Raw genomic sequence first — 144,179 nt, 5'->3', positions numbered from 1 at the left:
ACATGTGGCAAATGCTCTAGAGGACTGGGTCATCAGTTGACAGAGTGCTTTTCTGATAACTCCTGCTATAACACTGACCTTTTCTGGTTCTTAACTTCTTTTGCTGGGACACAAGTTAAGATTCTGAATGGCCTATGAAGCCATTGGACTGGCAATGGCTGGGATGCAGCCTGCCTCTTTCAGGCCCTTAGTTTGTGCTGATATTGCAGGCACCCACTGAAGCCATCCTCCAAAGTCAACAGAGAGAGAAGACCCCCCAGCAAGGGCAAGCCAGAGAGACATCTCACCTAAGTGGAGACCACTCTGCTGGGATACGGTCTCCTTCTGGAATACTTTAAGGGCTGACACTACAGGACTCTCAAGGGACTAGGGTATGATTCATCTCTCTTCATCTCCTAACAAAATCTATTACTAGGTGGGTCATCTGGCCAGACTTAGTCACCCTTCATAGTCAACGGGCAGGGATGAGCACTTTTAGGAAGCCATTCCACTGACCTGTTTCACACATCTCTCTTAGTAAAAAGACAGTTGCACCTTAAAACAAGCTCACCGCTCTCCTCTATGATTCCAGACAACTAGTCAGACGTAGGCATCCACAGTGCACATTTGAGCAGATGAAATGATGCACCTTATACCTAGGTAGAAGCTAAGTGTTTAAATTGGCCAGCCTGATTTTACCATGTATGCTCCAGTGTGCACACAAAAGTGAATTACTTCCTCACCCACGTCTTGAGGTCAGTTTTGAAGTTCCCCTATACTCTATAAAATGCCATTGTTATTGAATCATGGGGTCACTCTAGTTTTTCCTCCTTTCACTTAATTGCAAACTGTTAGTGTGTGCCATAAAAGGTTTATGCAAGCATACCCAAGTGGTTTTGAATGTTTTCCACTTCCCTGCATTTGCACGTGAGAAGTTGTTAACTCCCATTTGCAGATTCTCAGCAGATCTGGGGTTTATGACTGAATGCCTCCAAGTTGGGCTACGCAAACAGATGGTAGTGTTTGGAGTCAGTGACCGCACTCATGCCCACAATAATCACAAGCATGTACAAGCCACAGGGAATTGTTAAAATGGAGACTGATTTGACTATAACAAAAGTCTCAGCTGAGTTTTTTTATAAAGTGCCTCATTAGTCTGATATTTTTTGTGACATCCCATTGGTGGTAGATATGAATAGAGGGTTTTTTCCTGTCTCACACATGAGCAATAGGCACAAATTCCTATGTCAGCCAAAACCAGGCCTGCTCTCCACACCAGAGCTGTGTATCTGAAGGACCTGAGCCTGCAAGATGCTGAACATCCCCTGCTGATGAGAGGAGCCAGGTAGTTATTTGCCTCAGCCTCTGGGATAATCTAGCCCAAAAAGGGAATGGAAAGTTCAAGAGCTTATTTAAGAGCTCTGTGCCCAAACTTAGCTCGTGCAAAAGGAATCTGCAGGCTGAGCAAGCACAGTCTGCTGCACAGCTCACTCTCCTCGTTACCTACTGGGATGAGTTAAGAAGTATCCCAGCCTGAGCAGGGGCCGCACTTGATGAAACCCAAAGGGAATTGCCACACGTGGAGTAGCATCTGATGTGTGGTGTAAATATGTAATATGCTTGGGTATATGATCAGCTCATGGACAGTGCAGCTGGTGATCCTTCATGGAACACAAGGAGCAAAGGGAAGAGGGCTAGCTGTGCTCCTACTCATTCAGCCCAGGGTGATGCTGATCTCCTCTGCTGCCATGAGTTGCTGCTGACTCATGGTCACCAGGACCCCCAGGTCCTTCTCTGCAGAGCTGCTTTCCAGCTGGCTGCCCCCAGCCTCCACTGGCACACAGGGTTATTCCTCCCCAGGGACAGGGTTCTGCATTTTCCATACTCAACTTCATAATGTTCCTGTTGGACCACTTCTCCAGCCTTCCTAGGTCCCTGTGCACGATGGCTCTGCTCTGGAGCTTACTGACTGCTCCCCCTGACTTAGTACCACTGGTGACCTCACTGAGGCAATCTGTCCTGTTGTCAGGACATGCTCATTAATCATACCTGACAAATTCCTCCAGCTGGACTCTGAACTACTGCCCACCACCCTTTGACTTTGGCAATCCAGCCAATTTTCCACCCACCTTATATCCAAATCATGATAATTAGAGAAGGTCCTATTAAGCATTAACTTTACAGACAAAGCCACCATGATCAGGAATTCGAAATATATCTGCCTTTCCTTTTGAATGCAGTTATCCCTGTTTGAAAGAGAGTCATCCCTCCTGTCCCCCACTATCTAGACATGTAAAATGATTCAAACTGCTGATCCCATGAGAAACAACAAATGTCATCAGAAACATCACAGAAAGTATCCATTTGGCTCTGTAACAATAATTCTCACTAGCAAGGAGGTATAAATTATATTTAATGGATTACAGATCAAAGGCGCTGAACCAATCCTTGGTATCACCTCACTTACTACTTGGCTGGAGGAAAGGCAATATTGCTGGTACACCAAGCCATCTCTGTTTATCTGAATGATCTGAAAGAGAGATCTGTAATTGTTCCAATGAGATCTATAAAGAATATACTGCATGCTTAGCTATCGCAGAGATGGAAACCATGTGCAATGCACTATTGTTAAATTGCTGATCACCTGCAGAGACAATGACCTCGATTCTGCAGCACCCTCTTAATAGTTAAGGCGAGCAATCCTTTGCGATTGCAGTCAAGAGTTCATTCTGTTTGCTAAGCCATTACGCTCATTATTCTAATTACCTATCAAGTCCTATTCTTGTGTGTGGTGCTGCACAAAGACAAAGGGAATGTTGTTTTTGTCTCCCAAAGTTTGCACTCTTAATCAAAGAAGGAAAGCATTCAGGCACCTAACAAACTGCATAAGTTAGGGAGGGCTAGAAATTACCCCATGAATTAGCTAGGTAACATCTGTGAGGAAAATGTCTGGGTGAAAAACAGATGTATTCTTGTCAATCCCCAGCCCCTATATCCTTGCAAAGCAGAATGTGGGAAGGCTGAGCATCTAATAGCCTGGTTCACAGGCAGTAATTCCTCTGGAATATGGTGACTGATTTGCTTGACATTTCCTCTGGTGTCGATGGTATTAGAACCTTCAGGCAATTTCTGGGAAGTTAATTTGTTCCTTTCCACTATATGTTGATAAGGAACAAAGACATGTTAGGTGCTCAAATCTTTCAAAAATCCAGTATGATTTTGATGCAAATCTCAGGAATCTTTTCTATAGTGTAATGTAAGAATTTATACAATTCCCTTTTCTATTTCATTAACAAAGTTTCCTGCTGGCAGTATCCAAAATAAATCTGAGGTCTGGCATAACATATAGAGATGACTCCACAGAAAATTATTTTTAAAATTTAATTAATAATATATCCTTATATGGAAATCTTGTCCAAATATGATTATATATCCAAGCAAATGTATTGCTGCATGGTTCTTAATAAGAACATTGCACAGCAAAGCTGTGAACTGAAAAGGAACCGAGAGGCTTCAGATGCCCAAAATATTTTACAGTGCCGGTGCAGATGAAATTCCCAGTGCTCGTGTGGCAAGGCTAGGAAGTCATTCCAAGTATCCTGTTTAACATAAGCAACTATTTGGGAAATTTTTTACTCTTTTTTGGGTTGTGGCTGAGATCATGCCAGTCCCCACAGATATATCAGGTTCACTAGACCAAGTCTCTTGGCTTGGGTTCAAACAAGTTCATACTGAATTAGATGGCTTGGTGTAAAAGACTGACCTATTTACTTCTGTCTATATGCCTAAGTTTTCTGTTCCTGTTTTTGTCACCTCTACAGCACTTCAGAGACAGTACTTCTCTCACGTTTATCGTGGCTACTTAGCGATGCTCAGCTTGGCTTTTTTCAGTGCTTCTGCTTCACAGATAGTGACTACTCAGCCATTCGAGAGCCCACAGCTGTCTGTCCATGGAAAGACAGCCCTTATCCTGATGTGCTGGTGTCAGCACAAAAGCTGAGATGGGTGCTCACCATGCAGAAATATCTGTGTTTTTATTTCTATGTCCCTTCTATTTTTCTTCTTCTACCATCTATTGCTACTCCCTATACATCTAGGTCTTGGGCACAGAGTTAATAATTCCTGTTGCTTTATCCAAGGTGCAGGTTGGATAGACATACACAGGCACGAGCTCCTTCCTACATACAGGAGCCAGTTGGGCTAATTAGCTCATGTGAAAATGAGCTGAATGGCTTTCATGGTCACCTTATATCTGAGAATTGCTTTTGTGCTACATAAAGCTCAAACCTCCCAGCAGGCTCTCCTGCTCTACCCCTATTTTCTGCATTTTTCTGTTATTTGGTGAACCTAACTCCCTTGTTACCCTGGATCATGGACAGTTGACTTCACTCATTCTTCAAGCTCAATGGAATGAAAGATTTGGGCCCGGAGTCTTGAGGTATCATCAAAATGAACGTAACAGGGGTGATGAGCACATGGCCTGCTGTTTGCTGCAGATTGAAGATCAGTGATCACCATGGGTGAAATCAGGTCCTTGTGGAAGCCCAGGAAAGAATTCAGATTTTTCAGCTTTCAAAAGCTACTTGTTACTTACTAGTACAAGCATTTCACAGTGTGCAGCTTCCAAAAACATGGTATTTTTTTTCTCTTTAATAGTTTAAAGAAAGGAAATATCCTTATAAGAATAAATTAGTGAAAGACTGAGCCCCAGGGGTAATTTGATCTCAGACTCAGACTTTGTGTATACTTGCAGCGGTGCAAGCTTCTGCGCTCAGAGGAGTGTGCTGGCTTGGGATGGCACAACTCGGAGGATGTTTAAAGGCATGCACTGAATACTAAGAAAATCGGCAGTTTACTGACAATGGCTCTGCTAATATGTTTATGCAAAACTTGTCCTTTGATTCTCCCAAGGCATGGGCAAATGCATGCAAGCAATGTTAATGATTAGCTACAGAAAGTATCAAAGACTGTGAACTCTTATTTTACTAACAGCATTACATGCGTAGGCAGGCATAAAGCTTAACCATCTTATTTGGGAAGGCCAAAGGGCTGGGATCCACGCAGGTGTTTAGGCACTTATATCCCATGTAGGCACTGGCAGCCAGACTCTCCCCACCTAATAGGCATGTTACAGATGTGCTTACGCTTGGAGCTTAGTCACCCAAGTTAGTGAGAAAAAACAGGTGCTTTCAGGGGTGATTCAGACCCAAGCCACCCCTCAGAGCCATACATATCTGTGGAGGGAGCCTACTTGAAATAGGCTCCCAGCAGCACTACCTTAGGTGCCTGAAGGCAGTGAGAGAAGTTCTGGTGCTTTGCAAGACTGCAAATGAAGATAACCGCTGTCCTGGAGCGTGTGGTCCATAAACAAACCCATAGAGAAATTTTGTCTTAGCAGCAAAAACATGAAAAAAAGATGGTGCTTTACTCTCCAGGATTGGGGGATAGAGACATCAGCGTAACCCAAACCTGGGAGCTGGATGGCTGTTGAACCTTCATTTCTGCTTTTCAGTCTATTTCCATTCCAGTGTTTGGGTGTCTTCCTGAGGATGCTGGGGTTTTTTATGCTGTGAAAAAATTTGAAGTCACGCCCATTTCTTAAAAGAACACTGACTCCTGTGCAGTGCTCATTGAGTTTTTCTTTCTGCGAACCACCTAGCATGGAGAGGAGGAAAAAAGCACAAAAGGAGTCACCTGCAGGTAATGCACAGGAATATATAGAAGGCTTAACCCTTGACAGAGTATATTTGTCCAGTACCTACAGTTTAATTAACTTATTTCTGGAGCTGTGCTAGCCTGTTTTAGAGCACACCAATGCAAACATTTATTTGCAGCTGCCTGCAATGAGGTTGCAAATAAACTAATGATATAATATTTCCTCTTGGAATTTATTCTATGAAGATGATTCATACCGGACAGCTAAATGCCATCAGTGTTGTGTCAGCTTTTACTGACTAAAGTATTTTTCCATATGTGATAGTGGACTGTTCTCATTAATGGCTGAGCTGTAAAATCTTGCTTTCCCTCTTATTTATGATACTGGAAAAGATCCAACGTAGCACAGTACATGTGTAAGTCATTACCCTCCCTCTAAGCTCCCCCCACAAGAATGGAATGTTACTGTATTTTAATATATTACAGAAATAAACAAATGTTATACATGTGGGGGATGAGTATAAATCAGACATGACTCAAAAAGCAAAGGGGCTAAACAGAGTTTGCTGGGTCTGAAAATCTCGGGAGCACAAGGGCTATCATGTGTGTGTGGGGATGCTGTGCCATGTTTGGCCATGTCGAACCCTGAATATTACCAGGTTTCCAGATCATGTAAGTTTTCAGAGCTGGTCTTTAAAGGTCTCTGGATACCTGATATGGTTTGGGCCATGTGGCCTGTGTAATGATGCTCCTTACTGCTGTGTCCTAAAGCCTGGCACAGGGAGCGTTGCTTCCCAGCAGCCACTGCCGCAGCACCTCCTCAGTGGGCACCAGATGTCCTGTCCCCAAAGCCTCCTGAGGGCCAGATCCAGACCCTGAGCACTCCTGTCCCCACCTCAGCAGTTGCAGCCAGCCACTGCTGTGTTGTCCATGTTTCTTCTCACTGAGAGAAAGGCTGGTGGAGACACCCCTCAGAACATGGACTTCCTGAATGATATATATTTTAGCGTTCTTCCCTTCTTTGGCTCCAAATCTTGCGTTTCCCCTTGCGGTGGCCCAGTTTGCAGAGGACGACTATGGTGATGCCCTTCCCTGAGGAGTTGTGTCTTAAATGCTCTCACCCTGTGGAGCAAGATGTCCCTTGGCTGTTGGCCTTCACCACTGACAGTGTCACCACCAAAAGGGCAGGAGCCTTTTGGAGAGCTCTCATAGCCCCAACGGGTGCAGGGCTGTGGTCTGTACACCAGCAGGTGCCATCTGTACTGGCAGGGAAAAGGGGCCAGTGAGAACTGATGGCACACACAGCTTCCATTTCTTCTGCCTGAACTCTTTCACCTCTCCTCAAAGCAGGGTGGCTTCATCCAGCCTACCTGTGGACATCCTGAGCCCATGCCCTGGGCTTGCCAGACTAGCTGTAGGCACCAAATCCACCCCTCACCAAGCTGTGTAGGTAACGTGGCTGTCTAACTTGGGCCATCAGAGATAGCTGGTAAGTGGCCACCCAAATGTTGGGTATCACATCCCCTATCCTGGAGGTGCCCAAGACCCCCTTTGGCTCAGACCTTGAGTCTGCTGTGCTGAACTCCCCAGCCCAAGCATTTATGCTTTGATCAATTCTCTGTCACACAGGGAGTGAGTAAAAAAAATAATTCCTCTTTCAAGACCCTTTTCTTCCCTCTGGATCAATGCGTACAGCTTCATTTGACATCAGTGGGAGCTCTGTCACAGATCAAGAGCAGTAAATGGCCTAATGGAAAGAATAATAATGCTATCATGTGTACATAACGCTTCTCTTCTATCTTGTGGTTTTAAAGACCTTCCTCTTGGCGAGCTTGCTGGTCATAATGCTCACCCTCAGCTAATTCATATCTTTTAATTATCTTTTCAAATGTGCTACCAAAAATCAGGAGGAAAATGGAAAAGCACAGAATACGCAGATTGCAAGCTGAAATGAGATGCTCTAAAAGTTGAGTCTTTCCTTCTTTGAAATATAATAGCCAATATAAGTTAAAAAAAACCCAACAGTAACTTTTATTAGAAACACCATAATTTAAAAACTGTGAGCCTGAGATTTAATTTCATCTATAAACTGCAATGTAATACTTTATTGACCTCAAGTTGGTTTATACTGTATTTTTCTTCTACCTCTTAATGCTAAGAGGCACATCCTTGTAAGTCACTGGATTATTTGCTAATGCAACTCTTCCGTTGTATTTGAAGTGGGAAGAAAATCTATTTGTTGTGGGATTTTATTTTTCATAGTGTTTTTTCCATGGATGTTGCATCTTTGTGGGTACCCTTCATCTAATAACATTCACGATGGGGTTGACTGCTTCCTTGATATTCACTTGAAGATGGGTAACAAAGTAGGAAAGAGTAAGAGAAAGACAATAGAAATACAAAAGTCTTGCATATATGTGACAGTTACTTGTCTAGCAGCAGTTTCTCTGAGATTTCACTCTCATTTTGATGTTTTGTGGCTCAATGGACACTTAAAATAATCATTGTTATTTTTTCCTTTTGCTTGTACAGCAGAAATGTACTGGCACTCTCACAGATTCAGTGGTTTCATTCACTTATAGTTTCAGAAGTGGAATTAACCAGAAAATATTTTTTAGGTTATTGTGCAGTGACCCAAATAGCACACACAGAAGGGATGCAAGTAAAACTAAATTATTTTCTATATTTATTTTGGCATCCAGAAAAATATACATCATCATCCTGTTACTATAAGTTGTCATTATGAAGAAATTGAGAGTTTCTTGATGGCATAATTGATAAATTCTTAAAAATAAGGACATTAAAACAGTGTGACAGTGTTAACAAATTGTAATGGATTGATTTTCAAGAAATATTCTGTCTATGTCAGGTATTACCATACATTCACATTATGGAAGACTTCCTAGACAATGAATAACTAATAATAGCCTATACACAAGGAATCACAATAAAAGCACTTGCATTTAGTTTCAAAATGCACTACAGAGATAAAATTAAACATGTGCTTCCCCTCCCTCAGCCAATCTCATTCTTCAATGGGGAGGCAGAAGCACATCTGTACATGACACAATAAAATACAGAAATTGAGACTATTGATGATAGAAAATTATTTTAGGGTAATTGCTGTTTGTATTTAGGCTGCTCCTTGAAGATGAACAAGTTGTTATTAGCCAAATGTTCAAAAGTGTGACAAGTAAATCTGCCTTCCTTGCGTGGCTCGAGAGATGTCTCAGAGAACATGAAGGGTTACTAGGAGGAAAGAGACATTTTAACATGAAACTTGCAGCAATGTGCTGTAGTCCTTAAACAAAAGAGACAACTTCCTTTGTGGCAGGGAAGGATTTCATGCAGGAGTTCTGAAATTTTAAGAGTGGGCAATTAGGGTTTAATTCACACAATGAAACAGCACAGCAGAAGGTGGGCTTTTCAGCAGAGCCCCATTTTCCACCAAGAGGGTTGGGGAGAACTTGGCTTGTCCAGTGAAGCCTCAGTACAAATGAAAATATAAGAAAATGTTTGATATTTTCCCCACCAACATTTGGGTGTTAGAGAGCACAGGGCAAAAAGCTGAAATGTCTTGTGAGCAGCTGCCCGTCGTTTGGGACCCTGCCAGACGCAGAGTGGCAGGGAGATGGGCAGCTCCGACAAGCTCTTCATTAAGGGCCAGAAAACAGGCATGCCAGGTAGCAGGGCACCACTTCTTGGCAGGCTGGCGATTCGGACAACAGGAAGGATTATCAAGACCATACACTGTTTCTTCCTCCATTTTAACTCCTTTGAGCTCCTGTTAACGAGCAAAAGCAGCTCGTTTCCAGCTTCCAGAGTGCTCCTCGTGTCAGTCTCTGAAGCAATTTCTTTTGCAGAGGTCATGACTGAACCTCAAAGAGGTTAAGTGCCTTTCCCAGGACTGGAGGGCGACAGCAATCAGGGCTATGGGGAGCGATGACGAAGATAGGTCACACAGCAAAACAATTGCAAGTCAGGAAAGGAATCTGGGCCATGGGATGTTCAGACCCCCGCACAGCCAGACACACATTACCATGGTGGGAATTAGAAAGAGGACATTGTTTCTTCAAATGTCTTGGGCTTGAATGTTTATCAACATGGAGCCATCTTCAGATCTTTTCAAAATACGGTCAACCCCAGGGCTTTCCTGGACATCAGGAGACTGCTTCGAAGGAGTTAATAAAAAGTGAAGACTAACAAGCCTTTGGTAGGCTTGAACACTTTATTTTAGCATCACAGGATAGATGTCTGCAAATCAAAATAATTTGAAAAAATCACGGATCCCACCTTTATTCGGAAAATAAAATAATGTAACAAAATAAAAATAACAGAAAACATCCACCAGAAAGACATCATTATCCAGACTCCTCTAGGAAAGTATGAAAAAAGGTGCGATCAAAGGTAGCTACACCAACTGCCTTAAACCATGTTTATACATCACATTTTCCATGTGTTCTGCTTTTAAAAGTAAATTAGGATTGGAAATTATTCAAAAACTTCTTCAAAATGAGCAAGAGCCCTCTGAACAGGGATGCAGCTTTAGGAATACCAACTCCAGGATGAGGAAATGCACAGAAAGAGGTTCAGATGTAGATGAAGAGTTGTTAAGGGAAGCTGTTGTAAAGCCCTTGCAAGTTAAAGATGTTAGGGAAGACATCCAGACATCTGGACGCAGGGAGTTGCTTGTGTCACATGAGAACCTCAGCCATGAATAGAGGGAACCAGCAAGGGCAGACCAAGGAGAAGGAGACTTATGCTGAATTTCTGACAAAGAGAAATGAAAAGAATCTCAGTGTAAAATCTCCTATTCCTTTTATATTACATTTTGGGTTCAAGAGAGAGACAGAGTATGCATTTGACTTAGTTTTTAGTACCGCTTTTCCTTTTTTTTTTTTTTTCTATCATGTCACAAAATGCTCTTATTTAATGAACTAAGCTAAGCCTGGGAAATGAGGGTCCTTACCCTCTGCATGGAGCCTAGTTGCATGGAAGGAATTAACCTTCCAGACAGCAGCTCCTTGAGATTAGGACTCACTAGAGTTTTCTAACTTGTACAGCTGTCACAGAGGTTCATCAGTGGCCTGATTTTACTAGAAGATTCAGGTGTGTTACTTTATCCACAGGGAGTGTGTAATTGCTTCTCTGCAGACCTTGTGCACACAGTTTGGATTTCTTTGCTGGGTAGGAGAAAGAGGAGGCAACAAAGGAAGATGTCTGCTTGCATTTTTGACCAGTGAAGTTCTCTTTGCGCCATTTGAAAAGGATGAAGGGAATGTGTTCCAGTGCAGAACAGATCATAAGGAATAGTAAGTGTGTTTGCACGCAAAATACACTTGAAATACAACATCCCACACCTATTGTTCAAAGAAGATATTACAGGTCCTGCCTCAGCTCACCTCCTGAGCACATGCTTTGCTTTGAGTCCCACCGAAATCAATGCCCCTTTGAAGTGTACTTTCCTACATTTCCAAGAAGCACAAGGAAGATACTCAAAGGTTAGCCCTAGGGTAATGGAACTATAAGCTATAAATTTTTTAACTTTGATCTATGGTCTTTCCATCAGCAGCTGTATAGATGGGCAAGTTCCTTTTGATGCCTACAACCGTGTTGCAGCACACCAACATTTAGAAATTGCACCTCCTGATTTATTGCTCGAGTCAATTTCTCTTGTTTCAACACAAGGCATAAAGGAGCTTCTGCAGAGCTGGCGTGTTCAAGGACTGGTCTGGTCAAAGCACTTCTGCTGCTGTTGGTGTCAGTCCCTGTGTGGCACAGCAGTGATGGGCAGGGGTCTTCACCTGGGTGAAGACAGGATTACTCAGACTGCTGGAGTGTAGGTGTATAATGTCAAAAATCTTCAGGGAAAAGCAAACTGCAGCCTGGCTCCAGCACAGGGATGCCTCACCCTGCTGTGCCTTCAGCTTTATGGTCTGGCACCATGCACGAGCGAGTGGTCAGCGGGCTCCAGCATTTACCACTGACATCGCCCTGTCTGCCCACGGGGTCATGTAACATCAGGTCAAAATCACTCTGAGCATTTCCTTTCACGTTGCCCTGCAAAGCACATCCTTTGTTTTCTGTCACCCCCAGCTCTCTTCCAGAGCTCTGACTTTCTAGGTTTCTCATCTCCTTGAACATCTGCCTTTCAGCTGCTTTTTCCCTAGATGTATTATGTTTCATTTTCTGAGTGAATGTCACTTTGTTATTTTTGAGCTGGTATGTGCAGACTCTTTCTATCCCCACTGGTGTTTGCCACAGTATTGTCTGTGAATCTTAATAAACCAGAGTGCAGACTATCAAAGACAAGCACTTGGTTTTTTTAGGAACCTCTGAGCTAACAAAAGGGGAAGGCAGACACCCTGCCCGCAGCCCCGGAGGTGGGTTCAGACTCTGGTGGCGCAGAGAACATTTGAGATTATGCCTGATCTGCAAGGATAAAGTTTTCATCTGTTTGAAAAGAAAACAGCAGCAACAGTAACCCCACCCCCAATCCCAACAGTTTGTATAAATGTATGGCAGTAAAGATGAAAAACAATATGGATGGAAGAGGAAAAAAAATCCCTTTTAAAAGTGCAGTTGGCATTTCAGAGGCTACTTTTGCTTTTAATTTGTGGATTTTGGAAATGAATGCGTGTTAGCTGGAGTAACAAAAAATGAGTGGTGCTGAGTGGGCAAGATTGGTGGTGTGCAGAGGAGGTGAGTGAGGAACAAACACTGCCTGAAGGAGGTAGACACTCAGCCTGGCATTGCTCCGGGCACCCAGAGTTGACCTTTAAATGAGACATGAGCCCTGCGCTCTCCCTGAGGCCACCAGGATTCTTCTAGCATGTGTTGGGATTTGGGGGGATGCTTGGAGGTTCAGACTGCCCCTCAGTTACCTTGTCTGTCCATACTTCAGGGTGTTGAGCACTGAGACAGCCTGTTTCTGGTATTCTCTCCACATGGGAATCCTCTTTTCCCCTTGGAGAGGACTGTTTTACCCAATCCCATGTCAATGTACATCTGCATGTCCTGACTATCCCTTAGCCATTATAACAGTGAGTGAAGGGTAGTTTTTAAAACATCACTGGTGTATCTCTTTAAAAAATACTCCTCCTTCCCTTCTCTCCTCACCTTTGCCATCTATTTCTTTGCTGGCTTCAGGGTGAACGGTCAAGGGCAAACTTGATTTCAGGCTTGGTATTACATATGGTAGGCTGGAGAGCAACAGCTTTCTGAAGCAAGTATAAATATAGAAGGTCTCATGGGAAAAGAAAGGAGAGTGCACATATAGCAAAAGGAAAGCTAGGATGAATGAAAAATAAAACAGGGTGATTTCCTTATGGCTGGTGAGTACTTGTTGGTTTAGGACAAAAGGTATTATTGTAAAATCCATTAGCTAGCATGTTCTAACTGCTACCTCTTAACATTCATATTAAAGAATATCTTTAATTTTAATATATTATCATATATTTAAAGGTACAGCTCAGACTGAAGTGAAGGCTAATGAGGAGCTAACTTTGCTCTAGTTGGCTAATCTGTGCTAAAATAGTTTTCCCTGTCTTGATTAAGGGCACAAGTCCATGACCACAAGCAGTTGTAGTAGCTGATCAAGTTGGCACTCATCAGCTGATCTGCAGTACTGGTTAGTGCCTACTCTTAGCTCATCAAGACATTCAACTCAGTAATTTCCCAAAGGGGACCCTCATGAAAAATCCAAGCCACAGTTCATGTTAAGATGTATAAGACAAGTAGTTGCTGTGGCCCTAGTAGGCACTTCCAGCAGAAGATCTGCCTAATTTTTGTGCCACAAGTATGTCTCTTCATGCCATGAGGTCTGGCATCTGGATCACTCATCAGTCCTTTGATCCTTTAAGAATCACAGCATCTACGTGAGGCACTGCTGATAGGCAGTCTGAATAAAGCCCCTTTCTCTATCTAATCTGACCAGGCTGATGTAATGCACGATACGAGCCAGCATCTTCATGAGATAGGAATCTAGGAGCTGCTTATGTGGCTAAGCCTTATACCAGACACTGCCCTGTAATGTTGATTGGATGGGGGAATTAACTAGAGGAACAGTCAAGGCTCTTTGATTAAGGGATTGAATCAATTGTCATAAGATATGTTTGCAATAAAGATCTGTGGTTCCTGCTAGTAGGTCAGTATCAGTTGTGGCTAAGAAACTATCTTGCCATCTGTTCTTGGCAGGAATTGTACAATCCTTTCTTTCAAGTCGCAGATATTATTACACTTACTCAGCCTTTGTCAGCTCAGGACTTGACCATTATAATGCTCCCTGCAGGATGCTGCTTGCTGCGACCATCTGGAAAAAGAAGCTAGATCACTATACAGCTGCTTGCTTATTCAGTAGCATTTAATATCACAAATGTCTTACACATCTGCCTCAGCGGCTGTCCCAGCTATTTGTTTGTGGGTGTGGTAGGAGGTGTTGCTTTGAATGTGTACAATGCTGTGCATGCACACAGATCTATGCTAAAGGAACATTAGGCTGCAAAGTGAGGTACACCTGAGAAACATTGGTATGAAAGTGGACTGTGAAATTTCTAGTTTAGAGGCTTTGCAAGAAGCCTCTGGGCTTTGCTAACTGTATGATAAAAGAATATTCATACCTCTCATCTTAGGCTACATGGACACAACCTCTCCCTACCAACTGAATTTCTAATTTCTTCCTCTGAATTTCCCTCAAGCCAGATTGCTGTGATATCCTCCAGACACTGTGAATACACTGTCCTCCCACCAGCCACAAGCCCTTGCCTCTTTCCTTGCACAGACAGGATGGTGCCCACCAAGTGAGCAGCTGTTCAGTTCAGTGTTTTGTTTTTCATCATTATTCAAGGCACAGCCCAATGCACCATTGACCACACATTATCTAAGCCTTTCTTAGATGCAGATTTGTTCCTCTTCTTATGGTCCTTTCTGTGTTCATCACTCATCACTGCTACGGGGTTATTAATCAATTTATTCTCATAGCCTTGTTTGTGGGGGAGATGGTGGTTTTATCTTCAACTCGCCTGAACGTGGTTGCTAAATTCTCCTAGGGTCTCACCTGCTTTAAGGATCCTTCACCCTTTCACAAGCCCTCACATAACAAACACATGGTAGAGCCATCATCCCTGCAGGATGGGTCTGGCTCGGGGCCACAGGTCTTCTCTCACTGTCACCATGTCTTGCTGCTGGTGGCTGGGGTGGCTCTCAGTGCATGAATGGAGGATATGGCACCCGTCTCTCCTGGCCTTTCAACATTCTCCTGACTGGTGCCCAGGTTGCACAGAGAAGGAGGTGCCCACCTCAAAGGCAGAGGAAACAAGCACTGCCACAAAGATGAGAGGTCGTGGGGAAAGTATCTGAGGACCAGAAGCCTCACAAAGAGAGGGACTAAGACTATGACTGAGGTAAGGCCACTGGCTCTGTGGGCTGGGGTGCTGCTAAGACTGTAACAGGGACTGGGAGGAGAGGCCAGGTGAAGGATAAATAGCTCACAGGTTGGAAAACAGGAAAGGCTGGAAAGGTTAGGAGACCAGGTCAAGAAACCAGGGATGAGAAAAGAAACAGAGCAGAGACTGGGAGAGGCTGGAGCATGTTCTCCACCATGGTCTTGGACAAAACCCATCCCGGCACTCCTCTGTTGGCAAGAAACAGCCATGACTCATCCACAAACTGTGCTATCATCCTCATCTTCTTGCTGGTCCAAGGATTGGATGGCAACCTATCGCTGCTATCAATTTCTCCCTCAGATCAAGTGTCTGAGTCACTTCAAGTCTTGGATGATCAATCTACCACAGACCACATCTAACCTACTGGCTTTTCAAGGCAGATCTTACTTGTGGAGACAAGGTAGAAGCTAAAATTCAATTCACATCTTTGGAGCTACTGCCATACTAAGTGTCATATTTTCCTGGGTAGTGTTCATGTAGGTTGTAGCAGCAATGAATGTGTAGCTCTTCTGTACGCAGTTACAACTGCATGAGGAAATCACACAGTCTATTTGCACAGCCTGTTAGCTGCATAACTGGTCTTTTGTACACAAAATCTCTGATTCAGCAAGTTCCTTAATCATGTGTCCCACTTTAAGCATGTCTCTGAAAATCAGGCTTTATGTCACGTACTTCTGAAAAATCAATTTTTGTAGCAATTTGCAGCTTTTTCTGTCATTTTAGCTCTCTTGTTCGATTTGTCTGAAATTCTGTGCCTGAAGCAGAACATCAAGCAAACATAAAAGTCATATAAATGACTTATATTTGTCAAACAGTTATCTAAAGTGATGCTATCATCATTTTCCATTTTTCTGCATTATTACCCCACAAGAAAGGAACTACCATTGTAAAAAAAAAATCTGCTGCTAAAACGACCCATGGTTTTTTACCTCCTTTTGGTTAATGGGAATAAAACTAGACACCAGAAAAAGCCACATTTTATGGGATCTATCTACCTCTGTGTCTTCCCGTAAGCTACATAAACTGTATGGGCATACCATATAGCTTCACAAATTTGTTTGCACTTCTCAAACATGCTAAATTGTCGTGATCCCACACAGTCTATCATGCATTACATCTAATCACATAGTAAGAAATTTGCCCAACTAACAGTTTTATATCTAGTTCATGGGCACAGTACGAGGATAGTGATTCAATGCTGTCTACTGAGAAATGGGAAAAAATATCTGTATTATTAAAATCTAGCAGTCTTCCCATGCATTTAATGATAATATTTTTTGACTGGAGTTATCTAAAATGCATCTTGCCCTCCTACTCCTTGTTATGTGCATGACAGCCTTCATCACTGTCTTCCCCAGAGATGATTGATTGTACTTGGGTATCAGAGAGCACGTTCTCAGGTCTCAGGAGGTTTTTGAAGCCAGACAGTGTGTGGCTCCCCTGGTGACTCTCAGAGGATGTATATGCCAGTTGTGATGGAAAGAAATGATGACCTCTCCTTTTGTCTTCAGAAACTTTACAGATCTGTCCATAGAAAGCCAATTTGGGAATCAAATAACCTTTGTGTTTTCTAGGCTGCAGCCTGAATAGACAGAGAAGGAGGAAACCACTGTCAATAAATGCAAAGCTAAAAATAGGCAGACCAAAAGCCTCAGCAGCGCTCTGGAAAAATTCTGAAGGTGGAAGTAAGAGTTATTTATAAGGTTGGGAATTGAGAGGGGAGAAAGAGGTCAGTAGAAGACTATTTACATAGTTTGGGTTCCAGAAATTACTTTCCAGTGCACACAACATCATTAGGAAGTGTTTCTGTCCGAGTCCTGAGTCTTAGCTACTTTTTGTGCCCACACAATATGCTGTGCCATGCTAGGAAGCAGGTTTCTGGGCATTCCTGGGATGCAAGAGGGACAGGACTCAGGAGCCGCAACTCCACTTTTCACAGTAGAGATTCTTACTTGCAGATACATGTTTTGTGAAAGCACTTTTCAGAGTCTGAGAGCAGGTTAAGCTGCCTCCATAGGCATGGTCCTAATTGGTAGGTAGGTAGGTAGATAGAATTATAGATAGATGCATACCTGGGGTGGAGTCATCTTCTCTAACCTGAACTGCAAAGAAGTGAGTTTTCTAAGTTAGTTAGCTAGGGTGTATCCAGACATCTCCACAATGGCAGGTGAACTGTGATGATTAGCATTGACTTAGGCCATTAACTTAAGCAAGCAGTGCAGTGTAATAGGAGCAGATAAGAGATGGAGAAACAGTGCTGAAAACTTGACGTTTGCACTATACACAATGGTCTCGCTCCAGTCTCATCCCATTAGCACACCAGAGGTGTCCCTAGGGCACATTTTTTGTTTAGTTTCATCAGCAAGAGATCATCAGCTGGTGCCTCTGAGACCACTCTGAGATGTGAACCACAACATGGAAAGTGGGGATGCCTAGGGGATGCATGTCAGAAGCACTCACCCAGTGCAAACAAAAACTCTGTTGTAGACACATCCTTAGATTAATAATTTTTATACACCTAAAATAGCTACCATGATGCCTATCCCTCAGTCTGAGTAGTCCAGTGCAATGTGAGGTCTGAGACAAAAACAAGATTGATCTCATTTACGCTTCTAAAATTTCAAAAATGCATAGGTTTTCACCTCATATTTTCAAAGGAAATAAAGGGAAAGTTTATTTCACAAGAGGTCATGTATATTTTTTCTATCTTTACTTATAGGTAACTAAAATATTTGGCTATTTTGCTTGAGGCAGATAACCAGCATGAACAAATTCTGCATTATAACAACTGTTACAATTTTATTTAATGAGAAGTCTTGGGCAGATGGATCTTCCAGCCTAATGTAATGTAATAGAATATAAATGGCCAGTAAGCATATATTTAAATATCTCCTCTTGGGTGTATTTTAAATCGGCTATTTACATTAATTATAGGTTTAATTGCTAGTGAATTTCATGGAGAATTTAATCTAGTTTGCCATATATGAGAAAGGAGGACAACAGTTATGCAGGTGCAGTGCCCTGCCTGGTGATTTGAGTGGCCCTCCTTACCAGTGGAAGGACACCTCTGAGAAGTTGCCTGTGCAGAGGATCATCAGAAGGAAATGCTGGGACAACCAGCTTCTTGCCCAGCTGCTGGATGAAATCATCGGCAGCATCCCGTGGAGGAGCACTAACATTTCAGTGACCTGATTTACTGCTTGCCCTCACAAAATGCTTGCACTGGCACAAGTGCAGGACCGTGAATTGCAGTGTGGAGGTGGGAAGGAGCAGCCAGGACAGAAATCACTTAAATCAGCTTTGCTGCATGAGGAAATGAGTGAGATAAGGACTGATGAGGTGGGAATGTCTCTTGCCGAGGCTGGAGCTTGAAAAGCCCCAGTAGTCCTTCAGCAGCTAATTTAACAGTTGTCTTGCATATCAAAAGGACCCACTGACTTTTGGAGTGCACAGAATAAATAATTGATACCTCATGAAGGGAACTATCAGGTCTCAGCCGTGAAGCTGGTGAGAATTAGCCTCATTCATTGCAGGGGATGTTTGCAAGGCCAGCCCATATACAATACTGATGCTAAGTGATTTGGCTATGACATAATGCAGAAGTTAATGACATGTCAATATTTTGTTATACCATTCTACTCTCTGCTCTTCATTAAACCCTTTCAGTGTCTGAAAATTGTCATTTCTTCCCAGTCACCACTGCACCTGTTAGAGCCCTCTGTCCCTGACAGCCTGGTGACAAGGCTCGTTCGCTGAGAGGGTCTCCCAGTTTTCCTCCTGGAAAAAAGCAGCTCTCTGGAAAGTGTGCAGGCAAGTGGGACCCAGCAAAGGCCATTTCCACTGTGAAGCTTCTTGGATGTTACAGTGTTTGGAAGTGAAAAGACTGAGATTCTTTTTTTAAAATAAAGGCTAAGGCTTTTAAGGGGTAGGATCCTGCAAATGGCACCTCAGAAACAGGATGGGTTCAGTGGCACCAACTGGTTTGTAAGTAAGGTCACGTCTTTGGAGGGGCTGTACAGTCTTGGCTGTACAGCCATTGTGCAGGAAAACCTATATCATAGAGGCTTCATTTGTGTTAGTCTGGGGACAAACGTTTCACCAAGAGAAAATCCCACTGTGGACTGTTTGGTCAGAGTCAGTGCCTTGCCGCCCGACTTAGAGCCTAGATGAGGTATGTGAAAATAATCTGTGAATCTAACACAAACTGCGGGGAACAGCTGTGAACCAGTAAGGTGTGAGTGAGGCTGGTGTACAAAATGGCTGCATATCTTGCTCCGAGTCTTCACTCCTGTGCTCTGGATCTATCTGCATGAACCTAAAGTTTAGATGAGAGATTTTGCTGGACACCTGAGACAGCAGAAAAGTAGAGTCCAGTGGAAGTAAATCCACAGCCCCCTATCTTTATCAGCTACTTCTGTATCAGAAAAAGGAGACAAACCCAAGTTTTAATTGCTTGGGGACAGACTATTATACTTGGGAACTCCTAAGTATCACAGGATTACTGCTGAGACCAAAACTTTTAGGGATACAGGGCCAAATTTCCCTCCATTACCAGGTCAGGGGGCTGAAAGCTCATAGCACCTCTTGCCCACATCTCAGCAGTGCAAGCCCAGCTATGGCCCCAGCCTGCAGCTGTTCCCAAAAAAAACCAGTCCAGGTCACAGGCTCCAGGTCACCAGCTCCACCTGGGACTGGCTGGAAACATGCCCCAAAGCCTGTCCCTGCATGCCATGCATGCCTCAAGCCCCCTGCAATCAACGGGAGAGGCAGCTGCAGGGGGAAATGAGGGTCAAGCCTGTCCCATTAACTGCTAATGAACAAGCTGGCAAGGGAGAGGGTTGTTTTTTGGCTTCCTCCTGAGAGGGAGCCTAATGTAACTAGATACGAAGACAAAGGTGACAAGGTCATTCCTGCTTTCAGCGGCCCGGATCGCAGCTCTTCTGCACTTGCCCAATGTCAATCAGGGATGGGGCAGGGAAAGGCCAGGTGCACTTGTTCACGCCATGCCCCAAAGACAGGCCATGCTGCACATCACCTTCAGTAACACTTGGGTAGTGTCTGAAGCTTCAGGAAGAGTTTGAAGAAGCTGATGTTTTGGAAATAGGGAGGGCTACTTAAAAATGGTACCATAGCTGGAACCTGGATGTGCTCCACAAGACTTAAACCTGCGGAAATTGCCACTTTGCAGTTTGAACCGCTTTCAAAATCCTGGAGCTAAGGTCATAGGTGGTGTTAGCGTTGATGTAGATTAGCTGATGTTTCGCTGAGATAAACAAATGATTGGGAAATTGCCACCTTATTAATGAGCAAGACCATTTTACCTACGTTTCTGGGAACCTAAATATGGTCAGTGAATATATCCTCCCAAAACATGTCTGTATTGTTCCCTGTACAGGTGAAGAACTAAAAGAAAGGACACTGGGAGATAAAGTGACTTACCAAAAGTCATACAAAAGACCCACTGCCTTGCTTTTGGCATTCAAGCCAGGCAGGCATGTTGGGAGCAGTCTCACCCAACGTTCTTTCTGTCTTTTGAGATCAACATCCTCAAAAGGCTAAGGTCTCTGGAGGTGCTTGTCTCTCCTCTTTTATTGCAGAGGGAGCTTTATCTCCTGGGAGGAACTGGAGACAACTGAGCCTCTCCTGAGACACTGTCCAATACCCTTATAATGACATTAATCACCATTCCCAACTGTGCTATTCTGTCTGGGATCAGGATTTAGCTTGTGATGGAGGATGTTTGCATTTTGTAATCTGCCTCTGAATTCTAACAATAATCCACCAAAACCACTGTAATAGACTCTTCAAATTAAAATGCTGTTTAACAGGAAAATGAAGTTCTAGAAATGTATTGCAAAATTAGAATTACCCACAAAATAAAATAATTTTGACATGACATATCTGGCTGTAAATTTGCCTTGCAACAGAAATATTCATAATTACAGTAATTTGCAGCTCAGCCTCTTACTGTAGTTATATGATCCCGTAATTGCTGAGTTGTCTGCAAAGTGCTGGTTGTGCTAGCTAAACCAGTTTGCTGCTTTAAAGGAACAGACTGTGAGCCAGCTCCAGTGCATCCTGAAGCCATGGAAAACTTCCCAGAGACTGCAGTGAGCAGCAGGCTGGACCTGGAGCTGGAAGGGGGCCTCCTGCAGAACAGTGTTTCTGTAACATTTGTTCAGAAGTGTGGAATACTGTGAGGGAGACAGATATTGGTTAAAACTGTGTAAATCAGAGTCTACTATGAATCACTGCATCTTAACTGAGTAGTTCTGAGTTTATACCAATGCAAATGGAAAATACTCTGGTCAACATCATGGGTGAAACTCTGGCCTGTAGTTAGGATACAAAGGTGTTGATTTCCTCAAATTCAGAATTGAATGTTCACTTCCTTGGAGCCAGAATTAGAAGAGGTATAATTCAATAAATACTACTTCTAGCTTAAATGAACATACCCTCAAAAAAACATTGAATATTTGGGCTCTACTGCAACTAATGACCTTGAGAAGATAGACTGTTTCCGCTGATCGCATATGAAATGGCACAACCCATGGAGGCACGTTCTTAATAACACCACTGAGCAAAGAACTTGCATAGGAAAGGAGAACCAGGTTCAGATCCTTGATCCCAGGACAGCATCTGCATTTAATGTTGGGTAAATCACAAAATGAGCCCTAAGATCCTCTGTTCCTAAACCCTGAGCCTTCAAAGCTGAGCCTCTACCTGTCCTATCATCTTTCTTGCTTCCATGAACCTGTATTGCAGAGTGACTTATATTCAGCAAGAACAGAGACTGCACCATCTATGGAGCTATGTTTGTCTCTGGTATGTGGACATTGTGGGTCTGAACTCCTCTAGGTTGAGGTGCAAAGAAGGTCCTCTTACAACCAAGCTGTCAGAGACAAGCTGTGCTGTATGGCCAGACAGTACATAATGCTGGTGGGACCATAAATAACAGATAGTTTGTGGTGTTTTTATAAAGAATGAAAACCAGGGGGGTTTTAAATAATGAATAATACTATTATTTAAGCTATTTTTTTTTTCTGGTATGTAAAATAAATGTTACACACAATCTCATATTTTATGACATTAGATAGAAAAAGAGAAACTTGGAAAGATTGGGGTTTATATTTATGCCAATGTTACCCATGCTTGTTCAGTTATCTTTATTGAGTATAGTGTTTGAACGATAACTCCTCTATTATCTAATGCATGTTGGTAATGATCACCCACTTATGAAGTACTTATTGCAGCCAACAGCATAAGATTTCTTCAATAAAATTCTGTGACCAAGGTTGGCCAAGTACCAACCTAATTCAGCTAAGAGACTTATGCAGTAAGAACTTTCTGCTGTGCCTGGGGAAAAAGCAATAACAAGCTATTTTATCTAAGAGCTTAGGAGAGCAAAAAGGCCCAGTGTCATAACGCCTGTTAGCAGCCTGAATCCTGCTGCTGATGGGATGTCTACTTGGAAACGTCCCATCTGTCCAGGCTCATAAGTTACAGCATTTCATTATGTTCACTGTAACTTAATACCTCCTACAGTGAGCAGGCTCCTAACACATAAAAACGTAACCAGCTTGCATGGACTCATCGCTATGATGAATCCTGAGTAGTGTGCCACCGTATTTTATACTACAGGTTTTATGGCAGTTGGTTACAAATACTAGTATCATTAGAGAAATAAAATATGGCTATTCAGTTTGTGTAAATCCTTTCAAAATACTATTGCAGTATGCAACCTCTGGAAAAAGAGTTCAGATGCACATACTGCACATTTTCGCTTGCAGTGGGCCAAGCAGGGAAGCTGCCAGTCAGGCTTTGCCCAACAAGTTTTAGAAGTTTGTTCCTCCTTCTAACCTCATCCCACCAGGCTTTTCTCATCACTTGTGTTTAACTAGGTTTTCTGTCACCGTAGTTTGAACAATGCTGTACATCACTGACCTTCCCGTCCAGGAAAGAATACAACTTCAGAAGCCAACACAGCTGGACCTGGGGTTTGTGGTTGTTCATCCCCACTCTGCAATGCACCCTCTTCCTCCCTGCACCCTCTGCACCCAGAGCTGTTTGCCGTTCTCTCCCCTCATCCCTAGCAAGCCCTCACCTCAACCTCTCCAGCCCCAGGGGTCAGGTCTAGGATGCTGCAGGTGGGGAGGCCACTTTCCTTTTAAGAAACAGACCAGGGGGAAGGGATCTGCAAGCTCTCTTCAGCCTGCAACCCACCTTCAACCTGCAAGCCCACAGGCAAATGCCTGTGAATAAGCCCAATGTTTCTTCTGGAAGTAATGGATTGCAGTACAGGAATATGGGGACCTTGAGTGTTCCCGCAAACTGCACCAAGCAAAATCGCCCCTCCCTCCACCCTGCATACACACCATCCCAAACTAGGAGTTCAGGGCAACTAAGTGATCAGAGCAGCGTGCAAGCTAATGGACCAGCAGCAAGAGATGCATCACTACCACCTCAACAGAGAGACCTTTTGGAGTTGGACTCGATTCAGCTCTGTCTTTATTCCCAATTTTTCTTTGTTTCAGGTAGGTCTTTGGGGTGGCAGGAATCCAAGTGCTTCTTACATCATAGTTCCTCCATCCTCTCCCTCATCTCTTTTTTATTTGGTAACACCCACCATGCTTGCACTTTTTAATTGCAAGTACCTTTCTCCCACCTGAAGAGCTGTCAGTACTGATACCTGGTGTCTAACACTGTGTTTCCTATACAGGGAGACATGGGTGCCTGCAGATATATGGAGCCAGAGCCCACAGACAGGCTCTGCAATGGGTCCCACGGTGACCTGCAGCATGTGATATCAAGGATTCGTCTTCTCAGCAGTTTTCTTGGCTATATTCCAAATCCTGGGTCAAGTTTATGCTTCTTCATGGACAACCAACAATCACTGCATTAAGTTATCATCTTGTATCATCTATTTTTTCTCCCTCTCTTTAAAAAAAAAAAAAGGGAAGAAAAGAAAATCTACATGACAAGAGGGTTGTTACATCAATAAGAAAAGCAATAACAACATTGACTTTATGGAGTCTCCTGCCCTGGGCTGTATGTTTTGTAAAGCACTTTTTCAGTCAGTGCCAGGCTGGGATTACTAAATGTGATAACCAGATGCAGATAATCTGCATGTACAACAAGCTGAATAGCTGGACAGTGCAAATGGCATTGATTTTTGTCATACTTACTTAACAAAAGTTATTATTCTGACCTTAATGCTTCCTTAACTTTCAAAGCAGTGCGTAGTGTTTTAGCTCGATGGCTTCCTGGCCCCACACTGATCCTGTTCAGGACTTTTATCATTGATTTCAACGGGAACAAGCTCAGACCAATGGTGTCAATAGCAATTGTACCATAAGGTTATTCTATTGAAAAAATGAGTTACCTTAACAGGTTACTTCTCACCACGAAGTACCACGGTACGTGTGATGGCACCAAATATTTGCCGTGTGACATCATATGGCTTTGCATGTTTTCTCAGAGTTTTCACAGTTACTGTGGCAGTGAGTAGATGCACAGCTGGGCTCATTTTCAGGTGTTCTTTTCCTCTAGATTGAAGCCAAAGTCCAGATCTGTTGGCAGTGACTCTGTAAAATGTCAGTGGCCAAAGGTAAATTGAGTCATTCTTTTTAATGAAATATTCCTTAATTGCCTTTATTCCTTTGAATAGCACAGTAAATAGAATATACATTTCATAAAGAGATTATAGAAAAGGAGAGTTGCCAATACAATCATATAATCTTGCAAACCCTAAATCTGAAATCGCCTTCTGTTTGCTGTTTTACAGTGCATCTTTTCTTTGTGCCCTCTATAGCTGACAGAATAGTGTTTGTTTAAAAAAATATGTGACAGAAAATACCATGGGAAAAAATGTATTGTTAAATCTCAGCCAACCCGCAGGAAGGCTCAAGCCGGGACTGTCAACACATACAATCCCAATTCAATGTCTGCTCTTTGCAGCAAAAGAAGGCAGTGTGGAACTAAGCAGAAATTAATTAGAGGACTGAAAGAAAAGAAGAGAGCAAATTTTATTTCTTTCTAATCCCAGCCCAAACCCAGTTGGCAAATACCTGTCTACTGTACGGGGATATAGTTTCACTTTGTAGTCCCTACCTAGTGAAAGCTATAAACTAGTTTATGGTGAAATTATCATTTTTTTTTTAATCCCACACAAAACTCTTACTGATTTCAGCGGAGCTAGGCTTTCACTCAATAAGCTTATCTTTTGCTATTTCAGCACTTCAAGAAACTAATATTAGTATTTTTTTCCAAATCACGCATTTCTTGGTCTGTGTATTTCAAGTAACTCAGCATAAACACTGTGAACATACAGTGTGATGATATATATTTTTCAGAGCTGTGGAATGTCATTTTACTGCTTGCCCCTCACCAGAGACACACTACATAAATCAGGCAAAAGACTTCTGTGCACCTCTCCCAGCATAAAGCAAGACCAGCTCTCAAACTGACCTTTCTGCTAGGAGATTGCCTTGGGATTGCCGAACTGCTCAGGGCTTGAAGGCACCCACAGGCCCTGCCTGCAAATGCCTCTTTGTTTGGCTCAGTTCCACTAGAGAAAAAAAAATTGTGCCACACCCCATCAGATCCACTCAAATCCATTTCGGATGCTTTGGACACTCTCCAAATGAAAGCAGTTAGTTTTGCTATTGCTAAGCAAAGGTTTGCACCTTTGATTATGAGTTGGAAACATTGCTATGGAAGCAAAGTATTGAAAAAAACCACCCAGGAACTTAAACCATGTTTGACAGCTGCCTATGCCCAAGCTGTCACTTAAACTTTCTCTGAAGCATGACGTTAACCACAGGAGTCTAAGCCAGAACTGATGAGCAGCTGGTTTCTGCGGTGCTGTTCTGCTTGGTACCCCAATCTTCCCAGATTGCCATTGCACCCAACAGTATGAGGGTTTCACTGTGTGCCAATGAACCTTAAAGTTTATAGGATCCTTTCTTCTACTAAGCTACTAAGGAACCCTGCACTAATTTTGCAAGTCTTTACGTATGCTTTAAAAGTGGTCTGGACATGGCATGTACATGGTTAGTATGCAGAATGTAAGTGCCAGCCTTACTCTCCTGCTGCAGAATGAGCCTGCCCTTCCCAGATGGCATGACTTGCACAGAGAACTTCTGATAGCGTCATAGCAATGTACACATTGCTTATCACACAGAGAATTACATACAGAGACTTTTGACAGCCTCTGGATTTGTGGGAGGCTAGCGCTGGCTTTCCATAGAGACATTACGATGTTACGGTAGGTGTGGGACTTGGCGTGTCACCTCCCCACCTACCTTACGTCAGTATTATAAAGTCATCATCACATACTCTATTGTATTAGTAATGGCTGTACAACCACCCTCCACAGCTGCTGCGGCGCAGGGTTGCAAGCTGGTCTGCAGCAGGACTAGGACAGCCTGGTTCCCTGCGGCTGTGTGTCTGTGAAATTTGGGAGAGCTATGACTATAGGGGTTTTATGCAGTATCTTTAGCTTCTCTCTCTTTCTCTTACACTCTTCTCTTCAGCCTCATGTCATATCAGAAGCGAAAGTTGCATTATAACCTTTCTCCTCTACTTGCACTATGCTTGTACTAACTAAAGGTGTTTGGGACCTCTGTCTTTTTGTCAAATATGCTAAAAATCACTTATTGTTCAGAAATATATATAATTTCTGGGGTTTGGAGAAAGAGATGGGAAAAATATGCACTCATAGAAGTTTCAAATCTTCCGGAAACTAGGTTAAAAAAGTAATACATTAGATGTGGGGCTTTCACTTTCTACCATGCTGCTGAACAAAAGGAGTAAAATGGTCACAGCACTTTATTTATAGACACAGCACTAGGACAGTGCTGCTGGGCACCTTGCTGGCAGGGGCACTTCTGCTCTGTAGAAAAAGCCTTTCATCAGTAGGAAGCTGATCTTCATCGCTTCCCTACAGTAACATTTCCAGCTACCGGGCTCACTGGAAACAAGAGGCACAAGATTAAATGCTGTCTGTGGTACACTGCCACCAAAATTTGGGTAGAGTTATAGCCACCTTACTAACTCCCTGAAGGTATTCAAGTGCCTTTCTGAACGATGGGGTTTTGCACAAGACAGAATGGAGTACTGCTGGGACGTGATTTCCTTAGATCAGCCGAAGCAGAGGCTCTAAGATGTCTAGTAGTCACACAAAACTGAATATCCTGGGATTTGTTGCCCACACCCTTTGTTTATGCTGTCTTTTCTACTAACTTCTCAGGTGAGCAGGTAGTCTGCATATAGTCTGCTGCCTTTGAATAAGCGAAATTCCTTTCAGCAGAGAATAGGGACTGGTGTTGGTTGGGATTTTTTTGCTAAATATGCACTTTTTTTGTCCACCAGCAATTTAACAACTGATTATGTGGCTTTCTAACAAATCATTGGCTTAAAGAATATAGAAATAACAACAGAGCAGAGAGACTGTAAGTCCTCTAACTCTTGTGGAGATCTCTGCCAAAGTAGGTCAATGCATTTGCACATCAGTTTTAGCAGAACTGCTGGAAGATTCCTGAGAGAGGTAAAAATCTGAAATTGCTTTATTTGTTGCTGCCTTTGCAACCTGCTTGGACTTATTTAAAGAAGTGGTTAAAAATATACTGAATTATTATGGCAACTGAGACAATAGCAGTCATGTTGAGAAGAGAAGCAACATGTTCATATCATTATGCAAGGCTCTAAATGATTCCTTCAGCAGGCTGCAAACATTTCTGATTTAATCCCAGACGTTTCTCATACTTACTATAATTTTTAGCGTTAAGAATTAACAAATTATGAGAACTTTCAGAAGCCCACAGCAACATTAATAATCTTAGAAAAAATTAGTTTACCTGGGATTTCCTCAAACAGCAGGAGAACAAATAGAAAATTTCTGGGAAATTTAGTGCAAGATGTGCCAATCCAAATCCTGGGCTGTAGCTAGGAGCCATAGCATTTTCCGCATCCTAAATATGCATATGACTGGATGTACAGGTTTGGATAAAATATTATTATACTTATACTAACATACCACGCATCTTTGGTGCCCTAATATCCTTCTCTCAAACCAGTATGCTTTCTACAAAGATTCCCAAATTTACTTCTCCTTTCCCAGTCTCCTGTAGCTAAATTTAATTCCTGTTTTTTCAGCTTTGCTAAACAGCTACAACTGACAGCCAATTATAATTTTTGATCTGTGTTTTCAGCCAAAGAGCTGGATTTAGGACTTTGGAATGTAAAAACTCAACCAGGGCATTTGTATCACATGCAATTGCAAGTCTTTCCTATAAATAGCTGGGGCAGGAGAGCACCTGTGCTTTTTCCTCCCAGCATTTTGATGGATAGCTTTGTTGGCATCTCTGCAATAGACACTACACTAAATTCAAAAAAGAGGCTGAGTCAGTCCTAAGTAATGGAAAGCATCCAAATTCTCCTTGGCTTTGATTCTAACAGAGAAAGACATCATTTTCTTGTCTCCTTCCAGATTAAACTCCATTCCATTTTCTGCTGCCCTCAATGCGCACTCCTGAAAATCCCACAGATGCATTAACATTCAGTCAATGAGATATTTCTAGCAGCTAGACTACTATAATGTTTAGGTTCTTCTGTAGTTGCAAGGCCTTGATTTTAGCCTGCCCTTACAATGCATAAATTGTCTTTAATTTTGACAGCCCTGAACAATACCATCTTTACAGGCTGTAATGTCTTCTACCCTTGCTATCTGCACCGTCCTATCTTTAAGGCTGCCACTCTCATCTTCTGTTGTTTCCTGATAGAGAGAAGAAATTCATAATCATCACCCAGATCATGAAGAACCTGGATTTTCATGAGTCCTTGTGGAAATTCATGAGGAATATTTTCCTTTTCAGCACATATTGTTTGGAAATTGCTCAGAATGTGGGTGAAAAACCAACGTTCACATGTTCTTTCTTCCCCTTGTGCAGGATAAATAAACCACCTCCAGCTGGTAGTGTATCAACAAGTCCATGTTCAGGCATTGGGGAGCAGGATGAAGGGAGGGATAGTATATCAAGGGAAGCATGAGAAATAGGTTCAGACTGTGAACATAAACTATATCTACTGAAGAGACCAGATGTGAACCAGCTAACGTTGTTGACCTCTTAAACCCTCCTCTTGAAGATTTCATGCTACAGACGCTACAAGGTATTTTCTTGCCACTTGCAACCTTCGATTCAGTTGCTTCAGACTCAGGAAGATTTGCTGCCCAAGTTTATAGTGGATCATATTTTCAAGGTTTTCTTCGCAACTTCAAAAGGCAGGAGGGTACTTCAGACTGGAAATGGACAGCAATAACAGCACAAGCTTTAGGCTGTGCTGAGTGCTGGGACTGTTTGGGGGCAGGCATTCTGACATACCGTGATATCCTTGACCTAACCCTGTATGAGCCACCCTGCATACGCTAACACATGCATTAGCTCAGAACAAGCTCACCAACCCAAGAATTTACCCCATCACTCAAGTGATCACTGCAGTCTGTGTCGAGCTTCAGATTTCTACGCTGCTCAGAGTCCCCAGGCTGGTTTAATGGTAGCTCATGTACATCTGTGCACACCCACAGCCATAGATTGGTTGCTACACAATGTAGTCAAATGTGTCCAAAAAGCATGTGTTAGTTCTCAGTGGCCTTTCTTCTGCTTAAAATTCAATTCAACTGAAGTAATTCAAGGGGCCTGAGCAAACGTAAAGCTCCAAAGGGCTCAGGTTCCCTGAGAAATTACAGCTCATCTTACTTAAACCTCATCAAAACAGCCAAGATGATTGGTTACAGAGCACGCTCCACCAGATTTGACCAGTCTGTGTTTGTCCCACCATATTTCTAGCCTGATTTCCTTAGGAAAGGTTTGTGATTGCAGATATTATGCAAGCACATGCACATGCACAAATGTGTGTGTACATTTGCATGTGTTTGAATTCTCCTTCCCATCACTGTGTATCACCTACTAATAACTTTGAAGTTCTCTGTGACTTCCAGCCAAATCTGACAGTAGAGCAGAGATTTCTAACATGTTTTTTTCCTATGGGTCTGTATAAATAGGCAGTTAGTTAATGGATAAAAGCTCTATTAGTGTATCAGTAGTCCTGAGGAAAAGGTTTAACTTCTATTAGATACCAGAGACTATGACTACACTCCTACATTAAATTTTCCAGGACCATTTTCTGCCATTAAGGGCAGCAGGCAGTGAATAGCCCAAGCCATGTACTACTAAATGCTCTTGCCCTCCAAAACAGGGTGGCCAAATGAAAACCACCTGCTGAAAACAGCCTTGGCCAAAGCTCGCTCCCAAACTGTGTTCAGGAGCCTTTTGGGAGACTGCTATGGGCACAGGCCAGCACCGTGCCAAGAACCGTTTGGACAATTTGACAGTACCGAGGATCAAATTCTCTGCCACTGGCAGAGAAACTCCACAGGAGAGGGATTAGGAGTGCCCCATCCACAAGAAAAGCTTGGATCAAGATCCCTACCATATTAGACAATGGAGAATCCAAGTATGAAATGCAAACCCCCAGGAAATAGGCCTCATTAAATCTGTTGTTGACAGAACAACTTGTTTAGCTGATGGCACCTTATTCAGAATCCACTCCCACCAGCAACCCATTTCAGATATGATATAGCAACTCTCAGCCCTGGGTACCAGATGCATGAGTTGTTTTTTTTAGCATTCATTTAGCCGTTCATATTTTGTTCTGTAGTTTGTATTAGCTGCCACCATGATCAGTTTTTTGAGGCACTGTAATTATGTGCACCTTTATCACTTACGTGAATCAGATTACTTACCTTATTTGCTATTAGTGGTCATGACTGAGAATTCAGACCATGATCTCCAGAGCTAAAGCACAAAGACGTTAAAATCTTAGAGTATGAAGTATGTTAACCAGCAGCTGCAAAGTCTCACCTTCCACAGCACAAAGAGAGATAGAGGACAAATATTAAGTATCTGGATACCAGATATCTGGAGACCAGCCTCTTGCAAGAATAAACAGCTGAAAATTGTAGCAATGCTAAGAAGAAGATTAAGACTGAGGAGCTGGAAACTTGAATGCCCAGGAGGACCCTGAAAACTGCAAGCTGTGGGCTCCATCTCTTGGGTACCAAAGAACAAAGTCTAACATTCCTGCTGCAATATTATTAACATCTCCTGTTTATATTTCTGTGGCACCTAGTGACCCAAATCTAAGACTGAGCCACCCAACTGAAAAATGAATACACATGCACTGTGAGCCTATGACGTGCATACACTCTTTCCAAGAAGAGAAAGACTCCTGTGGAGGACACTCTTTTTTTGAATGCTTTCTTCTTCGTCATACACTTGTTCCATGAACAACAGCAATAACAAAACTCAGTTGCCTACAGACTTTTGTCCCCCATACAGAGCAGGCCTCCTTCCTTCCCACTTTATTGACGCTCTTCTCCTCTCCAGAGCATCCCCCCTCCTCAAGCTCTTTGCCCCTGGGGAGGGATGCACAGTGACTGGCCAGAGCCCACAGGCTGGACTGTGATGAGGAGGCCCCTGCCATTCCAAATGGCCATCGGGTCACCTGCTATCCCATGAGAGTGGTGCATTAGGACTTTGCCCTCTCCCATGCTGCAGAAATGCATGAACTTCAGGGCCAGCATACCTTTGTGATCTCTATCCCAGCCTGAAATCAACCAACAGGTTCAAAGTTATTAAAGAGAGGCTGACAGACAAGCAGACAGACAGCCAGGCAGAACAGTTGTGTAAGCTTTGTTTCCTTAGGAAAACAGGCTAAAAAAAGAAACAAAATGCAGTATTCACTCATCATTGTCTACAAAAACACTGAAATCAGCTATTTAACACTTTGTAACAAGCGTAATGGCTCAGCAGAGTTATTTATTCTGCTTGAAAAACCTGTTTCTAGGCCTCAGAGGATTAACTAAGAAGCAGAATAACCTCTCTGTGACCCTACCCAAGGAGAAGCTGGTCTAACTGGAAGTCTGAAAGCAGTCTTTTGAAAGTGGTGGCAGCTATGCATAGATGTGCTAGAGCTGATCTAAGCTAAGGAGAAGTTTTATGAGAAAGAAAATAATCTAACCATCAGAAAGGAGAAAGAGTTAAAGGAGAAGTGAAAAGTAGGATGGAAGAAAAATGAAGAAAAAACCCCAGAATCAGCACAGCAACGAATGCATTTCAGTGTGCTGAGGAACACGGTGTATATAATTTAAATGACAGGTTAAAGGTATATTAGGACGGTCGATAGAAGCTGAACAATGAAGAAGTTTGTAAAATACAGACTTGGTCCTCTTAAACACTTTTTAAATCAAGATGAAGTATCACTGCCTCCAAATGCAGCAGATGCAAGAGCCAAGAAGAGAAAGCAATGTCTGCAACATGAAGCCAGGGCTGAACTCACAAATCTGTTTTCATCTACCTGCCAGTTTGGTTTGGGAGGTCATGTTTATGTGGACCATAGTGAGATGTCCAGTTTTGTGAGAATGAAGACAAGAAACATGGGAAAGAGCTCTTGGCTGCCCAGACTAGGCCAAACCTGGCTCAGAGCACCCTCAGCTAATGGTATCTGACAGCAGGGGGATGCAGAAGTGTCAATTAGCGGACACTGAAAGCACCACCAAGCTTCAGTTAGGAAAAAAAAAAATTAAGATTACATATATAAGTAATACAATATATATATATTCACATATAAAACCACTCATAAATATTTTATATATATGTATATATTTATATACGTACATATATTTAGCTATATGAAGAATGTGATTTTATTTCCCAGCATAATGTTGAGGAATAAAATCACATTCTTTCCTGCACTAGATAATCACCTGTCACTTTAATCCTGGTATCAGGTAAGAGCCTTAAATTATAGATTATTGTCCTTTGCCAGATTGATAAAGGTATTGTATATATTAATGGTAGGAATAATTTTACACTTTATATGAGCCCTCTCTTGATCAGCATAGGATTACTCTCTACAGGCAATTCTTCAGTATTTTATCCTGGCTAAATTTGAGTGTCCCTGTAATTGATTTTCTATCACTTTCTCATGAACTGTATTTCTGTTAGTGTTCAATGTGTCTTTAAAACTGTTTGTTCTGATGTTCAGTCTAAATATTTTTCTTCTTATGACATTGGCTCACATACCTCCCACCTTAATCTAGGTCCCTACTGAGAGACACGCACTAGACATCTAATTACCCTGGGCTCTCCTAGCAGTCAATGGAGAGAAATGAGCAGCTCCAGAGGATGCAGAGGTTGTAGATAAAGGTTCCTGTTCTCTACAAGAAATTTTACAGCAACACTTCTAATTCAGGTACCTCACTGAGGGTGAGCTGAATCTGGGTCTGAAATATCACAGCCCTCCTTTAAATAGTCAGAGATTATTATCTTGTGATTTAATGCCTCAACCTGCAGACACTTGCAAAACAAACACACATTATGACTGAAACTCCAGCTTTTTCCAACACCATTTTTGTTGCATTTCTCTGGACTATTTCCAGTTCTCCAATATACTTCTAGTACCCCAGTGTCCTTAAATTATTACAATTCCTAGGGTATACCAGCAACATTTACAAATGTCACCAAACATTAAAAATGTTGTTTTGCATCCATTTTACATTCCAAAATCATATCTAATTTAGTCTTTACTAAGTGTGTGAACTTTTTCTGGAAATATTAAGTCCATATGTTATTTCCTGGTCCTGTCTGGTCTCCACACCATCTTTGTGTCTGTGAATTTCATTTGTATCCTATTAATGTCTTTCTCTGTGCATGAAGTAAAAAAGTACCATCTCCTGCAGCCCACACCAACAGGGAGTTGTTAGAAGTCCTCTCTTCAAGGATTCCCCTTTGCCCATCCTTGCTAGCTGATGAGAAGACACCTATCAATTTGAGAGCAAGTGCTCTGGATGTTTCTGAGCTAGATTTTGCATGCGTGTTGACCATTTGTCTCTTGCTTCCTACAGATGGTTTAAAAGAGACAACTGAGTCACTAGGGAGACACTGGACAAGGGGTGTTAGCTGCAGGAAGCAATCCCTTCGCTTATGGTGTCACTGAATTTTGTCTCACAGGACAGGCACACTGACATACTGCCCCTTATACAAGTAGGAGGGGCTACTTGATCAGCACAGTCTGAGGAGTGTTTTGACATAATTTCTGCCCTTCCTCATTTATTATCTAAGAGTTCACTCAGCAGTGAGATGTGGCAAGTAACCCCAATGGGTATTCGACTCTCATCAGTGCTTCCACGCTGAACTACGACGAAAGATATTAAGACTGAACAGAAATATAGCAGTTTCTAATCAATAGAAACATGCTTTTTTATTTGGTGCTCTATTTAAAATAGGCAACAGTCTCTTACAACAGTTAAAATGCCTTAATGAGTGGTAAAACTGGAAATGAAGTAATGATGTGGCTTGATCATAAAGCAGTGAAATATTGCAGGGTTTGCTTTTAAGCTAAGACACAAAGCTCCTGTCAGACAAAAAGTTATCATCTTTCAAAAATTATTGGAGAATACCTGGTCTGGCAGCACATGGAGCAACTTTCTTCTTGATAAGGACTCAACACTGTTACCAACTAAAGGTCAACATAATCCTAAGGCTCCGTAAGACCACACCTAAGCACATACCTCATCTTTTTGCCTTCTGAGCCTACAAATATTTACACATTTAATGTTAAGTTTTTAAAGGTTTAGAGACCAAAAGTTACTAGTCAAAAGGACTGTTCACATGACTGAAGTTAAGCCTCTGACAATGTGTTTGAGCTGTCAGGACTTTGCTCATCTTTTGTTCTACTGAAATTGATAAAAGTAATTTTTTTCTGGTGCTTGAGTTGCAAATCCTAAACCTGTTTCCCACTGAATTTTGTCACAAGGACATTTATTTGACTTTTCAGGGTTTGTCAGTGTATATGTGCAGAAACAAAAGTGTCACATACAGTAATTTAAAATGCAGAGATTATCAAAGAGAAGATGCCTGAAAAATAATAAAGTAGGGAAACAAACCAAAGACCTCACAGAAGTGGAGGAATTACATTTACTGTTACTGTGAATAAATTTGTATGTCCTTTAGCAGAGAAATAATATACTACAGATGATTTTTATTATTTGAGTTATGGAAAAACGTACCAAGTGACTACTCATAACATTGTGTTTACTTCTGCTGTACTCATGACTGGTCTGTGCTTGCTTCAGTAAGCAGTTCAGTTATACTACGACTAATGCATATAAAAAACAAAGTTTAAGTTTGCTCAAGTACTGTCGAACAGAAAATTCTGGATTTGTGCAAACAAATATTTGCTTCCACAGAATATGTTTTAGATGGGAAGAAATACTGTTGACAAAGCCAAAAGGGAGATGAAAATTAGATACACAAGGTTCAGACAATTAAATGAGTTCAAGAAGGGTTCCTCTGTACTCTTCACAACTAGGACAGCCTATCTGCTTCCAGTTACTATGTGATAATACAATGACAAAAATTGTGTGCTACACATTCTGCATTGACGAGCCTGGTGCTTCAGGGGAAAAAAAATGTATCCAAAAATCTATTTATTTATTCCTAGCCTGAGATTTTAAAGATTTGTGCCTCATCACAACAGACAGATGCACCCCTGATCATTCAAGATAATCACACATACATTGCAGAACTTTTAGACATCACAGAAATCCCAGGGTAGTCAGGGGACACCAAGTTCGTTCTTAAACAAAGCATTTTCCAAAGTGCTTTCCTCTATCAGTGTTAGGATCAGTCAAAAGAAAACCATTGCACACAATCTTTGCGACTGAGAACTGCAAACTAAGAGCTCACATTTCCAATGCTATTAAATAGTCCTGTGCAAATGTTTATGATCATTCCTAAAAACTAAAACCGATCTAAAAACCTGGTTGACTGGCTACTCTGCTCATAGATTTTCCAGAGGTAAAACAGGGAGTGTCTATTTAACAACTGGACCATTTCTCAATGATTTGATCTATTTTATTTGATCTCCAGCTTAATTATATATACCACTTGGCTGACTAATCAAAGATCAAACAGTTAAGAATCTAAGACCTGTACTCTACAAACACTTAATTAAATGAATGATCTCAGACTAGAATGGAACTGCATCCATTACAGTTATAGGTTGAGATATCCAAGAAATACTTTCTAGAACTTGGCGCTTCTATAATATGCAGTTTCATCAGTTGACCACAAACACAAGTGGAAATGGAGAAGTAAAGGAGAGCAAGATGGTAACAGTGATAAAATCATGGTGGTCTTTTGGCTGGTAATGCATCAGTCACGGCCTGGTGGAGGATTTAGTTTTAACCCTCGCTCCTACAATACAGTGCACACAGTCTATATACCTATAGTCTATACAGTTTAAAGTGATGATAAAGCTTCTAGAAGTCTTTCATAAAATCTGAATTTGAATGCAATCCCCATAAAAAAAAAAAGACCACCTACTTGGCCACATTCCCCAATTGCAGCTGTAATGAATATTTTAAAACAACTTTTCCAGATGATCTAGAAAGATATGATTTTGAGTATATTGGCATTGGAGTAGACCTGACTAGTCTAAAGTAAGCTGATTTTTTTAAAGATTGATGGAATTGTCGATTTCTGCAAGCATTTATTTAATAAAAACTTGTGAGAAAACCTCCCTTTCCAAAAAGTTCAACATTATTTCATAAGAATTAAAATAAGGACTGAAAAATGTCTCAGTAGGCGTTTTGGAATCAGTCAGTAAACCCAATCAACCAATTAACCAGCCAACTAAAAACAAAACAAGAAAGGAAGATCAAGACTTGACTTGAACTTTCTAAGAAAATGCAGAAGCAGAACTACAACTTTTTCAGAGCTGAAAGGTGAGAATTTTCTTATGAGTACTTCTCTAAGGAAGAAAAAAATTGCATACACCTTTGCAAATTAACTTAGAGACTATAGTCAGCAATATTAATGAACACAGAAAAGCCTTCTGTCTAAACTAACAATAAATGCAGCTTCATATCATAAAAAATTCTTTTCATTAAAGTTTTTAAAAAATTATTTATGAAGCAGTCACACGGGAACACACATCAGACTGATTTGCCATGATTCTGACTGTCTTGAGTAAAAAACCCATAATATTCTGGTTTGCTGGCTTTATAATTACTCTGTACAAAGACATAAACTACTGCATATACTATGATGAACGCATACAGCTGTGTCACATAGTAAAGGAGCCAAAGAAAGAAAATATTAAAATACTGCTTCTGGAGAAGATCGATCCTTGGAGAATCTGAAGAAATGTTACATATATGGGAGACAGATCTCTAAATATTTACACTGTGAAGATCTTGCTCTCTTGCACTGACCTGAATGTTAAGATTTTAAGGTTGAAATAAGAGTTCTTGCAGACATTCACTCTCCCTACCTGGCAGCAAGGCCTGCATCAAGTCCATTTGTATGTGCTCATACGGGAAGTATGTATGTAGGAGGTGCAATCCAAGGGGATTCCTTCTATACTGGCAACCCTCCAGCAGTCTTCAGTCTCCAGCTGAGCTAATGACGGGACTGTAGGATCATCTGCCCTGTAGTCATGAGCAGTGACCACGGTGAACAAGGTGCTGGATCCATCCAGTGATGACTCAAGCACCTCTGGTTCCAGCTAGTTGATTGAAACAGTTCATTAAAAAACAGCAGGTGAACTTGTTTGAAATAACTATTGGGTAATTCCAGTTACTGTCCATACATGAAGGTGGTCAATTGTGTTGCTGAATTTTGAAATACTTGGTGTTTTGTAAATGAGGTATATGATGAAATTTCTCCTCTCACTTTGAATGACAACTAAATAGCACAACTCATAACAATTAAATTATCAATTACAATGGTTTAATTTTCATTTCATAAACCTTAATGGATATGAAAAGTAATTAAAATCTTTGAGAAACCCATTTTCATGCTTAGACTAAGGCTTACAAAAAATGAAAGAAAGAGATGTGTAGGCATATACCTGATGAAAATGGATAAAAAAAGAAAAAAAAGGTGTAACATGAAAAAGCTCATATTTACGAACAGCACTAAAAAATTAATTTCAACCATGCCATTTCAGATGTTCTTTGTCTAGTCTAGGCCATCATTTGGATTGTTAACTGACTAGTGACAACATTATAATTTAACACTTATCTAAATTTCATTTTTTCTTCAGTTTCTCTTGTATAATAGAACTATATGGACCAAATTTAAAGAACTGTTTCACATGCTGTACTAAGAAGTTTATAACTCAAAAGACTACCAACTCTTCAAAATTAATAAAAGTTAGTGTGGGCAAAAGCAAACATTTAACCAATGACAAAACTACTGCTTTAATGCTTTTTCAGGCTTGTTGATATCTATTAGGTGCATACAAACTTTAGAGCTCAATCCTTTTTGAGTTACTTTTGCACATATTTTTAATGTTAGAAACAGATTCATCTGTATTCATAGCCTATGTACTTTAAAAGTAGTTGGACTTTATTCAAACATTCAAAAAATCATCTTTGAGCTGCGACTAATCATAGAAGGCTTAATTCCTCAAGGAAATCGTTCTGGGAAAGTTATAAGCAGACAGAACAGGAATTTATAATGGAGTTGGCTTGCAACCTCGGGCTCTCATCGCAAAAATGTTTACACATGTGAGTATCTCATTAAAGACAAATAGAAGGCCTCAGTGTTACATCAAGCATCAAGATGTAGCCAGATTGTGGGCACCTTTGTGATGCTTTCCTGAAATCTGTGAAGGTTACACAAAGGCTTCTTCCTGGCAGGAGCTCACGTTCAGGTAGTATGGTCTTCAAGCCTTTCTATGTGATTATCAGTTTTAAAACCCATTGTCTTTCTCTCAGAAAAAGCATAATGTTATTTAATTACGTGTCAATTGTTTCACAGTGTCTGTATACAGGCAGTGCCCTAGAGTCACAGAAGGAGCAAAGGGTTGCAAGTCTACCTTTCAGGTATCTGGAGACCTGAGCTGAATGGCTGCATTCCAGACATAAAAGGAATTATGCTGCAAAAGGCAGGTTTTCTCAAAGCCACCCCTGTCCCCACACTGAGTGAGAGCTAGATAAGCTAGGTTAACAGGGAGACACAAAGATGGAAGGTTGAAATTCAGGCACAGGCAGCAAAAGCTCTCACTGTGTGTGTGACCTTGAATCCTCACCCTTTTCACAAAATGGAGCTTTTTTAGTACCTTGGTGATTAAATGCCACACACTGAACATTGGAGACTCAAATCTCCTCTCTGCCTGAAGGAACTAGCATTTACATCTCCCACAAGAACTCTCTAATGACTCAGCTATATGATATAATACCTTGGACTCTCACAACTTTTCTCCCATTAAAGCTCTGCTACTGTTCATAATGTGCTTAAACACTCACTGCAGCAAACACCAAGCCCTGTTTTTTCCCCCATGCTCTGTTGACTGCCCTAGCCTACGGACTTCACAGTCAGGTTACAGAATTAGCCTGAGCCAGTCAAGTCCTAGGAACATTTTATTATTCTATGCAAACTGGACCAATTTCAAAGCAGTGATTTGAGACACCTCTACCAGCTCATGGATGCCTGTGTCTGGAGACAACGATGTGGTGGCAGGAGGTGGGACCATGAGCAGCTTTCTGGGCACTGGTGCACACCCTACCACCACACTGCCGGAGAAATGGGGGAGAAGGTGCGAACCTGTCCCCCTCTCTGTAGGAAAGGAGGACGCCCAATTTATTGCACTCTGAAAGCGCTCCTGGAGAGGGTCCTGCTGAGGGAGGTGGAGCAATGGTGACGGCACAAATCTGTTGGGCTTGTGTGGCCATGAAGTACCTGCCTACCTGCTGGGCAGCTCTGTGCACGCTAACAGCCACAAGGACATGAAGGAAAACGTCCTGGTGGACACATATCCACTGAGAATCTTCAGAGAATAGATGGTTGTTGCTCCATGACAAGGAGAAGCTCAGTTTGGGACAGGGGAGAGCTGCAGCAGCCCCACCATGACGGGCGCATCGAGCTTTGCCGCCTGGCTTCCAGGAGGGCCACACGGCCTTTCTTCCCTGGTGGGATGCTGGCACTGAAACAGCGAGAGGAGGTTGGCAGATTTCACCTCAGTTCCGTTCAATAACTTAAAAACACCTTTGATGGGCATCAATTTTGGAGCAGCACTTCAGTGCATTCCTTCTCGAGCTCTCCTCAGAAGCTCCTTCACACACACATGTCGTTTGTGAATGCAGATCAACGATCCACCTGACCCGGCCGCCGTTCCCCCTCGACACCGGCGGGTCCCCCGCCCCGCCGCAGCCCCGACACCGTCTCGCCGGGCTCGCACCTCCCGCCCTGCCAACGGCGGGTGCCGCGGTGGCAGCTCCCGGGGCCTCCAGTCACCGCCCGGTGACACCGTCCGCTCGCCCCGGCCGCCTCCCCGGCCGGCTGAGCGGGGAGAGCGCCTGGGAGGGAGGGCAGCCATTTCGGGGCGTGAGGGGAGTCACCCGCCGCGACCCCCGCCCCGGGGTGAGGGGGGGGCTGAGGGGCGAGCCAACGGTGGCACAAAGGGGAAAGACGGCCCCGAGCGAGGCGCCTCCGCTTTGCCCGTGAGCGGGGGGAAGGAAGGGTCAGGAATATTCTGGACCGAGGGAGGGGGAAGGAAAAGGTGATGAATAACTTGAATAAATCTGCAACGGAGCTGAGGAGCGGGGGAGGGAGGCGGCGGCGGGTCATGTGAGGCACAGTCATGCTGCGGGCCCGAAGAAGAGGCAGAGAGGGGGCACCTGGGGGGACGAGGCGGCCGCGGAGGGGGGCGGCTGCCCACCCCCCCCACCCGCGGCCCTGCCCTCGCCCGGCGCCCCCTCCCCACCCCGGAGCGCCGCCACGCGGGGACACCCCCCGCCCTTCCCCCTCCGCGGGCTCGGCGCCGCTCGGCAATTTCCGCCACGCGAGCCGAGCCTATTTCCGTCGGCCTCGGCCGCGGCCAGACGGGCTTTATGTCTGCCGGCGGCGCGCGCATGCGCGGCGGCCGCCATCTTACGTTGTCTCTCGCCTGCCCTCCCCTTTGGCGAGCTTTCCCCTCCCCCCTGCAGCCCCGCGCAGCGCCCTCCTCCAGCGCTCCGTGAGGAGACGGGGCCGGGAGGGGGAGAGACCTGCGGCGGCGGCGGGGAAGCCGGGAGAGACCCGGAGGGAAGAAAGGACGGGGTAGACGCGCACGCGGGAGGAGGACCAGTCCCAGGCGCGGTTCTGCGGAGGGAGAGCGGGTGCTGCCTGTTATAAAGGGGGAGGAGGCGGAGGGGGAAGGAAGAGCGTGCGGAGCGGAGCCTCCTCCAGAGACAGCCAGACACAGAGGGAGGAGAGAGAGGCTGCCTGGCTGGCTCCCCCTTCCTCCCTCCCTCCTTTTCATGGACTCTCTTGTCGGGCTGCTGCTGCTTTTCTTCCCTCCTTATTCCGTCTTTTTAATACCCAAAATGATTCAGCTCCATGGCTGCCACTGACGGGGATGTCCCTGCCCGGCTCAGCCTGCCGCTGCCGCCCTGCTGTGCGCCAGTCCTGTACGTATCTGCGCTCTCCTACTACTACTACTACAGCGGCGATGGCGAGGGGCGCCGTCCGCCTCGCCGGGCTACCCTGAGGGCCCGCCGGCTGCCCTCGCCCCGCCGAGGAGGCGGCGGCCCGGCGGCGGCGCCCGCCGTGGGGAGGGCGGTTCTGCCGGCTGCCGGCGAGCCGCGGCGCCCGGGCGAGTCGTGGGGAGGAAGGGGCTCGCCCCCGGGGCCGGCCGGCTACCGCGGGCATTTCCTCCGCCCGCTGCCCACCCCCCCGGGAGAGGCGCAGTCGGGGGGCGGGGAGGGAGAGGGAGGGCGGCCGAGGAGGGGGGTGGTGGTGGTGGAAATCAAGAAGGGGGGGGGGAAGAGGGAGAAAGAAAGTGAATGGCGGAGGATTGAAAGTGTCACATTCAGAGGCGCTAATCTAGAGGCGGCGGAGGACCGGTGCTCGCCCCCTCCCTGTCTCGGAGGGGAGGGGGAGGAGGAGGGGAGGGGAGGGGGGTGGTGGTTAGCGGCGGTGCCGAGGCGCTCAGCCCGTGCTCTGCGGGAGCCGGGGGGGTTGTGCGTGGTGTCTCTGCCCTGCCGTGAGCGCAAAGCTAACTGTGTGTGTGTGTGTCTGTCTCTCTCCATACCGGGGGATTGCACTCTTAAAATACACCCGATACAATGCACCAGCCTGACTCAGCCGCAGACATTAGTGCTAGGAAGATGGCGCACCCGGCAATGTTTCCTAGAAGGGGCAGCAGCAGTAGCAGCGGCAGCAGCTGCGTTACTGCTCCCACTGCACCAGGTACCGGCGTTGGGAGCGCTGCCCTCTCCGCCGAGGATTATCAGCCGCCTTTGCTGGTCCAGCCGCCGCCTCCATCTCCTGCAGCATCTTCATCAGCGGGTCCACAGCCGACACCCCCTCCTCCACAAAGCCTGAACCTCCTCTCGCAGTCTCAGCTCCAGCCACAGCCTCTTGCACAGACTGGAGCTCAAATGAAGAAGAAAAGTGGCTTCCAAATTACCAGTGTGACCCCTGCTCAGATATCAGCTAGTATGAGCTCTAACAACAGCATAGCTGAGGATACAGAAAGCTACGATGACCTGGATGAGTCCCACACGGAAGACCTGTCGTCTTCAGAAATCTTGGATGTTTCTTTATCCAGGGCCACCGACTTGGGAGAACCTGAGAGGAGCTCCTCTGAAGAGACTTTAAATAACTTCCAAGAGGCAGAGACTCCTGGGGCTGTTTCTCCAAACCAACCTCATCTTCCCCAGCAGCATGCTCCTCTGCCTCATCACCCACAGCAGAGTGTTGTGATCAATGGAAGTGTTCACCCCCATCATGTTCATCACCACCACCATCTTCACCACCATCATCACGGACACCATCATCCATCGCATCCTGGGGTGGGCAGTGCCCCAATTTCTGGAGGACCACCGCCCAGTCCATCATTTAGAAAACTATCAACAACTGGAAGCTCTGACAATGTTATATCAACTGCACCAGTTTCTGCTGCATCATCCACTGGTTCCCCAGCATCTGTTGTGTCTAATATCCGCACTACAAGTACTCCTGGCAATTTAGGTGTAAGTCCTGCTACTGGAACTAGTACCTTAAATAATATGGGTGGTGGTAGTTCTAGTGTGGCAAGCAACGTGCTTGGTACTATAAATTTAAGCAACATCACGAGTACTGGTAATGTAAATGCTTTGTCTGGAACTAGCAGCAATGTTAATGTGAATATCTTGAGTGGTGTTGGCAATGGTACGAGTGCTTCCTCTAGTGTCATTAACAATGTTACTAATCCAACTGCAGGAATGGCAGTGGGATCAAGCCAGCAGCAGCCTGCATCTGGCACGTCAAGGTTTAGGGTTGTAAAATTAGATTCTAGTTCTGAACCTTTCAAAAAAGGTAGATGGACATGCACTGAATTCTATGATAAAGAAAACACTGTTGCAGTTTCAGAAGGAGTAGCAGTAAACAAAGCAGTAGAGACGATAAAACAAAGCCCGCTTGAAGTGACTTCTGAAAGGGAGAGCACCAGTGGGAGTTCTGTTAGCAGCAATGTAAGCACACTGAGTCACTATACAGAAAGTGTGGGAAGTGGAGAAATGGGAGCACCTACTGTGGTACAGCAGCAAGCGTTTCAAGGTGTGGGTCCGCAGCAGATGGATTTTAGCAGTGCTGCTCCTCCGGCAATTCCAGCATCTAGTATACCACAGAGTGTTTCTCAATCACAGCTTGCACAAGTCCAGCTGCATTCTCAAGAAGTAAACTATCCACAGCAGAAGCCAGGGGTCCAACCTCCTGCACAGGCCAGTCTAACCACTGTTACTGGGGTTCAGCCAGCCTCAGTTAATATACTAGGTGTATCCCCATCTCTGGGCCACCAGCAACCTGCCATTCAAAGTATGGCTCAACAACAGCTGCCGTATTCTCAGCCAGCGCAGCCTGTGCAGACTTTGCCAGTTGTACAGCAGCAGCAGTTGCAGTATGGACAACAGCAACAACAGCAGCAACAGACAGTTCCTACGCAGATGGCCGCAGGTCACGTTAAGCCGGTGAACCAAAACTCAGTTACGGGGGCTATGCCAGACTACATTCAACATCAGCAGATCCTTCAGACTCCAGCCCCTGCCATGCAGCCTAGTTCTACAGGAGTAGGAGCAGGGCAGCCGGTTCCCGTTGCCCAGGCACAGGGCTTGCAGCCTTCAGTACAAGCACACCCAGCCGCTGCCCCCGCTCCGCCTGTTGCACATGCTCCAGCAGCGATACCAGGTGTAGGTACCAGTGGTCAAATGCTGAATGTTGGGCAGCAGGGAAGCGTAGCCACTGTGGTGCAACCACCATCTGCTGCAAACCAAATTCCACCTCCAGTTATGCCGTCAACGGCTGCTCCTCCATCTTCACAAGTAGTGCAGCCTGTGCAGACAGGAATAATGCAGCAGGGATTACAGGCTAGCGCTTCAGGCCTTCCTCAGCAAATGGTCATTGCTCAGCAAAACACCTTGTTACCTGTACAGCCGCAGGCACAAGGAGTGGAATCTGTAGTCCAAGGGATGACTGGCCAGCAGCTGCCTGCAGTTAGCCCTATACCTTCTGCTAGTGCTGTTCCTCCACCAAGTCAAGCTGGTTCAGCTGTGCCTCCTGGCATACCTTCTGCTTCTATAGGTTTGGGACAGCCACAGAATATAGCACAAGCTTCGGCTGTGCAGAACGGGAATCTGGCTCAAAGTGTTAGTCAGCCTCCCTTGATATCAACAAGTATAGGTATGCCAGTGGCGCAGAGTGTGCCACAGCAGATACCGCTAAGCTCTACCCAGTTCCCCGCACAATCACTAGCTCAGTCAATTGTAAGCCAAACTGAAGATGGCAGACGCCCTACAGAACCTTCCTTAGTGGGTTTACCTCAAGCTGCCAGTGGCGAGAGTGGTGTTGGAGCATCAGCTGTTTCAGATGGCGGTAGCAGCAACATGCCATCCTCTGCTTCCCTCTTTCCGCTGAAGGTGCTGCCATTGACGACGCCTCTCGTAGATGGTGAGGATGAGAGGTAAGACTGCCTGTAACTTCATCAAAAGATACTGTCTGATAGTTTGATTTGCACTAACTTGTAAGTTGTCTTACAGCCATTCTGTGCAATGGTGTAATGTTTTTGTCTAATTAGAAATATCGTTTCTTAAGTCCTAGTGCATGTAGGTATTATATTAAAATACTTGTTTCTTTTTCTTGAGGGGGTGGGTTGTATTGATTATGCTCTGAAACTGCTGCGTGGGTAAATTGTGTTTAACAATCTGTGACAGTGTGTATATTCCCATTGTATAGAGGAAGACAAAGGAATACTGTGGAATGTGGGTATCGTAGTGGTGATTGTAGTTTAGATTATTTATTATACTGAAATAATTAATATTTATTCTTAGGTAGATTTTTTTTTTTCCACAAGCCTAGACTTCATCCTGCCTCAGCTTCTCTTTTTCAAGTATTGACTTTACTCAGGTTGAACCAGTTGTGAGTCTGTGGTGTATGTAGAAGCCTTCTCTTTGACAGCCAAGAGACGCTTTAGGCAAATGAGTATGGTGGGAAAAGAGAGGTTCAGCAACACCATTGTGGCTCTTTAAATTGAACTTGGGGCGCTTTTGGTCTTGGTGGTTTTGCTTCAAAGCATTAATCCATTGTGAGAGCCGCTCAGGCCTGCAGAGGGGTGGTGAGCCTTTGATTCTGGTGCACTGATTCTGTGCAGTCAGAGTAAGAAACTGCACATGTTCTCCCACCTTTACCTTTTCAAATAAATGACCACTGACTGGTCTTAATAGTGTGTGCGTGTGAATATTCTAATTTCTTTGACAGTGTCTGCAGAGAAGCTGTGTCAGTTGTGAAAGGCCCTTGCGTGGGCAGGCTGAAGCAATCTGAACAGCAGTTTTAAAGTGCAATTGTTTGATATTAATTATGGGTGGAAATTCCTCACTGTATTGAGGACCTTTTGTGATGTGCATTTACAAATGGACAGGGAGACTGGTGGTTCTCCCAAAGAATAACTTGTCTAAGAAGAAGCTACATTAATGGGAGAAGTAACGTTAAGATAAATAACCTGCCTTGAGAATGTGGGAGCAGACAGAAAAGGACACTAGAAAAGAAAGACTCAAGTGAAGAGACAAAATAAAGCGCTAAACACTTACAAGGTGGGAAAAACGTCATGGCAATGGGAGGTGAAGTACTTCTTAAATATCTTTTTGGTGCCATAACAAATCAGGAGTAGTATCAGTGCCAAACTTTAATAAAAAAAAAAAATTAATAAAATGGGTTGCTGGGAGAGGCTAGATTCTTTTCTTAATATTGAAAATACTAACTCTATCAGCAGTCTCCGATTATGTTCATCGTGAGGTGTTGACTGCCTTAGTGGCTTTCATCATGTCTTTCTAAGATGCCAGAGAGCTATAATGAGTAGCAGCTTGTCTTCCAGGAGTGCTGGAAGACAAGTTCCAACACTGTTTCATTCTGATTATGTTTTTTAGTCAATAAGTATGTGAAGGTGGTAGAAGACAGATTGAGGTGTTAAAGCTCACAGTGTCACCATTTATGCTACTAGCAGTCAATTTTCTCAAATGTTCTTTGGTTATCATTCCTTCGATCTTTCTAAACCAGGATACCAATATACTAATCCTTCTCTTCATGGGTCCCATTTGTGTTTGGTGCTATGGTGGTTTTGGTTCTTTACCCAACAAAAAAAGCCCCCTAAGCTTTCAGGGGATCCTACCTGAGTAAGAGAATTACAAATTCAGTGATACTCAGTGTTTTGGAAAATGACATCTAGCATGTGACTGTACCCTGATTTTAAGAGCATATGTTAGCTGTTTGTCATGATTGGTAGTCTTTCCAGAGTGTTTAAATCCCTCAGGGTAACAATAGCCAGAAATACCTTCTTCCTCTCATATTTGGCTAGCCAAAGATCATATCCTTTCTTCTCCCATGCACGTTGCGTCTTTGTTCAATCTGTCATCTCCAGGTAGACTACACTTTTGTTTAGCTGCAGTTGGAAAATCATTTAGATTCTTTACGCAGAGCAGGATATGACTCTTAAATGGAGACCAAAAATAATTGTGTTTTTTTGCAAGACAGTAGTGGTCAGGTCTCTTTTGTGTATAATTAGATAATTTAGAGCAGCACTTCTCCCTGTATATCTGTCTGTAACATTAAGAATTTAGTGAGATTGCTTGTTTCCACTTTCAGAGGATCTCAGGGCAAGGCACTATTTGTCATCTTGACTGGAATTTGGTCGGGAGCTTAGACTTCATCACAGGTAGTGCAAGATAGGCTGTTATTCTGCTCGGCTCCTCACTTCTCTGGCCGTAGGATGTCTCCAGCTAGCGCTCTCTTGAGAGGTTTTTGCATGTATGTTGGATTATTCCCTCTTCTACAGGAGATAAAGGGCAAACTTTTAAGAAGCGGCTATGCTGTAAATATATGTGTATAAAATCCCCATTTCTCTGTTTCATGTGCGCACACACTTATATCACTGAAGATTTGTATCAATACATTTCAAGTGATTCTAAACCTGGCAAGGGAAAAGGTAGGAGAAAGAAGTAAGTGATGACATAATTGGGCCAGTGAAGAAGCTGTAAAATTCCATTTGGTGTGCCTTTGAAAAAACATCTGACCCATGTAATACCTCGTTTAGATTAACTCCCAGCTTTCCTTAAACCCGTATATAATTGCATTTAAAGATGTGCCAGTATCTTTAAGTCTTTAGCCCTGTTTAGTTTTTAGAGCACCATTTGCAGCTCTTTCTATACCTGTTATCAGGGCATGGCCTTTTAAATATAGACTGTGGAGTGCATCGCTTTGAAAACTGTAATCTTTGTTTCCCCAGTATGAATAATTTTTTTTAAAAAATCTTCACTATGACTGGAAATAAGAGATACTAAAAATGAACTACTTGACAGAATGCTGTATGGAAAATTATTTGCAAACTTTATTAAAGAGAGGATACAAATAATACTGTTACAGTTTCTGTATTTAACAAAAGCATCACACCAACAAAAACCAAAAAAATCCCACCACCCCTAGTTCTTTGACTTGTCTCTCTTCAGCCTGTTGGATATGCCATAGATGTTTCTATGTCACCTCTTCTAATATTTCAGTCTACATAAATGCAGGTCAGTTTTTTTGGATGTTAAGTATTTTTTTTCTTATCTTGAATCATGATATGGACTCGTTTTAGTGCATGATTCTCATAGTTCTTGGATTTGGAGCAGTTACCTTGATTTATTCAGTTCAGTTATTAAATCCTGTCAGTTTCAGACATAGTTTTTTGGCTTAGTATTTCATCTGTAGAACTGTAGAAGAGGATTTCTTTTATGTTTTTGAAACTTAAGTATGGAAAAATACACATTTACATTGCAGTGAATTCTTTTGTATATTTATACTTAGTGTTGCAAAATCAGTTTTACATCTTCCTAGACAATGCTTTTTTATGCTATGTATGCCCGCAGTGAGATTTTGTGTACAGTCTTGTATAATTCTTAAATTATCTGTAAAATGAAAACTTAAAAAAAAATCAATGTATTTTACAGTATTTATAAAGGCTGCTGTAAGTGAATTTAAAAACAACTTAATCTGAAACATTGTTTACCATTACTCAAAAGCAGATTTTGTGAATGAAGGATAAGAGAACTAATAACTGTCTCCCTGTCCTTGACAGCATTTCCTGTAGAGTTGCTTTCATTCTTTAGTCTGATGCAAGTTGTTTTCACCTGTTTGTGTATTTCATCCAACAGTGCAAAAGAGAAAGGAGGAAAATGTGATAAACACATAAAATTGACATAGAGATTTGAAGTATTCTTTATTATCTGACAATCTATCATAATTTTCTTTTTGAAGATAAATTTTTATTAAAAGATCCCTTTACAGCTGGACAGAGGAAAAAAAGTGGAGGAAATGTTTTCTGTATAGGATGTATGTTTTGGCTAGTTATTAAGTCTGTGAAGAAACTGGAAGATTAAAGCTGAACGTGGGAATTGAAAGACTTGTGAACAGCCTTTGAGAATCTCCAGTAGTAGTAACTAGTACTAGCTTGTAAAGTAAGGGTACAGTCAGTAAATTGGATGAATTTTCATCATGTATGCAAGTATGTAGTAGGAAGGTTGATCAGGTACAAATGAGATTTTTAGACATGTAATTGAATACTTGTTGAAGATGTTAGTAAGCAGTAGTGAATGAACATACTGAAGTAGAACTGGAAGTTTCAGTTAAACATTATTTTTGATGTGGTAACTATTTTGCATACTTATTTTTATTTTGTAAGCTGTTTTAGAGTTTATGTGGGCTTTTTTTATTTGATGTGAGTTACTTCTGTGAATTTGATGAAAAAGGGAGAAGTTACTTTTAGAAGATACTTCACAACAAAGGATTTGTTGTGGTTTAGCATAGATGTATGGTGGTATATTTTTTTAGTTGCATCCTAGGGGCAGTGTTATTTTCTGTTTTTCGGTTTTTAAACTTGCTTCAGAGTCTTGCCACCAATTTGAAAATAACTTGCATAACTTGAGTTCTAGGAGATTGGCTTTTAAAAAAGTCTCTTCATATTTTCAATTTGGCTATTTATGGAACTTGAAAAAATAGTTACCCTCAGTAATGGCAGGTCACATGAGGAAAAAGAGCACTTGGCAAAGAAAATGTGGCTGCTGTTGTGTCATGCTGACCAGTCCAGCTTCTCATTTCATCTGATGAAATAAAATACCTACTGTTGGCTGAATTGACTTTGTTAGCTCACTAAGAACAAAGAAGAATTTAGGGTCTGTACTTTGTATGTCTGCTGGCCAGCTGTAGGTGGCAATACCTGTTTGGATGGACCTTTTTCTGGTGTTTTATAGATGCATTTTCTGCATGCCATGATATGCTTTGAACTAAGGATTGCTACAGTACTTGGTATTGCATTGTCTTTTTAAAGACAGGAAGAACCAACAGATTTCAGGGCGTTGTAAAAGCAGTAATTTAGCACTTAAGATAAGGCGGATTGTTGGAGATGCTGAGAAATGTATCTCCAACTGATAACGAACCTAGCACTACAGTTTTGGCTGATCTTTGGAAATTGTCAGTGTTTAAGGAGACTAAATTGTCTATGTATGTGTATGTAAAACCAAACAAACAGAAGGTTTTAAAATACTTAATGCTGAAAAGCAATCTTTGTTACTGTCTCAGGATTTGTGTTCTTTGTTACAGGCTAATCTGGAAATTAGAATTACCCATTTGTCTGTGTATTGGTAGTGAAATGTTTCAGCCTTTACAAGTTACTGTGATCTAGATAATGCCACAATAGAGTAATGACTCTAACAGTCAGTGGTAAGCTAGCAAAGTTAGGAGGATGGTAGGGGAAAATAATTAACCCCCTCCACAACAAACCACTCCACAACAACAACAAAAAACAACCCCAAAAAAATGTGAATGTATCTTGCTTAAGTGTAAGTAAAAAGACATATGGATAGCACACCTGTGCTACAAAAAAACCCCCTGTAATGATGCTGCTCACTTTACAGAAGGTAATAAAATAAATAAGCCTTTTCAGACGTGTTTAACAGCTTAGGAGGTAGATCAAGTTGTAAACAGTAGTGTTGCTAGTACAGTTTTTTAGAAGAAGAAACTACGCACACTTGAATATCAGTGTAATAATACCGAATGTAGTCTTGGTATGGCCTTCTGGGGGATAATTTGTGATCTGGGTTTGCAGGTTGGTGTAGGTGAAACATAACAGAAAAGAAGAGTGTGTCTTTGTTCTCATTGATTTAATGCACTGGTTCTTTTCTTGATTAATTAATGAAACTAAAATGTGCTGTGTGTTATATGTATTATACTTTAACAAATGACTGAAAACTTTTTAAAAAGTGGACCTATGCCTTTCATTTACTACATTTAGGCCACCAAAGGCAATGCTATTAAGCAAAAGCATGCTTTAACAGCATACTAAGCAGGGACTAAGGGTAAGATTATTCAGTAAACTATTTCATGGTAATGATCACCGTAAATAAGGAACTAGTTTATTCTCAATGTGATTGTACAAGAAACCATAGCCCAAAGCTAAGATGGAAAGAGCTCTTGAGTGACTGGAGATACCACTTTATTTTAACCTGTTTTAAAGCATTCACAGAGTTATGAATTGCATGATGGAAGTGCAGCATAATTATGGTATCAAATTGGAGCACCTGATCATCCTTCTGGTTTTAATGTCTTGTGACACTTTAACTCTTGGTCTGCCTTTGGAATTTGTGAACAAAGATAGTAATTGTGCTACAGTCAGTTGCATTGTAGAATCCCTTACCAGCTCATTTTGTGCAAGCCTCCAAACACTTACTGCACGTTATCAGCGTTTGAAGCAGGATTTGGTTTGTGGTTGCAGTTACATGCAAAAGTCTCCATCTTTCACTGAAGCTGGATAGACTTTCCTGAGAGACATTTAGAGGTTATGAATATTTGGCAGGTGGGGATTGTAATGCTCGCATACATGCAAATGCTAGAGTATTGCCTGTGATAGTAGGTATTTTATCACTGTTGGTTACCTTATGGGCTAAAAGACTTTCTAGTACCTACTAAATGAGGACTTCTGTCTTTAGTGCTGTGCAGAGTTATAGTTCAAATAGAACATTATGTTTTAATAACTGTACATGTTCAATTTGATGAAATTTTTTACAGTTGCGAAGTAAAATCTTGGACACTCGTTTAGATAGAGTAGAAAAGACACAGTAAACTTGTTCACCGTTTTTCTTTGAGCAAGCAGTTAATTTGGTATTACGTTAGCATTATTTTTTGTACATCAGAAATGACTCGTGAATTTTTTTCTACTCCACAGTCTTAACTTAAACTTGTGGGTCTTGACTTCATCTAAGTTGCTTTAACCATTTTTAATTCAGTTAGTAATTTTCCAGAATTTTGCTAATCTTTTTATCATAATATTTAAAATCAGAGAAAGTGTACATTAAGCCTAACATTACTACTGTAAGTTTAAAATAATGCTACATGAATTATTCAAAAACATTTAAACTGGGCTGTATAAACATAGGAATCTGTTTCTGTCAAAGCGTTGCTCCGTATGTGCTTCATATTTGAATTCAAGCTTTCACCACTGTGCTAAGTGTGAAAAATTCATGTCTGTATTTGCACACTTACGCCAATGTGTCATGTGTTTTTTAAATGTTTTTTGTTCATTCAGGTGTTTATTATACTGCTTGCGAGGTGCTTAGTGTTGGTGGAGCTTCATATATTGAGTACCTTTGACAATTAGGATGTATATTTAAGTATTGTAGGCATTTAGGCTTGAAGTTCTTGTCCCAGTTTCCATTTCTTCTTGCAGTGCAGTGCAGACTGGTCCAGAACCGTGAAAGTAACTTTTCTTTGTTCAACGGAGAATGGCTACCTAAACTACTCTTTATCATTAGCCTTCCTTGCTGAGGGTTGTAGGTATCGTACCTTCAAAATTCTCTAAATTAGAAGAACAGAATAGGAAGTAAAGGGTTTGAGGTTTTGTTTATCATTAAGGATTAGAAATTTAACATATTTTTGAAGCTGACTGTAATCCTTGAAGAGCAATAAATGCAGGTACCACTGATGTTTGTTTTTTCTCAAGGAAACTTTCAGAAAATGGTGCTTCATATTTATTTTAATAAAACTTAAGGGGTACCTTGATCATCTGTTTATATACTTTTGAATAACCCATTCTTTTGAGTATAGTGGATGAATACAGTTTTATAAATCGCTAAAACAGGCAGCAGAAGATCTTAAGTTTAGACTTAACAGAAAGATATGGATGGACCTGCATTAACCCCTGTTAAAAAAAATGTAGACAGTATTTCTAGTAAGGTATAGATTTAATAGCAACTGGAAGGTGGTTGTAGAGTGTTTTATAACCTGCTGCTGAAGTGTGCTAAACTGCTTGGCCAGACAAATTGTTTGAGCTTGTGTGAGACTTAAGTACTTCTCCAACCTTCTGTTTGTATGTCTGGTGTTTGGGGTTTTTTTGTTTTGTTTTAATTAGCATGGATATCCAGCAGAAACTTTTCAGGGCTCTGATTTCTTCATGTGTAATCAAGATTTGAACATCTCCAGCAGTTGTTTAAGCAACAGTATCAAAGTACTGTGCTAAGTATTAGGGACAGTACTGAAAGCTGCTGAAAATGTGGATACGTATTCCAACAATAGTCTTAGTGTCTTAAGGCATTAATAATAGTTTTTTTTACTACTATACTGCAGTGTAGCTCTTGAAGATGGGTTATTCAGATAAGGTAACTTCAGTACACAGTGCTATTAGTGTATGCTTATTTCTGTATCCTCAGTGTTACATTTGGTTCATTCCTGTAAGATCAGAAGGTGCAAATCAAATGTAAGTTACACCTTTTTTTTTTTTTGCATTGTTGATCTTTTATTTGTAATCCATTGTCTCAGTAAGAGAGTCCTAGTTATTGGTAACCAAGTGTTAATCTTCTTCAGTGCTTACATATCTAGTCAGCAGTCCTTTTAATTGCATAAAGTGTTAAGTTTCTGAAATTATTATCTGTTGCGAGTTGTTTGTGCTTGGTTTAGAAGTGGTATTTTCCTTTAAATCGTTGTAAACAAATGTATGGTATAGAAATAACTTTGTATGTTTTTCCAGGAACTTTGAACTCTCTATGCAATGTAGAGGGATAAAATCCCTGTCAAGATGAGAGTAAACTTAAATGCCTTTTAAGCTTCCTCTGACCTTCACTTCACCCAACTCTGTCACGGTTGTGTGATGAGAGAAATGATGAGTGGCAGTCATAACTTACATATAAGAAACTGTAGAAATCAAAGAATTCAAAACATAGCTATACTAAAAATGTGTTTCTATATATTTAGTGCTGTTATAGCTAGTAAGGAAGACTGTGATTAAAAATTAACCCAATAACTCATGTATGATTACTTCGACTTCTGTTGTGACTGCAGTTTTGAATTATTTCCCTTTTTAAAGAAGAGCAAGCAAACATTTCTCAGGTGGAATCTGAATAGTGAGTGACTTGTTTGGCATATATTACTACTGAGTTGGGATAAGCATAGTCAAAAAAGTAATTTATGTAGATTTCCTGGAAGATTATTTTCAGTTTGGTAATTTTACTGGATGTATGTATATGTGTTAAAGTATCATAATGTGTTTTTGTACCATGTGAAAAGATTCTGTATTTCTCTGAGGAAGTCTGTAGACTGTAAACAGAATTTTAATTCTTTCAGGTTGAGCCTGACAGAAGGGGAATGCTTTCGTTTCCTCTGGGATTTTGTGAGGGTTCATGCAGCAATGCTTGCCCTATAGAAAGGCATGTAAGGGGAAGCAGAACAACTCAGAATGTTTCATGATTGTCGTGTGTGTGGAAACTTGTGCATGGTATTAATAGTCATTGTCCCTTGATGTCACATGCAGTACAGGATTCTCAAACTCTGAGCATCTTTGAAAGCTGTCAAGGAAGGATTTTGTTGTAATAATTAGTTTATATTCAGCATTACGGTTTGTTTATGTTATAAGCTGATTAGTGAAAATCTTGACCTGGCTTCAGCTTGAAATGTCTACTGAACATGTTGATTTTTTTTTTTTGGAAATTCTTTGGTCTAAAATTCTGAATGCTGCATATCTGTATACATGGATATGAGAACATACAAAGCTTAATTCTTTTTTAAAAGAAAAAAACAACCCTAAACAAACCTGCAAGTGAGAAAAGGAGCAATTGCTGCTCTTACAGTTTCATTTCTTGCATTCTTACAAAATAAGACCAAGTGAAAATAAAATAAAAAGAACCATGAGTTAATGACTACCTATTTTAAGTACTTGTTAAATAATTTACTGTAGCACTGAAATGAATTCAAAGTATAAATGTACCTCTTTAATCTGTTGAATGAGGTTATGTTAAGAATGGATCAGCATATTGCACTGCCAAGTGTTTCTTTAGCAGGCCTAATATCCTAAATTGGGTGAAATGGCAAATTACGCATAAATGCTTAGGGATTGGTGCAGGATGTGCATGTGCCTCCATGTTCTTCTTTTTCTTTCCAAGTTTGAGAGACTCTTTCCAATTCTATAATTGCTTGTGAGAGAGGCGTTCCCGAGCACGTATTTGATTGGAGAGAGAGGAGGGAGGAAAGACGGTGCGAAATGTTTATGATGGTGGTTTTAGTTTTCTTCCTTCTTTTTCTGGTGGGGAAAGGGATTTTAATTTTTGAAATGGTATTGGGCATGTGTGTGTTAGAGCCAAGTATGTGCAGTTGTGAGTTGGGGCACCGCTTTGCTGGCTGGTTTAACAGAAAGAGCAGAGATGATGATCCTAAAGAACTTGCTGTCTGAAGTCCGTATTATTTCTGAATTGATTTTAAGACGGGATGCTTTAAAGCAGGCAGCTCTTAAATGTTTTTAGTGGTTTATGAAAAAATAGAGCAGCAAAGCAAGATAGTAATTTCTGTATTCCTGTAGAGATGTACCCTGTTAATAACAAAGTACAGCATCACTGGAATACTGCTGCATTGAAAATTGAGTCACCATTTTGTCATGAAAGCATGGTTTAGCCTGTTTTGTAAGGTTTCACTGACTCTGCTGTTAGGATTCTTAGTGCTGCTTGCTTATGTGAGAGCATGGTGAAGTAATTGAGCAATCTTTTTATTTCATAAACATGTAAGTGGAAGATAATGATTTGCATGAAGATATTTTCAGCTTCTAGAGAGTACTGTGATCTGTGGAAGGGGAAAAACAAATACTAACACATTATAGCAGACAGTTGTGGCTAGCAGTAGTTATCTTCACTTTTTGCATTTGCCAGACAATCAAAATCCTATCTCTGGGAATCTTTAATGTGTATATTTAGTGTCCAAATATTTAGCATGTGCTTTTTTGGTGCCTGTGAAGTTACTTCCAGGAGAAAACACTTTTATCCAGTATCACAAACAGTCCTCCAAAAAATTCTGTAGAGGATATTGAAATTGTGTGAAGTGTTCATAGGTATTTACAAATAGAGGATGGTCTTGATATTAACTGACCTAAAAAGTGTTCAAGCAAGCCATGCAACCCTCCCTCTTAATTTGTTTTTTTTAATTGGAGAGATGTTTAAGGAAGCTTGCTTTTTTAAAAAGTTTTATTTTCAAAGAATTCCTTCTACTCCAACCTCCAAACATGATATTCTAAACCATTCTTAATGTTTCAGGAACATGACTATTTTTAAATATCTAAAATGTTTTATTAATTTTTGTGTTGCAAGAACAAAACAAACAAATCCAAAACATTGGGATCTCTTTTTTTGTTAAATGATGGAGTTTTCATGTTATGTTAGATGGAACATTAAGTCAGATCAATGTAAGATCCATGCAGTTATCCAAAATCCCAAACACCCTTCCTTTCTTTCTTTCTTCGTTTCTTTGGCTTTTAAAAATCCTGTAATTTGGTGAATTTACAGGTAGTCTTTGGAATTACTTTATCAAAGTTGCTGTCAGATAGCTCTGGAACAGAAGTACTTTATAATAGGCACTAGTGTCTGTGATTTAAGAGGAAAGTTGGTATTGTCTGGCTTAAATCTATAGCCTTTGTGTATGCAGACAAACCTTCTCAAGACTGTGAGGTCTGTGTTCAGAAATGTTCAAGTGTAAATTTTAGTTTTCTCCAAGTGTAGTATGTATATGTAGAACTTCTGTAAACTGTATGATAGAACTTCTTAAACAATGTCTCTTCTAAAAAATTCAACTTTCTTGGACACCATTCTTAAAAATGTAACTATAATATGAAAGATCATATAATATAAAACTATGATCTTCTGTAGCATTTTATATACTGAATATATATACTCTACCCTAAGGTATACATTTCTAGTGAAGTTATTAAAATAATTTGTCCCTGTGCAAAATGCTTTGACCATGATGGGTGAACACTAGCCATTTTAATTTTTGCTTGTCAGTTGCATGTTTTCAGCCACTGATTTATGTTGTCTGCTTCTAAGGAACAGGTAAAATTTAAAAACAAAGACCTTTCAGAAAGCAGGAGGTTGCTGGAAAGATCAGCATTTTGCTTCAGAAATAAGAGTTAAAAGAAGTGACTACCAGTAGTAGTCTCATCTGCCTCCAGTGACCACAAAAGAAATGTACTAAACATAATTGCTGGGAAAAGTAGTCTTTTTTTCTTTATGAAAGAAGATCCATCCATGTCTGAATACTGTTTAATTATAGTGTCTGTCAGTGAATGTGACTAGTTTCTGTGAGATTATCCTTAAGTGGTAAACAAAAGTTGTTTGTAATCTTGAACTGGTAAGAAATGGTTTCAAATGCAGTATCTGAAATACTTGCAATTTTTTCTGAAGTTAGCAGTTTTTCTCTAAGTATATGGATGTTAGTGGGTTGAATGAAGATTACACAGACATAAACCATGAAAAATTAAGACTCTTTTCAGTTCTGACTTTTCTGAAAACTAAAACTAAATAAAAATTGTTTCAAATGTGCCAGTGAACACCTAAAATGCCAGGATGGCTGCTGTTGACTTGAGAGCTTAATCTTCTTGAAGGACATACTTGTGTTAATTCATCTAATCAATTAATTGATAACAATAATAGAAGAAAGAGCTGCTGAAGAAGGAATCTGACTAGAACCCTGTGGAGATCTTGCAAATCCTGAATTGAGGTTTGCATTTTGGAACAGTTTGCAATGGAGATTCTGAACCTTTAGCCTTCTACAAGAAATGTACCTAGAAATAATACGTGCTTCTCTTACCTTCAATGTAACTCCTTCGGAAGGGATGAAAGAGTTCCTTTCTACTCCCTCTTGATGGCTTATGGCCACAGGCCCACTGCCATAGGAAGAAGTGACTAGTTGAGAAGCTTTTTGGCCAGCTGGAGTGGGTTTTGTAGAGCCTGGCTAGTATGACCAAGAGTTGTGGGGGTGCCATATATCCTTGGAAGTGACTGTTTTAATTGATGCTTAACTGTAGAGAAGCAATTGGTTGATGTTAATTGTAGATTTACCAGGTTAGCACATTTTATGTGCATGCCAGTTGCATTTTAAGATTTCCTAGTGTATTTGCTTTTCTTGATGTGAACTGTTTGTATTGTAGCTTCGCTGTATTGCTCTGTTTACTACCTAAGTACAGGCTTCAAGACTTTGTTCTGCTCCTTTCCTGATAATGTTGGCAAAATGCAACACTTGCAGAGCTAGCTTATGCTGCTTGAACTAAGGCATCCTGTTTCTAAGCCTGGAATGGTGTCTTACAGTTCTGCTTCAGCAGTGTGTCCTGTGCTTTTTTCCATTTGTCCTGTTTGATTCAGCATCTGCTGTTCTTTGCTTGAGAACTCTTGATGAATGGTAAATTGGTTCAGGAAAATGAGGCTGTCTGTTGGTGAGTCTTGACAGGAGAAGCAATGAAAGGGGGTAAGGAGAAGGATGGTACCAGTGATTTAACTAAACTTTGCACGCTGCTAATTCCTCTTGTCAGACTATGGGAGGACCTCAGTTTGTGTTGTTCTCCCTTCTTTGTTTTCCTAGAGTCACTCTTACTTAACCAGAAGCCCTTTGTATTGTTGTTCTAGGGTAGGTTTGCTTGCTCCTAATGTTTAGTGCCAGCAGGAAATGGAGCCGGTGTTAGGGGCAGTGGCTTTCCTTTTCGTACATGCTCCAAGTACAATGGAGTGTCTTTTATCTGGTCACTTTTGCGTTCCTAAGGATTTTTCACTCTTACCCACTATTACTGTGGTGAATTAATAGTTTTAAGAGAGTTCTGAATCTGTTGCCAAGTGTGCCAAAATGGTCATTTGATTTTGGTGTGGACAGGTATGAAGTCCAGAATGCCCATCTTATAAATTGAGTACTTTAACTTGAGCCTTTGAAAACAAAAAGCTAATGGGTTAAGGCTTGCTGTGTTGCTGGAGCCTGTCCTACAACATCTCAATTCAGTTGTGGTGTTGTATTTTTTTAAAATGACTAAATATGATCTACGGAAATTAGAAGGAATTCAAAATGAACTGACAAAGTAAGACGTAAACTAGGAAACAAATCTCTAAAGTTGAATGGTAAACCTACATCAGACTTCTGATTGTGACAATGACTCATAAGGAGCCTAAAGCTATGATAACATACCTACTTTTTTTGTACTTCAAATTATGAGAACTAGTTTAGAACAAGATCTGGACCTTACGTGCCCTCAAATTGGGAACAAGAGGACATGGGTAAAATTGCTTTGGCTATTTTTAAGAAAGGTTTTGTCTATGGGTGTCATTGCCACAAGATTCTGTGAAGGACTAGAAATTAGCAGCACTTAAAGGAAAAAATATGCATACGTGTGTATGTATGCTTACGTAGGAAACAATACAGAATTATAATAGTACATGGAAAATTAAATGGCGTTTGGCTTCAGCTTCTAGGACTACTAGCTAATGCAGGGGAAGCAAAAGTATGTCTGAGAGAGATCTGCTGTAGCTGCTACTTTCACATTCTTCAGTGACTTCTGGCGTACTTGGTGCTGGCAACTGTTAAAGACAGGATACTGCTCCATACCTTCTTATTCCAAACTAGAAATAAACTAAAACTTAAAATTCTTTTTACTTACACTTTATTGAAAATAGTAGTGAAGTATAAGGGCAAGAGAGAGACCTGAGTCAGGTGGAGAACAGAGGTACAGAAGGTTGCCATACATAGCCTTGATTGTTGTTTATAGAAATGTGAATGATTACATTTGATCCCATGGCTGTTAAAAGCTAGCTGGGATGCAATGACTTCATGGAGTAGCAAAAGTTTAGAGGTTGTTGCACCTTTAAAGTAGGGAAAGGTGTAACAACTGCCCTACTTGTATCAAAGCATAGGTCGGAAATGAAGATGTCATACAAGCAGAAGCAAGGTATTTATGGTTTCATTAACAACAAAAACTCTTATTCACAATCGTTATTTTTCAGGAAGCTGTTCTCGTGCTTGAAAAGTGTAATGGTCAGCAAAGCAATGGCTTAAAATAGCATTTTGGATGCTATAGCACTGGCATTAGAGCCCCATTGGCAAACATCCAGGGGGCCTGTAAAAGAAGAAAAATGCTTTAAATGTTAAAACAGCTTCAGAAGGCAGATTCTGATGTTTAAATTTTCTAAAATTTTAAAATGATGTGCCTATCTAACAAAATATTTAAGAGCAAGCTTAAAATCCTGTAAAGACACACTAGATAGCAACAATTCTTATTGGCAACAAAATAATTAAATGTATTATAGGAATGCACATAGGGTAGCTAGCTGTGAAGAATTACCAAAGTTGTACAGAGTAAAGTGGTAGCTGCACCAGTGAGGTAAAAAGAAATAAATTTCAGCAGTTGGATTTTTCTGTTCTCCCTGCTTGCGTACTTCTCAAATGCTTGGTTGTATGTCAGGATACACTTGAAGGCCTTTCTAGGCTAGTAGTTCTTTATAAACATATAAATATGGTTAGTGGTTATGTGATGGAATTGAAGTATGTTGTTTGTCCTTTCACAGGACACCGCAGGTACCAAGAGGAGGGACGGCCTTCAACAGCCTCCTTCCCTGCTCCTATCAGCATCATCTTTGGTAGTTACATTCTGCCTCAGAGGAGGAAAGATGCCTTCTGCTGTGATAACCCCTCTTAGAGTGTCTGTGGGTAACTCCATTAGCTGTTGCTGATGAATAAATAGACAAGTAGCAAGCATTTAAAACTACCAGGATCTCAATTCTACTGTTGCCTGCAAAGGACTCTGAATAAAAGGTGTGAAATGCTTCCAATGATTCCCTGTCCAATTCTGTCAGGTGAATGCTGTTACCAAAGTTGTCTGAACTGTCCTCAAAGTAAAAATGTAGAACAGGACAGTTCAGCTTGATTTATGCCTTTGGGGTCACATTTGCAGCCAGGGCACTGATAGTCATTTTAAAGAGTGTTACAAGGACAGATCTGGCATAGTTTTTTCACAACACTCCCTCTTCACAATGCTGCTTTTTCAAAGGCTTTAAATAACATTGAGGAGGAATTTGTCTTCATGTTACTAGTAAGTTCTGGAGCACCTTTTTCAGGACTTCAGGATTTTTTAGAGTTGCTGGTGTATTAGAAGCTCTGCAGATCAGCAAGCATGTCAGAGGTCACTAAACCCTAAAGGAGACAAGTAATCTGCTTAGGCTTGTTTTCTGACTTTATTTAGAACTTCTAGTTTTTAATGTCTTGAGAACAGCTTTCTTTTCATTGTGTTGTATTGCTGTTTTAATTCAGCAGTAGAATACTTACACAGAGTAAAGTGTGTAGATCTTGTCTGATCTGTGGAAATGAATGTTTTGCTTAATGAGTCTGCTTGGACAAGACCTGAATATGATCCCCAAAAGAGTACCATTGTAGGTAAGACTTAAGTTAAAACCAGGGTTAAGACAAGCCTCAGATGCCGTAGCTGCCTCTTTCTCTCTTTATCGTGTGGCTGTTGGCTAAATAATAGTATTGTATTTGATCTACAGCACCTTCTTTCAGGAATCCTACTTCAGAAGCTGGAGGAGTCTGCAGACTTTTCAGGGGTTGTACTTGGTGTTTGGAGAGGATGTTTGATTAGTTTTTAAAGGGGAGTGTGATGTAGCTTATACACAAATAATGCAGTTATATTGCAAGTTAGCTGTAAAATGAGTAATAAATTTAGAAATACAGAAACCCTGTTGATCTTGTTTTAAACATAAACAGTTTGGGAAAACTTACTTTTAAAAAATTAATTGCAGTTACTAAAGCCAATAAATTCCATTAACATTTTCTAGATATGAAATATAAGCTATCTCAGATGTTCCTTGCTTGCTGCAACATCAGGTAGTACTGCAGGGAATTACTACGTTTGGCTTAAAATACAAAATGCAAAACGCAAGATAATATATTCCAAGTCATTGCATGGCATATAACTAATGTATGAGACAAGTTACCAAATGTGGTTTTGCTTAGTGTTAGTGTGAATTTCTATACTGAATGCATTTTTTGTCTATAACCTGTTTTATTACAGAATCATTGTAGAATGGTTTGGGTTGGAAGGGACCTTAAAGATCGTCTAGTTCCAACCCCCCTGCCATGGGCAGGGACACCTTCCACTAGATCTATTCGCTTGATCAAAGCCCCATCCAGTGTAATAAGTTCATCTAGACTATCTTTCTATTGCCATAATGAAGCATCTTGAATATGAGATTAGAAAGTGCTGTATAACACTAACTAAAATAGGATTAACCAAGTGTTCTATTTACACTTTGACTACTGTCCAGAAAATTTATTCCTCATGCTGGATAGTTTGTGTTTGAAATTTACATCATATTATTGTTTAGATGATACTGTAAAATGCTGTCTTTATGGGAATGCTAAGGTGACGAATTAATTGTTCAGTTAGTTTTGAGTATTTTAAACTTCTCAGGAAAGGGGTACAGAGTTGTTGGAAGTGGAAGAAAATACCCATAAAGAAATAACAACCATAGTTTTTACTATGTTAGTGCCTACCACATGCCACATCTTGCTCATGTCTATTGGAAGAGGGACAAACATGAGCATCTTACATTCTTAGAAGATGTGTGCTGAAGACTGGGGAGGGGGATGCAACCACATGTATAAACTACTTGTGTAGCTTTACTCTTAATAAAGTGTACCTGAACCTCTCTAATATAACTTTGTTGATACCTCTGTAAAGCGTTCTAGGAGAAAGGGGTCTGAAGTTGGTGACTATTGATCTGTGATTTTTGGACTTGATATGTATCATGAAAAAGACATCAATGCAGAACAGCGGGGCCTTTGAAGATGAGAAGTAGAAGCTTGACTGCAGGGGAGAACTATTCTCGTGAAGGTGGTTAAGTAGCCAAAATACAGGACAAAGAAGGGTTGCTGATAATCAACACTAAAGGGAATATGTTCTCACGGAAGGAATCTGGTGGGGAATGTTTATAAACACTTGTGGGTAAGGAGGGGCAGGTAGGAAGATAAAGCCAAGTCCATTGACTGTAAATATATCCTCTTCCTCCAGATAGTACTGTGTAATAGTGTGTTGTTTTAACCCTTTATTTTAAGCTGCCATACTTGGTATGTTTAGGTATATCTAATTAGACTGGCTAGCTCCTTTTTCAAAAGGTTTTTCCACATGTAATTGACTAGGGCATTTTTGCTCATCTTAAAAGCATTAATCTTTATCTTCCATATTTATGGTACTGTGGAAACAGTTTTTAAGATGTGCACGTAAGAATTGTATGTGTATGTGTTGCTTCCCACATACAACAGGATATGCCTGTGATGAACATTTCAACAGTATAAAGGGCTAAACTGTTCTGATCTAGCCAAGTAATTCTGTAGGACACTGACTGCTGGGTTGAATAAGTTTATAAATCTAATTAGTCTTAATAACTTGGTGCCAGTGATTTTAATAGGTGCCTTTTGCAAAATCATCTATTATGCAATCAGTTACAATTTCAGCAGAAGTGTTTGAAGTATGCAATATTGGTTAATAGGCTGTGGGGATGGATGGAATGTTATTTCTGCTGGATGAGGATTTAAGGTAAGGTGCTCCTGATACACTTCTTCATTCTAAGTAATTAAAAAGAAGGGTAAGCGTTGACTGTTTTGCCTTTGAAAAGAATTGTCACTGCTGTTTGCATTTTGGAAATGATTATGCTGTTGTAATTAGGGGTTTGAGACTAATGGAAAAAAATGATGAAAGTGATTGCTGAGTTTCTAGTATTGCTGAATATTTAAATACTTTGGTTTGGTTAATTGATGTGGCTTAAATTTAAACTGTATACCAAAATGGTACTGAAATTCTTTTAAGTAAAAAAAAAAAGAAATCATATAAGTAGAGTGAGGATGAAGACAAAGCTCAGAGGAAAAAATAAGGCAGAACAGCTCAGTGCATAATTCGTATTGTGTAAATTGCTTTGAAATCAATGACTCCTGTTGTCAGTGCCCTTAAAAAATGCAAAAGGGAATAGAAGCACTTGCATGTTGTATAGATCTCTACTGAAGAACTTGTTACTCTTGTTAGTATGTGATTTACTTTAAAATATAAACTGCTAAAATTCAGAAGCTTTAGGAGATACCAGGTGGAAAAGAATTTCAGTGATTGTATTTACTAATAAATGTATTATTGATTGGAATGAGACTGAAACGCAAATACTTTTCCATTATTTGAAATTCATATGGAAAATATGAGCTGTTCTAAGGACTGTGGAACCTGATTCAGACATATCTGTAATGCTGTTTTTCTATTATGGTTTGGGTGATCTGATCCACGTTATTTAAGCTTTTCATTTGCCACACAAAAGAACCTCACATGTGTTCCAGCACCAAAACAAGCTGTTAAATTCTCTTGTTTGTCCTAATAGTTTTTATCCTCTAAAGGTTAATATAATCAGTTGAAATAATTAACTGTGTAATAGAAAGCCTACTTAATAATTAAAAAAAAAAATCCTGATACCTGAGGTTTAATGCATGGAAGTCCCGGGTGTGAAGGAAGATGGACAAACAAATCTTTTCCTTAACTTCTTAATTGATGCTTGATCATTCTTGCAGTCCTGCATAGATCTAGGAAAAGGATTCTTAAGGTATTTTAACTTTTATGATGCAGTAGTTATTTCTGTGCTGTGTCTAGGCAGGATTAATTTCAAAGCCTTTGACAAATGCTTATTATTTCTAGATATTTGGAACTCATTTTTCCTGGAGGAAAGAGGGTGATGTAGCCAGGGAAGAATTTTCTATTGGAATTTACTCATAGCTGTCTAAAAATTCATTGATATTTTGTACTGCAACTTCTAATTTACGATTTGGGGTTTTTTTGTCTGAATGGCTCTCTAAGGGAGCATTAGCAAGAGAGGGGAAGTGTGAATTGCCGTGATCTGAGACACAGTTGATTATATTAGTTCTCTGAACTTCTCATCTATCTCTTGCACCAATAATCCCCCAAAATAGGAATCTGGATACCTTCCACTTGAGGATTTTGATTTTTCACAACTTTGACGTTTGAGTAGTTTCTGAAACTTTTTATATCTGTGAGGTTTTTAATAATGTAGCTCTAGCTGAAAACATACATGTACTTAGAGTTTTTATTGAAGCCAGTGGGATTATTCATGAATCATGTTACATCTACTGTGTTTGCAGCGTAGTGGTTTTTATCATTAATGTGTATGTTTGTTTATAAAAACTAGAACAGACATCATAGCTTTAAAAATCTCCACAGCTTTGATGTTTAAAACCATGTTTTATAATATATAATACAGAAATCTAATAACAAATGCCTATAATAATTTCAAAGTCAATTGCCCAGTTTAAATGAATCACTGTCTTTAAAGGGTCCCAAGTGACTGTGTTTACTTGACAACTAGGGAGAAGCAATTTAGTCTCCTTAATTCTGCTTATGGATTTGAGTTAATACAACTCAACACTTAAAACCCCAACCAAACCCCCCCCCCCCCCCCCCCCCAAAATAAGAAAACCCAACCAAAAAACCCCATGCTAATATTCATTCTTCAAGAGGGGTTACATTATTTGCTTTCTTGCTCTTTTGGTTTATTTAGTAGTCTTGGCATGCACTCTTTTCAAATGAAGTGTGTCCCAAAGCATCCTGATGAAAATCTCTTGGAAGTCAATAAAAAATAGTGTCCCTGAATATTACTTGTTATCTTTGCTCTTTTTGGAACTGACTCTTTGAAGCTTCTGTTTCTGTTCACACTTTATTTTTTCATGTCTTTTGGTGTTTCCTGGGTTAAGTCATACAGACAGATAAAATGAAATTCACACATTTTCTGTAGCTGTCTCTTGGCTCTTCAAAACAAGTAGTTATAAATTAAAAAATACAGTTACTGCACAGATTCAGGACTGTATCAGTTGGAGAAGCATCTACCATCTTTGCTAAATGTTTTACACTTGAAACTAAAGATGCAAGCTTTCTATGTGATGTCCTAGTTTTGCTGTATATAGATTTAGTTATGTATCAGTAATAGACTGTTCCTGTCAGTGAAGGTGTGGTATATTGCCTGGAAGAGGTTCTTGACAAATAGAGAAAGGTTTTCCCTAAATTGGGAAATACCAAATCGTGACATGTGTAAACAAGAAAGTTTACTGATTTGAGTGGAGTTAAATCCGGTTGACGGCCGGTCACGAGTGGTGTCCCCCAGGGCTCGGTTTTGGGGCCACTCCTGTTTAACATCTTTATGGATGACCTAGACGAGGGGATCGAGTGCACCCTCAGTAAGTTTGCAGATGACACCAAGCTGGGTGGGAGTGTTGATCTGCTCGAGGGTAGGGAGGCTCTGCAGAGAGACCTGGACAGGCTGGAGCGATGGGCTAAGGCCAACTGTAGGAGTTTCAATAAGGCCAAATGCCGGGTGCTGCACTTGGGCCACAACAACCCCCAGCAGCGCTACAGGCTTGGGGAGGAGTGGCTGGAGAGCTGCCAGTCAGAGAGGGACCTGGGGGTGTTGATTGACAGCCGGCTGAACATGAGCCAGCAGTGTGCCCAGGTGGCCAAGAAGGCCAAAGGCATCCTGGCTTGTATCAGAAATAGTGTGGCCAGCAGGGACAGGGAAGTGATCTTACCCCTTGTACTCGGCACTGGTGAGGCTGCACCTTGATTACTGTGTTCAGTTTTGGGCCCCTCACTGCAAAAAGGACATTGAATTACTCGAGTGTGTCCAGAGAAGGGCAATGAAGCTGGTGCAGGGTCTGGAGCACATGTCGTACGAGGAGCGGCTGAGGGAACTGGGGTTGTTTAGTCTGGAGAAGAGGAGGCTGAGGGGAGACCTCATTGCCTTCTACAACTACCTGAAAGGAGGTTGCAGAGAGCTGGGGATGAGTCTCTTTAACCAAGTAATAAGCGATAGGACAAGAGGTAATGGCCTCAAGTTGCACCAGGGAAGGTTTAGACTGGATATTAGGAAGTATTTCTTTACAGAACGGGTTGTTAGGCGTTGGAATGGGCTGCCCAGGGAGGTGGTGGAGTCCCCATCCCTGGAGATGTTTAAGAGTCGGGTCGAATTAGCACTTAGGGATATGGTGTAGTTGGGAACTGTTAATGTTGGGTTGATGGTTGGACTGGATGGTCTTCAAGGTCTTTTCCAACCTAGACAATTCTGTGATTCTGTGATAACGTATGTATCATTCTGACACCTCATTAAATGTAGTTACTTAATGGGTTTGTGGCACATTGTGCTTCACTGTATGCATGATAGTTCCTGTAAATAAAAAGCCTGCTTTTGCAAAAATTAATATCCAGGTCTCTTAAATGCTGTTTCTGTTTCCCATAACAAAGTACGAGTACAATTGCTACCCACCTGTCAAAAAATGGGCAGGAAGAGGGGAAGGTGGTCTATTAGTTGTTAGCCCTGCTTGCTTCTGAGTCTTAGAAGTTGGTATGCTGTAATATCTCACAGCTAACTATTGCTTTTGTAGTTTGCTACTCCTTTCTGCTAGTTGACCTTGCTTTGAGCAGCGGGGTTGGACTAGGTGGTCTCCAGAGATCCCTTCCAACCTCAGCTAGTCAGTGATCCTGTGAGAAATTCAATATACTTCTATAAATTGTCCTTTTAAATTATTACATATGCAGCAAGGAAGCATGATTACTTGCTTGGTGACCCTATTTTTTTTTTTTAAAGAAAGGAACATAAGAATTGGGACCTATGATGGTAAAACAGGAACTGAAGGCGGTGCTTCACAATAACAGAGATAACGTTCTTCCTCCGTCACAGAACTGAAACCAAAAACCTTAAATATCTTAGGCTGATGTGTAGACTGCAAGCCTGACTTGTATTAGTCCTTTTAAGCATACGGTTAATTCTTGGTTCTCTAGAACACCTTTAACTTACTCCTAACACATAACCTGAATTTTATTTAGACTTTTTTCCCCCCCTAGAAAAATTTTTCAAGAACCTTTATGTAGATACTGCTGTAAATTCCAATGGCTGGCTTGTTTCAAACAGCTTGTTTTCTTCCTAAGGTCTCTTTACCCTTCTCAGTTTACTATCTATCCTTGCCTTCTTCCCTGACCTGTTAGTTTGCTTTATTTGAAGGCTTCAGATGGGATGTTGTGGAAAGTGGAAAGGAAAGGAGGTGTGGTGAATTCACTGTAGTATTTTATCTTTAAGCCTACAGTCCTGGTACTGCTTATTGTCCATATTTAGTTTATTCTAATACATTATATGGTCAGTTTGGCTTAAAAGTAGCAAGTTTTACCAAGCTATAGAATTTGTATACAGTTTTATATCTTAAGTGTTACTATGGTAAATATTTATTTTTAATGAATTGAATTTAATACACTGTAGTTGGAGAGAGAGAACATCTAGCTTTCTGTAAAGTAAAATTTCTGGAAGGACCATAAGGAAACTTACTGTTTCTTCTGCTATCTGTAACTAATGCTTGGCTGTTTCACTTTTTGTTGCCTTATAGCCATATCATGTCCCCTTTCCTGGCTCCTTCAGTCTTGGAATCCACAGTGCACTCAGCAAAGCTGCCTTGAGTTCAACCCTTTGGGATTGAGGGATTTTTGATTTTATTACACCTTTTTTGGGACACCCCCTAAGGAGAGAAAGTCTTGGTTTTGTTCATGTGTTCTGAATTCCTTTTCACTGATGCTTGTAGAAGCTTGAAGTAAAGGACCCTGAAGTTCTCAGGAGAACCTGCTGACCTGCCATGGTCTGTTTGCCAACTCTTCCACTTTTCATGGTACACTGTTACCCCGTTGCTTTGGGCAGCAGCCTATAAGCTTCTGGACAGCTGTCAACCTGTGCAGGCTCTGAAACTCCTTCCAGAGGAAGCAGCTGCTAGGTAGGTGTAGATCATCACACAAGTGGAGAGGCATATCCATTGCACTTGCTGTATGCATCTTCGGTAAGTCTCAAGGGATCACTAGGCCTAACGAGGTACTTTAGACCGATTCTAGCATTGGAAAGCTTCTGTTCATCACTTTCCTCATTTTTGTCTTGTGAACTAGAATGTGGCATAAGTGCATGATGGAGTGAAAATAACATGCTCAGACTTTCGTTATGCTAGTAATTCAGAACTTGTTAGGGTTTTTTGTGGTTTTACTTTGGCTGGTGAGCAGACCAGAGTGGGTATATTGGAGCCAACAAAATGGAATATGCTTCTGAATCCTTGTTTGGGTTTATTCAAAGTATTTTTTTCCTGTTGGTTTAATTGCTAAATGGCTTTGGTAGATAACTCAAGGCAAAACAAAGGTGGAGGAATTGGCAACTGTTTGTCCCTCTTCAAACACCCTGTCTTGAGCTTGATGATTATTTTTTCATGAATGGCTGTGAAACTTTTTGAAAAAGCTAGGATGTTAACTATTAAAAGAAAGAGGAGAGAGTAGCTCTCTTCAGTTTGTCTTCCCCTTGCCAGGTCCTGTGTTTTGGGGTCTGATCATATCAGCATGGCAACAGGGGTTTCACAAATGATAAACTCAGTTTCTGGTGATGTATATTTAAGATATATTAGGTGTGACTGAGAAATTGCCAGTATTTCAAATATCATCCTGAATGTACCTTCATGACAATCAAAGCAAGTTTTTTATGTTGAATTCTTTCGAAGAAAGTATGCACTACCTTTTGTGAATGTTTCGTAAATGTGGTTTTGCATCTATGGAAATATTTTGAACTTTGTTTTGTGTTAGGTAAACCAAAAATAAGGTAATATATAGTGAAGGGCATTTGTTCTTCCCCAACCCCAGAGGCTTGGGAAGAAACGTTTTTTTCCAGTATAGTTCTCTTGTACTTTTGACTCATCAGTTGCATTCCATTTTATTGCAGCTTCACGTTCTAATAAAACCTTTTTGGTTTTAGTTGATTATTTCATGCTGTCTCTTGGATGGTATTTATTCTAGCACAGGCTAGTCTCACTTCATGTTCTAAAATGTGCTTGTATTGGTGGTCTCAAAGGAAGAATGCTTCTGAAACTGAGCCAAGGATACTTCAAACTGGGCACTCAAAACCATTTGCAGTTGGAGAACACTTTCAAAACATTCATCTCTGCTTTGGTTGGTTAAAGGGAAAGGGATTTCTGAAATGTTGGGTACTTAGAAACTGGGAACTTAGTGTTCCTTTCCCCAATACAGGCAATTAAAAGAAGTGTGGGGAAGAACAATTGTATCTATTGCAAATTACTCTTGACAGGGCCTAATTTCTTCTAAATGCTTGATTGCCACCTCTGGTAAGTGCGAATGTGTGCACTGATCATCCAAGAAAAGCGCATGTTCAAATCTCAAGTTAAAATTGCATTAAAATTTCAAGCTGTAAATTCAAATGATAAAGCTCTTTGAAATATGGCACCAATAAGAATGTGTGCTGGTTCTAAGTTTTGAAGACTGAAAGTTGTCTTTTTGAGAATCTGACCACTTTGATTGTTTAAACCTTGATAACCTGATTTTTCAAAGTTTCCACAATAAATGGTCATGCTTTTTATTTGTTTAGTGCATGCCTCTCTGTTAGAAAAGCTTTGCTTTCAGGGTATAGTACCTGTGATGCATTTTAACTTTTTTGCAGTGATGCTAAACATTTTGATACTGTCATTCATAAGCCTAAAGTAGTAAAATTGGAGTAATAACAAAAAATGTTTTGCCAGCTTTGCATATTATTTAGAAGGATAAATTTTAATATTAGTAGCTCTCTTGTCAAGCATAGCAATCACTGCTTCTAATAAATGTTCCCACTGGTAGACATTGCATGATATTAGAAAGTCTCTTAATTATTTTGGCAAATAAGGTGGTGTTGAACAAACTGCGTTTGAACAGTGTTTAAAAACAAAACAAAAACCATACAGGCTTGCATCAGATCATGAAAGAGAAGCTGAATTATACTTAAAAATAGCATGACTGATGCAATAGTCAGGCTAATGTTGAAGCCTAAGTATTATACCCATAACATTGGCTCTAGTCCTGCCACTGGCTTTGTATATGAAGCGAGTTAATGCTGCAGGTGCGTTCAGGTCAGTGGAGTTCACTCAAGTCAGTGGTTCTGCTACAGGGGGAGCGTAGGATATAGGAAGCAATCTTAAAAGATTTGACTTTCAAGACTGTCCTGTCGTGCTTCTCCCCCCGTGTTTTTGTTTATTATTTGAGAACCAAACCAAAAGTTCCATAAGTACTGCAACTTTAAAATAAATAAATAAATGGGGGGCTGTGTGTAGGGCTTCTAGGGATTTCTGTAAGTCTCCTTGACTGTGGCACTGCAGTTATCCTTTTCTATTGCCATGTTGCTCTTCCCTTTCCCCCCAGTAACTTGCTTTTGTATCTCTTTCTTTTGACTTCCCTGCTGTAGCTTCCCTTTTGCTTTGTGTCTTTTGGCTTGCTGGCTGCCTGAAAAAAAAACAGGCTGGGCTGCTGCTCTCAGCTTGGGATGTGCTACCTGGATAGCTGGTCATTGTCCATCAGAATGAGTAGTGTTGGAGGTGCCTCTTGGCACCCCTCGCCTTGGACTTGTGGAGGTGGAAATATGGCTGTGCTTATCTACTCCATTGCTTTCATGACACTCTCTTGAGGTGTCAAACTGGATTTAAATTGAATGGTGGCTTCAGAAATTGTTTTGTAGGGAACACGCAGCAGAAATACTTAGTTTGTCATGTTCTCTTGGGTTTTATTTGTTTTGAAGACCCAGTCAAAATTGAGCTAGAACTATGGGTAGTGGGCTCTCATCTTGTCAAGTCTAGTTTGTCATTGGAAACCATTGTGTAAGTTTATGGAGTTTTAAAGTATGTATGTGAACTACAGAAGTTTCTAGTAACTTTCATTTACTACAATATGAATAATTCTAATAAAATATAGAGACGTTTATTGTTATGATAGCTGTGAGCCCTCTTTTCCTATAACTTGTAGTTTTTTTGTGTTTAATGTTAGCTGCAATTCTGAAATAGATGGTTAAGCTTGTGTGAATTTGGCTTCCTTGTAGTAACTGGTTCCTCCTATTGAATTGTGTACTTTATGACTAGGCCACGTGGAAATGAATTTTTGTCTTTGTCCATAGTGTCATGTTTTTACCTCAGATCAACTTTGTTTACACTATATATTCATGCTCCAAATGAACATGTATTAGTAGTTTTAGATTTGCCTTATGATAGACGGAAAACAGGATAGTCAGATGATATTGACTTCTCTGATTGCTAGCTGCTAAGTAGATCTAATTCTTTTACATTAATATTTAGGACACTGCTCAGAATAACCATTTGCTCTGATTTAAGTGATGAAGAGGAGGGAAGGAATATGTGTTGTGTTAATGCATAATGGGGAATGGGTGAGGAAAGAAGACATGAAGTGGTTGTCTGTAGTGAGAAGAATGTTAAGATTTATATTTTGTCTCTTCACTTTTCTTTTAAAATACTTAGACTTTCTCAATAATGTCTTTTACCACTGTTTGTTAAACTGCAGTCAAAGACACATCATATGTTTGTATACTTTTTTAGTCTATACATAGTATTATTTTGCTACAGTTAGAGCTCTAGATACTGTGGAACTCAAAAATCTGTATAGTCCAGTTAATGATTCAGTTCCTTAAAGGCCACTGGCCATGGTTAAATTATTGGCTCTCTGAGAATGGCCTGCCATTGTACATGCTGCTAACACGTGTTCAAGTGATTCCACTGGAGTTGTGGACTATACCCTTCCCCATGTCCTCCTCCCCCCACAGTGCTCTCTGCCCCCACTTGGGAGGTGGGACGGATCTTCCATCTCCATTGTAGAATGCAGAATATATGTTTCATTGCATGTTTTTGTAAAGAACTGCAGTAAGTATGAAAACAAATTATTACTTGATGGTAGTAATGAGACTATTGATATTTTTAGAGCTTTTGGTTTTTCTACTGCACCCCTTTTTTCTGTTTACATATTTTAAATGTACAAGAGAAAAAAATAATGAAAACACTGAGTCATAGTATCACAATGCATTGCTGGGAAATCAAACTTTTGATTGAATATGCCATATTTCTGAAACCTATGTTCAGTTAGTATGAAAAAAAAAAAAGGTTTAATGCTGTATTGCAGTGTGTATTTAGCACTCACCCAAATACTTCCTATAGCTTCTCTCCAACAAAATTGTGAAGTTGTCTATACAAGTACTATTATAAAGCATTTTATTAGGTACCGTGATTCTTCTGTCATGCAGGCTACTTAAATACATATGCATGCTTTATTTTATAAAACAGAATGAAAGAACTTGACTGATAAATGGCAATTCTATGATGACTTGAAAAAAGGACATTAAAAAATTGCCTGGGCTAGGAATAGCAGACTGTTACAGTAAGTTACATCTTGAAGTATGAAGTTGGCAGTTCTGTTTGAAGAATTTTTCTTTTGTATTGAAGCCTACAATAAAAATAGTTAAGAAATAACAGAATAGGACATTACTTGATGTTCACTTGTAAAATTGTATACGTGAAGCAATACTCAATGCTTGTCCAGCAAAAAAAAAAGAGGAGGAGAAGCAGTTACACAATATTAAACTCTGGTCTAGCTTGCAAAATGCTTATGGAGATTTCAGTTATGCAGATATTAAACCATGAATTAAGAATAATTTAAAACTTGGGGAAATAACTATCTGAAAGAGTAACTACACTTAAAAAATACAGACTCGTTCTCAGTTGAATTCTACATAATGTAATGCTTAACTCTGCAGCCTCTAGAGAATGGATTTTGAACACATGCCAACGATGAAGGACTTTCAGGCATTCTGTGTTGCAGTTTTCTTTACGTTGGCTATGTCAAGCTTTGTTACACGCACTATGCTTCCTTTTTGTATGTTTTGGTAAACTAGAAGATGGAAGTTTGACTTAATTTAAGAGCATCTAAGAGTTTTCTGATACAAACATTTCTGCATATAGAAGTAATGGCAGCATGGAATGCTTGTGAGTTTTTTTAGCTTTTTTTTTGATAGCTAGAAAGCCATTAAATAGAAAATACAGTAGTTTGCATATAATGAACAGCTAAAACACGAGAACTTTAATGCTGATATCTCTCAGTCCTGCTGCAAACTAATTTTAGAATCTTGCCTTAAAAAGAAAATGTGATGGAAGGAAAGGAGCCTTACTGGTCTTTTATAGGAGACATGATCTTAGAAACTTACAGGCAGAAGCATTTTATTAAATATAACAACTGTTTTGAGGAAACACTGGCCTTCACATTTTTGTACAGAAATTGGAGATCAGGCAACTAATCTCATAAAGTCATGGCAAGAATATCCCTGGTGTATGTTGTTGTCAGACTTGCTTCAAAATAAACTATGTGTTTTGTAGATATTAATAATATACAGAAGTGTTCAGTAATGATTCAAATGATATTTTTTTTTCAAGAGGGTTCATAGTTTCTTTTCTGAGTGCGTGGGAAGCTCTATTTTATCTGCCCTGGATTGTGTTTATTTTTGTCAATGAAGTCTTGACTCAAATGAAGGAAAGAGGGTCCTGTGAGATTCAGTGTATGGTTAAACAGTCTCCAACCCAGATCAGTCAGTGGGGTAAGTTTCTGTTTCGGTATGGATTTTTGATGTTTGTCTTTTTCCCTGTTATGAATAATTGTGAAAGTGGTAAGCCTAGGCTAGAAACCTTTGTTTTCGTATATTTTTCTAATGTATGACTTGTTACTGTTTTTTTTCCTTCTTGCACACAACCTAAACCAAGTGCTAATATTTCAACAGATACAGAATGACAGTCAAACACTGCACACTGGTATGCCTGTGAAGAGGCACTGCCAAAGTTAATTGTGTCTAGTGCAAAAGCTTGGAGTTCTGGCTGATCAAAGCAGGTAGGTGTGAAGGTGCTTGCATGGAGAGAAGATACAGGGACAACTCAATGCAAACAGTTTTACATAAGCAGAGCCAAATGATACATTTCAAATGGCCTTTACCTCAGCTGACTTAGGAACACTTTCACTATAAAACTTGTGGTGGTCTTATTCCAAGTCGTATTTGAGAGAATGACACAATTTTAATTTGATATTAAAATACGGGTGAATTTGAGGCACTGGTCCAATAAGGAAAGTTGTCAGCAAATATTCAGAAAACATTTAATTAGCTAATTAAAGACAGCATGTTTTGTGTGGTGGTAGCAGTACAAGATAATCTAGAATGCATTTTTCATGTGCTGTTAACATCTACTAGGTAAAAATAAAAATTGCAATTCCAATCTAAACCATAACTGACTGTACATGACACTTAAACTTGAATCTTGAACCTAACAGACTATATGTTGCAAAGGTACATCATGGTGTGCTTGCACATCGTTTGTAAGTCATGACTCTACATTGGTTTCTGTCTCAACTGTCACCAGCTCATGTTAGACAAAAATAAGCCTTAGTTACCTCACATACTATTTAGTGCTGGAGAACTAACAGAGTTTACAGTAGCATTTGACATCAGTTTGTGTCTCAGCAGAAACAGTTAGTAGAAAACTCAGTCCAGTTTTAGCTGTAGAGTTCTTAATGCTACTGAAAACGAGGAGAGGATCAAGCTTGCTGGTCAGATTGCACGCTAAATTTGTAAGCTCTAGAGTCAGGAAGTTCTTCTAACAAAAGATGGAGAAATTGGTATTTGATATGAAAAGAAACATAGTAAGTGCTCAATTCTGAAATGCATGTTTTGAGTAGTTTCCAAAGTAGAACTTCTTAAAACCGATGACTTCAAAAAAGCAACTTGTTTAGCTTGTATTTTCCAGTGCATCCATGTTGCCCCTTTACTAACATTAATCTATTGAATATCTGTATTTGAGTAAATACTGCATGAAAGGGGCATTTTTGTTATATTTGAGTTCTCTGCAGATCCCAGACACCAGAGGAATGTCATGAAGGAGGCGATCAAGGGTCAAAACCTGCAGAGAAAAGCCTTGATCTATTCTCACACGAAAATTCAGTTTGGACACTGCTGACAGCCCCCCCCCCCCCCCCCCCCCCCCAAACCAACAAAACCAAACCAAAACATAACCCAAATTACAGTCATCTGGTCCAATGTGGCTGTTGAATGGTACTGGAATCACTCCTCTTAACATTGCATATGTGTAGTATTTTAGCTTCCAGGTTCTGCAGATAGACTGGCTGAAAGACCCTGACCAGAGAACTGTAGGAATTACGTGAAGATTGAGAACTCAGTAAGAAATATGCTTTAAAAAAAAAAATTGTGTAAGAAATTTGTATAAGGTAATTGCATGTAAATGGAATCACATTATAAATCAAGCCATGTATTAAAGAGCTAAAAAGGAAAGTACAAAGACACTGTTAATATTAAGAAAGTATAGATTTTATGTAATTTCTTCAAGTAAGTTTGAGGTATAATTACTGTAACCTTTGTTGCTATAGCTGGCTTTCTTAAGGAGGAAAAAACCTGAACAACCTGGCATCATATGATGTCTTAAAAAGACTGATTTTTTTTTTTTTAATATCAGCTCATGCATTCTGCCCAGAAGCATAGAATTTCCCTGAAGCTGAATGAAGGTCTGTCTTTATGACGGAAATGTATATTAGTGCCAGTAAAGTCTGTTAATCTCATTTGAAACATGGTTTATTTAGGCCAGAAAAAGGTTTGCTCTTGACTGTACTTGGCATACAAAGTTGACAAGAAACAAAAAAACATGTTAGTAAAGATGTTTAAAACCAATGTAAACAGTTTTTAAAATGAAAAATAATTCTAACATTAAGAGATACCCGTTTCTTTAATTTTATAGAATTGATGCATCTATTAATTGGAATTACTTTTACAAGGCAGTATTTTCTATAATCAGCCAATCATTCAATTTTATACCCCTAGTGTTTTCCTGCTGTTATAAATGTGCCAAGAAATACTAGCTGTGTTTCTCACATGTGTGTTGCTGTGACAGCTATATACAATTCTAGAATTCTCTGTCATGCTGAGTTCAGAAAAGCCATAGCTTTTTACCACTCCTAAACTGGCAGTAAGAAAGGTCTTTCAGGGATTGGTACCTATGCCAGTATCGAGTAGGTATTGTCTGACGCCTTGTCTGATAACCTAGACAACGCTGTGACCCTCTCTGGTTTTTAGTAGGCCTTTGAAGTTGAGCACAAAACATTTTTGGAAAGAGGCCAAATTCTTTAGAACAAATTCTGAAATTCAGAAAGTCAATCCCTACTATTATATTTGTCTGCAAGTTTGTTTTTTAATGATCATAGAATCACAGAATGGTTTGGGTTGGAAGTGACCTTAGAGATCATCTAGTTCCAACCCCCCTGCCATGTGCAGGGACACCTTCCACTAGACCAGGTTGCTCAAAGCCCCGTCCAACCTGGCCTTGAACACTGCCAGGGAGGGAACATCCACAACCTCACTGGGCAACCTGTTCCAGTGCTTTGCCACCCTCACAGTAAAGAATGCCTTCCTTAAATCTAATCTAAAGCTACCCTCTTTCAGTTTAAAAACGTTACCCCTCATCCTATCACTATACTCCCTGATAAAGAGTCCCTCCCCGTCTTCCCTGTAGTACTTCCCTTTAAGTTCTGGAAGGCCACTATGAGGTCTCCCCAGAGCCTTCTCTTCTCCACGCTGAACCCTCCTAACTCCCTCTGCCAGGCTTCACAGGAGAGGTGCTCCAGCCCTCTCATCATCTTTGTGGCCCTTCTCTGGACTTGTTAACACTAGCTGATAACATTATCTTGATAAGGTATGATAACATAATGATGGGTTGCATGACACTTATTCTTTTAAAATCAACACTTTAATCAATGGTTTTGCTGCCTTTTCTCCATCTTGGGACTTGACAACGTTATCTGGTGTAGCTGATGTAATGCTCAATGACTTATTCCCTTCTGTCAAGTCTCCTCCTTCCCTTCCCCCGAAAATAACCAAAACCAGTGAGTTTGGGGAAACTAGTATTTTTTTCATAGTGTTAGTAGCTTGGAATTTAAACAGTCAGCCTTACATCACTCCTGTTGGTACTTTAATGTGCATGTCATGTTAGTGCTAGTTTCCAGGAGAAAGATGCTTTACTAAAATTTGTTGTTCTTGTAATGTTTATTTTGAATAACAGTTCAACTGGATGCTGGTGCATAGATCCTGCAGTGGGTTTGCAGCCTGCACGTATTTCTAGAGGTATGGCTAATGGCAGCAGGGCAGAAACTACTTAACCTAGAACAAATTTAATTTTAAGAACTGCAAATACTCCATGTGGCTAGTTGCACTTTAAATCTAAAATGGTTGCATGATGCTTTAAAATTTCAGTTTGAGAGTTGAGAAATAGTTGTTATAGCTGCAGGTAACTTGAATCAGGTGTGGCAGTTTGCATTTTGTTTCCATGTTCTTTTACTTGGATCCTGCAATTGTTGGAGCTGAGTATTAGAAATAAAAAAAGTATTGTTGCTTATATTCTATACTACTTACCAAATACATAGATTTAGTTTTTTGCTTATTTTGCAGATGGTATTCTGTAGAATTTACTCACAATTGTTTAAACTTTTCTTTACTGGCTATTGAGCTTTTCATCACTGATGCAGAAAAATGGGGATCACTCTCTTCACTGGCTCTTGAATTAGTGAGTGGTAGTGAAACCTGCTATGTAGAGAAGGAAGATGGAAGAAAACGCTAATGGATTTTTCGTCCCAGAATATCTATCAACAGTCAGGTCACTATGGAAAGATGTTGCAGAGATTCCTTTCTTTGCCCAAAGGAGATGAGAACATTGATTATAGGATTCTTTACAGTCTTCTGTGTGCTCACAAATGGAACTACCAGTGCCTTTCCTGAATTCATCTATATCTGAAGATCATCAACATATGTTGTTCTTGTCATCACAGCCATAATTTCTTTCTGCTCCAACTAGAAGGATCCCATCACAGCCTGCACTTGAGGTAAATCAGCAAACTACAGTACAGTGACTGAGAAGAGCTGTTGCATATTCAGCTCCTTAAGCTGTTTTAACATCCCATCTTGGTAGTGTGAATCACTTCTGATGATTGGCGTGAGGCAGCAAAAAGACCTCTTCCAAAATTCCCATAAGAGGGATTCAGGTACTTTGGGTGATCTGTTGTAGACCTCTTTTCCATTCTTTTAAATCTTTAGAAGAGCAAAGATTAGCATTTCTCATCTCAAAATGCAGAAACGTGCAGTTGTTTCAGCCTGACATACATATCTCTATATAGGAATCAATCAGGCTTGTATTTTTGGTAGCTAGAATACAAAAATTACCAACCTTATTTAGTCTAGAGTTCAAGACTAGTTTGTTCAAGGGAAGAAAGATGTATGAAAGGATAAAAATTAGAAGTAAAGGGTTCTCCCTTTCTTGGAAAAGGAGATGTAATGTGACCTTGATGTAAGGAAAGGAATTTAAAAACAAGTTACACCTAACAGCATGTTTCAGATTGATCTTCCAGAAACTGTTTTGTTGTTCACCTGTTTACATGAGGAAAACACCAATGGACAAAGTCCTCATAAATGCTTTTTTTTTTTTGCTTAAATTTTTACATTGGATCTTTGTTTCTTCTACGGAGCTGCTGCATGGAGTAAGACCAAGTAATCCTTTCTTCTATACCCCTGAAACTTCAGTAGGTGATTTCATACTATGCGGTGTATTGAAGGTGATCTGGAGTGTGTTTCCAGTGAATAGGATCTTTCCCTGTTGATGAGAGAGGATTTCCTGAAGACAGCCTTACCTTGATATTACAGAGGCCCTAGGCAAATTCCTGTTTGAAAGGAGCCTGCGATAAGCTGGGTCATGTGGCTTCATCTGGGTTGATTTGCTTTGATACCTTTTATTCGAACTGAGAAAGAATATTGACTTCAGAAGTGTTAGTAGTGTTTGTAGGCTTCAACGCATTGCCTGAAATTAAACCTATAACATTGTATATGGCGTTGTAGTTATGAATTGTAAGTATCAAGTATTAGCAACATGGACAGTTCCTGAGATTGAAGGTGTTGCAAGTTATCTGGTAAAAAAGAATCTTTATTCACAAAGGAGTCTTAAGAAGAAATGTGCTTTTAATTATACTGTCCTTCTGTGATAGTTTCTTAGCCAGCAAGTACAGAACAGTAAAAAATTGCATTGAACATGTTCTGTTTATTACATTTTCTCTTATTCTATTTTTATCTTGTATCCTCTACCTTACAGGAAGAGGAGAGTATAAATGTCATCATCCTGGAGACATCTGTTGGCCAAGTACATTTGTGTGTGGTGGTCAGTTACTCTTTCCAAACAGAAAGACCTTCTTTCACAAAAACATGCATGTGGGATGAAAAGACAACCTGACTCTCTAATCTTTGAAAGTTGATCTGAAGTAATCAAAAAGGCAATGTTTTTGTCAAATTGAAAGGTATAGGAACACATCTTGGTCTCAGGTTGTTGAGAATTCATGAAATTCCACTAAAAGATAATTAATGTTGTTTCTATGAAGTAGTCTTGTTATTCAGAGCAAAATGTCTTACCTTGGATTGAGATACCATCACCATGTTCAGTGTCCTCAGAGGAACCAAGAAGCAGAGTATCTTTTTGCATGCCCAAGCAGTTTCTCTGGAAGAAAGTTGCTGATTTTTCTGTTTTAATTACTGTAGGATATCAGGTTCTGTCCTTGATGGCTTTATCGGTCACCTGTTTAAAAAAAAGGACATTTTTGTGTCTGCTACTCTTAAGTGCAAAAATTAAGATGCCTTTTAAAAACTATGTTATTATTGTGGTTTTAACGACAAAACCTAGTTTTTTTCTCAACTTCTCCTTGCAGTATTTGGAGCACAATGAAAGAAAATTTCTTTGAGGAGGGGGAAGCATATAATTGGAGGACACATGAGATACCTAGCCGTATAAAGCTGTTTTGTTTAAGTGTGTGCTCTAAATGAGAGGATGAAGAAACACCACCGAAATTGCTCCAAAGTGAATTAAGTGAAATTGCATCAAACATAATGAGTAACATACTTTTTTGGTTAACTATTGGATCATACTCTACCTGGCATCTTGAGAGCAATGAAGAGCACCGTGGGTAAAATGGTAGTGCCTCATTTGAGGCACACACCTTAACGGCTACCCTACGTGCAAATACCAGACACTGTGTGTGAAAGGTTTTGCAATGGGTAAAATGGGTAAACCAATAAACGCATACATGAGCGGCTATGCATATAATTGTGTTTTAAGTCCAGTGACTTCTAGTTCTGTTTTGTTGCATGTTGGATCCGTGCTACTGTTAAAACTTCACAGGAGTCTTAATAGCTTTCAGGATTTGTGAAGAAGAAAATTTCAGGGTTCTCGTGCTTTACACTTTATTGTTCAAGTAACGACAACTCCTAGGACATCTAGGTTTTCAGGAAAAAAGAGGAATGTTCTAGAAATCCAGAAACCTGACCCAGGAGCTTGGGTAGATTCTTAGCTTCCACAGCAATCATAATGTGCCTAGGTTAAGTCAGAGGTTGTCACAAGAGCATTAAACTGCTGTCAGTGATCGATCTGATTTTGCAAAGAGTAGAAGACTTGAGATTGGAGTAAGGCCTTTACAGAGGAGTTGGGGCTGGGGTTAGGAAGTCATTGGTGAGGGAAGTATTCAGGTAAGTATGTTCGTTGTTTCTTAAAGAGATTATGGGGAGACGTTCACTTCATTGCAACAGATGCCATTTTTAATTCACTTGAGAGAAAGTGAACAGAGGAGAGATTCGGATTTTTTTCCAAGAAATGAGCACTTAAATTCCCTCCCCTCCCATCTACTTTTTAACAAACTGAGAGAACTTTCTGGACAAAACATCTTATAATTGATCTCATCTATTGGTAGATGCCTTAAAAGTCTTGAAAGTTCACAGCTCAACACTTTGGTGTTTTGGGGATTTTTTTGGCATCAGAGCATGAAAAAACTGCATGTCTAGTACTCATCTCTTGTCATCCTCCCCTATTGCAGTGACTATGTGTATGTCTCTGTGTGGCAGAAAATGAGGGAATGCAGATCATTATTCAAGAAGTTACCAACTAGCACTTTTCCTTCCCCTCCAGTCTTTCTGCCTCCCTATCCTGGAAGTATGGAGTCCCTGCCTCAGCCTACGGCTTCATTCTTTTTCCAGCTGCCCACAAAAGTAAAGAACCAGTGTGAGAGTTTGAAGAAAGAATCCGCTCAGAGGACTGAGTCTCAAGCAAAAGCTCCAGGTTGCAGACTCAGAAAGAAACTTCCTTTGGGGAAGGATCTGCTTCCAGGATTTGCTCGTCTCTTTTTCCTTGGGCAAACAGAGTTCTTGAAGCAAACAACAGGGTTGCAGGTAGGTAGGGCCCCTTTGAACTGCCATCCACTCAGCTGTGAAGGATGGACTTTATGCTGTTTCTTTATGCTTTTTTTTGTTGATGTTGTCTTCCACTTCTCTAGGCTGAGAGAGAGAAAGAGTGTGAGCAGTTTAAAGAAAAAAATGTGGGGGAGAGAGAGAGGAGAAAAAATATCCCGGGCACTTGGAAAGAATGTTTTTTATGCCTCTGTGTAAGCTTCCTGTCCATGGGTCATATTTGTACTTCAGTTCTTTGAAGCACTAATGACATTCTTTGTCTGACCCTTTTCTAGACAGGAAACTAATTCCAGAGCAGAAACTGGTGACTGGGGCCAAGATAAGGCCAGTGATTGTATATGGCCCATAGCCACACAACTTTCATCTCCTCTCTGTCTCTTTACACTAGTGCTAGGTTTGAATGCACAGTAAGGTAGAGGCCACCAAATGGGTTTGAAATCCAACTTGATTCCCAGCACTGATAAAGTTCCCCAGTTCTAAATGTGTAAATACATTCTTCCTTCAGAGGAGCCTGTGGCTGCTGAGTTTAAGTCCTGTTTCTTTGTCCATGTGAAGGAAATAAGAGTGGAACATCCTGATTAAGGGGATGTGCTGCTAACCCACATGATCGGCAGTCCCTCAGGCCCAGAGAAGGGGAATCGGTAGAATCAGCTCAGGTAAATTCTGCCTTTCTCGCTTCACGCTGTGCAGAGCAACAGCTTCTTCCTTGCAAACATCAGTAGCCCACAGTCAGACCTTTCTTTCTCCAGCTATGTCATTGCTGGCACAGGAATTTTATTCTAAATTTCCTTTTGATTTTTAGCAAAAGGAATCACTTGAAAACTGGCAATGAAATTCTAAGGAGATTTTACCAGTTCCTCTTTCATGCTGAGTTGAAGTCATTTGGAACTATGTTACGTGCATTATTGCTTTGGTGCATCTTGTGACTCTTCTCTCCCTCTTCATTCCCTCCAAATTGCTTCAGGACACCTTCTAACCTTTATACTGCATCACAAGCCTTCAGCAGAAGATCTTGAGAGCCATTTATGTTGCTGGAAGATGACTGGGTTTGGATCTTGGCCTTCCTTAAGCAGGATCTCCTGACAAAAATGGGATTGGGAAAGAAATGACTCCTTTTTCCATCACACAGAGCCACCCTAGAAATGGAGGCCTAGGCAGAAAATTACTTCTAATGCATCATTCTTTAGGAAAATTGTTTGGCCTCCCATGGTCCTTTTGTTACAATGTCATAAAGATGTCATTTTGATAAAACCTAAACCTGGCATCTTCCTATCTGAAGATCAAGTCAATAAACCAAGTTTAAGAGTTTACAGGTCTAATAATGTGATCGGATCTTGCTGTCCCCTGCATAGGAGATGCCATGTGAATCTGTGAAACAGGGTTCTGTGGTGGTTCAGACTGTTATATTTGTAAAGCCTTTTCTACTTAGTCCATTTAAATGATTAGAAATAATAAAGCTTCTTGTGAAAATGGTATTTAATTAGGCTCCTACCTCTCCAAGTTTACTTAAAAATAAATTTGAGCCAAAAATGTCACAATGGCAATATGGGAAGTACTGCATCTTCTGAGGTTTCCTGTGGTTTTGTGTCGAGAAAAGATACGTTGGAAGTGTTGAGAGCTATGAAAGTGGGAAAACATAGATGTTTCTCTAAGAGTGAAAAGTTATTTGTTAGAAAGCAGAAAGCTTTTAATTGTTTTTCCCCTAAGGGATTCTATAGTCAAATTTAATTAAATGTCTTAAAAGATCTCAAATAAAAACCTTATGTTTGACAGTAGGGAACAACACACACACACATGCCCATGTACTTTTATTCTTTTTCACTATAGGAAATTAGTTCTGAAGAACAGGACTTAATGTTCAGATTAGGAAAGGGGAAAGCTTTGTTCTGAAGCTGAGTGTGTGAGAAGGGGTGGCAGGAGGGTGAACTGGACCCTCTGGCAGTACGTAAAGAGCACTTTTATTTTCCTGTTTTCTGCTTCTGGCAGTTGGAGTAAACTAGTCAGATGCTTGTGTTTGAATCCAATTAATTTCTTAAATCAGTTACCACAAAACATTGTTTTTTAACTAATGCCTAGATCTTTCATTAAATTCACCAGCATATGTAAATTGTTGAACAGTCTTAATGTAGCCCTGAGGCTACTGCTTCATGGCCGTTGTGACTTCTTACTATGCTGGAATGCATTGCAGTCTTAGTACATTCTAAAAATAATTGTTCAGATGGTGCTGTTTAAGTACATACTTATGTAGTGAGCCATTTTCAGTGGACCTTCTGAAATTTGGCTCTCTGTTGGATGGCTTTTAATACCCTTTTTTTGCTGTGCATATCAAACTTCATCTTGATGCTTCTGTGGTTATCGAGTAAAATGCTAAATTTATAACCTGGTATTTTAGAAAACTGATAGTCAGATGCGTATGTTAAACTATGCAACCACCATAACACTTGTGAACTTTGAAGTTTAAAGAGAAATCAGTTTAATGTATCAAATTCAATACGTTTTCTTTTTAACATACAGAAATACCTATGTGATGACCTTAAAATTGAGTAGCTGTTACAGGTATAGACATTAATTGTGTGCTGAACAGGAGTATTCTTGAGGTTATAAGATGAAGATCTGTGAGTCTCGGAAATAAATACTAACATCTGAGATTCATGCTAGCAGTGCTTTTTGTTGAAAATACCTGTTTTTCTAACTTCTAATCTATTTTGGGTTTGATATCTTTTGTGCCTTCCTTAATAGGTATACTTGCCTCAGCCACAGTTCTTGGTCATTTTGTTCTGTAGTATAAGGTGATTTTAAGACTATCGAATACTTATGCACACTGAATACTTACAGTAGAATAGTAAGGGCACTGAGAACTGTTTCTAACATTGTCTCAGTTGCTGAAATTACTTTACTCCCTCCCATAGTCACAATTGGGGAAAAAAACCCAAACCAAAAAACCTGTGGTTGTTCTACAGTCAATATTTTGATACTTCTTGTCTCTCAGCATTGTGTTAGCATATTACTATCATGCTCTGAGTTTTGGAGGTGCAATCCTGGGTTCTTGATATATCTTCAGAGCAATAACTCCTGCCTTTGTGTTATTAAATAATAAAGATGTCCAAAACAATTTACTTCTTGTTTATATTGTACTTAACATAATTGTATGAGTATTGAATGACTCTTCTGACTCCAGAATGCCAGGAGACATGGAAAAACACCAATTTCAGAGGTTTTTAATCCCCAGTACTAACAGAATTTCACAAAATTTCAGAATAGACTTGTAGTGTTCCTATTTCTCCTCTTTCTATTCCCTTTAAGATTCCTTGAGCATTTGAGCTACCTGAACTCACTTCATGTAATCCTTCACATCTTCTTGACCAGATGCCAGCAGGTCCTAATTGTTTCATAGCCAGTCAGTAATATCCTGGCTATTGACAGCTCCTTTTTTCCTGTCCCAGAAGAGCTATCTTTAACTTGAAAGATTTGCTTTCTTCTTTCCACCTTCTATCCACCCTCTCTGGCTTATGTTGCAACTCTGTCTCTGTTATGGGATGCTTTGAGTGAGGAAGTATTCTGTAAAGATCAGGAAATGTGGGGGAAAATCTTGCTAATGTTGCTACTTCAGCCAGACCTGAACCTGTCATTTGTGTGAAAGATGCTTTGTCAGTTTAGCGTAGTTTAAGGAAGGGAGATGTATCAAAAAATGTTCCTTTTGTAAACCAGAAAATTATGTTCACTTTATAAATGAGAAAATGCGAAAAAAGAGTATAGGTTCTGGTGTGTTTATATTCCCTTGCTTTAAGTGAGGGAGATGGGTAACAAAACAGCAGTTTTCTATGAACTTCTGAAAGCCAGACTGGTTCCATCAGCAGTGGTGTGCTGTAAGTTGGATTTAATTTCTCCAGTCCTGTTTGCAGATCATGGGGATTTGAGCAGGTAGCAGTGACAAAAATCCTTTTTCAACTCTTCTTTTATTGAGGAATGTAGATTGATACCTTGGTTTTCCAGACCTCTGTTATTGGTCCCTGAAAGAATGTGATTTAGATGTTAGTTTAGAAAAGTGATACTAATTGAAAACTGGAAAAAAGCATTCTCTGAAAGCAATGGTAACAAACGGTTGAACCCTTCCAGTTTTGTTTCTTGCATGGAGTTTATGAAGATTGGCGGCTGCACAGCTCCTAAGCCAGGTCCATAAGTTGATATCAGCAACATGAGGTGAGTTGGTGGGTTGTTTCAGGAGTTGCTGGGTTTTGCCACTTAAGCTGGATTGTCTAAATGGCATGGAAGGCATGATGAATGAACTATTTAAACAATGGTTTTGAAGACCATATTAAGTTTGTGTTTCTTTTATTGATGACAGTGGTGCTTCCCTGATCACTTGCTAATTTTTTTTGAAGAATATAAAACTACTCTTCTGATAAACTGTCCTATATTACTTCATTTTCTTGATCCACTCTCACACATGGGTGGCTTTCCTTTTTCTCTCTCCCTGGTGAAAACTGATGTTTCTTGCTTTTTCTATGTACTGATCAAGTGGAGGTCAGGAAAATGTGTGAGTTTTAGATTTCTTCACTTACTGTTCTGTAACAGAAGTCTGTCTTGTGCAAATGGGTATCACTTTTATGGGGGCAAAATAATTTTATTCTCATGGATGATTGTAAGAGATTGCACAGAGGCACACAGCTTGGGGTGGTTTTCGTGTTAGTAACTAGTTCAACAATTTCAACCTTACCAGTATCTGACCCACTCTTGCCAAATTCAGATAGATATCATCTGTAATTCTGAAGTAAATAGCATTTGAACAAATATTGAAACTTTTATGATTATAAATACATTTACTGTGATCATAATTGACTTTTGAAGGTTAAAATGTGTTTTAGATAGATTTCCCCAAATCTTAGCTTTCTATTGACTTGAACTGAGGCTTATTCATAGGATGGAGTTACCTCATTTAGAACCCACATCAAAATCACAGTAGTATTAATGCAGAAAGATTGCCATCAAATGCTGCTCAGAAAAGGCACTCTTTAGAAATAAATATCACTTTAAGTAATCTTTAGAAATAATTGGCAAGGCATATAGGGAAATTAACTGTTTTTCTCTGGTTTTAGCTTTTCTGGTGAAAAATGAAAAGACTTGTCGAATGACGCTGTAGAGAAGCTGTAGGTTAAATGGTAGATCAGCATATTTTCGTAGTTTTAATACTAGTAAAAATGATGGAATTTTCTGCAGCTTATGCACTTTTTCCCTGTATGTTACCTTGATTAAAATTGGTTTAACTGCCTAGACAGCATGAGCTTGCAAACTTTTTGCTTCTTACTGGTATGAAACCTTTGTTAAAAACACAAGGTGAAATATACTGTTCTGTACTATCTGTATGGGACTACAGGAAGAACAGAAAGACTGTTTGGACATGTCATTTTGCAGAAATTACTGACCAATGACAGATTCTTACCTATTTTTCCAAAGCTTGGTTCCCTATGGCTAGGGGAAGGCTTAAGGAATCTATCAGGAAATCTCAGCTTCTTAAGGTAGAAGTTTAATTCTGTTCTCATTCATTATGTTGTCCCACAGTTGTATATCGTGGCATTTACTGGTGAGGGAGGGTATTATGGAAGGCTAGAAAATACTGTTTAATGTGGAGTATAAGTGAAATAACATGTGATTGTGAAACATGAATCTCTGAGAAACAGTGGAAATTACCTCAAACACACATAAGCCATGACTTGGGGAAAGCATCCTTATATGTTCAAGTGTTTCAGGAGAATTTTCACACACCTGCTGCTGGCATGTGTTTAGAACTTTTAAGAATAGTAAAATTTGAAATGCTTTCTAAAATGTCTTCCTGATCTCTGGTAGTACTTTGCATTTGATGAGAAAGTATGAAAAATTAATTTGCAAAATCTTTGTGTATAAATGATGGAGGGATGAAATCAGACTGAAGCACGTAAGAGCAAATGAAGAACGGCTGACTTCAGCACAGTTGCTGTGTACAGATGGGATGTTCCCCGGGTGACTTCAGGACTGCAGAGAAGTTGAGTCAGATACTTGGAACAGCACAGGACTTGGAATAACAAGCAGTCAGCTAATGTAGAAACTCTCCCTTAACAGGCGGTAGTCTTGACAGAAAATGACTTGCATGAGCTAACCTTCACCCCCCCCCCCCCCCCATAAGCAATGACACTAGTAAAGTCTGACTCCTATAGATTTGTAGCTTGTGTGGTTAGGTTCTCTGGTTTCTAGTATAAGCTCTGATTTGAAGCTTTATTATGCCTTGGCACTGGTTATGTTTATCACCTCGTGTCTAAAACAGCTGAGTTAATGCTGCAGCTTTTTTTAAGGGGAAAGTAGGGCTTCTGGACTTGTCCATTTATTTTTATGTAACTCTTCAAGAGCTTGTATATCTTTGGAAGCTGTAACTCTCTGTTGGAACTGGTTGAAATTAGAAATAGGTTAAAAATTAGAAACATGAGAATAGGGACATTCACAGAAAGAACTTACATTAGTTCCTTTCCTAATAAACTAAGAGTAGTTTAATCTAAAAATTAGAACGTGTTATAACAAACTTTCTAGCTTTTCATGTGTTAATCTCTTCTCAGTTTTACCTCTATAGTATCCTAGAACACAGCTAATATTTTTCATACATTGCTTAATTGATCTCTGAACTTTTTAAAACAGTATTTACAAAGCACCTGATGAAATTATTTTTCTCTGAGTATTTTAGGGAACAGTAATGCTTTCTTCTGTTATGTATTATGCTGAGAATGTTCAAAGAAGTAATTTCTGTATTGACATTCTTGTTCTCTTTATACTTGTACAGGTGATAGCTTTTAAGTATCTGTTCCCTTGTATTAATGCTAAATTTCATAGAAGTTTTTTTAGCTATTCTTCCCTGCACTTGCATCTGCTTTGGAGACTTCTCCCATCTACACTAGTGAGGTTTCTGTAATACTTTTTAACTAGCTCAGAACTGTTTTAATAAAGCGGTTTTGCAAATGAGAAAGATGAACTATGTTTCAGAGAATGTTTAAGAAAAATCAGGGAAACTTGTCCCTGTCTCAGTCCTCACATTGTTTTCAAAAAATACATATTACTTGGAAGACTAGTATCTCCAGGGCTAGTAGTCAAACCAGTGCTTCCAGTGTGGCAGTAGTTCAGCTGCAGGGCGTTTTGCTTGTCTCTCCAGGTAATCTTAATACTCAAATTCCTGCTTGTAGTTGAATTTAAGTTACTGTTTCAGATTGATTTTTCTGCCTCCTTCAATGATTTTTTTTTTTTAAATTGTAATCTTGATGGCAATATAATGATGATACAAAGAGATATGCACCTTGCCCATTCCTTAATACTTAGCAAGGTAAACATTTTTCTGAGGGCTTTAATGCCATGTATGAATGGATGAGATAAATCTAGGATCTTCACTTGCCTTTACACTTAGGCAGTGAGTGTTGTATATTGCCACATTTTGTCACTCTGAACTACCATCTGTTTCGTGCCCCTCTTGGAGTGCCTACTGTTTCAAAACCCAGCTTGGTCTGTGATGCAGTGTACTTTATAAAGACTTTCTGCGTTTATGTGAATACTGAAGTATATGCAAGATGTTATGACTTGACTAACTGTTCATATTTGTTTCTTTTCAGAGTGCAGAATTATAGATTGGAGATGGTTGAGAACCATTTTGTGTCAGGCCTTAGTTCTGTGAATAGTCTTACTAGCTTGATTGCCATGTGATATTCAGTTATTCTCAGGACACTGCTTGGAAAATTTATGTGGACTGCACTGGAGTAAATCACATAGTCACTGGCTTTCTGCAAGGCAGGTGTTCTTGTTGCCTGGAAGGAACTTTTTTCTGCTCTAGCTAAAAGTAAATACAATAAAACTGCCAGAGTCCCATATTTCTTTCCCCTTTAATTGCTCCTGTGTTTCCTCTTTAATTTCTGGCACAATGAAGAGATTTTTACTTAGCAAACTCCCCCCACCCACTGGAGAATCCTTGCAGGTTTGATAAACCTGGAAGATTCATTGCTTTCAATATGACCCATAACCTAATCTATGAAATACACTAGTCTTGATACTTTAAAAAAAAAAAGCCTTGTCCAGTATCAAAATACAGGAATCTACCTTTTAACCTAGAATCCTAGTGACAGTAATGTGCTGTGAATGGTGTTTCCACATCCCCCCTCAAATTTAAACTTCAGTTTAGTCTGTATAAAATAATTCAGCATGTAATTTTTTTCCCCTTTTTTCCCCTCAATGCCGGGAAGGAGACTTTGCTTATTAAATGAGACATGTGGATGGAATTTCAGTTCAAACATTAATTAATATGGTTTATAAGTCAAGGGTTTTTATCTACACCCTCAAGGAACTTGAATTTCCTCATTTACACCCAAAGTTAAGAATTGTTCCCTCAAAATTCTGACTTAAGCATAGGCTGTCACAGAAGTGTTTCATTAAGACAAATACCACTAAGGTGGAGTTTTGAGACCTATAGTATGAAGTACAACAATATAATATATTAAATATAATAATATACATTAAACAATATAATTATATTAAATAGTATTAAATATATTAAAATATATGTTTCTTTTTAACATGACACAGAACCAATTATCTTCAAAGACTGGGGATTCTATGCTGTTTTTTCTTCCCCACTGCTTGAGGTTTGTTAAAAAGGATAATTCATACCTGTGAGTGGTGTGAGGCTTCTAGTTCGATTCTACTTTTAGTAAGTCCTCTGCCCTTGTCTAGTTCCTGTTTTATTTAGCACACAGACCTTATTTTTTTGACTGGGTTTGTAGTAGTGTCTTCCTCCTGTAAAGGTAGTAGATTTTTTTTTTTAGGTAAGCATTTAAAGGTTTATTTTTTTTTTTCTTCTACTGTGCTGTTAGTGACAGCTTCAGGTGTGAGTTTGTGTTAACCTTTTGCTAAATTAAAGCATTCTTACAGGTAAGGGAACTAAATGCATATTTTTAGTGGTTTATATAAAATTTTATGCTCTTGTAGAAGAAATCAAAATAGTGTCTTTTCAACCTATGAGTGTTATCTGTGTGGGGGTGTGCATATATATACACAAATAGGTATATATATCAGATTACAAAGGGATCTGTAGTTGAATTACATTATTGTGTATCTTTTTACAGTGAAGACTTTTGGAGATGGTACTGTATATTGTGTGACATTTATATTGCAGGGTGAAAGAAAAGTGGTAAATTAAGTTCTGATGTCTTAAAGCTATTTAAAGAGCTGTTTCATAGCACTAGATGCTCATACTGACCTTTAAAATGAAAGCTGAAACTAAAATAAGCTCAAACTAAAGCAACTAACATGATTGCCTGCAGAAAGCAGACTAAGAGAATGAGTTCCGAGAGGAATCCAGGGGAAACTACTCCTCTGGTTATAAGGAGGTTGAGTTAAGGATGCAGGTAACTATTTTTAAAGTGAGGACAGCCAGTGAGAGAGGATATTGTTTTCTACAGCTTCAAAACCCTTAATCTGGGTATCTTAAGTCCTCAATAAGTTAAAAGCATGAATTTCAATCAACTCCTGCAGCCTGTAAGAGCATGTTGGAGAATCAGGTATATTTTTCTGTGCAAGTGAGATTATATGTCTGTATCTGTCTATATAAATAGATCTATAGATATGTCTATGTATATCTATAGGTATAGTGCATTGGTGCAGGGTATCACTTTTGTAAACAGCTTTGGGGACTCAGAACTTTAGTTTCTTCCTTTTGACTTGAAAGTCCATCAAACCCAGCATCTAATCATTAAATAGATAAGGGCTTTAAAAAAACTTTTCCCTAGCCTTTCAAAACAGTATTATTATACTACATTTATCTAGTTACTGAGGATTCTGCACTAATGTGTATTTGAATGCTTTTGTCCCCACAGAGTGGTGATCAGACACCGCAATGGTGGTGCTTCTCTGTCACCAGATAGGGCTGTAGAAGCTTTTTTTTGCCATCTGTTAGTCCTGCGTGCTGCTTTTTTGACTTGACCTGAATGCTCTTGCCCTGTAAGGGCAGTGAGGTTTAAATGCTGAGCAGAGACTGATTAACAAGGCATTAAGTCAGTTAATTCTTTCATTTTTAAATAAAGTATTAACACGGTTTTGGTGGTCACTGATTTGCATTTTAAGTAAAAGAGATGGCTTATGTAACCAGTATGGATTTTCAAACCATTTGTGGTGTTTGGTTTTAGTTCTCGATCTTAAATTGTGAAGTTTAAAGAAATAAGTTGCTGAATCTGCCTGCTCATGGTAGTTATTGCAGTGATGTACAGATGTTACTAACTTGTTTAAAGATGAAGGTTGTAAATGAATGACAAGTGTGCAAGCCTGGTTCAGAACAAGTATTTGTAAATGTGTTTTTTTAGAAGGGATTTCCTTGTGTGACAAAACACCACCAGATTTACTTATCAAGTAGTGGCTTTGGCCCTCTTACGGCTTAGTACCCGCGTGCTAGCTCAGTGAAACTTGGAATATAGTGGGCTAGGGCTTGAGGAAGGTGGGAATCATGTCTTCTAGAAATGGTGATGAAATACCATGACCTGCCACAATTTTTCAGTACTTTCTAAACTTCAGATATGGTAGACTTGAGTATTTCTCAGTCACAACCATAGCAGTATATAAGACCAAGATCAAAGGTCCCGTTGGAGGGGAAAAAAGTTATTTAAATCCTTTTGCTTACTTTTGTGTTGTATTTACAAGAGCATCAACTCAAGATTTCTATTTTGGGGATATGCTTTTGAGTCCTGAGGCCGTATATACAAACTTTTCATAAAAAGATCCTTTATTCAAGAACTCAAGAGGAGTCATTAATAACACTTCAATTTCTTATTTGGGAGGAAGGTGTAAGAACTCTGTATGGCATTAACAGAGGACCTGTTGCTGCAGTGCAGCCTCCCTGAGAGGTGGCTACTGAATTTTCACGGAGATGTTGTGGTCCTTACAGATAGACATGTACTATCTAACACTGTTACCAACTCATGGTATCTTACCTTTTAAGGATCTTTGTCTCAATTTATGCTCTGTGAGCTTATGTGCCCTTGAAGGACACGTCAGTATTTCTGGTAGACTTAGTTGCCTGTGGTATTTGTCTTGCAAATTATGGGGTACCTTCTGACTCTAAACACATGCTTATTTGACATCACTGCTGCTTGGAAGGATGGCAGTGCATAGGGCAGTGCTTTTGCCCCAAATGCTGTGTTAAGAATCCTGCTAGTGCTGTTAAGAGGGTCTGTTCTAACATCTCACCTGGAAATCTGGGGGCATATTAACAGCTTTTGGGTTATATTAAACCTGTTTGTTACAGCATGTCAGAATAGGTGGTGTAGTTTGCGGCACGTGTAGGAAGAAGCGAGATACATGCTTTCAGGAGAGGCCATTCCTGGGAACTCTTAACAATTGTGTAGTACAGTAAACACAAGTACTCCAGGTTTATCTTAGCACCCCCTCCAGCTGTGTATCTTTTGCGTGAAAAGCCGTTATCTGTGTTCCTGGACGCCAGAATAGGATAGAGAAGTTTATTGCTTGCAGATGGTGCTTCCCCATGTAGAAATATGTGCTTTTCTGCTTGTACAGATACATCTTACGCAGCTTGGTTGTAACTTTTTAATTGTGCTAACACAAATCTAAGGCCAGAGTTCCTGTTTTCTACTAATCCTTTTTCTAGAGTTTATTTTGATGTTATGTAGACCAAATAAAAGCTGCTCTTGGCAGATTAGTTGCTACAAGAAGGGAACAACAATTTACTGAAGTAATTTGCTGAAGTCTTGTTGTCTGCCTTTTAAAATAGGACTGAAAGTGTAAGTGAGAATAGGAAATGGTCTTTGAGTCATAAAGCCTTAATTTTCCTTCTGTCATACATATACTTTGAAATAAGTACTGCACTCGTGATTTTACATGGAAGGAGGATCTGCTCAAAGAATAGTTAAAATAATGCTGATATAAGTGTAACAGATACTTGGTGAAGTTAAGTTAGTAATAGAAACCTGAGTGCTGACAAAGTAACAGTTTGACTAGGGGTTTTTAAGTTCATGTTTCTCTGATCAGCAACATGGAAATTGATGAAATTCACCTAATTCTTTCTGTAATATTTCTTTCTGAGAATTGTAGGCCATGTGTAACTGTTACATGTATCTAAAGATACCTTCTTGAAAGGCCTCTTTTCATGCCTGTATGTTATCACTGTGATATCCAAGTTTTACCGTAATTGATGTGCCAGGACCTAGTGTTAAAATTGGTCCAGCTTGTTATTTTGGTAATAGAATTAAACCAGTACAAATTTGACACCATTACATTCTAATACTAAAATTATCCCAGTATATCAGTACGTGAGTAGTTCTTCATTGACACTTATGGTGTGTGCTTTGTTTCCTTTTTCTCTCCTTTATGTTGAAAAATGTGTTTTTATGATATGATTTAAAAAAAAACCCCTATGTCTTGATCTGAGTAAGCATATGTAATGTATTTAAAAGGATCTGTCTGTGTTGTACCACTTCTTTCTGTATTCCCTGACTCTCCCTGGAAAAATTGAGATATGTAGTCCCCAGAATGCCTTACATTTTACTATGGAGACAGTTGATGTGTTGTTCGTTATCCCCAGAGACTTCAGGCTGTATGATGCCAGGTACTGTCATTATATAAATATTAAATGCCTACTGTTTCATAAAACTGTTTAACCCAAGGAAGTGAATATTTCAATTAATTCTTCTACTGGGAACATGTTTTTACTAATGTAGTGCATGTTAAGTGAACATTGTAGGGCTGGAGAGGTAGGGAGTTGTGTCCTTTCTCCTCAGCCTTACTCTGTCTACTTCTAATTCTTGCTGTTAGGCATATGCTTTATGGAGGTCTTGGAAGTTTTCTTCCTTTTTAAAAGGGCAGCAATATTCTTCTGTTTTGGCTAACCACTTCCACTTGGTGGGTATGACATTCTTCTTGCCGCTTCTTCCTCCCTCTACCTCAGCTGTTGTAATGTTGACTTTACATGCAAACTGAAGCTTCCTCTCTCATGTTCAATACAGAAAAGATATTCTCTGCCCTAGAAACTTCACAAACTATGCTAACAGGTCAGTGTTTGTGCAAAAGCAGCTTAAATCTGTTGTATGTCCTCTTGTGCGTGATTCTTTGCACTTATGTCCTTGTTGAGCTGTAGGCTACGAACAGTGATGCTACAGCTTCCCTAATAGTAATACAGGTGAGAAATCTACAATGATGAGGGAAGGATCAAACCAAAAAATAACGCGATTTATGTTGGAAATGTCTGGTATAACCTAAGCATATGGCTGAGTGGGTGGCCATAGACTTTCTGAAGCTCCATGCTTAGAAAACCTGCCTAACTAATATTTGGGTTAATCTCTAGCTAGTAGAGCATTCAATTCCAGACACTTGGTAATCAGAATTTTTGTAGTCTCACCCACCACTCCAAATTCCTATCATTCATCTGTCTATTTTAAACGTGTCTCTTGTGGAGTAGTTCTAAAATTACTTACTGTTTTGACCTGACAGTAACAGGAATATGTGAGCTCCTCCTGCTGCTGTTCAGCCGGTGTATGGCTGCTTACACCATTCAACAGAGATGATGCTTCTGCATAGAAGAATGCGACATTTAAAATTACATGCTGGCTCTTAGTGTATATTTGACCTTTCCATAGCAGTGACCAACACGGTTTCAGTTCAGCATTGCAGTGTTGAGAGCACAACTTCTTTTGTTACGTTGTATTTTCAGAGCCCCTCACTGAAATTCAGCCATTACAATCTTGCTCTCTGTATAAACCTTGCAAGATCCTGCCTTCCTTGCCCTTAGTGGCAATGCCCAGCCGTGCATGTTCAATCAGTTTGTCTGGCCAAGCTCATTGTTCTCTCAGAATATGAATTTCTGTAGAATTGTTTCCACGAGGAAATGCACCATTTAACAGTGAAACTTGGGGAAGGCGCGTTAGAGTATAATTCAGTAATAGTAGCTGTTTTGCCAGATTGTAAATATGTCATTAGGATACAATAATTTAGAAACACTGAGGTTTTAATTCAAATAAATATAAACCTCTGCTTTTAAGAGAAAATAGAAATGAAGAGGCATCTGAAAGAGCTAGCACACCACATATTAGTAGAGAAGGACACAATTTGGGTTACTAGAGAAGGTAGTATGTGGGAGGCAGTGGAAGAGGGCAGCTTTTCAATTGTAATGTAAAAAACACAGCCCTAGTTCCTCTTTGTCTGTTCCTCTTCCATTTTCTAATTCTTCTTCTTCTGTGCATGAACAGATTTGCATCTTTGCAGCAGCTGTAACATCTAGTAAGGTACTTCACAGATTCCAGATCATGTCTTTAGTTTTGCTTCCTCTACCTTGCAGAGAAACTTCAGCTTTCCTGTCATCTCCCATACAACCCAAACCTCCTATATTTTTTTTATCTCTTTACAGTTCCAATCTTTGAAATACTAGTGGTGATTGAGTTTTTTGTCGTCCCATGATTTGGATAACTTATCAAAAGTTTAAAAGAATCTGTTCAGTGTTAGGTGTGTAATTCTGTGAATTGTGAACTGAAAGAGTTCAAAAGCGTTTGTTTGCTGATAGACAGTTCTATGCAAATACTGTATGGTAGATAGTCCAGTTGCTTAGCAATAACATTAACAGTCATGAGTGTTTATAAAGCAAATATAATATGATATGGTCAACAAGGTATGTGGTGCTTTTTGTATTACTTAAGTGTCCTGATAACTGTTGGAAAACGTTTATTAGGATTACACATGACCAAGCACCGAACACTTAAGAGCAACAACTTGAGTAAGTAAATTTGATAAATAAAGTGCTTGTGTTTTTTAATCTAAAACCCCACAACTTAAAACAAGTGTTGAACGTGATGATTTTCCAAGCACGTTAGCTTTGAACTTTGATGTTATTTTCATGGCTTTGATAATTATTCTTAGAATGGCTTTGGATGTTCAGTCTGGAAATACTAAGGGTGGTAGGTTACGTGATTAAAAGCCTTGTCTCCGTGTGCACAGCAAAACCCTGAGGCACTGCAGCAGGCAGGGGAACCCTGGTAACCTCATCAGAGAAACGAGCCCCCTGACCTAGCTTCTGCCAGGGCTGTCACTGGAGATCATCAGTCCCCAGGACCTGGGTGACAGACACTTGAGTAGACAGAGAGGCTTTGGGAGGTCAGCTTGCGGACTGGGAAGGGGGGTAGAGTCACTGTGGGACTTATTATGGGACACAGGGAAGAGTATTTTGTGATTGTACACAACTCAGCGCAGGATGCTTAGAGGAGGGACCAAGGTTGTGGAAAGGAGGGATCCAGCGTGATTTTGCGGTAAACAAACACCAGAGGGGCAAATGGATAAAGTGGGCTGGTTCTGTGTAAGCAGGTGGCTGGACAGTATGTTTGGCCTTTGTTTGGCCATGTCCCATCCTCATCAGCACAGTCTAGCCTGTCTCCTCGGTATATTTCCAATTGTTTTCTTGGGTAAGGAACTCCCTACTGTGTGTGCCTATGGGGGTGTCTTGGTGTCAGCAGCTAAATTCAGACCACTCATGACAAGGGCCCATATGGCTGGGTCAAGGGTACATGTGTCAGTGTGTGATTGCTAGGGTCTGTGAAGCGGAACTAGCCAGGGAGTAGGAAAAGAGACTTGGGACTGGCTGTGAAGTCCTAGCAAAACATATGCATCTGCAGGAGACAGCTGGAGGAGTTGGCTACTGGAGGAAGGGGGAGCCCAGGCCAACTGCTGAGGAGACTCTGGGGTCTGGTTGAGACCCCAGTCTGTGTGTGAGTATCTTTGCATGAAATAACCAGAGGCAAGGCGCTCTGGGGACCAACTGCTGGGTAGACTGAAAGTCCAAGGCTGGATCCTAAAGGGATTTGTAGTGAGTGTGTCTACATGTTTGTGAGGGACTCCGAGTACCAGCAACTGGAGTGGGGCCACAGGAGCTTGTGTGCCACATGCTGGCAGCTGGGGAGAGTGAGGGCCTGGGAACTGCTTGGGGACAGACTGAGAGTGAGCCCAAGGCCAGTTACAGGGGTATCCATATTATCTGTGTGTGTGTGCGTGCGCACATATATACATATTCTCCTAATGGACTTTCGCCCTGATCAGAGAGGAGTAGGAAGAGGCTGTTGGTGCTGCTTCTGTTGACCTAAGTGCTGAGTTTGCACTGCCCTGTGTGGCCAGCCGTGACTGTATGTGCTATGCATGTGTTTTTGTGTGTGCACCTATGGGGAATGTGTACTCAGCCTTGCTACTGGGCTGGACCCTGGGGCAGGGAGTTGAGGCTGCATTGCTTCTGTTGGGCTGCTGGATTTGGCAGCTACGAATGTGGGTCTGTGGGTCTGAAAAGATTGCTCTTTGAAAAATCTCTCCTTACTAAAGCTCAAACCGAACATCTGATATCATTTACTTCAGGAGATATTGACTCTGGTTTTCAAATGTACTGTGCTGATGAAGAGCATAAGAAACTTAGTAATATAACAGAATAATGGAAAATTATTTTAATATAAAGATATACAGATGCTGTGGCCTACAGAAAGTCAGAAGTCTGAGATTACACCATTTATAACTTTGAACATATATAATTTGAAGATAAGATTTGGTTTAAAATACAATTCTAAGTGGGCATATGGTGTTTGACACCATTGTTCCCCTGTTAGACCTCTAAGTGGATTTTCGGACTGTTAATGAAATCTTTTTGGTAGCATATTCTCATTTGTACTTCATTTTTAGACTACTTAGGCAAAATTCAGGGTCCTAAATCTGACCTTGAAGTCTTCTCCCGGCATGCATCCCATAAGAAAATTCTAGACAAGTAGCATGTAAGTGTGTCTATTTCCTTGGATGGTCCTCTATTTTGATTTAGTGGACATTGCAAATCATATTAAACCTGTAACATGTTTCTCCATAATGACATAAACTTCATTGGAATAAAAGCCATCATTCATAAAACCTTCTAGATACTTAAACTGTTCTTTAGTAATATTGTCTAATCTCATGTAAATTGACAGCATTTAAAAATTATTTTGCTTTGGTGAATTCTCTCAGCCACCTATCTGGCTGGAGAAAATAACCACCAGACCAAAACAACCCAGGAAGAGTGGAAAGCTACTTGCAAGTAAGCATGTGAATAAATGTTTGATGCTGTTGTGCTCTATAGAGCCTCAGATATTTTACTGCAAGGCTCTTTCAAGATGTCACAGGCACTGTGTAAATAGGTTGCTATTAAGCCATAGTAAGCCATATTCTTGTACCCAGTACCGATACACTTGTCAACTTTTTTAAAATGTATTTTTAAAATATGGTCAGACCTCTGGAGAAGTTCACATTAGACACTCAGCATAATTCTAAGGCCTCATCTATTTTAAAGCAACTGATGTAGGGGAAAAATGAGGAATGGTTTGCTTCATGCGTATGTACTGCTAAAAAATCTGAATGGCTTGTGCTATTTGAGGAATGGTATGCAGCCTAGTAGCTGAAGACTGATGTAACACACTAGAAAAGAGAGTTAAAGGTATCTGATACCTTAATGTGCAATGTGGAATAAATAAGTCAATGCAATATATAAAAGCTAAGGGGTTTACTGAATCTGGAAAGAATTTATTTCAGTTAAAATCTGTAGGGTAGAATGCCTCCCTCCATGAAGATTGAAGAAAGGGTCCTCCTGCTGAATTTAAGATAAAAAAAATTAGATTGAGTTTTTGAAACTAGAAGTGCCTCATCTTTAATAAAAGAAAAAAACCCCATTAATTTCAGCAGAGGAGTCTTTTGGAAAGAATGTGTTATGCAAACCAAGTTTCCAAGGAGTCTGTAGACAAAACAGACTTTAAGACTTGATATGCAAAATGATTTGTGTTCTAGTGCAATTATTGAGGTGTGTATGTATTATCAGTAAACTAGTGTAAAAGTTTATATGAATTTTTGAAAAAATATGTTTGTGAGTGTTTAGGAAGATTGATGGTCAGCCTTGTGTGACACCAGTGTATTGGAAACAAGATTTTACAGGTCATCTGAACCACAAAGTTCTGGATCTGGCCTTTGAATATGGGTGAGGTCTTTGAGAGCTGTGGGAAGGTCTGAATTCTGGACAATAATGTCCTGATAAAGTAATTTGGGTGCCTGATTTTTGGTTTTTGCTTGTTTGCTGAGGATCTTAGTGGGCACGTGTCCTTTCACTATGGATACATGTCACTTTTAATTTTTTCTAGTGTTTCCTGGCTTGCTTAGCAGGTGACTTGCTGAGATGACTCCTGCTCATTGTTGGCAATTGAACACTGCGGCTCCATTATAGGATTAAGTCTTTGATTCAGCAGTCATTAGCTTCATCCTCTTTGACCACTGAGTACTGAAATAAATGTTTTCCATTTTATATTGTTAGCTTCCACAAGATACAACTTGACTTCTAAAGCATGTTAGTATTTAATCATAATAAAAAAGGGTAGGTCACTTACCTAAATACTTAGATAAGGACTTTTTTTGTCTGTGTAGTGTCTGCTTACTGATTACTCACTTTAAAATGCAAAACATTAGAGTATGGGAACAATTGTCTGCAATGATTCTGGATTCAGTTTCATGATAATATTTTCCCTTTTACTTGTTAACGTACTTGCATGCCTATTCCTGCCTTCACTGATTGTATAAAAGCTATTGGTCCTTTCCTATTCTTGCTTGCCAAAAAGTCTTAAGCTAAATTAGTTGATGAAAATGTCTCTATTCTGCTGATGCTGAGTCAGAGGTGTTTATTTAAAGATGATGAATTTAGTAATCATCAAACCATGTTTAAATCATCAGGAATGCTAATTATAGATAGGCTAACCTATATTTCTGAAATACTTAATGACTTGAGGCCCGAATCCTTTTTGCCTAAGTTAATAAATGCATTGGTTTCAGTTGGAAATGGGTGACACTATAATTCACAAAAGACAAAAGTGGTAATTAGACGAAAACACGAAACTTGTATCCCATGGGATGGGGGAGAGAAGCTGAATGAGATTCTCACTCTTTTCTTTATTCTTTAGGGTAGGAAAGGAATAAAAATCTTTGATATTCTTTATGCTGTATATATAATTTTGACTATTTTGTTGATGATGCTTTCCTATGTTTTGGTCTATATTGAATATTTATAGCTCTGCCTTTCCGACTCTGCTAACTTTTCCTTAATTCTCATGTTTTCTGTTGGCATGTTATTAGCTAGTATTTGAGGTTCGTACTGTTGATTATGGGTAGTGTGTTTGAGAGTCAGTCTGAGGAAGAAAACAAGTCTTCCATTTATCTTAACAATTTATTCAGCACTTTATTTCCAGTAAGTATTTATAGCTAGAGTAACTTCCCACTGAAAGCTAATTCTGAGATGCAGCTATTTTAGAGAAGAATGAAGAATCTTCTGTGTGCAGACAGGGAGACAGTTATTGGGGTAAAGATTGAGTCTAAATTGTGGTCATTTAATTTTTGTCCATTACATGTGATGAGGAAATACCCAGATTGTTGTGTCTGCTCTTTATTAATCTGGAAGTTTGGTTTTCTTAATGATTGTGAAATGTAATGACAGTGTAATGGTGTTGTATGTGAAGCAGTGCTATTTTATTGAAAACAGAACCATCTCGTATTTTCAGAGACCAAAATGCCGTTGTTTTTTGTTTTTACTTTTAAAATGAATGGAAACCTGAGTACTTCCTAGCAAAAATCTATGAAAAAAGTGAAGAAAATGAAAAAAAAATTAATGTCTAACTAATTTAGGTGAAGAATCTGTCCTATTGTGCGTGATCTGCTTTCAGAAACTGATCACCAATTCTAGGGAAAAGTCCTGTTTAATTACAGTCAGTTGAAAAGGGATTCAGTACAGCTTTCTAATATGGAAGCATTTGAACTTAGTAGACAATTACGTTATGCTAACTGGTCATAAAATTAATGCAGAGTTCAATTAAAATTAAGGTAGGTTCAACTACTCTTAAGTTACTTTAGTGTGCCTGTATTCAGGGTGTTCAGGGATGTTGTTACATCAAATTTTAAATAGAAATAATGATTCTGATAGGCTTTACTGGTACAAACAAGGCCTTAAGTATATTTTATTTTTGAAAGTGGAATGTAAAATTAACAAAATATGTGTTTCACTGTAGACAAAATTAAGTATTTTTATGGCCTGAGGGAATTCTATTTCTGCCATAACTTTATTTTCCCAGTAACTATAGGATTACAGTGGCTTCAGGAGAAATGGTGTAGATGGTATGCGAGATCAAATAATGCTAAATTTGTAAAATCGATATTTCCCACGGGTGTTATGGGACATTCTATGCTGTTAATGAAGATAGATTCAATATGGTGCTCTTGCTGATGAAAGGCAGACTTGTTTGCCATGGACAATGTTACATGCGTTGCTATGCCTCTCCTTTGCTTGCTAACCTACCCCTCCAAGTTTAGTTTTAATATGGATGCATATAAAGGAAGATTGTCTTAAGATGCTTCAAACTTCTAGAGCTTTGGAAAAGAAATGATTGTGAATGGTGGCTCCGCTGAAAAGAACGGGTTTATCAGAGGGTTTTTTTAAACCCTCCCCAAGATTTAAGGATCAAATATACACGCATTTTCTGATACTGAGTGTGAGCCTTCTCTATTTAATGTTTGGAAAAAAAAATAGGATTTTTATCTTGATGATGGGAAAAACTCAACTCCCAGCACCTATTATCTAGTTCTCTTCAGTGAGTTCCTGTTGTGTCAAATTACCCATGGGGTTTTTTTTGCTGTGACCTGAATCACTCAAAACTGTGACAGCAGGGGATTGTCACCTCATTAAACTTTTGTATGGCTTTGGAGCCGGGACAGTCAGCATTTGAGAACAAATGAGTCTGAGCATCAGAAGAATGTTTTGTGCCTGTGTAGAGTCCCAGTTCATAACTGCCAAGTTTAGGCAACTGCTTATCTTTGGGCTATTCTTAACCTCAGCAAACATGTATTGCAAACATTTCTAGCATGTCTCTAACCTTGCTGTTAGAGCTCAGTCTGCAGTACAACTTTTACCATAAAGAAAAGGAAAATTCTGTCATAACTTTGTGACCATCAAATTATCGAAACAGTAGAAACGTCAATCTTTAACTTGTAGAAGCTATAGAAAGACATTAGGTTAAGCATGTGGTTATTGTGTTGACAGTGCAGGCAAGAGTGCTTGGGGTTCAGAAAGTGACTGGCTCTTAATAGACTTCAAAAATACTTAAAATTGTAGTTGTGTAACGCAGACATATTAAGAATAATGTTAGATGGGATGATACAAGGTTAAGATATGTCTCCAGTTCATTTATATAGTCTTTCACGTACCCTGCTTTCTTCTGTGTTTCTTCTCTGAACTATAGACATCAGCAACATTCATTTCTGCATCTCTTAATGTCAATGTTTCTGTTCTCCTTTTCTGCTTTATTTTGCCTTTGAGTTCCAGAAGTGACTGTAGAGAGCAGTACCCACTGAGTTATTAATCAAATAGATATATTTGCACTTTAACAAACTGTTAATGGTAGTTTAATTCAGGCAGCATTCATCTAAACGTTTGGACTGAAACGTGGTTCAGAGTGATACATTATGAAGGAAATAGTCCCAAGACACGCAGGTGTTGAACTTTATAACTGGTCATTTGAGTGTTACAGAACAGCACCAAAGTGCAGAGCTATGTGAGATTTATATTCATAGGCAGGTTTTTAACATAGTTAAGACCAAAGTATTCTAAATTTTTTGCCTGCCTTTTTTAAATATTACCTATAGCTTCCTGTTAAACAGACTTGGCATTTTTAAAATGGGATTCTAATTAGTCTTAAGTCTCCAGTCTTCAGAGCATTAACACTTTGGATCAGTCTCTTGGGTTGTTTTTTAGATAGGATCTCTCTTGTCAGTTTGGATATAGCCTTCTTTCAATGCTGTCTGCACCCCAGATCATGACATCATACCTAATTACAACATAATTGTTTGACTGTTGTTTTTAAATACTTAATTGGATCTTATTAGCATGATTTGGTAGTACAGTTACACTGTCTTGAGTTCTTGAGGTTTCTGGGTGCTTTAGAGCTAGAACCTAGTCATGTTTGCATTTGGAAGGCAAGCGAGCAAGGTTTCATCTGGGACAGTACTATAAAACCAGTTGCCTTCTGTGTGACTGATGTATTTGGTCATCTTTTCACTGTCACTTTTCACTTTATTACCCCCACTGCAGTTCAAATTTAATTTGGGCATTTCTGAAAAGGTTTCATGTACTGAGTTTCTTGCTCTCCTCTACTGCTGCCTTGTTTACTCTTACCAGTGGAAGACTGAAGGAATGTGACTTTCATCCTTAAAAACATCCAGGAGGGAGAAGAGTTATTTATACTTCTTATTTTTAGGCTAGTGTGATCTCTTAGCTTAAACTTTTGCAAGAAAATGTGTGTATATGGCATACTAAAGGCTACTACTATTTGAGGGCTGAGATTCTGGTCTGGCCTCCAACCAAGAGTGGCAGAAGCCAAATAGGTGATTTTTTAAAATATAGCTTAAGGTATGTTCTGAGGAGATGCCTGCTGTACTTTTTGTAACTGTAGTTTTGATGAGCCATACAGTTTTTCCTGGTTCTCATATCCTAGAGCTCTAATATTTTGGGAATTGATTGCTAGTTGTTCTGATGCTCTGTTCTTTTCCTTTCTGCTGTTTCAGAAAATAAATTGTGCTGTTTTAGTGGGGGGGGGAGGGGATCACAAACACGTGGCCTTTGCTGATTGAGTTGCAAGGTCTGTGTGAAGTCTGCACCATTTTTGTTTACTGCTATTCAGCATTCCTAAGGTGGAGTCTTTCAGGTGGCACCTTCCAGCTTGTAGTGGTCCGTCACGGTAGTAGTGCTCATGAACTTTGAGCTCTATTCTTGTTCAATTGCTTCAGAAGGCAACCTGATGTACTTTTGAAGCTAGCACTCATTTGAGCAGGAGGTTGGTCTAGATGAAAGCCAAAGAACCCTTTCAATCTAATTTTTTCTATTATTCTGTGGTTGGTAGCACCTGTATTATACTTCCCTAAGTGGTTTTGAAGGCTTCCATTTTAGCTACTTCTCTTGATTGCTTTTTTCTTTTTATTGGATCTGCCGTGTTATTACTTGTTCCCATATGTTGAAGGTATAAACTTCAATTATCTAACTTGTAGAACCTATAGCAAAAGACACTTGGTCAATTAAGAATACTTGCCCTTCAGTATTCTTCTTCCTGTGCATCCTGGTCAAGATCCATTTTCAGTTTTCTCATAATTTCATGCAAAGCAGACAGTAGAAAACTTGGCTGCTTAAGAAAGAAACCAGGAAAACTAAGGCGATTCACTGAAATAATTGAATAAAACTTTGCTTTGATAATTAAAAGTATAAATACAGTTTTGATCAGATAACTCATGGAGTCTACGTGCAGTATTGAAACTACAGTAGTAGACAAAACTCTTAGCTTGGCACAGTAACAAAAGATTCAGACTCTTGTGTCAAATCCTGTTATGACAGTTGATTCATTACTAAATTTGGAAGGGTAGACTGCATAAAATGCCTGTTTTTCATTGAGTTCACAGTCTTGCAGGCACATCTTTTTCTGCAAAACACTGTGTTCCAGTGCATGTGTAGGTAAGTCAGCAAGGGGAAGGTGAGGTGGAGGAGTGCAAAAAAAGTCAAGGCTTAATCCCTTTTTATGTGATTACCTCTGCCATGTCTTCAGTTGCTCAGATTTCGGAGCATATGGATCTTCAGAAGTGAGTTGGAGTGAGTGATTGAGGTGATCCCAGTTCTTTTTTTATGCTGTCTTGCCTTACGAGCTTTCATGCTGCTGGGCTAAGTAAACTAACAATAGTTTCCATTAATGCTTGACCTGGCAATGTGTATGTTCTGCCTCTTCAGAGGGATGGCCAATGTTACTAACAAAACAGTGCTGACATCACTTTTATACTAGTGATGCTTTTGGCAGTTGAAGAACGAGTCTTTGCCATGTTGGCTGATGCTCTGTTAAAACAAACAAACAGAAAAAACAAGGAAGAAAAAAAAAAAAACCCAAACAAAACCCAATACCTTCAAGTGTTTGGGTGTTCATAAAAAGGAAAAACACTGAATTTTATATATATATTCACCAACACTGAAAATGATTGCCTGGTGGAGTACTTAATATTTTTTTAAGCTGTCCATTTTTCATAAAGAAACATTTTCAAAAAAATCATAAAATCTGATTTTAGAAGTACGTTTCAGCAGTAAACAGTCTTGGAAAGTAAGACTGTAAAATCCTTGTTCTGACATACCAACCTCACTTGTGTTCCTGTGTACACACGACACACTTGTGTATATTTTCTTAAGCTAGGTTCAGCAAGGACTTGTTTCTTCCTCATAGTATTCCTGGGAATAATGGCAGGATTTGAGTGCACAGCATTTTGCTGCTTTAGTGTTTGCTCAAAGGTAACTGCCAGTGAGCAAAGTTGGACTGGGTTGGGGGGGGAGAGTGCAATGACCCTTTGGCATCTTTGTCCAAAACAACTCTTAGGATTATTTTTTTTTCCTGTCATGTGCTTTGAGGCTGGCACAAAGGATAAGGGTAATTTCTCAATAAAGCTGCAATGCTGTGGGCATGTGTTTGTTGTGGGTAAGCTAATGACCTCCTAGCAATGGAAAGTAGTAAATTTAGGGGAGTTTTCAGGAAGACACCGGAGGGAATCTAGTAATCCAATTAATGTGAGGTTTACTTTAATCTGAGAAGTGACATTGGCTTTACAGTGGGGAAAGGAGGAGGATTTAAAAATATATTGTCAATTCAGTGTTTTGAAAGAAAAAAAAAAAGTCTATTATACATGGAGCCTCCATAAGTTGGAATGCTCTTTTTTCCTTTTTCATCAAGTGTGGATGTTCTGGTGTGACACCAGTAACTTGCTGTCCTGGTCTGTGGCTTTGTTGCTGATGACTGAGGGGAGGGGGGGCACTGGTTTAGCCTGACTTGAGATGGCAAGTGCGGTGTACTGTGGGTGTACTGTGGCCTGTCTGCCGTGGCGTTTCGGAGGTTAACTCTCCAAGAAAAACATGGTGTGCTCTGGAGCATGATTCAGATCATGTCTCTTTCTGCCCCCATTCACAACCAGGCTCCAGCAATCAAAGCTGTGCTGGCTTCCTGTACATGGAACACAGGGGAAACTTATCTGGCTTCTCCTGTGCGCACATAGCCTTAAATATTTACTCAGAGGGAAAACCAACATGGGTTTTGGCCCTGAGCTCTTTTTAGACTTGAAAGCATAGTGAGTAACTCTGGGTGCCCTAGGGAAGGGGCCGGTTGGCTGGTGGGATTGGTACTTCATCCTGAAGGCACCCCCTTTCTTGGGGCAGCCGATGAGAGGAGATGCTGATGGGAACTTGCCCAGGGTGAAGATTTACTTTTTCAGGTTTCTTCTAGGACTCTGGGCCTGCGAGCTTCCCCTCAGCACATCCTTCATGCAATGACTCTGTAGTAAAAGAAAATTACTAGTGGAGGATATAAAAGCAGGTGGGAGGTGTGTGGCCCAGGCCTGTGGGGATGCACAGCGGCTGGGGACAGATGTGCCCAGCAGGTCCCAGTTTCCCATCTCCAGGCTGTGCTCCACCGTCATCTGAGAACCTGCTTTTTGCTCAAATTCGGGTTTTGTCTGCAGAGTGCGTTGCTGGGTCGGATGCTGTTATTTATATACCCAGCCTCTGTGTATGAAATCTTCTGTTTCTGTACTCTTAGCCATTATCTGTGTAAATGCAGGCAAAACTGGCCTGTTGTGTCTCGGTTTTCAGACTGTTTTCAGCGAGATAAAACATTTTTCTGGTGGAAGGAAGGGGAGCTTGAACTGCTGCGTCCCACTTTGGGTATCTCACGGTCTTTTTTTTTTTCTACCAAGTTTTGAGTGGCGGTGCGAGCGGCCTCAAGCTGCCCGCAGAGGGGGTCTCCGCGGGGGGTGGGGGGTGCGGTGTGGGGGTGCGGTGTGGGGGTGCGGCGGGGACACCGGGCCCCGCCGCCGCGGGGATGGGGGGAGCGGCCGCTGCGCGAGCGGAGCCGCCGCGGCGGCCGGGCCCGCAGCGCCCCCTAGCGGCCTCGGCGGGACCGCGGGCGGGGCCGCCGCCGCCCTGCCCGCGGCCCGGCGGGTGCTCCTAGCAGCTCCGTGCCTCCGCGACGGTTTTGTCCCCTTTCCCCTGCCTCCTCCCCGCCCCCAATCCGTCGCAGTGCAGAGAATGGGTGGGGGGAGGCCCCCCCACCCCCACGGTACGGAGGAGGGAGGCGGCGGTTGTGGCGATGGGCAGCGGCGGCTCCCTCTGGCAGCGGCCACCAGGTGGCGGGGTTGAGTTACTGCTGCCGCCCGCCTTGCTCGGGAGCTCGGAAGGGATGGGCTTAAAAACGGGTTTAGCAGTGAAGGCACGTTGTAGCCTTAAACTTCGCTTCTCTAAACTTTATCGAGTTAACGCGAACGGGATAAATAACCCTGCTTGACAGCAGCAATGCTCCTATGGAAGTAGCATCCTCAGGAATCGTGGGAAACGGTCCATAACTTGAGGTTTTTCTTGGCAGAAGCTTAATCTGGGGAGTGCAGCTGCAACCAAATGCAGTATCGGAGGAAAGGCTTTGTCAAGGGGAAGAAGGTCAAGTCCTTGTTTCCTTGAAAAACAGTGATGAAGTTCAATATTAACTGCATAGTGAACAAAGTGGGCGGAATATGAGGAATTTGCACAGTTTGGGGTCCTTATTTTCCCCATGAGATGTTAATGTTCTGAACTATTAATTTGGGTTTTATTCTTAAGTAGCTTGTTTCACTAGAAACAGGATTCAGTCTGGATACCATTTGATAGCTGGGAAAAAACAGAACAGCTTTGGTCAAGAATAACTTGAGTTTGCATGTACTGGTAGTCAGAAACACAGCTGTACCCACATCTGACCAAGCTAACAGCAGTTAGGTTTAGTGGGTAGTGGGTTGGAGGAAGGAGCAGTGACGCTCTGCTATGATCTACAAGGACACAGACTGCTGACATATGACAGTTGTGAAATGATACTAAGTTAGGCAGAGCTTTCCACTGACATATATGGACTTCTGTGAGGGTGTTGATGGAGGTTATGGTTGCTTTTTCCAACACCGTATCTGGCTAGTTTACATTTACATATGATGGTGATTGTTTCACCTTTTAATAGATTGATTCTGCAGAGTCCTGGTTTGGGGTTGCTTATTTAAATTCAAATTTCATTTTTATTCAGCTTTTAACTCAGAAGATGTTTAGAGCTAGACTTCTGGGGAGAAGTCATCATTAGGGGCTTCTGCAAGCCACCTGTGTGTCTTACGAGAGGAATGACTGCCTCTCCAAGCCCACAGACCCCAACAGGAGGGAAGCATCAAAGGAAGGAAAGGCAGAAAAAGCTTCAAAGCTGCCAGGGTTGGGGTTATGTTCAGCTGAGGCTGTGGTGTCAGTGATGTCGTATATTGGAACAGAGTTTGCTCAGGTATGGGCCTCTCAAGGCATCCTTTGTTATTGTTATGGTTGAATAACTCCCAAATTTTATGATCATAGAATCATTAATTATAGAATCCCACGATGCCTGGAAGAAAAACACTGAGTTGTCTATACCTGTACTTACACTTTATATCTTTCTTGTTCAAATTCACGGTTGTAAACAAGGAGGATTTTCTGCCTTAATGCGACTGTAAAAGTTAATTCCACATATAAAGAGCCCTCTGGGGGCAGGGTTGGTGTGGGTAATGTTGAGCCTTCCTGCAGTGAGGCTGAGGACTTTCTGGTTACACAAGCATTGTGCAGTTCTGATTTCTATTTTTGTGTGCAGTGTGCTGTATAGGAAGTTTAAAAATATGCATGACCTCTTTGGTTTTCCTCAAACATTATGTATACGGTCAGAGGATAGTTTGGCTTTTTTTAAAAAGCTGCATTGCTATTTTAGCTGCCTATTTCTAGTGCTGATATTGGTTGCAGCTTCATCTTGCTATAAAATTAAGATGGCGCAGAAGTAAAGAACAAGAAGAACAGGAAAAAGTTGGGTTTATGCATTTAGAGGAGTGTTTATAGCAAAAATGGATAATTCTGTCTTTTATGGTTGTTGTATGGAAATGTATGAGTTTTATAGGCAGCTGAGCTATTATACAAATAGGGGCCTTGAAGAAGAAAAAAGCAGCCATCAAACTGGTGAATGAAGGGAGTCTCAAGTCAGCATGAGTAACCACTTGCTTTAAAAACCAAAATGTGCTATGTGGAATACCTTTTAATTCTAGTAAAAAAATTTTTATGCATTTTCTCTTATGCATTTCAGCAATTTGAGAGTGAAAACTAATTTTCTCTTAATTCAGGTTGACAGGAAAATAGTTGAGACAAATGTTAAAACAGAAGTAAGACTGTAATGTTCCAATTTCTTCAGATACCTTTTGCTGTGTAATTGAACAAAGATTCAGGTCTTTAAAAATCATAATTCAGCTATTCTTGAGAGCAATCGGGGTTGCTAGATTTTGAGCACTTTTTTGGAGCTGTTGAGCTGAATGTGAAAATGTCTGAACCTAAAATGGTTTTGCATTAGTCTATACAGATAATGTATAATAATTTTTTTCTTGGTTACTTTTTTCCTCCTGTTACCTTTGGCTTTCTTAAAGGTGCCAGATTGATCTTTTTGATGTGTGCTGTGTATCTCTGCTTTCCTTACAGTGTGATGTGCTAGAAGAAACAACTTTTCTCCATTCTCTAGAGAGACAGCTGTAGCTCAGATGAATTATGCATGCTTGATATCCGTTGCCTTCACTTTCTACCTATCTTCTTATGCTTCCAACTTATGCTTGGAACTTGATTGCCAATTGTGTCTTCTGGCTGGGGAGGAGGAGAACATCTGGAAGGTTTACTATGTGCGAGTTTACTAAACCAATGGGAAAAGTACCAGAAAGGAGCAAAGAATATGGGGGAGGTGGGAAAGGAGAAGTGGATGGGCTCAGAAGCCAGGAGAATGAAGCACAGAAACAGAAAAGGTGCTACTAAGCTCCTCCACAGTAAGGACCTCAGCTTGAGTAACCTTGTGAAGTCAGTGTCATTAGGTGCTGTGCCTAATGGCTTTTAAGTTACCAGAATTCTCTTAGTCCAGTGAATTGATTATTTTTTTTGTGTGCGTGGTTTGTTTTATGAGCTTCCCTTTTAGAGTTTGGCTTATGCTGGCCACTGGAAAAACTGCTGTATAAGAGGATGAAATATTTAAAAAGACTAACCTTAGTGCAGGAGATTCATTGTGTTGTGCTGCTTCTGTGATTAGTGAAGTGAAAGGTAGGGACAGTTGGGCCTTATGCTGGGTGCTACCTTCTAGACATCTAACCTTGCCTATGCTAAAGTGAGCTTTGGGAAACACCTCTTGATAGACAATATGTGAATTACTTTCAGTAAGATAGCAAGCAAACTTTTTTCTTTTTAACTGTGTGCTTATCTTGAAGGTTTCCTTCAAACGGACAAGACAGTGTCACAGTTGACAAATCCATGATTTAACCATATTTTTTTGAATAAAATAGTTGGATAATGCCATAGCTGTGTCAATACCTCTTTGCTCCTAGGCAAATGATTCAGTTGCTTCTTAAGTAGCCTTGAAGTAACACATTTAATGTTAATTGTACTTGCTGGTGTGTATCTCTTAATATGATAGCTTTGATTATAATTTAGTTTCTTTCTTTTTTTCTGCTGTCCTTTCTGCCTGCCTGCTTATCTTCTTTGGAATGTGGTTCTTCAACTGTTCTGATAAACTTCTGACACAGGTAAATATCAGTCTGTTTGTATCTGTATTTACTGAGCATGCCCTCTGCTTGGCAGTTTGCAATGAATCTTTAATCAGACATGCCATACGCTTAGCTGTAGACTGGGAAAGGGAAATCCTACTGCCATGATGGTACCATTAGAAAAGATGATTAGCCAGGAAAATGACCTGAATATTTTCTTCCTTATCTGCTTTTCCTATTCCTTCCCCCCCTTTAACAACAACAACACAAAACATCCAGATAGATAATAACAACAAAAATTCACCTTAGCTTTTTGGTGTTAGCACTTTGTTTTCTGGAACACCGTATGCTGACAGTGGAGTGTGCATGTGTGTAGGGAAGGGGAAGGGAGCATGGAGTGAAAAATACTTACGTATTCTTCCCCCTCTGCCAGTCACTCATTTCTGCCTTCACTTTTATATTGTTCACATGGTGTAGCAGGTAATAATTTTTGGTTTTTGATCAATTCCAATGCAAAGGAGAAGGCAAGAACATGTGGGCAGGATGAAGTAGGAGAACCTTTCATGGCAATTAGTTGGAGCCCATTGTGAAATACAATAGTGGAATACGTGTAATGGAGCGAGAGGAAAAGAATGTTATTTAACTTGTCTTGTTAGCTGCGTTCGTGCCTTTTATTAAAACATGGCAAGTTCAGCCTTTGTCAATGGAAAGCCTGTTGCCATGAATGCCTGAGGAGATTACTTACATCTTTGGACTTAGATCAGTATGTATGTACCAGTAGGAATCACTGCAAATGTTTAATGGGATATTGAGCTGTTCACTGAAGGAGAAAGTAATAAACTTTGATATTTTTTTTTTCCAGGCACCTCAGAAACAAGAACTCTCAGTTCTTATAACTTGGTAAATTGATATTCAGAAGCCAAAAGTACAGAGGCTTTTTGGAAGACACTTAGAACCTGTCATCCTTACTGCTTTTGGTGCAATTTTTAGGGAATAATCTGAAGTGTTAGCCATTAACTACAGCTGAAATGTAGTAGGTCAAGAAACTAGCTTTGTGTTGTCCATCTGTCCTCCCCACTCAAATGCCTGCTCACTCTCTTCGTCCCTGTGCTCTGAAGAGGAGTGAAAATTGCGCTGTATTGTTTGGAGCTCACGGAGTGCTCCTCACTTAAAAAAATCCTCATGCTTGCATTGACCAAATCAGTTGTAATTGTGGAAAGGTGGGTGTAGGCTGGCTTTTTGCTTTTAATCGCTGCACTGTTTAACCCACCTCTACTGAAAGACAGTGGCCATAGTGGTTAAACCAAGGGCTGTGCTGAGCTGCAGTGCTCCTGGCAGGAGAATTTGCATGGTGGAGAGACTTTTGTGCGTGGCTACAAAATGCAGGGCAGCAGAGTTTGGAGCTGTACCAGTCGTTTTGGAATGAGCTACCTCTAGCTTTGCCACCTTAGCCCTTTCCAGTGGGATAAGCTGAGCTATGTAAAGATCTTGGCTAAGATAACTGTTTTAGTTCTGGTTCCTTAGGTTAAAGTATTTCCCTAGTACATTGTATTTGGAGCATGAACTTGAGGAAGGAGTCATCACAGGCTGGATGCTTTTGCTCACATACATGGAGAAGAGATTGAGAGTCTGAAACTTCTGATTTTTTTTTTCTTTTTCCTCTTTTCCAAAAGCTGTCATCGTAAGACAGTGATGTCATGGCATTTATGAACTGAAGTGCTGGTCTGCCAAGGGAAATTGCAGGGCTTTGGTGGCTACTTGCTGTAGATTTAGTTTCTTAATCCTTCCCTTCCTATACTTCTTTTTCCAGAAAAATCTGGCATTTCCAGAAATGCTCTTTTTGTTTTTCAGATGCTGTATTAAATGTACCAAAAAAACCCCCAACATTTGCTGTTACCTTTCTTTTGGATATTTTTAGCCCATTTATCATCTTCATGCCTTCATGTGGTCCCTGACCCTTCTGTCTTCAAATGCCTTGCTCTCTTTGCTATTTTCTGACTACTTTTTCTTCCTGTTCCCTCCCTGCCTCCACTTGCCTTTTTATTTCTATTCTTCTCATTGTTATATCTTTCTTTAGTTCACTGACTTGTTTTTTCTAGTTTCCAAATCTGTAGATGGTTTTCCTATGATTCTGTTATTTAATTTAATGATAAATACCTTTCTCAGTCTCATTAATAATAGTGTATGTAAAAATAATCTCTCCTCCTCTGAGATGCAGTAACACTCTTCCAGGTCTCTATTTTGGTCTCCCAAATAACCTCCATAGCTTTTACTTACCTGATTAAAGCAATTAATTTCAAGAAAATGACTGATAATTACTGGTTATGGAACTGAAGTGTCAATTTCTGGTTTAAAAGAGGGGCATTTCAGCACATCTGCAATGTTGTCACATTCTGTGGTCCTTACTGGTAAGGGAAGAAACAAAAATATAGTCAGAAGGTCTCTGAAGAAAATGCTTTGTCAGAAGCAACTAATTTCAGAATTGCTTGCTGCTGTTACATAGTCAGATAAGAAAATTGAAAGTTGTGACTTTCAGTCTTTTCTGAAATAAACATTGCGGAACACAATCAATTTAGAATACCAAAATAGATACAGCGTAAGAGCTGTGTAAAAGTTAAATATTCACAGTAAAAATAATGAAGTATAGGATTAGTGATGTCTTCCAGTGCCTGCTAAAGGAACCTACCGCTTGAACTAATGTGGCTTAATCATTCATGGTGGGTTACTGATGGGATTTCATTACAGGGGAAAAAAACTTGTTGTATCAGTGGCTGAGAAGGGCAAGGTATTTAGTTTGCTACCTGCAGTGTTATTTTGTTGCTGCTGTTTGATTGTCAAACTTTTTCGAGCACTGCTGTATGTTCACAGAAATCAGCATGTTTGAGTAGGTTTCACAGCACCATAGAAGTTATTTGTAGGAGAACAGATTACGCACAGAATACTTGTCAAACACTGAAGTTTCAGTTTCAGCAGCAAGTTACACCCTTCTTCGTTCAGCAGGTGCAGTGCCTGTGAGTGCTGCTGGTGAGATGTCCTGCTGCAATGCTTCCAGTCCTGGTGGTCCGGGAGCCTGATGCTGGGACCTGGTGGAGTGGTCTTTCCACTGGTAGCAATGGGTTCTTGGAGGGCTTTATTCTGATTTAAACATCAGAGAATCACTTTTTTTGCAAGATCTTGCCTTGCAGAGTATCTGGCCTAATTGGACAAGAGAATCAGGATGGCAAAGTGTTGCTCCCTCCATAGGAAAATGCTGGATGTGGCAGAGAAACCCAGTCTCTCTGGTCTCCGGAGCTTGCTTTTGAGCATTGAAGGTTATGTTACAACTGCTGTGCTCATGATACCAAAAGAGATTGGTTACTCCTGTATGAATTTGTGCTTATGTAGTCTCAGACGTGATACAGCATCATTCTACTACCTGCCTCCTTTTTGAAACAGGTTGACTTCTTAAAAATAAGATGCTAGCCTCACAGAGCCCAGAGGTTTTTTGGACCTGAACTGCCGCTTGAGTGCAGGCTGCTCTCTGGAATCTGAAAGAAGTGAAAAATTTGGGGGAAGAGAGCTGTAGAGTTAAAAACTCCTCCTATCTTGATAATGGTTAAACTACGTTATTGTAATTTAATTTACTCCTTTAATGTGTATGTCACCAAATGCCCAAGGAATGTCAGCTGTAATTTAGTCTCATAAAGTTCCTGTATTACTGAGGAGTTTCTGGTATCTGAGAATAGCTGTAGCTGGTTCCTGTTAGCCCACACCTAGTGATGTGTCTCAGTTTGGAGGTTTGGGAAGGATGCAGATTTAGTTTGGAATTGTCCTATGAAGGTTTTTCCAGTAGGGATGCCTTCTTAATAGGAAGGCTTGAGAGCCCTGCTTCATGTTGCATTTGTCTGTTGAAATTAATTTACCCTTAACTGTGAGGCTCCATTTCGTGGACTAGCAACTTCATAGTTCTCTAAAGTTTTCTCTTGCATGCATAGGATAAAAAAACCCCAACAACACAACCAAATGCATGTGCATGTGTGTTGGGGGTTCCTTCCCCTCCAGTCTAGCTGAATGTCCATAAATCCTTCTTTATTAATTTTGTATTCAGCTGATGTAACATGCAAAATAAATTGACAATCCCTTGCAGCAGAAAATGCTGAGCTGCTGTTATTGTGCTGTGTCAGTCCATGTTAATCAGGCTTCTAGTTAATCAGAGATTCTGCTGGTTTGGATTTCACAGGTGCTACAGCGAAGGAGAGGAGCATTTGCTTTAGGCTAGGATAACATAGCATAACTCAGGGTAAAGAGATGCCTTACCTATAGAAGTAGATATACTAGGCTTGTCTCCTGTAGCCTTAATCTGATTTTACTGATTTCCACGATACAAAAAGTAGTAACCAGTAAATATTCTAATTGGTAATACGTATTCAGTACCAACGCTCATAATTACTTCTTCCCCCCAAGATATTTTACTCAATTGTTTTTAACATGTTTCTTTGTCCTGATACTAATATAGTTCCACAGCTTGAATACACTTTGAGGACATTTGTTCTTTTGTATGATTAAATGCTAGAAGTTCAGTGACTTCCAGTTAGTGGAATGTAAAGAACTCGTAGATGGCTTAGTGTGGTTCTTGGGGAAGACGTGACTCCCTGTAGCTGCTCCTTCATGCTTGTGGCTTCCAGGTGTTCCTAACGTGTGTTCTTAAATCAGATTGCCTCTAGAGATTCAAATTCCTATCTCTTTAGCAGCCAGGGTGGCTTATGCTTCATATTTGGTAGTTTGAAAACTCTCTCTTCCCTGAGTAATCACCTCAGAATTAACCAACCTGAGTTTTACAAAGTCTCAGAACTACATGAGTAATTTATTTAAAAGAAAACAACTGGACCAGTTCTTGGAAGAAAATTCTCTTGTGTTATTAAACACTAAGTTATTTCTTCTTGTGCAGGAACTCCTCAAGCTGCTGGTTGCTGACGGGTAGGAGGATACTGTAGGAAAGTTGCCTTTATCTGCCTGCCTTTTTGGGTTCTTCCCCAGGCCTCTGCCTCTGGCAATACCTAGAGGTGGCTCCTGGGCTAGATGGATGTTTCAGACCCAGTAAGATCTTTCCTATATGTGTCTCTTGGTCTCTCACACAGGGAGGATTAGCAGTATGTGTACTGGTACCATGATAAAAGTTAAGTATAAAACAGGATAATTTTGTGCAATTGTAATGCTTATCTTTGTGTAACTGAAAGCCTTGCCTTATGTATCCCTTAGTGATGACTATGAAGGATGTAAGAATATTCCTCAGATGTTCAATTAGGATGTTAATAGCTAAAGACACCTTTTTTTTTTTGAGTTGCTTAATGATAGATTGAAATAAATCTATCTTTTCTAACTGCACTTCATTATATCTGTTCGGAATATAAGGATAGCAAAGGTACAGCAGTGGTTTCTGCTGCTAGCATTTGGGAATGAAATACTTCCCAACTTGGCATCCATGCACTTGCCTTTCACTTCAGTGCTTTGGTTTTCATTATGGTGCAGATGTCTTTGTACAGTGCTTTGTGCTTTTTACCTTTTCTCATTGACAGTTTCATTTCCTTTGATAATCCAGCATGCATTGCTTCACTGATGAGTTCTAATGAATATTTTCTGAAGTCACGTTTTTTGTGTGCTGCTGTCACTGACTAGCAGCCTTGCAAAACACTTTCTGTCAAAGTACTCCATAAAAATTGATTTAGGATGGGAGGGAGGGGGGAACAAAGCATTTTAAAAAAGGAGTTATGATGCAAATTATATCTGGGACATCTCCTGTAACAATAAGCACTGCAACTTATATAAATGTTTGCTCTTTTTGAACCCCTAAGCTAGTAGTCTTGGAGACTGTACTGTAATCACAAAAGAAACTTTGGAAATCCTGAGTACTGGTGGCTTGTATCAATCTCGGATCACTATTTTAGTAATTTTTTTAGCCCTTAAATATCGATTGCATGTTTGTACCTTTAAAGCATCCAGAAGAGCTTGAATGTTTGTCTGGTGTATTTTCTGCTTTGTCAAGCACTTGTATGCACATCAGAATTTTAAATTTATTCTTAATTTGTTGCATCACATCAAAATTGACATTGTTACCGTAGGGCTTTTTATGTCTTTAGTCTAAAGGTTGGCTTGTGCTTTATTTTCTGCTTTTTCCTATGGTAAAGTCTGGATTATTCAAGCTGTGTCTGAAGTCCTCTATAGTACACAGAAAATGAACCTGCTAAATGTTTACTCCATGAAGGTATGGCAGCTAATTCAGTGATGTGTGACTTGCTCAGGAATTTGTGCTCAAGTGTTGCACTTCATTCAGACTGACATAAACAGTAAATTCTGTTGGCTGAATGCCAGGTTCATTTACTTACCAGGTTAAATCTAAACTTGGGCCGATGTATTTTTTTTTGAAGCAAAACTGCCAAGGAGTACTGCAAGTTAAATATCTTGAAATACGCTCCCTCCCCCGCTTTGGGCATAAGAACTATGGGGGCTGGGGTGGAACCTGGGTACCCTGATGTTATCATGCATGAAATCTTGTTGTTTTTTGTTTCATTAAATGCTAAAACTTACCCATATCTGACATCCTAGTGTACCCACAGTGATAATTCATCTGTGTGCAATCTGTCACTTTATATAACAGCCAGAATGGTTCAGGACAAAGGAAGGAAAGCATAGCTTGGTGCTGAATTCTTGAATGTGACAGGAGAAGAAAGATCCTTGTACTTCAGGCATTTTTCAGTTGCAGCTAGCGGCTATTTTTCAAAGCAGTAAAAATGTACCATCGCTTAGTTAATTCAGTTGACTTACAGTTTCTTTGTGGTTTCTATTACCTGTAAGTTGTTGACCTACACATAACTGAGCAATACTTTTAATTACTTGAATGCACTGTAACCAGAATTGTCAAATTTATGGGAATGTTTATGAGAAATCATGTAGTTACTGGAATACCTGCCTCTGAAGCGGTTATGTTTTAACGTTTAATTTGGTTTCAAACTGGTAGTTGACAAAGTAGATCCTTTGCTGTTTTTCATGAAGGTGATAAATGGAACTGGTAAGACTTCTCTGGGGCACAAAACCCCCAAATAAAAAGGTGATGAGTTGGAATTAGGTGCTTTTAGATCAGTGGTATAGAAACCATTTTACTTGGCATAACTGGAGAATTAGCATCAAATGAAGTCTGTGAGTGTTGCCTTACTGTAAAGCCATCACTAGAATTGGGGCTGAAACGTGGGGAAAGGTGATTAGTGTTACCAGAGATGGAGCTACCTGTGGCTTCTCTTTGTGGGCCTGGCAGCATACTTGCTTCTCTGCAGAATGAAGCAGCTGAATATATTCAGTAGTCCTGCATCATACGTGCGTGTGTGTATATATATATATATTTAATTTTCAAACTGACTCTGTCACGACTTCTTTTAATAAGCAGAACAAATTGCAAGGATTTTAGTGTAAGCTCATGAGGAGGATGCTGGAAAGATAACTTTTTACAGTATCTTTTTATTTGTGTGTGGGCATGAGTTGATGGTACAGTTGGTTATTTATCTTTCATAAATTATATTTAGTGCTGAGATTTGTGTCTACTAAAAAATTGATTTTTTTTTTTTTCCCCAATGTAATCTTAACATTTAACGATCCTTCTGGCTATAAAGGAAACCCATATTTGAGTCAGAGCAGTCTTGGAGGCGAGCAGTGTATTGGTCAGACATGCACAACTTAATTGGACCTTGGTTTTAACTGTCTTGGCATGGCCCCTAGCATGATGGAGCTTCTGTTCAGAGGGCATCTGGGAATAGGAAAGGAGGAAGTAAAGACTGTCCATGAGAAAGGTTAATGTCACTGCTTTCATACCTTTCCTACTCGAACATACTTAAGTGTCTATTCATTGTTTTAGGCATCCTGGAAAACACCTGTGACTGGTGCACGTACTGTATACACAACAGTTCTGGAGAAAGATTGTCTTCCTAGCTGATGTCAAATGTGCACTTTACAGAGGAGAATACAGGCAACAGAGATGGCAAGGAGGTTGTTACAGAGCATTAAGGGAAAGGCAGCTTAAAATCCAAAGCCATCAGCTATGTTGGTGCAGTTCTGTGAGATACAGACTCAGCTGTGCCTGACTGCCACAGGTCAGCTGTGCAGTTTATAGAAGGGAGGTTGTAGGATATGTGATATATAAGATAATGTAACCAGTAGGATTCATTAGGGATTATTATTGTATTAAGTCTCTTGACTATGAAAAGATATGTAAGGATGCCACTCAAAGTATAATTTCTGTCTTGGTCCAGCTTTCTGGAATTGATTTTGAGCATTTCTCTAGTCAGCTTGATGCTTCTGCTCTTTAAAATAAGCAAGACTCCCTGCTGCAATTAAGTATTTCATCTTGAGTATTGAAGTTATTCAGTAATACTGAGTCAGACTTTCTCATCTTAATAGCTGACTGCTAAAATTGTTGATCCCTTTGTTCCTAGCTTATTGTTCTTTGAAAGCCTGTTGAAAGTCCGCTTTCTTACACTAGTCATCCCCCCCTCTTTTATATGTGGTTGTGCCATGTTAGTCTCCACTTGAAGCTTTCAAGAGTAGCTCTGCTTTCAGAGCAAGCATCCTCTCATAGGGCTGTTATACCCATCTGCCTCTCTTCCAAGGATCAAGACCCTGGAGTACAACTGCTTTGCCATCTGAGTGGTCCCACCTCCATGGCTTTTTGGTGAGAGTGAGAGGAGAATGCTCAAATGAGCCATGACTGTTGCCCATTTCCATGCTGTGCTGAGGGGGATGGACTTGATGTAATGAGAGAAACCTTTATTGTAAAGTGTGACTTGTCTGCTTCCATCTCCCTGCTGTGTTTTAAAAGGAACATGATGCTCTGTCACTACAAGCCAAGCATACCAGGCTCTGAGAAGACCACTTAGAAATATTCTTCACTGCTTCACAGTTAGTATCTCTGCTCAGTTTAAAGTATCTGAATTCCCTCTTGGCTCTGGGAATGGGGAACTAATCCCACTGTACCACTCACCCCCAGGAAAAAAAGCGTTGTTTTTGTTTGCTTCTTTTCTTGCCTCCTAACTGAAACTCTCCCTTTGTGTGATGTTAGACTTGTTGATTCTAATAAATAGGGTTGGTTTTATTCCTCCCTCCCCCAAGCCAGACTTTTCTTTTTATCGTGTAATACCTGCTTCTCAGTCACCTCTTCAGTGCCATGGCAAGGTACAACAGAAATGCAGCTAAATAGTAGATAGCCATGCTTTGAGCCAACTTGTTTGGCCCTTCTGTTTTTTTTCCTGTATAATCTTACAGTGCAAATCTGCTTGAGGAAACACATCTGACATTACTTTAGCAGTCATCAGTAAGCCCAAGTAACATTTGCGAGGTTTGATTTCTGTTTTTGTCTCTGCGTTTTTGTGGTCTTGGTCTGATGGAATAGTGCAGTATCAATGACCATGCTCTCTTGTGTGGTGGGGGTTCCTGCACACATGCTGTAAGTAGCCAGCTATTTCCATGGTGAGGAGTTATCTGTGGCTATCCAGCTTCTGTGTAGACTAGGAAGGTGGATCTTGTTCGCTTCTCCACAATGTACTGTGGGCAGTCCACTTTTGTTCGCACTGAAAAGCACTCTTCATGATAGACGAAGGAATATGTTTACATTGAAGCAATGTTAGTGGTACCTGTGCAAGTAGGCTCATAGTTAAATGGTGTAGATATACTACAGTGCAACAAAAATTCCTTAGTGATTGGTGTTTCTATGAGGAAGAATATGCAATATTTGATTGAATTTTGGCTTGATACATGATGGGTTTTTAACTGGTCTGCAGAGGACTCTAACCAAATGCATGTCTGTAACTCCTGTCACGGGTTCTTGTTATAATAGCAGTTGGGTAGGATTTGCCTGTGTAAAATATTTTTCAGCAAACCGGGTACTGTTGGTTCTGTGTCTAATTACAGTTGCCATTAAGCAGTGAAACTTTGTTTTGTGAAACAGTACAGCTCAGCTGCCTTTCTCTCAGCAGAATTAGCTACCTGTGGTGATCAACATGTGCTTTACAAATAGTGGGAGCAGGCTGAATCAGCTTGAGAGTTGGTGAATTTGGCATTGCTGAAAGAAGATGCATTTGTTTGAGATTTGAAAACCTAATCGTGAAGATTTTAATCTCTCTTGATGCTTTATGTAACGGAACACCATGTGATCACAGAATCTGTAGTGTCGTCACTGTTCGCCCTTCTTGTTTTTGTTGATCATGACCAACCACTATTAAACTCTGCAAACTTTGAATAGAAGCAAGTGGATAATCTTTAACGGGCGAGGCTTTGTGATTCTTGAAAGTGCTGCAGAGTTCAGGACCCGTGGTTAATAATGGAATGCTAATGCTAATCTTACGGCTGCCAAGGACTGAGAGGTATTTCTTCTGACCCTCCATCTGGGGGAAACTAACCAGCAGGTACTAAATAGATACATCAATGAAAGTGACACTTCTCCAGAAACAAGGCTCTGACCAAGTAACCATGAAAGTATTATTCTTGGAACTGGAACAGCATCTAAAGAGGTATTTATGAAGTTTTAATTTTTAGATGCTTGATTTACTTCTCTTCCTCTCTCTTCTTTTTTAATGGTTTCTTCAACTATTTTGTTTGAGCAAGTACTTAAAAATGCTTCTCCTAAACCAAGGTGCTTGGCACTGGTTAAAACTATTTCAAGCTAGGAGTATCATTACTGGTTGAAAGTACTGTGTGTCACAGAGTGGTTTGCTTATTCACTGCAAATCTATATGTCTTTAAAAATCTTCCCTGCAATATTTAAAATAGTTCATATTATAAAATGTTTGTCATTACAGTACTTTTCTTTCATCTTTTAAAAAAAATGTTACTCCAATTATTCTAGATCTTAAGTGATGCTAAACCAAAACCGAGAATTTTAGCATGATTTGAAACATTATCAAACAAGTTTGTATTCATTCAAATATTTTTCATGCATAATATATATACTATCTTCTGTCTTGTTACATGTTCAAAGAAAAGTTTAGTTGCTCTTGTTAAATACTTGGAAAGGCATTGAAATACAGCTTAGTCTTCTGCAAGTTACATTTATTAACCTCGTTTTCCATATAAACAGTGAGATATGAAGTGCATGGTTTTGATCTAGTCTGTTTCTACTGTTTAAAAGGAATACTAAGTAACTTAGTGAATGGGAATAATTACTGACTTAAATATATGACAGTGGGGGGAAGAATGCCCTGACTCTTCATATTGCAGTTATTGTTCTGTGTGCAGAAGGCAAATAACCTTCTGTGGGAGGGAGAGCAGAATGTGTTCTTCATAACTTCTGGTCTCTGAACTGGTGTTTTTGTTATGCCACACCCTTAAAATCCAACACCCTTGCTCTTATATAAATTTTGAGAAATACTGAATAATACGTTTCCCTTCATATTCTTGTCATGTTATGTTTGTGGTAATGTCTGTGGAGAACAGCTTTCCTCTGTGAATGGTGCCTCTTTAAAGAATATAATTTATACATTGGAAAACTTTTTTTAAACCTCACTTTTAATTTCTTCAGTGATCAACAGTTTCTGAAAACATTCTTGAACTTTCAAATGAATGTTGAAAATTATACTAAATTAATTCATCTGACTACCTAAGGAACCAGTGTAATAGAAATCTTTTATAATAGTACTTGAAGTATAATGACAACAGGTATGTTATGCTTGAGCAGTGTGTGTATACAACAATTACCTGTGTCATTACATATTACTGAACAAGAAAGGTAGCATTGAGAAGATTGTTTCCTACCATGAACCAATCTATTCCACAAAATGTATAATGAAAAAAAGTGTGATGAAGTAGATGTGTGATTTTTCTTTAACCTTTCTTCGTTATTAAGAGGTTTTGCTATAACTGATTTTTAGTGATAAACATAGCAGCATGATGTAGTACCTCTAAGCATAAACCAAAATCTGTATCTGTTAACTTATACAGAAAATCTGGATGATTTCTCCTGTATTCTTATTCAGCAAGCTACTTCCTGTTTATTTCTCATTTACTTTTGTTTTCTCTAGGTTCTCTTGCAGAGATGCTGGTTTTGCTCTAGTTGTTTTTCTGTGAATTAAGGCTGGCTGACTGTCATGTCACCATAAATTGCAAATGAAGGAGAAACTTTAATCTCTCTTGCAGCTGTGCTTGGTTAATGTTGCATATGGTTATATTTTTTTTCCAAAACTGACCGTACTGAATGTGTGGGCCAAATTCAAAGAAGCATTTGGCTTTCTCTGCGTTAGACACAGAATCTCTTCTGAAAGAAAGCGAAGTTGTGTGTGGCTTTCTGGAGGAAAGAGGAGCAATTCCCATGCTAGGCATCTCATTTAAAACTTTCAGGATACTGACACAGGCAATGGATCTTTTACCACTTGCAGTCCTTGGTCAAGGGCAGTTTACAGCATGCTGAGAATGGCTTTTACTCTTAAGAAAATGAAATACTTTATGCTTTTTCATTTTAAGTTTGGCTGCCAGAATGAAGTCCAAGATGTAGAGCTCAGGCACTGGAGCTCCACCAAGGTGCTTTTGAAAAGTGATCCCTAATGTCTTTGTGCTACTGGGGAGCCATCTAGCACTAGGCGTCTGGAAATGGTGATTATACAGGTGTGCAGGAGCTCCTACTTCTCTTGTAGTGCAGGCAGGTGGCTGGGTCTGCTTGAGATCCAGTGTTTATCAGCACCTCTCCATACTCATACTGGACAAAGGGTGTTGCGGCACCCTCCATATTTCTTTTTGAAACTTGGTTGGAAATGCAGAAGATGGGAGCTTGGGGGATAAAGTAGTCAGAAGATGCTTCAGCCTCTGGTTATGGTATCAGCTGGAAGAAGGGAGTGCTGGGTACATGTGCTAACTCTTGGGATGGGTAAGGTAGGCTGTAGTTGGTTAAAATACATGAACAATACTGAAGGCAGAGACAAAAACTTCTGTGTCTTGCGCCTCGTGACCTAAATTATATTTAGGTCATTTCTATCTGAACTTCAGTAACTTCAGTTTGTTTAAAGCATACATTAGTGAAGGGCATCTAGTCTCTATCTGATATCAAAGGATAGAAAACCCACTATAGTTATGAGCTAGTCCTTCTTGCTGTTTTTAAGGCAGCCTTTAATTCATCATTAAGTATTAAATAGATGCACTCTGATATGCAAAAATAAAAATCTGATAGCCCCGGAAATCTAATATTTTCTCTATTTAAAGGTAATTGTTCACTCTAGTTAAATCAGGTCTCGGTCCTTCCAAGGATCCTTTCAAGTACCCTTGACATCTTTCAGTCTATCAGTATAAGTAAATTCCCCCAACACCAGTCTCTGAATTGCCTCAGTCGTTCTTTTCTACCTGTTTCAGTTTGTCAGCAGCATGTTTTAAAATGCTGAGTTCTTCAGAAATGGGGCTGAAAAACAGGTTTGGGCAAACTAATTCAAGGCAGGAGCCTATATCAGTTGCAGCAGTGCTACCCTGTGACTCAAAACATTCACTTACAAATATTTTTGTTTATAGCTGTCATGATTGCTTGTACTTGAACTGCTGATTGATGTTATTGTCTACCTAGCCAGGGCCTCTAGCAATTAGTCGTGGCCGGGAAGAGTCAGAGAGGAATTCCCCTGTTCTGTACCTTGTGTGGGAGCAGGCAATGCCTCCGGGGATGGGAGACTTCCAAGGGTGGGTTTTGGAAGAGATGACTTGTCCTCTGGGCTTGGTGGGACACTGCAGCAGTGGTTCCCTGGCTCCACCACTGAAGCTGGAAGAGGGCCTTTAAACCCTGTGTCACAGCAGGGGCTTTCTCTCCTTTGTATAACTTGACAGCAGCGTGGCAGCTCACCATGTTGATGCTGTAGAAGAGTGGCCGCTGGGCTTCTGCGCTAACACCCCGTGTGAGAATGAGGAAACGTACCTGGGAGCTGTTTTGGACTCCCATGCGTTACTAAGTGGGTTACTCATCTCAGACTTCTGATACTGGTGTTAGCTGGGTTTTGTTTTTGTAGGGTCTTTGTTTTGTTTTGAGGTTTTTTAAGCCGCAGAGGTTTAAGGTGTCATCCTAATGACAGTGGTTTCTGGAGTGTGAGGTAATTGTTTTCAAGAAGTGTTAGGTGCCTTACACAGTGCATATATATGAGCTCAGGCCTTGTTTTGTACAAAAGACTATTGGAACAGCTAATGAAACGTATTTTAGGTGGACATCCACCAGAAAACAAGCATCAGCAATATTAAGGAGTTGACAGGACTGCTTCATAAACAGGATGCCACTCATAAATTTAACCAACTTGCATAAAGATGATTACCCAGATAATGAATAGGTCTGAAATAATATACTGGAGAAGAGAAGGCTCTGGGGAGACCTTATAGCAGCCTTCCAGTACTTAAAGGGGGCCTCCAGGAAAGATGGGGAGGGACTGTTTAACAGGGAGTGTAGTGATAGGACAAGGGGTAATGGTTTTAAACTGAAAGAGGGTAGATTTAGATTAGATATAAGGAAGAAATTCTTTCCTGTGAGGGTGGTGAGACACTGGCACAGGTTGCCCAGAGAAGCTGTGGCTGCCCCCTCCCTGGCAGTGTTCAAGGCCAGGTTGGTCGGGGCTTTGAGCAGCCTGGTCTAGTGGAAGGTGTCCCTGCCCATGGCAGGGGGGGTGGAACTAGATGATCTTTAGGGTCCCTTCCAACCCAAACTGTTCTATGATTCTATGAAAATACAGTGAGCCGCCACATCTGTGTTCTGACTGTTCTCTTTGGTTTTTGCAGTGTGGCAGGATTAGAGGAACGAAGTAGTGTGCTAAAGTAATATATCTCTAGAGTCATAAGGCACAGTCAGGTCAGATTAAATTATCAATTTATTTGTCTTTAGATAATTTTTAAGTCATTTTTAAGCACACCTCATTTCATAGTTTTATGTACTTTCCCAGGTATCTTGCATTCTTATTTCAAACCAGTATTGCTTTACAATTTCTTCCTTCAGCGAGGAAAGCTTAAATGTTTTTTACGTGGAGATACTTACTCTGTTGGGATTTCTGTGATTGTGAGTCAGCAGGATTTGTGTCTCTTAAATCGCTGAAGCTATGTCTGGATTAAGAAGCCTGGGAGTACTTTCCCACTCCAGGGTCTAGCTATTCTTGTTTCTCAACGCTGTACTGCGTTGAAGCAGAGGCATACATCAGATTCCTCTCATATCCTTGTTTCCACAGGAAGCGGGGTGGGGGGGGGGTGGGGGGGTTGGAAAGCACAGGCTGGGCAGGAAATCGTCCAGCAAATGCCTGATTTAGTGGTTGATAAAGGGGAGCAAGACTTCTGGATACTGCACTGTGCAGTAAATCTGGTAAATCAGGTCACATTCTTACATTTTTCTGGAAATCCCCCTTACACTTCCTGAATGGGTTGGAGATAAATGGAGTTTGATTTATACAAACGAAAGCTTCTGTTCAGGTATAAAAATACCTTCAAATACATTAGAGTGAATTCACCTTTTAAAAGTGCACTTCTGCATGGATGGAACAACAGGTCTTGAATTTTCTCTAAATTTTTTAGGAAGTCACCAAAAGATGATAAACTGAAATAGAGTGTTTTGACCATTCAGAAATTAGGAAATATGGTACTACAGTTTTGTGTAATGTACACACATTAGAGCCAGGGGAGTTAATCTGAAAGCTGTTCACCTACTTGTTAATTGATATTGCTAATAGATTTGAAGCCATTTGCCAGTGATTGCAGAGACACTGAAATTTTAAGAGTGTAAATGGACAACTGGATAGAGATCTGTTGTCTTAGCATATTTGCCGAAGAAGAAAAGTGGCATTGAACTCTCACCTTACTGTCTTTTTTCTAGTACATGTGTAACCTAGCTGTGATGTAGGGGGTTTACTATTATTTAACAGAATGGCATTAAAATGGTTCTGCACAACAGGGTGGTAATGAGTGATCTGCCACGTCAAAAGCTGAGCAGTGGCGGACCTTCATCCTTGTTCACGGCAGATTGGATTCCATGTCCCGGGTCCTCCATTCCCACACTGCAGTCTTAACCTTACATTTTGTTTCCGTACTTTTCTCCTTTGATCATCATTGACTGTTTTTAATAATTTCCATAGAAGCTGGAGTAGGGAACTTCCTTCCAAACTTCCTGAAGACCATAGGACAGTGCTGCTTAGTTGCAGGGGTCTTGGCTTTGTTCCTAGCAACTTGGAGTTGGCTTCTAGAGTGATATACTTCTGTGGGAAATACAGGCTTAATTTCAAGTGTTGAATCAAAGTGGCCATCAAAGGGAAAATGATACTCACTGAGAAGTGTAGGCCAGCTGTTATGCCATATAAATAATTTCTTAATAAGCGTGACTAAATTACTAGCTGATCCAAGATTTTCAATATAGTGTCAAGAGGAACAATTAGAAAAGGGGGAGGAGGTGGGAAAAGAGAAAGGGAGGAATTAAGTGGTTAACCCACAAAAAAACCCCCAGCAAAAACCATAAGTGGTGTAGGTTTTACAGGGGGCAGGGGAAACGGAGGGACTTAAGGTCCTCCATCCCCCCCTTCCACAATTAGCACCAGTCAGTAGGATGTCGTACTCCCACTTCATGTGACTTGGTGTGACTTTTCCATAGCCTTGAGGAAATAGAAGATATTAAGAGCTTAAAAAATAATAAAAGATGACCCTTCTCAGTTACAGGTTAATTTCATTGGTTTTTAATATGAGGACTAATCCCACTGTGTGTTATCGAGGTAGGGTGGGGTGGGTGGGTGTCAGCCACTGTCCTGGATTCCCTCCTGGGCCCTCTGGGTCAGAGATGCTGTTTAATGTAGAGAACTTAAGCTTTCCAAATGCTCATCCTGTCACTGTGCCAAACCACTTCCTATATTTGCTGTGTTTCTTTTGTTACGTTAGGTGTAACTTGAAATGCTCCAGCGACTCTCTTTCCTCCCCTCTTCATTTAACTTTGGAATACATGGTTGAAAAATCTGTTGTTGTAGAGTTAGAACAAGTGGGATTAAATGCTAGGGTAAGTAGTTTTTACTCCGAGGTGGTGTTCTTGGCTTTGAGAAAAGCATCACACATGAAAGCTATGCATAAGACCAGAGAATTGAATGTTCTTTTTATGAGTTAAATCTAAAATTATTTAAACCAAATGTCACAGAAAGGAAACATGAATTTCAGCTCCATGCTTCCGGTAGTGAAACTTGTAACATTTTATCACTTCTCTACATATGCTGCTTTATGGCACTAAACGGTTTTTCTCCCCTTCCATCCTGGGGACAGTGACAGCATGCAGAGTGATGCTGTGTGCAGCTTTCTGGAGGAAAGAAAATCAATTGCTGGCTCAGATGTCTCACTTAAAACTTTCAGGATGCGAACACACTTGGTGGATCTTTTCCCACTTGCAGTCCTTGGTCAAGGGCAGTTTGAGATACTGAGGGGAACTTTCACTTTTAATGAAGTTACATATTTTACACTTGCTCATTTTAAACTTGGATACGAAATTAGGAAAGCCTGTGGTTCCCAAACTGGATGTTACTGCAAATGTGTAACTCTTTAAATTTAGATGGTATAGCATCTGGATGCAGTTTCAGGTTTTGAGTTATGATAGACCTCACTTGACTGTGTGAGGAGACCTTGAAACTCAAGGGATGTGCACAGAACAGGGTCCTTCGTCCCAACGTCATTGCTAGATGGTCATCTATGGATGATCTCAGGAAGGAGGATGCCACACACATCCCTCTCCAAGCACCAAAATTGCTTTAAGATGGCTCATATTTCCTTGCAGAGTGCTCTCTGACCAGTGAAGAGTGGATTATCTCTGTGTTTGTCTATATCCAAGTACTCAATACAGACCTTATGTTTTGTCAAGATTAAAATTGGTAGAATCATTATAACTCTTGTTAAAAACAACTGGGGTTGATTTAGCAATTAGTTGACTGTAAAAAAGAAAGAGTATCCACAGAGGAGCCAGTGAGAACTGCTCCTCGTTTGTCTTTTGATCTTACATGGTTATCTTCTTGCTTTTAAATGCAGCCTTCTGTCTCCTGTGCAGAGCACACAGCATGATACTTCTGTGTATGCGTTGCGATTAGAGATACTGTCAGGTTATTTCCAGAACCCCAGTAGGGTGTATGTATTCTTTCCACGAATATTTAGTTATGCTTGCACATCTGGCAAAAAAAAATAATTTACAAATATAGCACTTCATTTCACCGTCATCTTGCATAGTTTTCCCTCTATCTGTTTTTCATGGAACTAAAAACCAATTCCTACCAAACCAAATTATAGATGCAAATAACTTCACTGTGGGGGAGGAAAAGCACACATTTAGGAAAACTGATAGAGTAATATCTGGTAGCAAGAGGCTCTTCAATTTAGCAGAGGTACATAAATTGAGATCTGCAGAATTCGAACTAGAAATAAAATACATGTTAGCCTTTGAAGCTGAGCAGTAAGTTCTCGGTGTTTTGTTAAATCAAGATCCTAGCTACAAGTTTGGGGCTGGAAAAGGAAGTTAGCTGAGATTGTGATCTTTATTTAGACTATCTGAATTTTTTTTTTCCTTTGGTCCTTAGTCTGTTAAAAAAAGTATGATACACTGTGGGGAAAAAAAATTAATTGGGCAGCTTCTCCAGCCTATCTTGTACCTTTACTGAGATGAAGAAAAAAATCATGGCCTATTGAAATACATAATCCTTTAGTCCTTGTTGTCAACTGCAGCCAGATTTACCTCTTTAGGTTATTAGCTTGGAGCAATTTTGCATAAATTTTGATACTGCGGGGGTTGCTGTCAATACACAAATAGTCTTGAATTTATGAATTCTAAAGAGGAATCGTACTTTGCCATTTATTGACCATTTTTAGATGCCAAGTGAAATGTAAAGTCAGATGTCATGTAGAATCTAATTACTGTAGTATTCAGTAATTAACATATTTTTTTTAACCTCTTCAGTACTTTTATTTTGTAGTTGAAAACTGTAACTGAAGCTCACAGGATCTGTGCCTGCCTGTAGTGTAAGATGAAAGTGTGCTGTGACAGAAATTGCTGTTTGCTAATACGGTTTCTGGTGTGGTCTCTTTGCAACAGTCAAAAGACGAAATTTATTTTAAGTTCAGGAGATGCTTGTCTAGGTAGGGCTTTTAATGTTGGCATCTAAAGGAAGCATACGTTGACAAGGTACTTGGAAAGACAGATTATTTTTTTTCAGTGAAAGAATCTCTTAACATACTCAGAATTATGCCAAACCAGACTTGCATAGAGATAAAATGATTCTGTGCTACAGTTTACCTCATCATGTGCTTAAGATGAAAAGCTCTTTTTTTCCAAGTACTTGATTAAATTGAGACAAGAGGAAATTATTTAGTGGGAGAAGCAGTGTTTAAGAACTGAAACACTACAAAAGGTGAAGCTGCTAAAATGTCCTTGACTACCTGTATGTTTCAATTTAAGCAGATAATTTATTTGAAGATCAAAGATGCTGATGAGCTACTTGTTTAGCCGTTATCTTGTATTGTGTGGTTTCTCAGTAATCCATCTCGAGTCTTTTCCTATTACGTTATGCAGTTTGTGAACACCTGGGGTGCTCCACAGATGTCCTCCTCGGTGTGAGGGGACTTTCAACAAATGTCCCTCGTCGCCTATCCAGGGCTAACAGGGGTGTGAATTGGTGCATCCCAGTGCACACCCAGAGTGGCTTTACAGAAACGAGTTCTGCAGCCCTTCTCACCTCTGCTCCCAGGAATGTAAAACTGTAAGCCTTTTCAGGAGTCCAATACCGTGTAGTGTCTGTTAATGAGGTGTTAAAAGAGATAGTTGGGAGGTTTTGAGTAACACCTTAGTCATCTTGACTCCCTTCTAGTGCTGTAAAGGAGAGTGAGTGGTCAAATGAACCTAATCTGAATGAAGTGCATGTTGAATGTCACGGTGGAGGCAGGAGGGAAAACAAAGCAATGAGCAAGCAAGAGGAAAGGGAATTTGGAGGATAATTTTCCTTAGAACTTCCGTAGTTTGTTTTATTTTATAAATTATACATTTTAAAAAAGCAACAGCAAAACCATAACCTTTAAATATGGAGCTCAAGTCTCTGTTCTTGTCGGGCAGATGAGGGGGTGTTGAGGTGAGAACATCAGATTAGTGGTGCTGTCCCCTCTGCCCCCGGCCATTTTGGGGATGAAAGTAGTACATGTCATCTTTTTTATTTCCTAGATTATCTGAGAGCTCAGAGCTTTTTTAGCCATAAAGGGACACTTATGGTTTGCTTTTTTACAGGGTGGGCAAAGCAGAACATGCATATTAATATGCAGTCCTACTTACGCAGCTGACAGCTTTCTGTTGAATCACAACTCAGCTTGTAGGCATCTAAAAATAAATGAAGGAATTTGCTAAAAGCCCACTGAAGTTAATGGAAGATGGTTGCTGAGTTTAGTGAGAACTGGGTTTAGGATCATATCTGTATCTCTTCTTCATGATGATAATATAAAGAGGGCAATGTTATTGTTAATTCAGTCTGAGAATTTTTCTGTCGTAAGTGGAATGATGGCATTTAATAATTATGGCAGTAGCAACAATTGTCTTGGAATGCATCCATGACTTTATTTTTACATGTACAAATGAAAATACATACAAATGTCTGCTGTCTATCCTGCAACAGCAAAGCAGGAATTTCAAGGTTATGTCTGTTCAGGCATGTGAGTTTGCTATCTTCAAGCGAGTTATTTTGTAAGGACCTAATTAGCGAGGTAGTTCCATGTTTTTACACCTACTCTGCCCCTTTTCTGATTAAGGGCTTCAGGGGACAGATTGCCCCTGAGTTTGCATCCAGCTGCAATTTCGTTAAGTCTAACATCCTGAGTAACTGCCATGGCAAGGAGTCATTTGAGACATTACTGATTTTCAAGCCCAACCCTTCATAAAACATTAATTTAGCTGAAGTCTAGGACAGGAGTTGATACAGATTCCGGTACAGATGATGTGCTTTTGGAGCTGTTTATTAAATGGCTCACTTGATCCCTGAATACAATGAGTACCATCGTGTGTAGCAAGTAATCCCTGCAAAGAAAGCGGTTAGGTGAAGTGTACGTACAACGTATGGCTACTGGTGTTTGTCAGGAGGAGGGAAGCTGGAGCCTGATGCGTTTGTTTTAATGTGTTGCTTCTAATTTACTTGCTATTAAATTTGCAAGTCAATACAGGCAAGGGTTTTTTTAAAAAAACTTCATTTAATTTTCAGCCTGTTAAGCACTATGCTGTACAGCTTCCCCAGATACCTGAAGGGCGAGATGAGAACTGTGCCCTTGTGGGATGTGCATCGTCTGTGGTACTGGGAAAGCGGCTATGAGGAACTCCTACTCTTAAATGTGACCTCTCTCGTGAATAGGATTAGTTTGTACTACTCTGCTGGCGTTATTGAATGAAGGAATAGTAGACTAGGACAACATAAGTAAACTAAGAAGGATGATGCAGATACGCAAATGCTAAATTTAGCTTTAAGATGATTATTCTGTGCCTCCTGGCTTTCCTGCTTCTCTGGGAGCAACACCTGTGACGGTTGTTGACTTTATTTTTGTGCCTTTAAGTCATGTAATGCCTGATGAAAGCGCAGGTCTAGAAAATAGTGTCTTTGGAGGTCAGCTGTTTCTTGTGGCGGTATTTTGTGGTGGTCTCTTTCAGCCTTGAGTCTCCTAAACTTACTGGTAGAAAGGATCTTGGACTGGCTGTGACTGACACATGAGAGCTCACCGTTTGTTCAGCAATATACCACAGTTAGGTGGGAGAAGAATTTTTCCTAAATTATTAATGAACGTGCTGCAACTTTTAAGACCGTAAGTGCTGTATGGGTACAATCTGGAAATGAGTGAATAGGCGTTTTCCCTGTTACTGTAGCAGAGTATGAGCTGGCTTGCTAGAAATCTGCAGGTTTGCGCTGTGTTGTGTATTTTGCGGATGATCTGATAGCTGAATATTATTTTTTTAATAAACGGTTTTACGGGCTAACAAGGCCTGCGTCAGGGATAAAGAGGGATGGGTGCTGCTGGAGCAGATCCGTAGGCGCCCGAAAGGGTTTTATCTGCCGCGTGCATCGGTGTCCGTGTCTCCCGCTTTTACCGCCTGGCCCCGGCGGAGCGGGCAGGGCTGTCTGTGCGGGTTCCGTCCGCCGGGCCCGGGGCGGAGGTGCGGATCTCGCCGCGGGGGGGGGGCGGCTCGGCCGTGGGAGCCGCCCGCCGAGGGCCGCTCCGCCGCCTGCCAAGAGGTGGCGCTGTCTGCGCGGCGACGGGCGGCCCTCGGCGGGGCGGCCGCGCTCCCGCCGGGCCGCGCTGGGCCGGGCCCCGCCGCTCCCCCGCTCCGGCCACGAGTATTTCGTATTAGTAGTATTATTAGTTTTAAATTCTCTTTCCGTTCTTGCGGGTGGAAAACGGTACGGTGAGCCGCGCTGCGGCGCGTGCGGGGCCGTCCCGCGTGGGCGCTGCGGGGCGGGCAGGGCGCTGCCGGCCCGGGGGGGGTGGGGGGGCTGCGCGGCGGGGGGGGGGGGGGGTGGGGAGCGCTCCTAATGAGATGCGGAGGGAGCCGGGGGGCGGGGCCCGGGCGTCGGCGCAGCCAATGGGCGTCGGCGCCGCCGCATAAATTATGGGGGGGGCCGGGATGGCCAGGTTTTGTGCGGCGCGGCGGAGCGCTGACCTCGGAGCTGGCCGAGCGCAGCCCCGCGCCCCGCAGGGTCCCGCCGCCCGGCCCCGCCGCCGCCGCCGCCGCCCGGCGGAGCTGCCCTGCCCTGCCCTGCCCTGCCGCCCGGCGCTCGCACACGCGCCCGCGTCCGGAGAGAGGGAGACCTGATTTCTCCGGGGAGCGTTTCTGGTCGCGATTGCATGAATGCCCAATGTTGTAGACCAGTGGCAATGGATCTAGGAGTTTATCAACTAAGACACTTCTCAATTTCTTTCTTATCATCCTTGCTGGGCACCGACAACTCCTCCCTGAGGCTCGACAGTAGGTAAATAAGTGTTGTGTCCGAGGGGCTCTGCCGGCGCGGCGGTAGTGGGGCAGGTGAACGCCGGGCTGGCTCCTTTGTCCGGGGGAGCCGCAGCGGCGGCACCGGGCGCCCGCCTCGCTTCGCCTCGCCTCACCTCACCTCCCCGGAGGGGGCTGCCCGCCGCGGCGCGGAGCGCTTCTGCCGCAGCCGGCAATGAAGCTCCGTCTTTGTGGTCTGCTGGGGGGGCGAGATGTCGGGATATTTGATCCGGTTGCGGGCGGGGGGCTCGGGGCGGCTTCACAGGTTGCTTTGCTGCATTGGAGCATCCCGGTGAGGCGGCGGCGGCAGGGCAGCGGGAGGATGACTTTCGCAGCCAACTGGCTACCGATGCCCGCGTCTCTTAAATAATTCAGCCGCTGCTAATGTTGTATGTCTTTTTTTTTTTCTCTTTCTTTCTCTTGCAGCTCCTCTGGTGCAAGCGTGGTAGCTATCGACAACAAAATCGAGCAAGCGATGGTACGTACCGATTGGAGCATAAAACCTTGTTCATGTTTAAAGCAGTAAACAATATGGGGATGCGGCGGGCGATGGTTAACCCGTGCGCGGACGCGTTTTCATAGCGGGGCCGGGGGGGGGGGGGGGGGGAGGGCGCACGGGTTTGGTTCTGGGGGCATTTTTTTGGTGGTGGTTGTCGTTTTATTGATCAAAGGCTTCCTGCGGGGAGGAATGCGCACGTTTCGCTATCGATGCCGGGGAGGGAGTGACGGCATCGCTTTTGGCTCCTGCCTCCCCAAACGATTGATCCCGGCTCCGTGCGGCGGGGGAGGGGCGCTGCTGGGGCAGAAAGCGGCGTTTGTTTGAGGGGTTCCCCTCCCCCCCCAAAAGGGGGGTGTTTTGGGGTGAGTGTGGTTTGTTTTTTTTTTAACTCTCCTCCTAGCGCATCCTGCGCCGGGCCACCCCTGCCACACGGGCTCATCCCCCGCGGGCTGCACCCGGGGCATCCTCCGTCGCCGTGCCCTTCTCCCGGCGGCCGGCGTGGGTGTCGCGGTGCCCGGAGCCGGCGGCTCCCCCTCGGGGGCTCCGCGGCCGCCGGTCCGGCCCCCGCCCTGCCCCCGGCGCGGTCCCGCCGCGCTGCGCCTGGGGCCCGGCCGCCCTTTGTTACTGGAGCGGTGCCTGGAGCCGTTCTCACGGGAGCCTCTGCCGACTGTTGCTAGGCAAACTCCGAGCCTTTAACTCCCGGCTATAAATAACTCGGACGCTCATTGGCCGGGGCGCGCTCTGACGTCACCCGCGGCCGCGCACGGCCGGCGGGAGGGAGGGAAATGCGGCAACCTGCGCCCAGAACTGGCTGCAGCCGGTGCGCGGGGGGCGGGGCCCGGCGTGGGGGCGGGGCCCGGCGCGGGGGGCGGGGCCCGCTGCCTGCCCCGGGGCTGCACGTGCGCGGCGGCGCCGGAGGCAGCGGGCTGTGACACCCCCGTCCCCGACCCCGACCCCCCGCGGGGGTGGCCGAATCCCGGCACGGCCTGCCCGCTGCGAGGGAGAGCTTTGCCCGGCCCGACTCCCTCTGCCGAAGGGCTGCTGGCCCCACAGGCACAAGCAGGGGGCTGGTGGCCCTCCCTGGGGTGCTCCTCTGCACCCCAGCAGAGCTGGGCTCCCACCGGCCCTCTGCAAAGGTCGATCTGCTGCATCTCCAGCTGAGCTGGGTGGGAGCCCGCGCCTGGCACTGGGCTGCTTTCCTAACGCACATGCTCTTTTCTGCATTTCAGGATCTGGTAAAGAGTCACTTGATGTATGCGGTAAGGGAGGAAGTGGAGGTCCTCAAAGAGCAAATCAAAGAGCTGATAGAGAAGAACTCCCAGCTGGAGCAAGAAAACACTCTGCTAAAAACACTCGCCAGCCCAGAGCAGCTTGCCCAGTTCCAAGCACAGCTGCAGACTGGATCCCCGCCTTCCTCTTCCCAGTCACAAGGGACAACACAGCAGCCTGCTCAGCCGGCATCACAGGGGTCAGGGCCTTCAGCGTAGTTCAAGATGTCATTGCCATCGTGATTGCTGGCCTCTGGACTGCCCAGAGCAAGAAGGACTAGCGGGAATCCGCCACAGCCACCCTTCATCCATTTCAATGCACATTGCAACCCAGACTGAGGACTCCATGCCCTGCACACATCAGGAGAGGCTTCTCCCCCCCTGTATTACGCACTCATCTGTCTCTCTCTTCCCTCCCTTCCCCCTTTGGCTTGAAGGAGTCTTTGTTCTTAGGTTGATTGAATAAAATAAACTTCTTCCAGAGAATTAGCACAAGTACACTGGGGACTTGAGCAGCTTCTGCAAATGCCTGAGAAACGAAGCTGCATGCCTGAATTTTTTTGGTTTGTTTTTAAATCTTCCACTCATCCAGTGATATAACTGATACAAGTGCTTTTCGAGATTGGAAATATGAAGAAATAGACTGGAGTAAAAAGTGATGGCTCAATCCCCCATAGTACACTGGGGTTCCAAAGCGAGGACTGGTGCATAGGATCTGAGGAAGAGGGAGAAAGGTAAATTCAGTGTTTAACACTTAATTGTCACCTGAAACCTTAAGTGCAAATATTTGCACCGTTTTCTGAAGCAGTGGACAGGTGCATAAATCTGTATTATATATAGAAAGCAGGTAGGTGACATACAGTTGGGTCATAGGATAATTACAATGAAGGTTATTTGCCTACTGTATATTTGTGTATTTAGTGTAATTACTTTGTAAAATAGAAAACTGTAACTATTTAGGTTGTACAGATTGAAGTTTAGTTGTTTCATTGGCTGATCTGAAGAAGTTTGGAAAGTCTTTTTTTTTTTTTAATGCTACATAAATAAGAATGCACCTACGCAACTGTTCAGAATTTGGCAGATTTATGCTGTTTGTGTAACTTCTGAAGTTCCCTGGCTGCTGATTATCTTGAAGTAAATCTTTGTTCATTGTAGTTTGGTTAAAGACAGGAAAAACCACTCCAGAAATTATCAAACCCTGCTAGCAAAGAATTTAAAAAAAAAAAAAAAAAATTGGATTTCCCAGTATGGATTTTTTGCATATGATCTGTATAGTAGTATGCATATGTTTTTGTGCATGTTCTCCTAAACAGTTGTAACACGTCAATGTATTTAACTGTTGCACTTGTCAACTTTCAATAAAGCATACAATGTTGATAAATCACTGTTTGTATATTGTACTAATGTTAACTGCAGTCACTTCCAACATGTTGCAGTGCAGTTCTACATGAGCAGTGAGGTCAGGAAGCATAAGTCTGGGTGCGAGATCCTGCCTGTCAGCTTCAGAGCTTTAGTTTCAGCTAAAAATGCAGCTCCTGCTTTCCACAGTTTCTTAAAAACACAGTGAGCATGGAGTCAAAGGAGCGGGGAATTGGGGGCCTGACTAAGCAAAGCTCCTTGTTTTGGTCCAATCCTGTTCAGTCAGGACTGTTGGGTGCCTTCTATACATTGAATGTAGTGGATAAGCAGGAGCACAGACATCTGTATGATCAGCCGTGAACGTGTAAATCTCGTGCAACAGTTGTTCCTTAGCAGCACCCTTGCCTGGGCACAGGTCACCCCATGCTGGCAGCAGCTCCGACACCCTTAATTCAGGGTGACAACGGCAGTGAGCGTTACAGCTTCCCCAGCAAGTCAGCCATAACACCGCCTTCTCTCAAAAACTAGTGATGAGACCAGGCTGAAATCTCAATGTCCAAGAACTCACTTTCACGCCCACAGCTCTTGATTATTTCATATTGTGAGTTGAAACTCTGTGAACTTGGCACGTAGCATTAATTCTGCCTTCTGAAGTTGTTGAGAAGAATTTCTACTTCTGTGTGAAGATAAAAATTCAGTCTGAAGAAAAATATCTTTCCTCTTTAGTAATGATGATTACAACTAAATCTCAACCTACAAATTTCTAGGTGAATGACTAGATATGGTGCGATTGATAGCCTGCAACCAAGGGAGTGAAGGAATTTGCAGTTTTACAGTGGATTGTGTTTGCTGGTGGCGAGGATGTGAATCTTGGATAGTTAAGAGTATTCACAGTTAATGAGATAAAATGGTCAGTACTTCAAGTAGTAGGACACTAGTTTGACCTTGAAAGCCTTGTCCTAAAATTTGAATACAAGAAATTAATTTGACTTAAAATGTAAGGGTTAGTTACAAAGTTTTTTATAAGGTCTTATATGACTGCTCACTCCATATAAAGAAAATCAGGAGATACTATTGTGGAACTTCATGTTGTTGAGAGTAGTCAGGTGTAGCAGAGGAAACGAGAAGGCTGAGGGTTCAAAGGCAGGACAAATCACCTTTCTGTGTGATTTAGAGCTAAATTGTTGCTTTTGGGTACTCATGCAGCAGTTCAGGCACTGCTTAGCTGTATCGCAGCACAAGTAGTTGCATTACCTTTATTGGGATTAGTATATCAAAGTGCATGCATGAGTGTGTCTTTGTGGGAGTGTGAACTTTAATTCGTAGTTTGTGTTCTTGAGATTTCAGTATATAATTTAAGAGTGCTCTTAATGAGGAAACGCCAGAGAGAAACGGGAGATGCTTTTTTTCATGGATTAAGCTAAAATTAGAAATTGATGATAGCCTTTGTGGCAGAACAGCACTTGAATTATTTCGATCCAACAAAAGGAATGCTAATTTTGGTGCTTTTTAAATGGCTTAATTGTCTCCAGTTGCCTTTATATTCTGAATGTCTCTTTAGTACTTCCAGGCCATAACACTGACTATATAAAAAAGTCAATCTTAACATGCAGATCGGCTTTTTCACCCGCTTCACTTAAGAAAATTTGCAAAGAATTATTTTTTGTTTAAAAAAAGAAATTGACCTCTGGGTTTATTTCTTTTACTTTGTTTGAAGAACAGCCTGACCATACTATAAATCCCAAGGTTATTTTTTTAACTGTTCTGTAATACAGTATCTGGAAGTCTGAAGGTTTTTGGTTAGGTAATACATTAGTAATTTTAGCACACCGTGCTTCAATGTTGGCAAATCTTGATCATTTACACTTAAGTACTGAATAGTTTTAAAACTATGGAGCCAGTTTTTCAAGCTGTTTATTGATTGCTAAAGTTAGGCAGAGAAATGTTTTGTTGATGAGATGATTTTAGCAATAGCTCTGTCAAAACTGCAGCCTTTCTTCATGAAATGGATTCAAATGGACTAAAATTGCACTTGAGACCCAAACAAAGAGTAGATGTTTCAGTCAGCTGTGTTGTAATACTTCTGGAATGAATTGTTTTGATTTCTGCTTTTGTTTGAGAACAAATAATTTTTCAGAGTGCTTTAAATCAAATGTTATCAATAGACAAGAGTGTCATCTTTTTCCACCAGGATTTTTCTTTGTACAAACTCTGAGAATCTAAGGTTTCCATTCACAGTGAGAATCAAATGAAATGTAATGTCTTCTATATGTCAGCCTCTTTATTCTCTGCATATCTCCAATTCGGTAACTCTTCAGGCTATATTCAAGCTGTTTGTCATTTAACTTCTTGTTGACAATTAGCTGCACACTTGCTTTATTTTTAATAGCAATCTGATAAACTGATCTAAGCAAATTATCGTGGAGACCAAGTTGCTATCTTTTTTCCACTTAAACCAATAATTTTTGGCAAATAATTCTAAGGCAAGTCAAGATTGTCCAAATTGTGGGGGCTCTGTAAATACTTGGGGAAGAGCAATATGCTTAAATAACATGCCTGAAAACTGTCCCGAGAGCACCCAGACAAAACCTCCCAGCAGCAGTAGAGTAAATGCAGCGCCTTAGAGATGCCTCTCCCTAATTCTTACGGAATAAATCAATGCCTGGGAGGCAGCTTCCCATCTTTCAACTGGAGAAAGAACCCAGCGAGGCTATTTGGGAATTACCACTCTTGATGTCTGTAGCTACAGTGAATGTATTTATCTCAATACAAAGGATTTTAATTATTATTTATTCCTTGTAGGGTGAAATAGCAGTACTCAAGCTCGCTGACTGAAGGCATACTTGTTTAGCTTAATGTATGCCATTTGCAAAACCTCTCGTTAAGCATCTTGAGTACTTCAGTAACAGTTCATGTCTTACAGACGTTGCATTATTTCTTGCTTTTCTCTTCTCTCTTTGGAATTATGCATTTTAACTTTCTGGATAGTTTCGAACTTGAAACAAGTTACAAATCCAAGGCTTTGCCTAAGCTGGAAGTTAGCCCAATTCCAACCATGGTCCGTGTAACTTCAGATGTATGAAACTAATGGGAGGACAGTTGCTGGAGGGAGCTCCTGGGAAGTCTGGAATGAGCTTAGGCATTTGAAATGCTTGTTTGAGGATACTCACACCTGCCACTGGCCCGATCCTTTTCCTGCAATGAGTAAGCAGACTTTTCTGACTGCATTTAGTATGTGCTGAGCTAGGCCAACAAACAGTGTATTTGAAAATTGCATGGCAAGGAGTTTCCAGCAGACACCAGCAACTGCCCTCCTGAATCAGGGTCCGATTTCCAACAGGAGCGAAGCCAAGCTCAACAATGAAGTTAAAAGCCAAACCATGAATAAACTAACTTCCTTACATTGTAAATACGTTGGAAAAGGGCAGCAGTTCAAAAGGAAAAATGAGCAAAACTGTGACAACTTTCCTTGAAACTGTCGCAGGTGGTAGTTGTTCATTGAGGTGTCCCCAGGAGAATTGTGCTGTGCCAAGAGGCAAGAGAGTTTGGGTAGGATATGGCCAAGAGGCCCCCAAAATGTAGCACAACAGGAATTTGGGTACAATGTAATGGCCAGCTGAGGAAAGGGAAAACAGTTCTCAAAAACCTTGTTCCTGAGCTAAGCCAGGTTCTTAGATCATCTTGAAGCTTAATTTCATCTCTTCAGCTGCGCTGGGTGGGGGTGGTTTTTCAGTGATGTTTATGTGGTAATACATATTGGATGTGGTTCAAGTCGTCATGAGAAAGTGGCTACAGGCAAAAAAAAAAAGTCGTAACACTCCCAATTTACAGCCTTCTAGTTTGGGTGGACTGAAAGCTGTGTTAAAGTTCTCCCTCTTTGGAGCTCTAAAGGCACTGTAAAATGGCGAGGTATTGAGATCTGGCAAGTGCAAGCTCAGGGTGAATCCACCTGAATCTTGGAAGTAACAAAAGGGCAGCAAATAAAATTTGTCAGCCTTTAAAAAACAAAGTCAAGAAAAACAAATCCCTATGGCCTTCAGAAAGGAAAGTAGATCTGTTGTTCATCAGGGAGTATGGGAAGGGAGGGAGATGAGCTTATTTGTGGATTATTTAAATTACTGTCAGCTGCTTTCCAGTCCAACATACATTTAGGATCTCTAGGAGCTGTAAACTGGGTATCTGTGCTGAGCTCTCAGATCTCCCCCAAAAATCTTGTTCAAAATATCTGCCTGCATTATGCTGCCTGTGGAGGCTGCAGTAAATGGTCATTCTTCCTTCCATTAGTTTTATTACTGAGAACCAGCCTGTTCTGCCTCTCTGCTGCTGCTTTAATCAAAGCTTTGCTACCAGATAGCCATCAGAAAAGACATCTGCAATTCAATTAGATATGTGCTTAAACTCACGATCTCTGTGAAACCGGCCGCTGCCAGAACAGAGTGCCCTCCACACTGTGGGCTCTCTGGGGCTGCAGCCTGCAAGGCTCTGTTCCAGCACTTCAGCCTCCTGCCACTGGCTTGTCCTCCCTCCTGCCCTGCTGGCCTTACTTACAGATGTTTGAAATGAGGACCCATTCCTCACAGGAGGCTGAGTTAAAAGGCCAGAGGTAGAGGTTTATTTCTTCTTCCTTGCAAAGCAGGGGAGAAGCTAGGAACTTGGCATCACACAGGAGCCACAAAATCTGCTTTATAAGATATCGAAAGTAGTTGCAGCAGAGTACTGTCTTTCTGCCTTGGGAGGCAGGATGAAGAAGCTCCAAAGGTGCTCCAAGGGTAAATTATTGCACCGTTTGCATGGGCATGAAAGCACGATGAATTGATGGGAATGTCCGTACCAAAAAAAGTTGGGCTTCTTTATTTTCACCAATTTACTTCAGTCTCCAGTGCTGTAAGTACATATCCCTTGGTACCAACTGCTCCAGGGCCACTATTCTTGAATGCAGGAACACTATAAGGTGACCGAAGTGAGGTCCAAACACACCTGGACAGGCCAGACTGCTGAGCCTCTGTAAGGAAACAGCTCTTTGGAAATATTCCCATGACCCTAGAGGTAAATATGACCTCTGAGTGATGTCAGGCTCGTCTCTGACCACAACCTTGTTTAAGAATGCTCCAGAAGGATGTTATGAAGTGATGTAGTGGTCTTGCTTAAAGCATTTCTAAGGACTGATTATAAAGCCTCGCAAAATCACAAGTGAAAGCAGTCAGAAGGGTTTGTTTGGGCTTCTTTGTAGAAAAGACAAAACCCCAAACCAGAAGAGAAGTGAAAAGCAAAGGTGGGCGCGGGGAGTGAATGTGGCTTGCAGCTCACTGCAAGCTTTCCTGCCTTCAGGGAGCAGCCGCCTCCAGTTGATAGAGAAACAGGTTTAATGCTTACCTGGGATGGGAGAAAAAGAAACGGGGATCAAGACAGTGCAGCTGAGTATAGCCCCAACGGGTCGGGGTGCTGTACCTGTCTATACCCCCTGGCTGTAGGATTTAGCAAAATCTTGGTAAGTACCCTGCAGCTGTGGGCTTTCTCCATTGCTGTTCACAATGGATCCACCCCAACAGTGACAATGAAAGTACTTCAGGTCTGTCAGGGTGAGGTGAGAAGAGGATGGAAGTGTAAGTACTCCTAGGTGGTGCAGGAAAAAGTTCCCTAGCCCGTCACCCCATCTCCATCAGCTTTAACATTAAATCAAGTGAGCAGTGGTGGTGGATCAAGTTCAGTCATGCTCTTAATGAACAGCAGCTCCCCATTTAATGGGTTCGTGTAGAGGATCTGAGCCAGGACAGCCTGTTTGCTCAGAAGGCAATTAGTCCTATTTACTACTTAAGTGCCATAAATGCACTCGGGCTTTCTAAGGAACAGCAGTAGCTGTATTGCCAGGGCATGTGGAGAAAACTGAAGCAGCTCCAAATGATGATAGGACACAAATAATTCAGGCCTGGGGGTGCTCAGGTAGATCTAGGATAGAGTGAGATGATGGGAGAGGCCATATTCTGATGTGACCTGTTGGATGCCAATACCGGTGTTGGAAATGTCAGAGCTAGGCAGTGATTTTACTCCAGCTCTGGGTTGCTTTGGTGGCCTTGGTAGCCAGCGAGGTCTGGGAGCAGATACCAGGGCCAAGCTGCCGTGATGAACCATGTAAAGCAGGGGAAATTTGAAAAGCCTTGAAGAGAAAGCCCCCTTTTTTTTTTTTCCTCTCTCACAATACTGATGTTCT

At 40.9% G+C, this 144,179-nt stretch overlaps 1 protein-coding gene across 18 annotated transcripts; it reads left to right on the top strand.

The window, feature by feature from the left end:
• Positions 1-41,112: 41,112 nt before the first annotated feature.
• On the top strand, positions 41,113-137,993 carry TSC22D1 (TSC22 domain family member 1). 18 transcript variants are annotated; one of them, XR_012622047.1, is made up of 7 exons: positions 41,113-41,595; positions 42,262-45,125; positions 74,662-74,768; positions 77,996-78,057; positions 78,382-78,812; positions 81,994-82,185; positions 83,168-85,315. XR_012622047.1 is itself a non-coding variant. In XM_074815640.1 (4 exons), the coding sequence occupies exons 2-4, from the start codon at positions 42,295-42,297 to the stop codon at positions 136,829-136,831; spliced, it is 3,141 nt and encodes a 1,046-aa protein (XP_074671741.1). In that variant the 5' UTR covers positions 41,123-41,595; positions 42,262-42,294; the 3' UTR covers positions 136,832-137,993. The 18 variants fall into 18 exon arrangements, 6 of the variants coding, with proteins under 6 accessions (XP_074671741.1, XP_074671740.1, XP_074671744.1 ...); XR_012622046.1 differs by having other exon boundaries at positions 77,996-78,812; XR_012622050.1 differs by lacking the exon at positions 83,168-85,315 and having other exon boundaries at positions 77,996-78,812; positions 81,926-81,998.
• Positions 137,994-144,179: the final 6,186 nt, after the last annotated feature.

The sequence above is a fragment of the Strix aluco genome, chromosome 2 (genome assembly GCF_031877795.1).
Source record: "Strix aluco isolate bStrAlu1 chromosome 2, bStrAlu1.hap1, whole genome shotgun sequence".
Classification (NCBI taxonomy): domain Eukaryota; kingdom Metazoa; phylum Chordata; class Aves; order Strigiformes; family Strigidae; genus Strix; species Strix aluco.
Note: the sequence above shows the minus strand (reverse complement) of the source record. Positions and strands in the feature narration are given on the sequence as shown.

Coding starts and splice junctions, on each gene's coding strand:
- TSC22D1 (XM_074815639.1), top strand. CDS start 42,253: ATGCACCAGCCTGACTCAGCCGCAGACATTAGTGCTAGGAAGATGGCG. Junction 45,126..135,271: donor GTAGATGGTGAGGATGAGAG/GTAAGACTGCCT, acceptor TTTCTCTTGCAG/CTCCTCTGGTGCAAGCGTGG. Junction 135,324..136,573: donor ACAAAATCGAGCAAGCGATG/GTACGTACCGAT, acceptor TCTGCATTTCAG/GATCTGGTAAAGAGTCACTT.